Source organism: Taudactylus pleione, unplaced genomic scaffold (genome assembly GCF_031769625.1).
Source record: "Taudactylus pleione unplaced genomic scaffold, aTauple2 ptg000329l, whole genome shotgun sequence".
NCBI lineage: Eukaryota > Metazoa > Chordata > Amphibia > Anura > Myobatrachidae > Taudactylus > Taudactylus pleione.
The window spans coordinates 1,630,884-1,775,062 of record NW_028284730.1 but is presented as its reverse complement, the minus strand read 5'-3'; the positions used below and the strand labels follow the sequence as shown (position 1 = coordinate 1,775,062).

Genomic DNA, 144,179 nt, shown 5'->3' with positions numbered 1-144,179 from the left:
TTCAATAAGGTCCTGAACAGCAACATCTTCAGAAAAAGAATCGAAATAACATCTTCAGGTAAGGACTATATAACAAATTTTGGCCTGTCACCCTCACCCAGAGCCGGCCCTAATCTATTTGATGCACTAGACAAGATTTTTCTTGATGCCCCCTATCAGATAATCCCAACACCAAGTTTAGTGTTTGTACAGGGACACCAAAAATAACACATTGGTTTATGGCTTATTTTTTATTGTTAAAGAAATATGTGCTAAATGCACAATATATACAACTATCCAGGCATCTTCCCTTATTACGGCCCATGGCGCAGAGGTGAACATCATAAAATGAGTCAGTCAGACTTATTATACTGCTGTGGGCCTCTTCATTGCGGGCCCAGATCGGTTCAAGGTACGCTGCACCGCCGCTAGTTCTACCTCTGACCCAGCACCCTTCTACCTGTCTCACAGCACAGCACCCATCACCCAGCAGCACCGATCACAATGACAACCAAAAACACCAATCACCCCTCTCCAACACAGGAATCCTCATCCAGCACCCTTCACTCAGCACAGCACCCCTTGTACAGAACTCCTCTGTCCTCTCCCAGCACAGCACCCCTTGTACAGAACTCCTCTGTCCTCTCCCAGCACAGCACCCCTCACCCAGCAGCACAGATCACAGCTACACCCATCACCAATCACCCCTCACCCAGCTAACACACAGCACCAGCACCCCTCACAGCAGTCAGCTCAGCACCCCTCACTACATGCTGAGCGGACATCAATCAAAACATTTTTAGAACACAGTCACTAGTAAGGTCAGGGCTGCTGTAATTCTGCATAAGGGGCCGATGGTACTCGATGTTACCGAGCTATATGCAGGACTGCAAGGTATTACGGATGTGAGATACTGTAGCGGTAGTAGGAGACAGTGGGTGTCTCTATGCTGGCAGATGCGGCAGCATCGCGATAGCATTCATTAGCATATTTTCACCGCAGATCTGCATGCGGAGCTGCGATCACAATAGCGATCCTTAATGAATCAGGCCCACACTCTTCCAATCTTTGGCAGAAAAACTGTCACTCACAGGCAAGGGCATATTTACAGTAGGTGCAAAGAGTGCAGCTACTACAAGGACCAGGCCGGCCCCTGGGGAGCGGCTCTCTCCCTGCCACAAGTACACTGCCATCTCCTGAGCCCAGGCTTTTCTATCCTCACCAGAGTGCTGCTGTCACTGGCCCAGCCGGCACCGCTTCTGCCCCTCCTCAATGACTTATTTATTAGTGATATCATAGCCTTCTTATATACCATTTTATGGGGCCTATTCATCAACACTAAAATATCACTTTTATGGACCATTTTCCTTAATTTATCTATCTCTTGTATTCTTTAATACACTTAACGCAGGAGATATCACTGATATCTCCTGATTAAGTCCGTCTTTGTTAATTTCCACACTCCCTATACTTTAGTATGGGGATGTAGAAATTAATCTATTCATTAAATTCCGAAAATTTTTGATGGTGATACTGTACGCCAAACTCAAATGGCGTACAGCCCCCTATAGTGTACCCAAACTGCCATCTACCCGGCAGCTTGTGCAGGAAAGGGATATTTTCAGATCCCTTCCAGGTGTCTCCTTACAGCCTGCGCCTCTCTGGAGCACCTCTAACCGGGACCCGCTCGCTTACCTTGGGGGATAAAGTTGATGAAGGGGGTGGACCGAGGACATCAGAGGGTGTGGTTCCACTGAGGGACAGATCCCAGCAAAGCTGAGTGCTGCAAGCTGCCTCTGCAAACTCAGAGCAGAGCAGCCAGCAGAAGCACTGTGCAGGGAACCCGGGTGGAAGGCAGTGAGAGGCATCCGTCAGTTGTGCATAGACTTGGGGGAGTGGGGAAGGATGGTGGCTGAAGCACCTGGGCGGAAGGCTGCGGGAGGCATCTGTCATCCGCACGGGGAGCCAAGAGCTGCAGGAGGTAAGTATCTCTTTTCCGAAAATCTGTCTCCACAGAAATTACAGTTTTTCGGTAGAGATACTTTTGTACCCTAACAATGATGAATTGCTCCATTAATTAGGTAGAACTTGATGCGAGTTCTAAACCTAATTAACACTGGACAATTAAGGAAAATGGTCCATAAAAGTGATATTTTAGTGTTGATGAATAGACCCCTATAGCATAAACATTTAGGATTATGGAGACTACATCATTTTTTAGAAGAACAAAAATGACCCCTGTAACTAAAAGAGCTCTGATCTCGCACCCTGATCTGTTTTTTGGATATTTGCATGTGACACCTGTGCTGCAAAGAGGAGATGTACAGAACAATTAAGCACATGTCAGAATCTGTTACATTTTGACCATATTCAGAATCTAAAAATAATTAGTGAAACAAATCTTTGAAAGTTAAATTATAAGCAGAGCTGACAATAGTTCAGTCGTTGCCATCCTGTGTGGCTGTGCCATCTTGGGGGTGTGATTATGTCTTCCAGACAGGATAAGAAGAAAATGTAGAAAAAGAACAAATAAAGCTCAACAATCAATTTTCATTGTGAACAACTTTTTTTGCTCTCTTTTACCCTCTTCCCACCCATCTGCTGACATATCCTGCTTCAATGTCTGAAAAGGATGATTTGTCTTATTGGAGTTACCCTATTTCTATGTAACATTATTCTTTGCAGGAGGGATCGTTTTTTGGATTAGCAAGATCTATGTCAGCTCTCTCCACAATGTACTGAGTATTACACCATGTACTAAAATGAGCTTAGCTCTAGTGATGGGATGTACAGTCAGGTGCATAAATATTGGGACATTGACAGAATTTTCATATTTTGGCCTCTATTCACCACCACAATGGCTTTGAAATGAAACAAACAAGATGTGCTTTAACTGCAGACTTTCAGATTTAATTTGAGGGTAATTACATCCAAATCAGGTGAACGGTGTAGGAATTACAATGGTTTCTATATGTGCCTCCCACTTTTTAAGGGGCCAAAAGTAATGGGACTATCAACTCCGAAGCTATTTCATGGACAGGTGTGGGCTATTCCCTCATTATTTCATTATCAATTAAGCAGGTAAAAGGTCTGGAGTTGATTCTAGGTGTGACATTTGCATTTGGAATCAGTTGCTATTGACTCTCAATATGAGATCCAAAGAGCTGTCACTATCAGTGAAGCAAGCCATCATTAGGCTGAAAAATCAAAACAAACCCATCAGAGAGATAGCAAAAACATTAGGTGTGGCCAAATAACTGTTTGGAACATTCTTAAAAAGAAAGAACGCACCGGAGAACTCAGCAACACCAAAAGACCCGGAAGACCACGGAAAACAACTGTGGTGGATGACAGAAGAATTATTTCCCTGGTGAAGAAAAACCCCTTCACAACAGTTGGCCAAATCAAGAACACTCTCCAGGAGGTAGGTGAATATGTGTCAAAGTCAACAATCAAGAGAAGACTTCACAAGAGTGAATATAGAGGGTTCACCATAAGATGTAAACCATTGGTGAGCCTCAAAAACAGGAAGACCAGATTAGAGTTTGCCATACAACATCTAAAAAAGCCATTACAGTTCTGGAACAACATCCTATGGACAGATGAGACAAAGATCAACTTGTACCAGAGTGATGGGGAGAGAAGAGTATGGAGAAGGAAATTATCTGCTCATGATGCAAAACATACCACCTCATCAGTGAAGCATGGTGGTGGTAATGTCATGGCGTGGGCATGTATGGCTGCCAATGCAACTGGTTCCCTTGTATTTATTGATGATGTGACTGCTGACTAAAGCAGCAGAATGAATTCTGAAGTGTTTCGGGCAATATTATATGCTCATATTCAGTCAAATGCTTCAGAACTCATTGGACGGTGCTTCACAGTGCAGATGGACAATGACCCGAAGCATACTGCAAAAGCAACCAAAGAGTTTTTTAAGGCTAAAAAGTGGAATGTTATGCAATGGCCAAGTCAATCCCCTGACTTGAATCTGATTGAGCATGCATTTCACTTGATGAAGACAAAACTGAAGGGAAAATGCCCCAAGAACAAACAGGAACGGAAGACATTTGCAGTAGAGGCCTGGCAGAGCATCACCAGGGATGAAACCCAGCGACTGGTGATGGCTATGCGTTCCAGACTTCAGGCTGTAATTGCCTGCAAAGGATTTGCAACAAAGTATTAAGAAGTGAAAGTTAGATTTAGGATTGTTGAGTTTGTCCCATTACTTTTGGCCCCTTAAAAAGTGGGAGGCACATCTAGAAACCGTTGTAATTCCTACACCGTTCACCTGATTTGGATGTAATTACCCTCAAATTAAATCTGAAAGTCTGCAGTTAAAGCACATCTTGTTTGTTTCATTTCAAAACCATTGTGCTGGTGAATAGAGGCCAAAATATTAAACTTCTGTCAATGTCCCAATATTTATGCACCTGGCTGTATTTGGCATCCCGACGGTCAGAATGCTGGCGCCGGAATCCTGACAGCAGACAGAATCCTGGCTGTAGGATCCCGACCACTGACATCCCAACGGTAAGTTTAAAGGGGCTTATCCATTAGCAGACTTTCTGCACGATGCGACCTAAACCAGGAGGTTTTGGTCGTAACGTACAGAAAGTCTGCTAGTGGATAGCCGTCAAGGACCAGCGATGCGCGTACACGCTGGGTCCTTGCCGACCCCGACGATCTCTCCAACATGCCGGTCAACCTGACGACAGTCGTCAGGTTCGGCATGTTAGAAGATAGGAAGCCAGACGTGCAACAGCGGCAGCACTGAAAAGACGTTCAGTGAACGTCTTTCAGTGCCGCTCAGCACCCGGTGTCTATAAATGGATAGGCCCCTTTAGGGTTAGGTTTAGGGTTAGGAGTAAAGGGGCCAATCCATTAGCAGATGTTTTTCTGAAAGATAAAAGACAAAAGATATATATTGAAAATTCCGGTGGCTGTGCTGAAACATATCTGTCATGTACAGGACAGATTTTGGTAAAAGAACGAACGATGAACGATATCGCATGACATCATTCAGGGAGTGGATTTTTTTCTTTCGTCGTTCGTCATCTACCGCATATAAACTGCCAGATATTTCTAATATCTGGCAGCGATATGCGATAATTGACCAACATGTTGGAGAGATGAAAGATTCAATTTATCGGCCTCGGGAGTGCGCATCTGTCATCGTTCAGGGCCTATCCATAGCAGATAATTTGAACGATATGTCGTTCAATTTATCTGCTAATGGACAGGCCCCTTTAGGGTTAAACAGCAGAGGAGGGGGGTTACGATTAGGCTGCTGGAGGGGAAATTTAGGGTTAGTCTGCGGGGGGGGAGGGAGTTAGGTTTAAGCTGCAGGAGGGGAGGCATAGGTTTAGACTGCAAAAGGGGAGGGTTAGGTTTAAGGGTAGGGTTAGAGAATTTACCTACAGGTGTCGGTATTTCAAACCTTTCAGGATTCCAGTGTGGGGATCCTGAGCACAGGTATTGTGTGCACCGAGATCCAGTACCCAACCCCTAGTGACATCTGAACTTACTTTAGACCATAAAAGTACCCAGCACAACTGTCTACAACCCTGCTTACACCAACCCCATGCTAATTGAAAGAGATCAATCAGAAACAGGATTCCCTTCCTTGTACACATGAGCATAGAGCTAGATACACGCCCACAACACTCCCATAAGATAGGGTGTATAGGGTGTATGATCACTTATCACCCAGTTCCCACCCCGAATCTGTATTTCACAGAAAGACAGATCCGGACAATTTTTGTGTCAACTCAGAATAGGACGGACATATGCAAAAAAAAAAGTGTAAAGTCGCTTCTGCGCACGCGCTATATGTAAAACTCGCCATTTGTATCTGTGAAGAGAAATCCGTGTGACTCATAATAATCAGCCCCATTGTGAAGGTTAAGAAAAATAGTAAATAAATAAATTTTATATACTCTGTGGAAAAGTAAAAAATATACATATTAGGCATCCGGATAAATTATGTTTTTAAATTAAAAAAAAAGAAAAGAAATAAGGAGCCAATGTATCTAGCTGAATTTCGCATGAAAAATGTGAGTAAATCAATTAGCGGGCAGAACCATGGCTAAAATCAAGATCGTGATCCTTTTATGCTATGTAAGATGAACCCCACGTTGATGATGATGATTGGCATAGCTAGGGGTTAAGGTCATCATTTACTAAAGGTCTATTTTAAACCGATCTAAATCGATGCTGTGTTTACTAAGCAGTGTTAGGAGAAGTGAAAAGTGAAGAGTGAAAAGTGATAAGTCAATCAGCTCCTTTTTTCGGTAGGGGAGGGTTTCTTGGGGGGTGGAATTACTATTGAGAGGTGCTAGGCAGATATAAATACTTTCCCACATCCACAGTTATAGGGCACGTAATAGGCTGAACAGGGACCCGCTGAGCACTTACTTGGTGTGGGTGTTGTTGATGACTAATTACAGGTACACTCTCCCTTGGTTGGTGTGTGTGGGTATGTTGCCAATAAACCAACACCACTGGTAACTGGCCTATCCATCGTTTGACTTATCCACTGGTGCGTGCCTACACAATATCAACACCTACACACGCATAATCCCAACTTTTTGCCTTCCATTTCTCCAGCTCCCTCAGAAGCAAAATAAAAAAATATGAACTACACACTATGGGCCTGATTCAGACGGATGGATTTACAGAGCTGCACACAAGTGGCTGTGCAAATCCATCCATCTCTGATGTAAATGCAGAAGGAGGTGTCGTCCTTTTTGGGATCAGAGACCAGCCACACCCCTGCTCTGCCGCTTAAATGCCGCAGCATGTCACTCATGCGGCGACTTGGGAGGGGTCTGCGAGCGTAATTGCCGGACTCGTTCTGCACATGCGTAGAATGGGTCCTGCGCAGATGCAGACCCGGAAACATCGCAGATGTACGTTCATCGTCGGATGAACGTACATCTCTGAATCAGGCCCTATGTTAATAATTACTTACTGGACTCACTTTACCTCTTGCCAATTGTTTGTGCTGGCTGGTCTATTATTGAGATGTCACTAAATGCATTTAAGCCTCTAGCATTTGGCGCTGGAGGACCTAGGGCACAGAGGGGTGTGGTTATATAAGAATAATAGTGTCTAAATAGACACTCAATAGGTCAACACCAGATTGTCGACAGGCATGAGGTTGGCAAGGTCGACAAGTACAAAAGGTCGACTGACAAATGGCAGACACACAAATGGTCAACGCAAAACTTTTTGATTTTTTTTTTTCATTTTAGCCTAATCCTCACCCTAAACCTTCCCTAGTGCATAATCCTAAACTTCCGCCAAGTGCCTAACCCTCACCCTAACTGTAACCCTAAAGCTGCAGACACACACAACGATTTTGTTTCCAACGATTTTATGAACGACTTTATGAACGATTTTCTGTCAGATTATCTATCAGATTTTTTTAAAGTGTAATGAACGATTTTTTTGAACTACAAACTATTTTTGCATATTCCCTTAATGAAAATCGTTCAGTTGGTCAGTCTGACTGAACTACAAACTACAAACGTGAACGCACATGAACGATAATCGTTCATCGTTTTAACTTAGAAAGTGAACGATTTTTTCAACTTTTGAACAATAAACGATATCGTTATCGATAATCATTCAAAAAATCGTTGTGTATGTATGCACCTTATCCCCTAACCTAAAAATGGTGAAAAAACATGCAGCGACCAATTTTTTCGTGACCATGTGTGTGTCAACCATTTATCCCTGTTGACCTTTTGTACCTGTCGAGTCTTTGACCCTGTCGACCGGCTTGTGTCGATCTATTGAGTCACTGTCGATCTTTCATCTGGATACCGGCACAGAGAAAAATGCCTTGGCTGCAGGGAAGCCATACATCACGGCCCCTAAACTAGTTTTACTTTAGTATTTCAGCTGCTGAAAGGATAATTGTCAGATAACAGGTCAGGGGCGGCAGCTCAGGCTCAAAATCAGATAACTATTCAAAGGGCAGAGTGTGGACAGCACACATTCACAGACTGATAACTAAGCTAGGCCAGGGGCACAGATTAGTCAAAAATCTCCAGGAATGCTGGGGACACACTGGCCAACATACAATTGAACGGCCGATATATTGTGTGTGCCAGCGATATATCTGTGAAAGACGTCTTTCACAGATATATCGCATCAGTTGTGCTGCACAGCCGATGCCCAATATATCTGCAGATATATTGGTGCATTGTGCTGTGTGTATGGGCAGTCGGCTGACACTTGCTGCACGGGCCGGCGGTGATTGACAGTACAACTGAGTGGGCGCATGTAAATGCCCGCCAGGTCGTGATGTTAGTCACTACGAATCGGGCAGTCTGTAAGCAGAACACATGTTCTGCACAGTCTGCAGATATATCTGTCAGGTGTGTACCCACCTTAACTTTAGGTGTAATACCTGTTTCTGATCTAGGGAAAGAGCAAGGTGGGCTAAAGGAAAGGCTGGACATGGGCCTAAAAAACTTGGGGGTCATCAAGAAAGTGCCAATTCAGACATGAATCATATGACTTCAAATTCTTATTGCCCATCCACAGTCAATTATTTAGGGGAGTTCCTACAGTTTTAGGAGGGATGCATAGAAGACGTTAGGCATCTGTAAATAACGGGTAACTTGAGTTGAAAAGGGACAATATTGACCAGCTAAATCTTTTCATAAGAGCCAGTTAGCCATGGAGCAAATTTTATAAACAGAGCTTTCAGTCTGATGTTTTCAGCACAGCTTTTGTGACTTACATCCCTATGACCCAGCACCCCACTCATTTACTCACATATAAGTGCTTTCAATTGGAGCAGTGCATAGCCAGGTTCCTACCTGCATTGTTTGAAGTACAGTATGTAGACAATTGCCACAGAAAGTAAATACCCTGTTGCAGAATGTTGTTAGAGCAGTTACTGATTGGAATGAGGTCATCTTGTCCCGGAAGATGGACAGTGTGCTCAACTGTGCACTATTACAGATAGTCTAATAAATAAAAATATTGCATCATTTTCTGCATTAAAGATTCATTTAGTGCAGGGATGGGAAACCCCCGGAATTATTTGGTCTGCCCCTCTGAGCTTTTTTCTGCTAGCCTCATCTGGATAGCAGGGTGCCTATAATGGCAACCTGCAGCCAGAATCTATGCAGCAGTGCCATCTGGAGCGTCCTCAGGACGTTTCAGACGGTCACACCGCTGCCCTTACAGCTCCCCGGAGCATCCTCAGGATGCTCCAGGCATTGCTGTAATCACTGGCGAATGTGTCCCCGTGCCCGTTTGACGCCACAACGAGGGGGCGTGGCCTGCACCGGGCCCGCAAATTTATATATTAAAATGACCCTCAGCAGAAAAAAGGTTCCCCACCCCTGATTTAGTGCTTAGCATGTTTTATCGCAGTCCTGCATTTTGGTTTCTGGAACTTTAATTGACACATTTGAGAAATTTTTTTTTAGCCATTTTCAAAAATTCCCCTCGGCTTTATGTGACAACCTGAGTATCTGACTTACACATACTCTTCCCAGAATCACGCTGCTGCCTTGCAGGGCTAAAAAGCTAATATTTAGTTTTGTTTCATCTTGTAAAACGAGTGATGCAACGAATAGCAGAAATTGCTCTTTAATAGGAATACAGTTTTTTCACCACTTGAGTCTTATCAGCTATTTGTATACACAATCAATCAATCAATCAATCAATCAATCAATTCTTAACCAACTATTATTAGCTGCACTTATTATATAAACTTAGATAATAAATTAGGGTTCATACAATAATACATAATCTACACTAGCTATTGATGTGTTAATAATAATTGTCATGAATATAGCTGAAACAGGAAAAATACTTAAAACATGGATAATGGAACACATTGCTTATGTCGGACCTCCATACCAATGTTATACCCCTTTTACACCGAGAGCTAAAACCCGGGTTATTGCAGGGTTAACCCGGGTAGCTCCTTGGTGTAAAAGGGGAGATGGTTGGATCGCCGGGTCGAGTGACTAACCCATGTAACTTGCAGGGTTTAACACGGGAGTAACCCGTGAAACCCTGCAGTGTGTACGGCGCACTCCGGGTCACGATGACCTGGAGCGCGCCAAATGCCAGGCGATTGGTCTGGCTTCAGTGGCGCTTAGAGATGTCATCTCCAAGTGTCCACTTCAACGCTGGAAAAGCCGGGTCTATGCAGACCCGACTCCGGTGTGAACGGCGCCGACTCGGAAATGTCCTGGGTCGGCGCTGGCTAAATGCCAGGTCTGATCCGGATTGGAACCCTGTTCCAACTACGGGTCAGACACGGAATTTAGGTGTAAAGGGGGTATAATTAACAAAATAACATGTTTCATGGTATATACATATGCTGTAATAAGGAAGCTATAGGAATAATATAATGTAATGAAGTTTCATATGCATATGTGTGGAAAAAGCACACCATGTTTAGTGGATTTAGGGCCTGACTCAGAGTTGCACTCAATTTCGAAAGACTTTTGTTATTGGCGCTAACAATAATATGCTGCAAATATGTGTGTATCTAGCAAATAAAAGCATGCGGCTTTTGTTCACATTTTCATCAAACATTTATGCTTGCAGCCCATCGTCAAGGGACTGCAGTCTCTGCAAGTTCCTGCACTAGCATATATGCCTTAAACCATAAAATCGCAGTTACATGCACTCACCTCTCATAACATTTAGACAAGGGCTTGCTTGATGAATGTCGACATGACCATATTGACATTCTCATGCTGACACTATGAATGCCGACATATCATACCAAACCCTTGAGTAACATCTAAAAGTGAGCTATAGTCCTCATAAGTTAATAAGAATGTTTGCATAGACTTATGCAGACATGCCAACATTCTGGCTGCCCCTTCCGGGAGATCTGCAAAATTGGGGGCGTGGCCATTGTGGGCAGAGAGGGGGTGTGGCCACTCACTCACGTCATTTTAGCCCCGCCCCTGCTACACAATGCCGATAATCCCGGCATTGTGAAGCAGGGGGTGGGGCCAAAATGACGCGATTCGGCATGAATCGCGTCACAGGCCCCCCGCTTCCTGGGGATTCTCACTCATCGCAGGTTGGAACAGGATGGGTCGGCAGCTTGCGGGAGACTTGCCTGCCTTCCCGGGAGGCTGGGAGCGGCACCCGATTTTCGGGAGGCTCCCGACCAAATCGGGTGGGTAGGCAAGTATGGACTTATGTAAGATCATTTATTTCTATAGTGCCATCATATTATGCACAAGACCGTATCCAATGGCCAAATGCTACCTGTTTTTGATATTATAATAGGTTTTGGTTCAATAATATATAATGCACACCCATTCTATATTTAAAATGTCACAAGCCCTTTAATTATACAGTACATACACTCATTTGCAGAAGCTAAGTACTTGTGTGTAGTATTAATTAGGGAAGAGACGTTTATCTTCTATACCGATCACAGACATATTCTGTACAAACCAACATCACAATACTGTAAAAATGCCCCATAGCACCTAGACATTATTTCTTGTAGCCATCTGCATTCCCCTTGCAAATCCCATGTCTTGGCCTGGGCTGCGGCCGTCCAGCAGTGATGGGGTTACTGGCTTGTCTCCCCCTCCTCTAATTCCAGTTTTATCCCCTCTCTATTCTCCTGCAGAGCGTGAAGCCGGTTCTTCCTCTGTAACTGAGGCAAGGATGATGAAATCTTGCATGATGCAAGAGCTCGCAGGAGTGTCGAGTACCAGCTTCCTATACATTGCAGCTTCACCTACAGAGGCAGCACATTATGCTGTACTGATGTATTACAGGCAGTATGTATTGCTGGCTGCATATTTCCAGTGGCCAGGGGAATGTACATGTACACTGAGACACTCATTCACTGTAAATGAAATAATAATAATAATTCGCTGGATCTATATTATTATAATTATCTCACACCAGTAACTTTGGTTCTGATTTAGAGATGGAGGAGCATAAAAATGATTTTAAAGTAACTTACACTTGTGGCCTAAACACATTCACATCATCTCATTCCAACTCAATAATGATGGAAATCGCTGTATCATGCAGCGCTGGGCATGTTCTAATGATACCATTCGCAGCAAATTACTTATTCTCGCCCCTATCACGTCGACATTGCTGGGGAAATGGGCCGGATCCAGGATGGTAGACTACCCTTCGAGAATTCATAGGGGACTCATCAAGATGGTTATCGCTAAAACAGGGGTCAAGCTTGGGATACTCATGCAAAAGCGGGAGCAAACCCCAGACTTTGCCAGGCTGAATTGGTCACACAATGACATAGAGAGAGCCACAGCATGGGGCCGCCTATCTTAATGTTAGACAGTTGAGGCTAGATCCCCTTCAGCTACAGGACCCTGACGTCATCAGTTACAATACATGTGGACATAGAGTGGGTAGAGTAACCTGTGGTATGCAAAACGAGCCACCGTGCCAAAATCGTGGCGAGTGAGCTTGCGAAGGTACAAATTTCCTATTAGTGGCCAGATACTACAGTCGAGACAAAATAACAGCTCTGTCAGGGCATGGAACCGCACTTCCGCCCTCACTCAATGTCACGTCCAGGTTCTTTAGCTGAAGGGGAACTAAGACCAACCAATGTTAGACAGCACAGCACCACCCACCTCCCGAAGAGGCTGAAGACTTGGGCTTGCAAAAAAAATTTAAAACTGGCCACACATCTGGACAAGAAGATTATCTGTCCAACCAGCCAACTAGTTGATTGGTTGGAATGAAAATCTGGTAAGGTATGAAACCATTATTTTGGGGTGAGCGTTTGGGCATGGGGCCCCCGGAGTTGTTCTGGCTGGGCCTTTTTCAGGGCATCACCACTTTTGTTTGTCTATTATTTATGTCATTTTAATTCAACCCAATTGCTCACCCCAAATAAAGAAGGGACCTAGCATTTGACTGCACCAGGCAACAGGCATAATGTTAAGTAAGTCCTATTTATATTGTTAGTGTCAGTTTATTTGGGTGAGCGTTTGGCTGTGGGGCCCCCTGAGCTGTGCTGGCTGGACCTCTTCAGGGCATCACCATTTAATACACATAGGGCTCTATTTATTAACATTATTTTTACTAAAATAAAGTGAAAAAGGGTGTTTTCACACCCTTTTCACATTATTTTAGTTTCACCTGTAGTTACTATAGGGCAATTGGAGTAGAATTAGTAAAATTCTACTCCAACCCCTAATTATCACTTATTTTTAGTAAAGCAGATCGCATTTCCCATAATTGTAATGGGAAATGTGATCCGACCATAGTTACTAAAAATAAATTGTAAAAAAATACCGGGGGAAGCCCTGTGATAATAACGCCACCTGGAGGTGGCGTTATCCAGGGTCTCCCCCGGTTACCGGGCTCCCACTCTGCTCTAACGGGGAGAGCAGAGGCGGGAGCCGGTACCAGCAATCAGCTATGTGGTCTAAATAGACCACAAGCTGATTGCTGTAAAAAAAAAGAAAAAAAAAAATGAAACATTTTTTTTTTACTTACCTGAATCCAGGGACCGGTGATCGGGCCTCCGGTGATGTCTCCTCTCCGGTCAGCTGGTCTCCCACAGTGCACTGCTGCCCGGTCATCAGGTGATCGGGCCCCAGTGCAGTATGGGAGATCACCTGATCGGGAAGCCCGGAGAAGATCACCGGAGGCCAGGAGGATGCAGGTAAGTGTAATGAAGGGAGGGGGGGTCACGGGGGTCCGCGGTCACGGGGGCGGGGCTTAGCGTCGGTGGGAGGTAGCAGCGACGGTGGGTCGGCGCATGCGCGGGCTCTTAGTTGCGGTATTTTTTCCGAAAATACCGAGACTAGAGTGCGGATGGGATCCGCAGGGACAGAGCTTTATCGCAAGCTATGTCCCTGCAAGGGATTTATAGTAAATCCCTGTGATATTGCCTGAATTCGCAATGCGAATTCACTCGGTAATATCACACTACAATCCACATTCAATATGCGGATTGTAGTAAATAGAGCCCATAGTCACTTTGTATATCACCTTCATGTTTGTTTATTATTCATGTATTTTTTCACACATTTTACCTTAATTATTATTTTAACATTTATTAGCTACTTTTACACACCTGATACTTTAACACTTCACTGTCACCCTTTTTTTGTGTGATGCCCTGGGGAGGTCTTTGGCTGGGCTGTCTTTTGGGGTGCCCTTCGTCCCAGATGTGAACCCCAGAGTGTTAGGGACCTGCTCAATGAGGTGACCTTGACGCTGGTTGGCAGGCCATTATCATTGGCCATTGATATGCAAACTACCTCTGAAATTATATTTAATAAATTTAAATGTGAACACCAGTAATGATCGCATAGTGCATCTGCAACTCTGTTTTTTGAGTATGTTACTTTAAAATCTCAGCATGATAGCACCTTTAATTACTATTACGGTGTGCAGTCTAGAGCCCCTCCCTACATCTATACTTTACACTTCACTATCACCTTTTTTCCCTTTTTCGTGTGATGCCCTGGGGATGGTCCTTGGATGGATTCTTTTGGGGTGCCCTGCGCCTCGGACGTGAACTCCTTAATGTTAGGGACGCCGGTATAGAGGAGCCTTGACGCTGACCCGGCGCTTAATCATATATTTGCAAATGTATGCAACTAATACCTCTGAATTTCTATTATCATGTAGGGTTCAAGTATTTTTTGCTGATATTGTTGCAGTGTGCTGGAGGGAATACCTTTTTCTTCTGTGGTTTAGAGTAAACCCCGCCCTTTACAAGCACCTGTGCAATATAATTTTTTATTTGAAGGTATGAAAGCAAATGACAATCAGCAATTTGCTCCCAAACGCCGGATAATGGACAAAAACTGTTTGAACAAATTGTTTAGATCAAACATTTAACAAACTTGTCTGAACGACCATTTTCATCTGTTTTCTGGCATTTAGGAGCAAATTGCTGATCATCATTTACTCCTATATGTTACCAGATTTTCCTTCCAACCAGCCAACTAGTTGGCTGGTTGGACAGATAATCTTTAGATGTGTGGCCAGCTTCAGGCCATCTCCATTCTCCACGGGACAAACAAAACCTGTGCTGAATTATTTGGGCTCTTCCCGGCATCTCTGAACTAGGGTGGAAGTATCAGTATTTGCATTGTTTTAATGTTGCATATTGCTGTAGATCGAGGCACCACCACAAGTCTCTTCACGAGTATTTTTCAAGGTGCAGGTGTCGGAATAGCTCCTCCGATATCTTGCTGCTTTGCGGTTCGTAGTGTGCTGCAACTTCACTGTCTTCCCATCTACATGAATGGAGTGAGGAGACTTCTGGGGCTAGTGATAATTGCAGCAACGTCTGCAAGAACAGCCAAATGGGCTTGGAGGACGTGTGATCAATGACAGTGGTGAGTGGGACCAGCGGGAGAGCAGCAGGATAGCCTGGGCGGATGGAAGAAGGGATACTACAAATGTGTAAATGAAGAAAAACTATCCTAAATTTTCATTTTAAAAAATACTCAATTATTTTTTATTAGGGGTGAGCGGGTTCGGTTTTACTCAGTTCTTATCGCCACTTTACCGCAAATTTGGCTCGATTTTATTCGCTATCCAAAACACGTGTTCGGCGATAGCCAATAAAAAGATCCGAGTAAAACCGAACCCGCTCACCCCTATTTTTTATTAGTGCTGTTAGAAAGTGTACTGGTTTTAGAATATTGGCTGCAATATCTGAGTCTCTGGCTGCTCTGGAAGTAGGACTGGAGGAGGTGCAGAGACACAGGGGAGGGATCTAACGTCTCTACTAAAATGTCCGATAAAGCCACCTGAAGACGGTGTTAGGTTTTGACTTCAAGCTCTGGAAAAAAAAATTCTAATCTTGATGTATTTGAATAATATCACAGTTACCATGAGCTTGTATGATTCTGGCGATGTTATGTGCGTTGTTGTATTTACACAGGAGATATTGCAGATATCTCCCGCATAAAATAATGCTGCCGAAACTTCTGTCACGAAAAACGTGGGAGCTGCTGTTTTCCTTGAGGACACGCTTGCTTCATCGGCCCATAGTGAGAAGTGGAAAATAAATAAAACATTATTGTGAAACTACAAGACCCAGCTACATCTATATACTGTATACTGTTACTGTATGACACACAAAAAACTGAAATGCCCATTAGGCTCTCGCCTACGTTTAGGCTGCATGCATGTCACCCCATTGCTAGGTCCCAAATAATTTAATTAATAAAAAAAATAGGCAACATGTAGGGGTTGATTCAAAGTTGTATGCAAACCCGATGGTTTGCGTACAGCCCAGATGCTTGGGCACGCACAATTATTACTGCACTTGTGCAGATAGATCATCTTCTGTGAGCTTGCTCGCAGTGCCAGAACGCTGCTGCCTGACTGACAGGCAGCAGCCATTTGTGGGCGGGGCAAGGGCTGTGTCAGGCATCGTAACCGGGAAACGAGTGCGTAGGAGCCATTTTCTGGGTGTGCTGAAACCAGCAGAGGCATCAGTTCCACTGGCGTCAGCTGCATTAAATCACCGGCCATCCTGAGTAACCTGAAGATGACGGAGAAATATGACGCAGAGTGATCTGACACAGAAACCAGAATGAGGCGTCTAATCTATTTACATAAGACGCCTCCTGCTTCATTAGCATATGCAGCAGCAGCGATGCTAATAGCATACCACGCTGAATCAGGCTGATAGGGTCATATGAGCCAAGTGCGTGCGCAAACTAGTACGAGCGATCAGATTTTGCTCGCTCGCCCTGCAAAGACAGCCCAGTGGAATGAGTGACAGAAGAGGCCGTTTGTGGGTGGTAACAGGGGCAGGGCAGTAGTAACGGGGGAGTGGAGTTGCGGACACAGGCATGCCATAGTGTTTCCACGCCATTTTAGGGGCGTGCATATTTAACATGCAGAGTCATAGTACACGTCACCTGGTTGAATAATACATTGAGGTGCTCGCAGTGCTTGTGGTAGGGTATAGTCAACCGCAAGCGCTGCGGGCAGATCCGATGTACCAATGGTTGTATATACTTCCTGGAGATGACGTATGCTAGTGGGCAGCTAAAGACAGGCTGGTGGGCGTCTATAAACACAAAGTGATCGCTCGCCAAGACATAGTGGGTGTGCTTATGCCTTGCCGAGCGAGCGGTTGCCTTGACGTCACTTAGCTGACTTTCCATATGCTGGGAGCGAGCGGCCGCATCTAGCGAGCGGGTCTGAATCAGGCCCCTAGTGTATTGCACAGCTATATAGTGATGTATTGCAATCATCCCTCACTCTCCATTATATTTTGCAAATTTTTGGGAACTGAAAAATTTTCGGCCCTACAAGCAGATAATCATCTGATCAGGCCGATAACTGAACAGTGTAATGCAGCAAGCGATCAGTCTATCGGACATGCTGAAATCATCCAGCATGTACTATAGATACGTCATTGGTCAGTCAGCATCTGGCAGTGTACAGGGGAGGAACGGAGAAACGTTACCTCCCCAGGGAAGGAATGCAGATATCGTGGCCATGCATTGTGAGATGTATAACAGTGTATGGCCACCATATCTGACGGTTTCAGCGTTTCAGCCAAATTATCTGGCAGACATCTTGTGCCTGATTCAGAGGTGCACACTAGCGGGTGATATTTTCAGCCTGCGTATGCGTCCCGATGGTCACCGCTAAGAGCTGCAGAACGAATTTGGACGCAGAGAGAGATAATTCCAGTGGGCATTCCTGGATGGTAACAGGGCAGTGGCTAGCCAGAAGTAGGCGTTCGTGGGCATGTCACAGTCAGCTTTTGCCGCAGATGCATGGTTTTGTCACCTATGTTTAGACGGACATTCTACTGCTACGTAGGGCTGGTGAGACCGATGTGCAGAAGATGGTGCGTCTTAATACGAAAAGTGGCGAGTTAGCGCCGCAGCCAGTGAGCATCTCTGTATGACTATCATCAGCTGCGGCATTAGCATAAAGACACACTGTGGTAAAAGAGTCAGTCATGGCTGCATTATCGTCCACCTCTGAATCAGGCCTTTGTCTCACAGTATATGCCCAGCTTCTGTCTCTGCATCTCAGGTATACTACAAGGCTCACCTGGAGGCTCAGCCTGATGACATGTCTGCAGGCTCCCTAATACTAATGCACCTTTATTCTCCTAACAAAATTGCTAACTTTACTTATATTTATTGTGTAACATAAGACAATGACTGGGGCTAACATGTTCATTGCAGCTGACTTTACTTCATGTATTTCTTAGTGTCATTTCCATAGTTGTGCCTGTGACTCTATGCTAATGTTATGTCATTGGTCGCACCATCAAAACTTGCACCAGCCCCGGGCTAGGTACAGAATCTCCATCCAGTGTAAGCGATTTAAGGGTATGAGTTCACAACCAGCTAGGTGACACCCCCACGACACATAAGACAGCTATGTGACACCCCCACGACACATAAGACAGTTATGTGACACCCCCACGACACATAAGACAGCTATGTGACACCCCCACGACACATAAGACAGCTATGTGACACCCCCACGACACATAAGACAGCTATGTGACACCCCCACGACACATAAGACAGCTATGTGACACCCCCACGACACATAAGACAGTTATGTGACACCCCCACGACACATAAGACAGTTATGTGACACCCCCACGACACATAAGACAGTTATGTGACACCCCCACGACACATAAGACAGCTATGTGACACCCCCACGACACATAAGACAGCTATGTGACACCCCCACGACACATAAGACAGCTATGTGACACCCCCACGACACATAAGACAGTTATGTGACACCCCCACGACACATAAGACAGTTATGTGACACCCCCACGACACATAAGACAGCTATGTGACACCCCCACGACACATAAGACAGCTATGTGACACCCCCACGACACATAAGACAGCTATGTGACACCCCCACGACACATAAGACAGCTATGTGACACCCCCACGACACATAAGACAGTTATGTGACACCCCCACGACACATAAGACAGCTATGTGACACCCCCACGACACATAATACAGTTATGTGACACCCCCACGACACATAAGACAGCTATGTGACACCCCCACGACACATAAGACAGCTATGTGACACCCCCACGACACATAAGACAGCTATGTGACACCCCCACGACACATAAGACAGCTATGTGACACCCCCACGACACATAAGACAGCACATCTCCGTGTGACTGAGTAGCCGCCTCCCAGTCACCGCCCACGAAAGCCCAGTAAATTTCCAAAACAATTCTGAGACCGCGCGTCCCAATCACTACTGCGCTTCTGTGCACACACCATGGGACACATGCACCGTGCGACTATTTACCTACTTACATTCATACGCAGTTCATATACAATTGTGGTGCGCTTAGAGATCTTCCTAATGAATCTTGTGTATCCTACTGTATTACGGTGAAAAGAAGTGTATACTTAACTTTTTCCAAAAAAGTCAATCTGTAGGAGGGGTGTTCTTAATAGGAATTAAATATAAGTCTAATTTTATCTTATCCCTAAACGGGAAAGTGTCACTGTTTATATCCCAGAGTTCAGAACTGCTCTAGGGGGAGCAGTAAATATATAGAGTTTGTGGATAGTTCCAGAAAGGAATGTGTAACTCGTGATGTCTGTAGGAAGGGTGTTCTGATGTCAGTGCTACGCCTCTTCTTCCTCCTCTCCACCTCAAATATAATACATACGCACAGTATCAGGAACTTTGAAACACGATATTTCAAAGTTCCTGATACTGTGCGTAGTGGAAACGGCTCCAAGGAAAAAATCCCGGGTCTACTAACCCAGGATTTCTTCCCGGGTATCCTATCAAGCAGGGTTTTTAGCGGGTAAAACCCGGTAACACTGCAGTGGAAACAGCTCTTAACCGGGTTTTTTGACCTGTAATTGCAAAAGCCATAGGGTGCTGGCTGCTGATGTAATCACCCAGAGGAGACGCCTGAATAAAGGATGTAAGCAAAAATTTAATTAAATTAAATTAAATAAATAATAATTAAATAATAAATATAATTATGATTATTTTTATTAATAATAATAATAATAATAATAATAATAATAATAATAAAAAACATAAATAATAATGATAAATAATAAAGAATGTCATTAAAAATGTCATTAAATGTGGATGTCATTAAAAATGGCCTGAATAAAGGCTATTTTTAATGACATATACAGGTTTTGCTGGGCTTACCCGGGTTCAGTGGAAATGGAGGCAACTTGAGAAAAACCCAGGACAATGGGGCAGTGGGAAAGGGGTCTAAGCCGGGTATGACCTGGCAAAATGGCGGGTAAAAAATCCCGGGAGACAGACCCAGGATTTTGGTGGAAAAGGGACAGACCCAGGTTTTTGCTGTAGCTTGAACGTGCATCAACCCGTGCTATGTGTGAACAGAAACTACCCGGGTTGAAGTCCTGGGTCCATGACCCTGCTCTGTACCAGGGTTTTTCCCAGGTGAAACCTGGGTAGGCTCTAGTGCAACATTTTTCAACCGGTCCTCAAGTGTGCTGCCGGAGATGCCTGCCAGTGGGAAGCTGCTGCCAGGCAGTGCTGGGCTCTTCCAGGTAGCTCAGATGCTGCCCGGGCCGTGACCTATGAGACGCGGCAGCCGCATCGCTGTCCTCCCCGCGCTCACTACTCTACCTCTGCAGAGTGTGTGTGATTGAATGTGATTGAGACTACACACCACTGACTGCTGTGTGCCGGTACCATTTGTGGCTGAGGGACAGGGATAACTGGGAGCTCCTATCTCTGCTACCATCAGGTCAGGTAAGTCTTTGTGGGGTGCTGGGTCAATAATTGAGTTTTATTTTTTGTTTTCTGTGGGAGATAATGTCTTTGATTTTTTATTTTTTTTGACGGGGACCAATGGCTAATTTATTTTCTGTGGCAGCCAATGCGTTATATATTTTTTTCCTGTGGGGGCCTATGTGTGTATGTGTGTGTGCGTGTTTTTCCTCATGGGGGACAATGTGTATGTGTTATTTTTCCAGTGGGAGACTGTTGGTGTGCCTTGGCAATTTTAAAATCGTGCTCGGTGTGTCGCAAATTGAAAAAGGTTGACAATCACTGCTCTAGTGTGAATGCATCCAGCCCAGGTTTTTAAACTAAATTAATGTAATACCCCTTTTACACCAGAGCAAAAACCTGGGTTTTTGCTGGGTCTTCCCGGGTCGCAGCTCAGTGTAAAAAGGTCCCTGAAAAATAACCCAGGTCAAGTGACCCAGCAATCCAACCCAGGTAGCTACCAGGGTTGGACCCAGGATGGACCTGGGTGATGGTGCAGTGTAAACGGTGCTGCCCGGGGTATCCGACCTGGGTCATGCCTAAAATGAGCTGATTGGTGGTTGTGGGGCATTCACCTCCCACTTTTTATGATCTCACAGGTTTAGCAGGGCAGACCTGCGTTCAGTGTGAACAGGGCTGACCTGGGAGTAACCCAGATCGAAGGTGCAGTGTAATACCCCTTTTCCACCTAAATTCCGGGTCTCACCCAGAGTTGGAACAAAGGGCCTGATTCAGAGCCGCTCGTAAGCGGCCGCTCGTTCGTTCCGAGCGATGTTAGCCCAACTGCGCATGCGTACGGATCGTTATACGCATGCGCTAACCAGTCAGTGTGGCTGAAATTCATGTGCTCGCATAACAGCGAATGCCTGCTATTTTGAGTGACAGAAAGAGGCGTATGTGGGTGGTAACAGGGGAAGGTGCTTGAAAATGGGGAGTGGAAATCAGAACGCAGGCGTGCTTAAAGGTCAAAACGTGCGTTTTATGGGTGTGCATATTTAAAACAGCAGCGTCATTGACCACGTCACTGGGTTATTTTATAGTCAGAACTGCTTGCAAAATTGTGGTAGCAAACACCAAATAGCGAGTGGCTCTGAAGGTAGGGCCAAAGTTCCTATCCGGATCAGACCCGGAATTTTGCCGGCGCCGACTCGGGTTATTCCCGAGTCAGCGCCGCTCACACCGCAGTCGGGTCTGCATAGACCCAGCTTTTGCGGAGTGAAAGTGGTGGCTTGGAGATGACGTCATCTCCAAGCGCCACTGAAGCCGGACCAATCGGCCGGCTAGTAGCGCACTCCAGGTCATCGTGACCCGGAGTGCGCTGTTCTCAAAGCAGGGTTTCACGGGCTTCGCCCGTGTTAAACCCTGCTAGTTACCTGGGTTGGATTGCCGGGTCACTCGACCCGGCGATCCAACTCTCTCCCCTTTTACACCAGGGTTTTAGCTCCGGTGTAAAAGGGGTATTAATGGGTCTGACCTGGGTCTGACCAGAGTTGGAACTATGTCCAAAAACCCAGGTTGGACCTGGGTCTTTGGTGGAAAAGAGGTGTTAGTGTGTATTATTTTATGTTTAACTTTTTTATGTGAACATATTTTCTTTGTATAGACCAGAGGTTCCCGGACGCGTTCCTCAAGGCTTCCCAACAGTTCAGGTTTTAGAGATATCCATGGCTGAGCACAGGCGACTTAATTAGTACCTTAGTCAATTTGATTTAACCACCTGTACTTAACCATGGATATCTCTAAAACCTGAACTGCTGGGGAGCTTTGAGGACTGCGTTTGGGAACCTCTGGTTTAGCCCAAAACTTTTTAAAGGTTATATTCATAATTTTCATATATTGTAATGTAAAAATTTATTGATTTTCTATAAAAAAAAAAAAAACATTGGAAACAAACAAACTTTGTGGCCTTTACTATAAAATTGCTAATTTTATAGTATGTCGTTACTGTGAAAAAAAAAAAAATTTCCCTTTTATATCAGTGTGAACGTATCCGACCCTGGAATTTCCCAGGTTTTGGTGTAGTGTGAATGGGGGTCTCAGACTAAGACCTGGGAATTTCCAGAATTGATAGACCTGGGAAGTACCCGTATATTTCCTGTGTCGTATGTCTGAAAGGGGTATAATTAGCCTATTTATGAAGAGCCTACATGAGGTATCGGGTTATCTTCTGCATTAGGCAAACTAATGCTGCAGAGCGCAGTCCATATTATTAGCAATGGGGACTGTAAGAAGAGCATAGCGATGGCCTCCAGAGCGGACGATAAGTAAATATACATCTCCAGCTTCCCACAATAAATGTTTATTACACCACTGATAACCTACATGTGATTCTGGGAAAACACATACTTGGTTTAGAGTAGTAGGAAGTTCCCAATAGACTGGAAAAACTAGAAGTCTAGTTAAACTCTGACTACTAAAATATCTCCAAAAAGTCAGAATTAAATTAAAATTACGTTAGTTTTATAGAACTTGTATTTACTTCAGCAGTCTTAAAGGTAATAACCCTCTCAGACTAACAGCAAAATACCAGGTTATGGCACATGAACGCGCAGCAACCCGGGATTTTGCTTAGCCTGAAAGGGTCATTAAAAAACACCTGGGTCCATTTAAACATAGGACCCATTTATAGCGTAGGAAGAGCCGGGGTGTGCCCTAGTGGATGGACAAACATCAAAGTTGATATTAACATATTTAATAAAAGAGTCACTTAATGTGGAAAACCCCTTTAGCTCCCTTATGACTGGATTTATTTTGTCCCTTCATGACCAGACCAAATTTCACATTTCCCCAATACATACAGTCAGGTGCATAAATATTGGGACATTGACAGAATTTTCATATTTTGGCCTCCATACACCACCACAATGGCTTTGAAATGAAACAAACAAGATGTGCTTTACCTGCAGACTTTCAGATTTAATTTGAGGGTAATTCCATCCAAATCAGGTGAACGGTGTAGGAATTACAACGGTTTCTATATGTGCCTCCCACTTTTTAAGGAGCCAAAAGTAATGGGACAAACTAAACAATCCTAAATCTAACTTTCACTTTTTAATACTTTGTTGCAAATCCTTTGCAGGCAATTACAGCCTGAAGTCTGGAACGCATAGACATCACCAGACGCTGGGTTTCATCCCTGGTGATGCTCTGCCAGGCCTCTACTGCAAATGTCTTCAGTTCCTGCTTGTTCTTGGGGCATTTTCCCTTCAGTTTTGTCTTCATCAAGTGAACTGCATGCTCAATCGGATTCAGGTCAGGGGATTGACTTGGCCATTGCATAACATTCCACTTTTTAGCCTTAAAAAACTCTTTGATTGCTTTTGCAGTATGCTTCGGGTCATTGTCCATCTGCACTGTCCAAGCGCTGTGCAATGAGTTCTGAAGCATTTGACTGAATATGAGCATATAATATTGCTCGAAACACTTCAGAATTCATTCTGTTGCTTTTGTCAGCAGTCACATCATCAATAAATACAAGGGAACCAGTTCCATTGGCAGCCATACATGCCCACGCCATGACACTACCACCACCATACTTCACTGATGAGGTGGTATGTTTTGCATCATGAGCAGTTCCTTTCCTTCTCCATACTCTTCTCTTCCCATCACTCTGGTACAAGTTGATCTTTGTCTCATCTGTCCATAGGATGTTGTTCCAGAACTGTAATGGCTTTTTTAGATGTTGTTTGGCAAACTCTAATCTGGTCTTCCTGTTTTTGTGGCTCACCAATGGTTTACATCTTGTGGTGAACCCTCTATATTCACTCTTGTGAAGTCTTCTCTTGATTGTTGACTTTGACACATATACACCTACCTCCTGGAGAGTGTTCTTGATTTGGCCAACTGTTATGAAGGGGATTTTCTTCACCAGAGAAATAATTCTTCTGTCATCCACCACAGTTGTTTTCCGTGGTCTTCCGGGTCTTTTGGTGCTGCTGAGCTCTCCGGTGCGTTATTTCTTTTTAAGAATGTTCCAAACAGTTGATTAATGTTTTTGCTATCTCTCTGATGGGTTTGTTTTGATTTTTCAGCCTAGTGATGGCTTGCTTCACTGATAGTGACTGTTCTTTGGATCTCATAACGAGAGTCGACAGCAACTGATTCCAAATGCAAATGTCACACCTAGAATCAACTCCAGACCTTTTACCTGCTTAATTGATAATGAAATAATGAGGGAATAGCCCACACCTGTCCATGAAATAACTTTTGAGTTGACAGTCCCATTACTTTTGGCCCCTTAAAAAGTGGGAGGCACATATAGAAACCGTTGTAATTCCTACACCGTTCACCTGATTTGGATGTAATTACCCTCAAATTAAATCTGAAAGTCTGCAGGTAAAGCACATCTTGTTTGTTTCATTTCAAAGCCATTGTGGTGATGAATAGAGGCCAAAATCTGAAAATTCTGTCAATGTCCCAATATTTATGCACCTGACTGTATTTGCTGGGAATACATTTATTTTAGTCTGTACAAGCAAATCTTAAATATTATTATTATTATTTTACAGATTATAGTAGTTTACATTTATTAGTCACTTGTGCTTGCAATCAGCTACGTGGTCAAACAAGACATTTATCCACCAGGTTCACATTGAGATAATCTCCATTCTGTTGATTAGCAATTACTAAAAGTGCAATAAGGTTCTGTCTTATGCACCCTGCCCCAGTTCTTCTGAAGGAAATCTACTTATATTTGAATTTGGATGCACTTAATAAATTAATTATCCAATTTCTCCTAATTATTTGCACTAATAAATCTAACCCGCAAGCAGGCTGAGTGTGAGATAGTCATGCCATCATGTGGACTAAAGAGGAATTGAAGTCTCTAAAGCAAGCCCTAAAAACTTCAAGGCTTGCAAGAAAATAGACTATAGACCAGAGGTTCTCAAACGCGGTCCTCAAGGTACCCTAATAGTTCAGGTTTTAAGGATATCCATGCTTGACCACAGGTGATTTAATTGAAACCTCAGTCAATTTGATTTAACCACCTGTGCTCAACTATGGATACCTCTAAAACATGAACTGTTGGGGTTCCTTGAGGACTGCATTTGGGAACCTCTGCTATAGACTGTGCAGTGAAAGCGTTATACCTATTATATAATGTACTGTACGTACGTTCAACCACACAAGGCGTGTGTATATCAGCGCGACTGCAGACCCAAAAGTGGTATATCTATCTTATAAAATAACCCATTGGGGGAGATGTATGAAGCCCAGAAGCGGTATCAACGCGCGTTATGTGCACTGATACCGCTTCTCCCCGAAGTATGATCGGGGGTTTGGGCGGTAAATGACAGGGGCGCTATGCACCTCAGTCATTATCGGCGCTGCTATCTACAAGATAGCAGCGCCGATAGCCTTGGCCATGTACGAACGGTCAGATCGCCTGACCGATTGGCCGGCTGTAGCTGTCGTTATCGACAGCTACAGCCTGGCACTAGCCTATCCCTACAGCAGGGACAGCGCTGTCCCTGTTGCAGTGGCTGCCGGCTCTAGGCGGCACGCGGGGATCTCGCGATACTTGTGAGATCCTGAGCATGCTCAGTGGAGCCGGCCAGGACAGAGACACAGGGCATCAGCTCTAGGCTGATGCACTGTGGTCTCTTGCGGGTAGCTCCAGAGGGGGGAGTTAACGCTCCCCTTCTCCGGCCGATGAGATGTTCGTACATCTTATCGGTAGTGCTTCCTGCTTCACCTCGGTAAAGAGGCGAGGCAGGAAGCGTTATAGCGGCACGTTAAGTGCCGCTATCATACATCTACCCCAATGTGACAAAATAGTTCTACGTTGAGATGATGAAGGGTGATACAGAATCGAGATAAAAATTGTTCCGAATATTTTTTTTTTAATGAATAAACATTTAATTGGATAACAGTGTAAGTGAATAAAACAGTTGAACATTCAGAATAGGCTGTTTAAACAGTTGAATGTTAATGACTACTGTTACTTTAAGAGTGGTTAATTTTGGAAAGAAAACGTGAATTGTACTGGCAGGAAGTGCTAAATGCCTCTTCAGGATCAGGGCTGGCATGTCTACTCACTGTTCGCTGTGCAGGGTTCTGAAGAGGGTGCACAGGTAAGTCCTGTTCAAGTTCTTTGGTGAGGACTGATGTCAGGTCCTTTAAATTATTTAATCATTTTGACATTTCTTTTCTGTCAGAAATGTGCATGTCTGTCAGTGAGGCAGTGATGTGTATGTCTGTCAGTGAGGCAGTGATGTGCTGTTTTTTCTGTGAGCAGTGTCTCTGTGATAGATGTTATTGTTTACACTTGTGGAGTGATACAGCTGTGTCTTTGTGAAGAGGTTCAGATAACAGAAGGAAGTAGATTAGGAGTGAGGTGTGCGGTCATCGTAAAAAATAATGCATAGTCATGTTACCTAGTGTGTCCAATCATGTATGTAATATGGGTTGGGTAAGCGATCTCGGCGCTGAAAATGCTGGATGGCGAGAATCGAGGCTGCGGAATCCCAATGGTGGAAATCACGGTGCATGCAGGTAAGTATTCTAACCCTTCCCCTAACCCTACCCATTACCCACCCCTCCTGCAGCCTAACCCTAACCGTCCACCACCTTCCCCCCACAGCCTATTCCTTATCCTCCCCTCCTGCAGCCTAACCCTCCCACTATCCCCAATACTGTCATTCTGACTGCTGTCGGGATTCCGGTGCCAGGATTCTGACCTCCGGCATTGTGTGTGCCGGGATGCTGACTACATCCTAGTAATAGATAAACCACTCTTGAGTGTGCGGTCGCGCTCTGATATACAGACCTGGGTGGTTGAAACCACACCAAGGCGTGCGTATCTCACAGTGCGACTGCTCACCCAAGAGTGGTATATGTATTACATATACCCATATACACACACACACACACACACATATATCTTGATTATTGTCTCTTCAGCCACTATCACTGCTGTTGAAAGAATGAGGCCGTATTATTATATGAGCTATGGTTATGTAGAGTCGTCCTTCTATGATGATGGTAACAGAACACAGAGTGCATACATGTATTACGTCTCACAGAAAGCTGGGTACAGCAGAGCAGTAGATTCTCTTTCCGATGTTTGGCGATTCATCAGGTTCAACTGTTCGCACTTGTAATGCTCAATCAGATGGGCAACACTAGGGAACACCTAGGGAAAATATGATCCGGCATTACAAGTGATTAGAAGGCAACAGATTATGAAACAGGTGACGAGGAAACTCAGTGGAGAAACAATAGAAGTACAAATTTTGATGTTAGGATGTAGAACAGAAAAATTAAGACAAGATGTTCATCTAATTATGGCATATATAGTGTGTGTGTTGTGTACAGATCTAATTATGGCATAAATAGTGTGTGTGTTTTGTACAGGTCTAATTATGGCATATATAGTGTGTGTGTTTTGTACAGATCTAATTATGGCATATATAGTGTGTGTGTTGTGTACAGATCTAATTATGGCATATATAGTGTGTGTGTTGTGTACAGATCTAATTATGGCATATATAGTGTGTGTGTTGTGTACAGATCTAATTATGGCATATATAGTGTGTGTGTTGTGTACAGATCTAATTATGGCATATATAGTGTGTGTGTTGTGGACAGATCTAATTATGGCATATATAGTGTGTGTGTTGTGTACAGATCTAATTATGGCATATATAGTGTGTGTGTTGTGTACAGATCTAATTATGGCATATATAGTGTGTGTTGTGTACAGATCTAATTATGGCATATATAGTGTGTGTGTTGTGTACAGATCTAATTATGGCATATATAGTGTTTGTGTTGTGTACAGATCTAATTATGGCATATATAGTGTGTGTGTTGTGTACAGATCTAATTATGGCATATATAGTGTGCGTTGTGTACAGATCTAATTATGGCATATATAGTGTGTGTGTTGTGTACAGCTACATATTGGGAAGCTGTGTTCAGTAAATGATGAAAATGATAAAACATACAACAAGGTAAAGTAAGTTATTATATATGAGATCTGAACTGTTACATAATCGGTTTATGTAACATACAGTAATAGGTGTTATACAACCATCTGCCACACAGGCAGGTACTAGCAAATTCCTATGAACTGTTGGGAAGTGTCCTCACACAGTGAGACATGCAGGAGAAGTAAATAACATGGGTGAGGGCTGAGACCTAAATTCTGTAACATACTCAAAGCAACCAACATTTTTGGACTCATTTACAAAGCATGGGCAATGTGTAGTGTGACTCTAAATATGCGCTAGTGTGACAAAACTTCTGCTAAAGCTCATGGGTTTGCTGTGCAAGATGGCGGTGTTTGCATTAGCTGATGGCAGCAGTTTGGTGCAGTGAAGGTGTAGTAGGCGCAGTGGTGGCCCCAGTTATACTGAGCAGTGGAAAAACAAAATCTGATTCTGCGAAAAGGTTGCACATAGGGAGAGTTATTAGAGGTTTCTTCAAAAAGACTTGCTTAGCTGGCAGATATTGGGTCTCGTCCTTTACTTTCAAGGTGATGCCATCCAGTTGTACTTTGGTGTAGACTTTCTCGATGCACTTTGGGCCGCATTTGATGTTTATGGTCTTGCCATACGCCGTGTCCGGCGTGCGCATGCGCGAGCCCCGACGAGCAACTGAGCTCCAGTCGCTGTGGGGCTCGCTACAAGACGGGGCAGCTGTCGTTGGTGAGTGACAGCTCGCCCCGTTCTGTAGGCGGGGAGGGGGGGTGGTTTGGCAAACGCAGGCGTTCCCAAAGGAACGCCTGGCGTTTGAGGGCGGACCTACTGACATCACTAGTGATGTCAGTAGTGGACTTCCTGCTCTATTAGAGCAGGAAGTCCACTCGGGCTTGTGGGAGCCGAGACCCTACCACAGGGTATCGTCGCAAACCCGATGGTCGTGATAATCGTGACCATCGCCAGGCCGCTCACACAAGCTCTGGGTGGTCACCCACAGCTTTGCGAGCAGCCTGGAGAAAAAAAAAAAACACGCCCTGATTCAGAGCGAGCACTTGCCAGCAGCGAGCGGCTCTGAATCAGGCCCTTTGCCCAGTAAATAAGGCAAAACTAACCGGGATCTTAGGAGAAAACTAGTAGGTTCTCCAGTTGTAGGAGGCTGGGCTACTAATTTGATATTTACACTTTTGCACAGTTGTCTTTTCAGATTTTGTAACTATCCACAAAACCTAGGCACACGTCTAGTTTTTTGCGGTATCTACTGTGAGCGGAGAGGTTCCATGCACCTAGATATGAACAGGTCAGACCCTCTAGGGGAATCAGTACAAAACCAAGGGCACTTTGTAAATGAGACTTAGGGCCTGATTCAGACCCGCTCACGAGCACATAGAACTTGCAAGCGAGTCGATGGTCGGCCAGTGTGCACGCGCGATGTGCGCAATGCGCGTGCCCCGGAGCAAGTGAGAACTTCACTCGCTCCGGGGCTCGCTACAAAACGGGGCGGCTGTCGATGTTGATCGACAGTTCGCCCCGTTTTGTAGGCGGGGAGGGGGGGGTGGCTGGACAAACGGAGGCGTTCCCGAAGGAACACCTGCCATTTGTGAGCGGCTCTACTGACATCATTCGTGATGTCTGTAGTGAACTTCCTGCTCTATTAGAGCAGGAAGTTCACTCGGGCTTGCGGGAGCCGAGACCCTAACACAAGGGTCTCGTCGCAAGCCCGATGGTCGCGATAATCGCGACCATCGCCAGGCCGCTGGAGGTGTTTTTTTTTAAATAAAAATCCGCCCTGATTCAGAGCGAGCGCTCGCCTCTGAATCAGGCCCATAGTGTCTGCTCAGACTAATTTTCTATGGCACAACTGACCTATTGCAGAACTGGAACATGTATTGCCATACTACCTGGCGGGTAATAACCTAACCTAAGTTTCACTACCATTCCTTCAAAACGTTCACAGCAATTTTATCTGTATAGGTATGATTGTGCCTATCAGGAGGCCGATTGAGACAGCTGGTCTACCCCTGTGATTATGGCGCACACACCCCTCTGGTCACTTACCTCCTCATTCCGCTTGCCCTCCTTCCCCAACGAAAATCCACGATTGCCCACCGCTCGTATGGGGATGTTGTAAATATGTCCATTGTTGAGCACAGCCAGGGTATACGGCTGCAGGTTACTATGCGCCGTATTCACACGCACCAAGAAGCAGCCGTCCTACAGATATCACATACAGAAGTGATCAGGGAAGGCTATAGAAGGTCGGAAACCTGACCTGGAGGATGTGATAGTGAATGAAGGTGGGACAAGGTTATTGCTGGGTTTATCACTGCAATTATTGGGTATTTGTGGCACCAGTGATAAAATCCATCACCTAATGCAGAGCTAGTTTGGCTGCAAATCCTCAGACATTTCCAGCTATGGCAGGAGATAGGACAGTAGCATGAGTTCAGTGATAGGAAATGTTTTACGAACAGATTATGTTTTCAGGAAAGGATCGTATATAATGGTTGGGGAGTTATGGCAAAGGAATAGATACATAGGCAAACAGAACTAATTGCACAAAGGTACACAGAAGTAGGAGAAAAACATAAAGCAAGATAGGGGAGAAGATCTATAAAAGCAAATACAAGAAGAAGCAATATTTTGTATCAGCATCCAATGTATATAATAATCAAAGCAAAGATTGTTTTGTCAAAGTGGTTGAATGCCTAGATGTGTTTAATGCAAGAAGGGTAGTTAGCAATAAGCTTGTGGCACTAGAGCGAGTCGGTATATCATAACTCGTAGTGTCTTCTGTGATAACTCTGGGCACCCAGCTGTTGGCCAGTGACTGATCTGTGTAACAGGAAATAGGTGGAGTTATTAAAGAACATATGTGGGTCTATGGCAAAAAATTGTGTGAGCCCATGGAAGCAATCTCATGGTGGGGTTACAGTCACTTTTTATTAAGTTCCTAATCATTAATCCTTACCTTATTGAGTTTTCTCAGAGCTCTCTCGGCTTCTCGGCGCTCCATCTCTCCTCCATACCAAGATTTGCCCATCACTTCCATATCCTATTTAACAATACAGCAAAACATTGGCAAAGGGAGACGGCTTTCAATCTAGTTTGCTAATATACATAAATGAATACAGTATTCTTATTGCACAATGTCATGATTAAGGCAGAGTCAAGAGTTTTAAAATAGCATACATATACAGTATGACTACTTTCTCCCACAGATGTGAGGTGTTTGAAAGATGTGACAGCCTGGTGCAAGTAATTCATTGTGTTAACTGTGACAATAAAATCTCCTTCAAAGACCCATAGACTGTTTATATTAGGTGAAGTCTGGTGTCATCTAAAAAGGCTGATTCTTGTCACATAGATGGGTTGTGTAAATAATATATTGTATGGGAACTACAGATAAGATAAGCATATATTCATCAAAGAAAATTATTTTATAAGCCATATGTCAAAACAACGCTATGTATATTCATAACCCAGAGAATGAGCTACATCAACTGTCAAATATAAATATTAGCTTGCAAGGTTACATAGTGATATAACATTTATTGCTTTTTAAAAAAAACATTTATTCTATTCATCAGAGCAATAATATAGCACACATACATCAGAAAACAAAGTAAATAGTAAATAGAATGAAGACCCATTAAGGGTAGTAATATACAAATAATACAATATAAATACAGAAAAATATTTCCATCAAAAGACAAAAACAAGAATGGCAGATATTATTCAAAGTGGTCTAAACATGACAGGCACACCCCCCAAAAAAATCTGCAATAAAATAAAACAAGGGAAAGGAGATCCAAAAAGAAACCGATCCCATCTCAGCCTGATAGCATTTATTTCTAAAGGGGCCTATCCACTAGGCGACCTGAAAGACTGAAGTCTAGCGTTCAGACCTTCAGGTCGCCGAGGTGCCCGCACTGAACGGAATTCACTGAATGTCATTCAGTGCAGGAGTCTGACCTCCTATCGCTGAACATGCTGAACCTGATGAGTGTCGTCAGGTTGACGGGCATGTTCAGTAGATAGTCGGGGTTGGCAAGGACCCAGTGTGCACGCGCATCGCTGGTCCTTGCCGACTCTCCATTACATGACTTTGTAAACAATGCGACTAAAACCTCCTGGTTTTGGTTGGATTGTTCACAAAGTCGTGTAATGGATAGGCCCCTTAAGACATTCAAAGTTCTACCTAGAAATGTATTTCTATTGAGAGCTCACAAGAAAGGGGAGGTGGGGTGACAAAATGTTTTTAATTCTCATGAAAAATGTAAAAGGTTGTTAGTTTTCTGAGGATTTGTCCACCTTCTCGCCACTCCACTGGCACAGATTCCATGAAAATATGAAATTTACCTTTTTTAGTTTATGAAACTGTTTGCTATTTATTATATCATGCTTTATGCATTGTGACTTTCTTCATCATATTAAACATAATAATAATGTTCTGTCTTTTTATTCTTAACAAGTCTGCGTGCCAGATAAGTTGGACATTGTTTGGTTACATTGTGATTGTATTGTAGATAAGTCATAGAGTAATTAAAGACTTCCACAAAATATCAGCTTTGAAATCAAATGTTGGTGGTCACAGAATTTGAGAGATAATAGTAACTATGCTACAGCAGCACTCATGGCATAGTGGTTAGGAACAGCTCTCACAGCACTGAAGCCATGGTTTTAATTCTGACCACTGTTCATGTTGGTTTACACCAGATACTCCAGCTCCCCACCAGAGCCCAAAAATATACTAGTAGGTTAATTGGTTGCTGACAAAAAAGGACCCCAGTGGGTGTTAGTGTGGTAGAGAATTTAGATTGCAAGCTCCATTTGGGTAGGGACTGATTTGATTGATAGTTAAACATTTTGGGGCTGATTCTGAGTTGGGAGCAAAGCAAAAAAGAGGAACTTTATGACTGGTCTGGACAAACCTCGTTGCACTGCATGGGTTGCAAATACATTTTGACCATGCAGGGTAAATACTGGTGGATTTTGCATGTAGGCCAGAAATACTGGACAGCTTTATTTTTACACTGCAATTTAAAACTGAGTTTGAACACGGCTCTCTCAAACCTAAATCTCTCTTCACATTTTACATCTGCCCCAGCTGCAATGCAATATGGTTTTGCCAAGGTGCAAAGTAAATCATTTTTTTCTACTTTGCTCCCAAATGACAGTCAGTCAGCTTCTGTACAGCACTCCTTAATACTCATCAGTCATAACATTAAAACAAGTGACAGGTGAAGTGAATAACATTGATTTTCTTGTTACAATGTCACCTGTAAAGGGGTGGGATATATTAGCCAGCTAGAGAACAGTCAGTGGTTATAACCTACCAAAAGTGGTCCAAGGAAGGGCAACTAGTGAACCGGCGACAGGGTCATAGGCGCCCAAGGCTCATTGATGCACATGTAGAGTGAAGGCTAGCCAAGCCCACAAAAGAGCTAATGTAGAACAAATTGCTGAAAGTTAATGCTGTTTATGATAGAAAGGTGTTAGAACACACAGTGCATTACAGCTTGATGTGTAGCCACAGACCGATCAGAGTGCCCAGGCTGACTCCTGTCCACCAGCGAATGAGACTACAATGGGCATGTGAGCATCAGAACTGGACCATGGAGCAATGGAAGAAGGTGATATGGTCTGATGAATCACGTGTTCATTTACATCATGTGGACGTGCCGGATGCGTATGTGTTATTTACCTGTGGAAAAGATGGCACCAGGATGCACTATAGGAAGAAGACAAGCCGATAAAGGCAATGTGATGTTCTGGACAATATTCTACTGGGAAACTTTGGGTCCTGGCATTTATGTGGACACTTTGACACGTTCCATGTACCTAAACATTGTTGCAGACCAAGTATACTCCTTCATGGTTTGAGGAACATGGCAAAGAGTTAATGGTGTTGATTTGGCCTCCAAATTCCCCAGATCACAATCCAATGGAACATCTGTGGGAGGCACTGGAAAAACAAGTCATGGCCATGGAGGCCCCACCTCGCAACTTACAGGACTGCTGACGTCTTGGTGCCAGATAACAGAGGTCTTGTGGAGTCCATGGCTCGACAGGTCAGAGCTGTTTTGGCGGCACAAGGAGGACCTACACAATTATGCTTCGGCTGATGGGCGATGGTACAGGATGCCGGCGCTCGGGACCCCGGCAGTCAAAATGCCCATGCCGGCATCCCGACACTGTTAGAAAACCCACATTTTTCCTACCCTAATCCTCTCCCCGATGCCTGAACTTAACCCTCCCCTCCTAGTGCCTAACCCTAAACCTCCCCGCAACCCCACTACTTACCTCCGGGATTCCGGCAGTCAGGATGCCGGCGCCGGGATTCTGACAGTTGTCAGGATTTTGGCGCCGGTATTCTAAGCGCTGGCTTTCCCTGTGTCGGGGTACTGAATGTATTTCGCTGATGGGTGTATGTAGGTGCTAAATTAACAATAATAATAATAATTATGTAGCTGTAAAGACAGTTAGTATTTTAGCACTGTATATGATGATTCTTTTTGGATCAGGCCAAGTAACAGTGATCACAGAAGTTCAAAGTATGGCAAGATAATAAGAAGACGGAATATACATAATCCAGACAGAGGACAACTTTACTTTGGGCCTCATTTAGACTAAGGAGAAAATCAAGCTACAAGGAGCAGATGTGAACTTGGAAAAGTTGGAGCTGCTGCAGAGTTAAAGAAACAGCTGTTTGCAGAGCCTGTGCAGGGTTTCATGTGTGGTAAAAACCGTCTGTGTTGATATAAGGCAGGTTCAAGTGTGCACTGATAATGATGATGGCTAGTAGCAAACCAAGGACCTCATTTAGAGGCACTCGCAAAATGCAAGCGCTCGCTCTGAATGAGGACGGCCGCATCTATTTTCTGAGCCGGCCTCCTGGCCGCTCGCTAGGCTGTGGGTGACCACCCACATCTTTAGCGAGCAGCCAGGTTGATGGTCGCGATGGTCAAGACCATCGCGACCATCGGAGCTTGCGACGAGACCCTTGTGGTAGGGTCTTGTCTGCCGCAAGCCCCAGTGAGCTTTTGGCTCTATTAGAGCCAGAAACTCACCACTGACATCACTCGTGATGTCAGTGGGACAGCCCCCAAATGGCAGGCGTTCTGCCGGGAACGCCTCCATTTGTGTAGCCACCCCCCCCGCCCCGCCTACAAAACGGTGCGAGTTGTCGATCACCATCGACAGCCGCCCCTTTTGTAGTGAGTCCCGGAGCGAGAGAGCTTCTCTCTTGCTCCGGGGCTTGCGCACGCGCAGTGCGGCCGCTGAGTGTGCGCAGAGCCCAACATCAGCCCGCTCGCGAGCGGGTCTGAATGAGGCCCTAAGTGTGGGAACACACATTTACCACAAAGCTCGGGTCTGAATGAGACCCCCAAGTGGACAAATGAGGAGTATGCATAGCAAAAAACATACAACTCTTCATACGTTTTTTCCTGATCAGGCCACTATGGGGTCTATTCATCATTAATAATTACATAATTATGTTTTAAACTTTGTGCGAGTTTAAAAAACTGTTCATCATGCCTCACTGTCTAAAGTATCTTTTTGCGGGGTCAGCTTTTCGGAAAAGTGATACTTTTCCTCCTACACCTGCTGTGTCCCTATGGATTTCCCACTGCCGTTGTCTGTGGCCCCCGGTAACCCCACTGCTGTGTGTAACCCCCATGTCCTCTGTGTCATCTCTCCCCTTGCTGCTGTGTCCCGCTCTCCGATGTCCGCTCCATTACCACCCTTCTGATGTCCTCTTTCCTCGCCCTGTTGATGTGTGCCATAACCTTTCCCCGGTCTCCTTGACCCCCCCCCCCCACTTCCACTCACCTGTCTCCTCTCCCTCCCCGGAGCGGCGCCATGGAGCCTGGACAGGAGGAGGATAGTGAGCAGGTGAGCTTGTCACAGCGCTGCGGTGCCCCGGAGCTCTCCCGGAGTTAATCACAGCAAGGAAGGATATCCTGGCTACAGTGGCTGCTTTGTAAATCTTCACAGGCTGCTGTGTAAATGGCTGCCTGTGTAGATTATCGGGTACTGAACGCTATATCAGTGTATGGCATACAGTAACACCATCAAGTTACGAAAAAAATGCTTTTCCAGAACTTGATGAATGGCCTTGACACTTAATTTATACAAAAGTATGGGAAGTGTTAATTTTCTTCTGCTTTTGTATAAATTAAGTGATGATGAATAGACCCCTATGTGAGATGCTAGGAGTGCAAATGTAAATTTTGTTTTGCATGCAGGGAAATACTGGCTGCTTTGCATGTAGCCCTCAAAATACAGGGCAGTCATAATTTTACACTGGGATTTAGAGCTTAGCTAGGATGTACCTTCCTCATACTTGCCGACTTTCTGGCTGCTCCTTCTGGGAGGGAGCAGCCAGATCGGCAGGACGAAGGGGCGTGGCTGGGTGGATGATGAGCATTTGTGGGCGTGTCAGGGTGGGACCACACGATTGTATTATTTTGGCCCCGCCCCCGCTGCACAATGCCGATAATACAGGCATTGTGGAGCTGGGGGCGGACCAAAATGACGCGATTCAGTGTGAATTGCGTCACCAGCCCCCTTCGCAGCTGGGGGGATCGGTGGCTGCCGGGAGGCTTGCCTGCCTTTCCGGGGGGCCAGAGCTGCACCCAATTTTCGGGAGGCTCCCAGCCAAATCGGGAGGGTAGGCAAGCCTGACCTTCCTCCACTCCCATAACACGCCCATGGAACATAATTGTTTTAGTTCACTCCCTGACCACTTCTCAGGTACCACCCAAGATTGCCCGCCACCCTGCTGCACCATTTCTGAGCACAATAGAATCGTGCATAAACTTTGTGTAACACATCAGCATGGCATTCAAATAGCATGCACCTCATATCATATACATATCAGCGCAGCAACGTTGCTATCTTACTCCTAGTTGTGTATATACTTTAAGGACCCCAACGAACACACGAAGGCCTGAATTACCATCATTCACGTCATTTAGAGAGTCTTTTATGATGTGGTTTTCACCATTGTGTAGGTAATTTTCCCAGGGAGGTTTTAGGCTAAGGATCATCACAATCGGTCGTCAGGAGGCTGTGGGCGGGGCTTCACGGGGAGGGGTCCCCTTCACTGCTCTCTGCAAGTCTAAATTATTTTCAGCCCTATGTCCTGAAGAAAATCATTTGCTGTGAGCAGTGAGAGGAGTCCATAGCCTGCAGTAAAGAGGGCAGCTGCCACCTGGGGAGACCCATGACAAATCGCCGTACACCTGCAGTTCAGGGTTCCGCTATGTGCGGAGATCGGTGGAGCTCCCTGTCATCTGAGGAGGCTGCAGCACTGTGACGAGAATACCAGAGGGCAGTCACTGAAGAGAACAGGACAGCTGGCTCAGTACAGGTCCCTAGAGGTGGTTCCTGTGCAGGAGGTGTGGCACAGCACAAAGGAGCTGGTGTCCAAGTGGCAGAGATCACCAGAGTGCCGCCCACTAAGGGAGGGAGCCGGCTGCCTACGGAGAGACAGATCATCGACTTCCACCTGTGCTGGCCTGTTACTACAGCTAGTTAGTGATAATGCTACCAGTAATGAGGCTGTATTTAATTTATTGTGAACTTAGGACCTGATTCAGACCCGCTCACTAGGATGCATTCGCACGCAGCCAGTCGATTGTTTGCATTCTGCTCATGCGTACGCATCGCAATGCACGTGCGCGAACCAGTGCGAGCGACCAGGAAGCGTTCGCTCGCTGCGCATAGACAGCTCGGCAGATTGAGTGACAGGAGAAGCCGTTTGTGGGTGTGACAGGGACTGGGCACGTTTCAGAGGCGTGCATAATTAAGAGGCAGCGTCATAGTACACGTCTCGGTTGAAAATTACACTGAATCACTCTCATTGCTTGCAGTAGGGTATGTCAGCCACAAGCGCTGCGATCGCATCCGATGGTACTCAATGTACCGATGGTTTCATACACTTCCTGGAGATGACGTGTGCAAGTGGGTGTCTCATGAATAGGCTGGTGGGCGATCACACACTAAGACATAGTTGGCGTGTTAATGCCTTACCGTGCAATCGCCTGCCTTGCTGAAATTTGCATACGCATCTAGTGTGCGAACGCATCTAGCGAGCAGGTCTAAATCAGGTCCTTAATGCACATGCAAATATCCTTAATTTATTACAACCATCTTGCTGTCCTATTCCAGTTTTCACCTAGGGTCAGTTAAATTAAATATTCTATTTTTGTGCATGCTAGCCTGGTTGTGCATTCACTGTGTCTGTGGTTAGAAACCTTTCCTCTCTGCTGGGGCGTAGTCTGAGTTGGAATTTGTTGCCAAACAAAGAAGTCAGAAGGTTGATCTATAAGAGAGGTAACTACAACTTGCACCCACTCGTATCATCACTTTAAGTGTGGTATCACACATTTACCACAAAGCTCAATGATTACAGAGTATTCTAGATACATCTGTAGGTAAAACACTATTGTTTTACACAGTGTGCATAATTCCTGTACCAAGTTCCACAGAAACTCCATCTTCCACCCATTATGTTCATGTGGATGAATAAGTATCTGAATTCTATTAAATTCATTTCAGATTAAGTTCCAGATTTTGTTAACATTATTTCATGGTCCAGATGACCCCACTCTCATGAACAGTATTTTTGAAAAAAACAAAACAGAACATTATATTGTAATTAAAAGGGGTCAATATAAAATGGTGGTAGGTTGGACTTGATGTGACATCTACACTTGTGCACAGCGCACATCTTCTCTACCGAGAGCATAGAGGAGCGCAAAGTGACTGTGTTTGCCTAATGCTGCAGAAGCCCATTTTACTACCCTATGCTAATGTGAAGATCCATGCAGCTACCAGCGGGAAGCTGCTCTGCCCACTGTTTTTCCCTCTGCGGCCGCAACCATCATCATCATTATCAGCACTTGCACCACCCCATGCTGGGTGCAAGAGATCAGTCTGAAGCAGGCTTCCCCTAACCATACGGAAGTGACACAGTATTGCAGCTATAGTGTCCATAAGAGGCCAGCAAGAGATCGCTCCACATTCGAAAATAGTAACAGCGCCACCATATGGCCATGATATGCACTGCACTTATTCCATAGAAAGCGTTTCACACTATAACAACAACTATTGGATGTAAGTTCATGTTTTTGCTAATTAGCATATCTGCTCTGGCACTGGTATTTATTATACTGTGTAAGTGAAGTGCTACAGATTAAGCTCACACATAAATAACAATATTATATTCATCACATGCACACACTCACCATTGATGGATTCCTGGATTTATCTTCTCTGCCTGTAGGAAAGCACGAGTTCATGTCATTCAGATACATGTAGTCTGACAAAATGTATTTTTTTAAATAAAAAAATGAAATGGAAGGGATTAAATAATTATACAGTTTTATACAGTATGTTGCTCACAGGAGTGAAAAAGAAACATTTATAGAGAGGAGTATTTGACAACACAACCTTCATTATCATTATTACAATCCTCATTATGACAGGAATGGTACATCCCTACTAGGTGCTGCTGAGGAATACAGCTTTATCTGCTACCATCACTCTCAGTCTTTCCCTCTATTCCTCTCCTCATATTATGACATATTATAACCCTGTCACACGCAGCCTGGCCTCAGTAACACAATCATACAAGGGGCTAGTCACGTCCTCCCACAAGATCAGTTCCCACAAGGATGGCTCAAATACTCTGTGCTGCTGTGAGAATTGTGACAATCTGAATGGCTGCAGGTTATTCTATTACCGCTCATGGATGTACAGGAGATGGATAATAAATTCAAACAATGCTCTGACCCTAGTCAAAGTATAAAAAATATTAATTTAAAACTTCAGTCCCAGACAGCATAATAGTGATTGGTTGGCCAAGAATGACTAAATTGGAGTGTGGATACTTTACAAGTGCACCATCTCAGATGCAACTATTTACTTTTTTTTTATCTTTTGGAGTCCAATTTTCTGGCCACCTGGTTTTTACTAACCACTTATTATTAGTAGTATTCTCATATACAATCTGCTTCTATATGTTGACCTATTCCACTGTACACTTTCTCAACTATTTTCAAACTTTCAGTTCAGATGAACAATGATGCTGGTTAGTGTCTAGCTAGAGCAGACTTATGCTGGGTACACATTGGCCGACATATAGGCCGTTCAATTGAACGTCCAATATATTGTGTGCACGTCGGCCAGTGTGTACAGACGATATGTCTGTGAGCAGATGTCATTCACAGACAAATCAAAGCACAGCCGAAGGCTGTGTGTATGGGCAGTCAGCCAATCGGCCGTCATGTTGCTGCAGAGGTCGGCAGGGAGGGAGTCGCAACACGACCCAAAGCAAGCAGGACCTGCGGCCAGAAGCAGTGATGATTGTTTAGTGTGTATGAACAACCATCACCTGCAGATATATCTTTCCAATGTGTACCCAGCTTTACATAACCTGTGGCTGCATTTCCTAACTCTGGTCCAGGGAATTCTCACTATACAACCTTTAAAGTCCAAATGTGGATTGTGTGCGCTTACCTGTAGCAGTGTCATTGTTTGTTCTGGACTGTAGGGGGAAAGAGAAGTGCAAACAGGCTTATTGTGAACAATGCAGATGTACAACTGCCTCTCTTAGATAATCTCCTAACATGAGGTACAGTAACCTCTGCAGCTATCCCAATAGTGGGAGGGAGCAGTAACATGTAGGTACAAAAAGGCAATATTTCCTGATGTAAAATTCTACATTTGTTATTTTTACATTTCTACTTAGGTATTACTGAATGGATAAAGATATCTAGCATAATACAGTGACAATAGTGAGGTGAGGGGCAGGAAAGTGAATGAATGATATTAATACTTGATTAAATAAGCAAAGGTACAAACACAAGCAACATTACCAAGGTGCATATAATTTATCAACAAATTTAGAATCAATAAAGGTCATATATGAAATGCAAAAAAAAGTGAGGACCCACAATCAGGACCGGTGCATGTTGTCGGGGCGCCCTAGGCAACATTTCACCCACCGACCCTGCTCCATATGCCACACATTTATACCCCAATACATAATATGCCACACGTCTGCCCCAATACATAATATGTCACACATTTTTGCCCCCATTACATATGCCACACTGTTGTGCAAGAAAGTAATTATATGCCACATAGCCATGAATTATACCAAACAATGCCCCTAGTACATATGTCACACATGTGCCCCAAATTCTTTATATGCCATATAGCTGTGTCTCCAATGCATTATGCCAACCATCCATGCCCCAATATATTTATGCTACACATCGGTTCTCCAATATATGTCAGTACCCTTTACCCTCCACATACACACACACTCACCCTGCCATCACTCATTAAACCGACACACACATACACTAACCCTGTCAGCACTCAATAAAACCACACCCACACACACTAAACCAACCTGTCTGGGACTGAAAGAGACATCCTGTTTTGTGGACTCAGCAGTGCCCTCCAGTGGCCGGCGCCCCTAGGCAGCCGCCTAATGGTAGCACAGGTCCTGCCCACAATGCTTCTCTATGCGTGTAAGTGTATATATTTGTCCACATAACGGATTTCAGAGTGTACACCCACTACACGGTCCTTGGAACTAACCACATGGGGGAAAGTGTCCATCTACACTTTACTACAGCATTACTACCACTATACTACAGCATCACTACCACTACACTACTGCTTTACTACCACTATACTTCAGCATTTCTACCACTATACTACTGCTTTACTACCACTATACTACAGCATTTCTACCACTATACTACTGCTTTACTACCACTATACTACAGCATCACTACCACTATACTACTGCTTTACTACCACTATACTACAGCATTTCTACCACTATACTACTGCTTTACTACCACTATACTACAGCATCACTACCACTATATTACTGCTTTACTATCACTATACTACTGCTTTACTACCACTATACTACAGCATCACTACCACTATACTACTGCATTACTACCACTATACTACTGCTTTACTATCACTATACTACTGCTTTACTACCACTATACTACTGCTTTACTACCACTATACTACAGCATCACTACCACTATACTACTGCTTTACTATCACTATACTACTGCTTTACTACCACTGTACTACTGCTTTACTACCACTATACTACAGCATTTCTACCACTATACTACTGCTTTACTATCACTATACTACTGCTTTACTATCACTATACTACTGCTTTACTATCACTATACTACTGCTTTACTACCACTATACTACTGCTTTACTATCACTATACTACAGCATCACTACCACTATACTACTGCATTACTACCACTTTAGGGCCACTTCTTTCTTAATTTTATTAATTTAAACAGTTCTAGTTTCCTCTTAAAATACTATGTGGAATGACAGAAGTATTGGTTTTCACAAAGTTTGCTGCTTCAGTGTTTTTAGACCTTTTTGTCAGATGTTACTATGGTATACTGAAGTAAAATTACAAGCATTTTATAAGTGTAAAAGTATTTTATTGACAAATACATTAAGTTTATGCAGAGTCAATATTTGTAGTGTTGACCCTTCTTTTTCAAGACCTCTGCAATTCGCCCTGGCATGCTGTCAATCAACTTCTGGGCCACATACTGACTGATGGCCGCCCATTCTTGCCTAATCAATGCTTGGAGTTTGTCAGAATTTGTGGGTTTTTGTTTGTCCACCCGCCTCTTGAGGATTTACCACAAGTTCTCAATGGTATTAAGGTCTTGGGAGTTTCCTGGCCATGGACCCAAAATTTAAATGTTTTGTTCCCCAAGCCACTTCGTTATCACTTTTGCCTTATGCCAAGGTGCTCCATCATGCTGGAAAAGGCATTGTTCATCACCAAATTGTTCTTGGATGGTTGGGAGAAGTTGCTATTGGAGGATGTTTTGGTACCATTCTTTATTCATGGTTGTGTTCTTAGGCAAAATTGTGAGTGAGCCCACTCCCTTGGCTGAGAAGCAACCCCACACATAAATGGTCTCAGGATGCTTTACTGTTGGCATGACACAGGACGAAGACTTTTGGATGATGGCCTGATGTCAAGAAGTGCAGCAAAGAAGCCACTTATCTCCAGGAAAACATCAGGGACAGACTGATTTTCTTCAAAAGGTACAGGAATTGGACTGCTGAGGACTGGGGTAAAGTTAATTTCTCTGATGAATCCCCTTTCAGATTGTTTGGGGCATCTGGAAAAACACTTGTCCAGAGAAGGAAATGTGAGCGCTACCATCAGTCCTCTGTCATGCCAGGGCGAATTGCAGAGGTCTTGTTAAAGAAGGATCAACACTGCAAATATTGACTCTTTGCATAAACTTAATGTAATTGGCCAGCACAGATGGTGTAATGGTTAGCGTTACTGCCTAACAGCATTGAGGTCGTTGGTTCGATACCCACTACGGCCCTAACTGTGTGGAGTTTGTACATTCTCCCTGTGCTTACGTGGGTTTCCTCTGGGTGCTCCGGTTTCCTCCCACACTCCAAAAAAATATACTGGTAGGTTAATTGGCTCCTAACAAAAAAGTACCCCTAGTGTGTATGTGTGTGAGCATGTGGTAGGGAATATAGATTGTAAGATCCACTGGGGCAGGGCCGGATGTGAATGACCGAATATTCTCTGTAAAGCGCTGCGGAATATGTGTGCGCTATATAAATAACTGGTAATAAATAATAAATAACATAAATAAACTTAATGTAATTGTCAATAAAAGCCTTTGGGCTCTATTTACTACAATCCGCATATTGAATGCAGATTGTAGTGTGATATTATCGACTGAATTTGCATTGTCAATTCAGGCAATATCACAGGGATTTACTACAAATCCCTTTCAGGGACAGAGCTTGCAATAAAGCTCTGTCCCTGCTAATCCCCTCCGCCCACTAGTCACGGTATTTTCGCAAAAAATACTGTGACAAAGTGCTCGCGCATGCGCCTACTGGCCGCTGCTGCTACCCCCTCCCCCGGCACTAAGCCCCTCCCCCCCTCCCTTAATTACACTTACCTGCATGATCCGGGCCTCCGGTGATGTCCTCCATGCCTCCAGTCTCCCATACTGCACTGGGACCCGATCACCTGTTGACCGGGCCGCAGTGCACTATGGGAGACCAGCTGACCGGAGGGGAGACATCACCGGAGGCCCGATCACCGGTCCCTGGAGTCAGGTAAGTACAAAAAATTTTTGACAATTTTTTTTTTCTTTCTTTTACAGTAATCAGCTTGCGGTCTGTTTAGACCACACAGCTGATTACTGGGACCGACTCCCGGCTCTGCTCACCCCGTTAGAGCAGAGTAGGAGGCCGGTAACTGGGGGAGACCCTGGATAACGCCACCTCCAGGTGGCATTATTATCACATGTCTTTCCCCGACATTTTTTTACAATTATTTTTAGTAACTTTGGTCGGATCACATTTCCCATTACAATTATGGGAAATGCGATCTGATTACTAAAAATAAGTGATACTTCGGGGTTGGAGTAGAATTTTACAAATTCTGGGCCTGAGCGCTCGCAAGCGGGTCAATGGTGCCCTAGTGCGCATGCGCGAGACCCGAATAACGACGGGGTAGCCGTCGTTATGGGTCTCGCACCAAAAGGGGCGTGCTGTCGATGTTGATTGACAGCACGCCCCCTTTGGTGGGCGTGCCGGGGGCGTGGCTGCCAGACGGAGGCGTTCCCATGGAAACACCTACAGTCTGGGTCCGGCCCCACTGACATCACTCTGATAGAGCCAAAATCACTCCAGGGCTTGCGGTCACCGAGACCCTACCGCAGGGTCTCGTCGCAAGCCCGATGGTCGCGATGGTCTTGACCATCGCGACTATCTTTTTGGCCGCTCGCATTTGCTGTGGGTGGTCACCCACAGCTATGTGAGCGGCCAGGAGGCCGCTCCAAGTTTAGGTAGGAGGGCCCTGATTCAGAGCGAGCGCTCTGGTCAGAGCGTCCGGCTCTGAATCAGAACCTCTGCTCCAATTGCCCTGTAATAACTATAGGCAATACTAAAATAATGTGAAAAGGGTGTGAAAACACAGTTTTTCACTTTATTTTAGTCAAAATAATGTTAATAAATAGAACCCTTTGACACTTATGAAATGCTTGTAATTTTACTTCAGTAAAAACACTGAAGCAGCAAACTGTTTGAAAACCAATACTTGTGTCATTCTCACAACTTTTGGCCATGGCTGTAGATCTTAAATGATTGATGATTGTGAGGAGACATAAGGACTGACTTATCACATGTGTCATATCTCATATGGGGTTCTTTGAGGCTTTGTACTGGTCATAGTACAATTGGATGGTACAAGTAATGACCCCAAACTTGTGCTTGGGTGGCATATCCATCCATTGTTTTCACATAAAGCTGGGTACGATGTGGGCACTTGTTTGGCTCATAAATTACCCTTCATTTATGAGAAGTAGCAAAGTGTAAAAAGTGTAATAACTGAGGTCCTGATTCCGAGGTGACACTAATGCCGATGTGACTGCTTCTTTATGCTAATGCAGCAGCTGATGGGATTTGTACAGAGACGCTCCCCGGCTGCGGCTCTAATCCGTCACTTTATGTAAAAAGTCGCACTAATGGTCGCACCATCAAATATTAGAGCATGGCGGCCGGTGCCAGGGCAATTGCAAAAAAAAAAATTAAAGTTGCTGGCTGTGCCACGCCTACAACACACCCACGTCTGGGCAGCCACCCCCTGTTACCTCCCAGGAATGCCCACCGAAATTGCCTCTCTCTGCGCCACAACTCGTTTTGCATCCCCTGGCGGAACCATCGGTACGTATGGGCAGCGCCACTCAGACACATGCGCAGCACAAAAACATTAGACAACTGCGCAAATATCAGCGTCCACCCTCTGATTCTGGCCCTGAAATGACTGCCAGCAGAAATTGTGCTTATTGCCTTACACAGAATAATGGCCCTCATTCAGAGCCGTTCGCTATTTGCGGTCGTTCGTTCAAAAACAAGGGGTGGCTATTCAAATGATCCGTTCGCAAATTGCAGTCTGTTCACACCTCTAAGTCTGAACGAGCGAGCAAAACATACGCTCGTTTATTTGTTAAAAACGCCCCCTGGCCGCTCGCACCATACGTCATGTCCGCTATTTATTAGATTAATCGAGTACATCGACCAGCGTATGAACTGCTCGCTATTCTTGTGGTTGGTGTTTGCTACCACAAATTTGCGAGCAGTTCTGGCTATAAAATAACCCAGTGACGTGGTCAATGACGCTGCTGTATTAATTATGCACACCCATAATACGCCCGTTTTGACCTTTAAGCACGCCTGCGTTCGGATCTCCACTCCCCATTTTCAAGCACCTTCCCCTGTTACCACCCACATACGCCTCATTCTGTCACTCAAAATAGCAGGCACTCGCTATATAGCGTACAAACGATTTTTGGCCGCACTGACTGGTTTGCGCATGCGTACTAAAAACCGTACGCATGCGCAGATGTGCAAACATCGCTCGGAACGAGCGTACTGCCGCTAACGAGCGGCTCTGAATGAGGGCCAATGTCCCCGTAAGTGACGTATGAAGTCATATTTTACCTGTGGATCCAGCAAATTTAAGTACAGATCTGCATGGGAGGAGAAAAACATATAAATGCCATGGTCTGAAATACACTATACAACTGGCACAATAGAGATGGTCTACATGAGTCTGTCATACAGCCGGACAGATATGTGATTGTAAATAAATGATAACTGGGTGAATCCTTACTTTAAAGAATATATGTCATATTTTATAAAATAAGCTATAACTAAGATAACAAGCAAGTAGAGTGGCAGATAATTGATAAGTATGTAGAATTAACATTCTGTGCAATAACCTGATTTGGACGTTTTTATTTAGAGCATTGTATTTTTCATACCTCATGAACAGTAGTGTGGAACAGAGAGAGCTCAGTCTCAGAGTAACTGGCAGATGAGCAAATACTAACTTCTATAAACCCGCACTTTAGTAAATAATACTACCAAGTGTACAGTATGTATGGGGCGATTCGGTCACAAAGATACATATAACTCAGCAAATGGGCAAATATACGCATTTAGTTATGTGCATTTGATGCAGGAGCAATTACTTTCATCTCTTCATCAAATAAACTAGATATTAGATATTGTTTCATGTAAAGATGACAGGTATATACTTTATTTCTGTTTAGTACCACATGTTAAATTATTAAATGGAAACAAGACTTGTTGGGTACACACTAGGCGATATATATCATTTAGTGCATCTGCTCGTGTGTACACAAGATACATCTGTGAACGACGTCTTTCACAGATATATTGCAGCACAGCAAATGTAATATATCTCAAAGATATATCGTTCGCATCTGCAGGTGTGTGCCCTGGGCTGGCTCAGCTGGGCTGGTTTGGGAGTGTCCTGTGCTTTGGATTTCAACCCCAGTATGTTAGGGACCTAGCCTAAGAGGTTACCTGGAGGCGGTGGGTAGGCCCATAACCATGGCCATGATTATGCCAAAACCTCTATTTATTTATTGCAAAATTCTATTGCAAAATTTATTATTATATATAATTAGTAATGTTGGAGTTGTGCACTTGTACTTTTTCTTTTTGTGTCTGCAACAATAGTCTCAACAGGTAGCACCTCCCATTATATATATTTTCAGGTTGTGCAGTCTAGGGCCCTTTTCCACGTGCTTTAGTTATAGTCAGGTCCAGTAAGAGGGTTCTTCTTGGTGCCCTAGGCATCCCCCAACTATGGCGCTGTTCTGTGACATCACAGCCCAACACCACACCCCTTCCCATTACAAAGATGGAGGAGCTGCAGGCAGCAGCTTAACTGATAAATAGCTGCCTGCTGCTTGTGGTCAGGGTGGCAGTCAAGACACTGAATGAGTGACGGAATAAGTCAAGTGACATCCTCTACATGCTATCCCTTAAGACACCACCTAGGTTTGCCTAGTGGTAGCACCGGCCCTGCTTTTAGTTTATTGGCAAGGCTAGGCTACACTAAACAAGGTGCTGTTGTGCTACAACTGCTAGCTGGCAATCATTCTCAGGTGAAGCTGCCACAAGCTTCTCTAAAGATATTTGTATCTATGGTACATGGATCTCTCACCATCCATGCCTCCTGGAAACTTGTTGGAACACACTGGGGGTGAACATATGGCGGAGCAAGGAAGAGACACTCTGCGGTCAGGAAGGGGGAGAGGCATTGCAGGCTTTTTGGAGGGGTTTAGTCTGGGCTGCATTGTGGCTGCAACAGAAGAGAGAAACATGTTAGTTAATTCCAGTTCTAAAACAACTTACACACTCAATATTCTGCTTTTCAATACCTCATACATCTTCAAGATCCTTACACTCATCTGAGGATTTCACCAGACATGTCTAAATCAATATCCTAATCTATCTGCACCGCAGGCCAGCACGGGGTGGGTGTGGGAGGTTGCGGAGGGCAGGTGGGAGCAAAAGGCACCAACGACATAAGTTGCAGAGGGAGTGCGATATCACAAAGGAACAAAATATCAGGTTGAATAGGGAATAGTTGAGTATAAGTAAAGTCACACATTACAATGTGTTGTGTACAGTGTGGCTGGCTGGTGATTGTACAATGAAGGTGTAATGCTCATCTTTTGCAGATAACTGTATAGTACCACCACAAAGTGACAAAACTCTATAACCAGGGAGATATAACGCTTAGTTTCACCTTTGGCAATCTGCTAGAGCACCCTGGAAACTTTTTCCACCCCCAATGGTTTCTCATCCCCCATTACCTTAATGAAAATCATGACTTTTAGGTAACTCACGTGGTCTCTGCTGCCTGTGACTCTGAGGAAAACAAGAACATAAACAACGTCATCAAGACAACCTGCCACCTTCAATAGTCATCTTGTAGTTCAACGTCACATGGAAAATCAAAAATTAGAAGTAGTCCCGTAGGTGGAGTGCACATGAATATTGCATGATTTTAGCACAGTATATGTAAGATGTAACTTTTATTAGTATGCATCAATCACCATATTTAATGTCTAATTATCTGCCTGTGACTTTTTCTGTCCCCCACAATTAACTAGGTAAAAATATTTTTTGGGTTATTTGATTTTTTAAATCTCTTTATGTTGCTACAGAGATGTGCTATTAACGTTACATTTGGTTACATAGGGGCCAAGGCAGAGTTGAATACACGTCCTGCGTAACTGCTCCTGTATTGCCTGCACAGAGCTAAATTCAGGCTTTTACCCATATGCCCAGTTGTGTGCATGTCCGCGGCTGGTCCGCCCCCATCCACATGCTGGGTGTCACAACCATCATCAATATTAGTGTGCACTTATATCAGCCCTAACCCTGGTGCAAGAGATGTGTCTGAAATCAGGCAGATCACTGCGTAAGTCTACGAGCGAACGCATCATTGCTACCTAGTTATGCCCCTTCACCCGCAAGTGGAGATGCCACTGACGTGCGTACCGCTCAGTGCTGCCAATAGTTGCTAGCAGTGGCAGCTCCAGAGGTGGGGCTGCAGCGTAGTCCAAAATTCAAATTGGGGAGCCACACCAACTGCCACTTCAAAAGCTGCCAAACATCTCTGTCTGGAACTAGCTGGCAGTTGGTGTGACTTCCCTATTTGAATTTTGAACTGCGCTACAGCCCCACCTCAACAGTGTAAAAACATGTGAGATACGTCCACAAAACCGACTTGCGTTCAGCTTTGCATCGGCTGCACAGTTTGCAATAGTTTTTGACAGAAACAGAAATCCCTGCATTGGTGTGAAGTTGTAAGTATCTCAGGATCCCTAGACCACGTCTTTCCATTCCCCTCATCCCTAAACCTAACCTCCCCCTTCCCTCAGCTTACACCTACCCCCTCTTTAGTGCCTAACCATAACCCTCCCCCTAGTGCCTAACCCTAACCCCTAATCCTAACCCTCCCCCTAACCCCGGTACTTACCTTCGGGTTCCCGGTGGTGGGGATACAGGCACCGGTATTCAGACTAGTGTCAGGATTTCTGGCGTCGGCATTCTGACCGCCGGAATCCTTGTGGGCGGGATATTGGGCCTGATTCATCACGGATCGCAACTGCAACAGTGTACGCAGATTAGCTGATGGTGCATACTGCGCATACATAAGTTAGCTTTGCGATCGCACTGCGATCACTTACGCAGACACAAAGCCAATGCAGAATGAGTGACAGGCTGTGAGTGTTTGGGGGTGATACACAGCTTGTGTACTCGCTGCGTGTGACGAGGTTAGCAATTTGTGAGTCAGGGCTGCTGTAATTGTGCGTGAGGGGCCAATGTTACTCGATGTTCCTGATGTATACGCAGGACTGCAAGGTATTACGGATGTGAGATAGCGGTAGTGGGCGTCTCTATGCTGGCTGTGCGACGGCATTGCGATCGCATTCATTAGCATTCATTAACATATCTTCGCAGTAGACCTGCATGCGTAATCGCAGCCGCAATCGCAATATCAATCCGTAATGAATCAGCAGATCTTTCATTCAAAGCGACTTCTATTTTAGGTTTAGTGCCCATTTGACCTTGTTATTATCCTATTCCTCATCAGCTGTCAGGCCAGTGTCCTGCATATTTGTAAGATAAAGGAGGTTGTCATTGAGCAGTCCACAAAGTTGTATCCAAGAACATGGGCCCTGATTCAGACCCGGACGCAAGTGGCCATTCGTACGTTCGGCGTACGTGCCGAAATATGTTAATTTAAGCGCTCGCACGTAATTTCGAACGGAACTAAACTTCCTCCCCAAAGTCTACCGACCCCTCCTCTAGCTATCGAGCGAGCCAAATAGCGAGCGTACATCCCCAATGTGGCTTGCAGGGAACGCACGCACAAGTACAAACCGGAAGTGGGCCTGTCAGATTCCGATTACCTGCTCGTTCATTCTGCCTACCTCCTTCAATCGTATCATGCCAATCAATATATCAATTAGCTTAATTGCTCTTCACATGTGTAAATTTTTTTTTTTTTTGTATTTCAATAAACTTTACTCTTGTCCGTGTTTGTGTTTACCCGCAGAATACGTACGGTTTAAACAATGGTTTTCTTTAGCCAAAATACATGTTTGAGCCAATTATCCATTTGTTTTCCGTGTATTAACCCACGCATATTTTACTAGGTTCATTTCTTTATTTAAATTACGCATGTCACTGTATCAAGCCTATCATAACTCACAATAGATTTTTGGGCCTGTCGAACACATAACTCATACACTAACCAATAGAATGATTCCTGTTAATTTCCCAACTACATTAGCCAATCAAAATTATTTTCTGGTCTTTATTAAAACTATTTTTATTAAAAATACACCATTGCCATCATGAGAGCCTCTGCATTCACCAAGCGAGAGCTTCTGGTTCTTACAGAGGTGATGGACAGGCGTATCACCAGCCAGCCTCCCCCCCATCAGCAATCGGGAGAAGCGTGCCGCCTATGCGGAGGTTCGCGGCCGCCTGCGTTCCTTCGGCTCACGCCGACAGATCGGCCAGCTGGAGCGCAGGTGGTCCGACCTTCAACGGCGGACGCCCCGCTTGCTGGCATGCTTTCGCATGCGTATAGCGGAAAGTAAGTTATGTTTTTTTTGGTTTTCCTGTTTATCTTTGTGGCCCTATCTGCGTGTGCATGTTTTCTTGTTTGGCCTGTTTCTTGTTTTCACTTATATCTGCGTGTGCATGTTTTCTTGTTTGGCCTGTTTATTATTTGCACTCCTATCTGCGTGTGCATGTTTTCTTGTTTGGCCTGTTTATTATTTGCACTCATATCTGCGTTTGGATGTTTTCTTGTTTGGCCTGTTTCTTGTTTTCACTCATATCTGCGTGTGCATATTTTCCTTTTTTTGGGTTAAACAATTAGCGTTTAGCAAGGTGATGTTCTAAACTAACCTCAATTTGTTTCCCATCATTTAGGGGCCGAGCGAAGACTACGGCGTCATCGCCGGCAAAGACGGCGCTCTCGTCCCCTCTCCCCAACCCCCAGCCAAACCTCCTCTCCCCAAAATTCCCCCTCCACCCCAGCCTGCCCAGACCCTGTCGCCCATCCCTCTTGGCAATTTCCCCTCCATCCCAATTCCCCCTCCCCTCAACCCACCCCTCTCTTGACCACCCCATCTCCCGAATCTGTTATAACCCCTCCCACCTCCTTGGGAAATGTGACCACCTCCGAGGAGGACGATGGAGTGGTTTCGGGGCCAGCCGTCATTCACAACGGTATGTTTCCCTTTTATCCTTTTTTGGTAAGGAAAATGTGTTGATGTAATCCTTTGTCTGTGCCTTTTCCTTTTTTTTTAATTTTTAAAGTTTGGTTATATATCTGTTTGTATTTACATTTCACAGCTGATTTCCCCATACACATATCCCACATGTCAAAACAGTCAAACTTGTATCTCTGGTTTATGGTTGCTATTTTTTTAAGGTTTTTTGTTTTTTAATTTTTTATTGTTCAAGGTTTTTTTTTTAATGTGGTTTTTGCAACACTATTTTCACTTTTTGCTAAGTCTATTTTGCTTGAGTAATTTTTTAGATTCATAAATTATGGATTCATTTTAGTAAGCACCACAATTTTATAACCCACAGAGGACCAGAGGCGTTTGGCGGACCTAGCCGGGTGCGTCCAATTGATGCGGGGGCACGTGATCGGCCTGCTGGTGGTCCTGGATAGGATGGCGGGGATCCTGCGGCCCTAATTTTTTTGGTTTTCCACCAAATTATTTTTCTACAATAAAAAGTTACATTTTGAATACAGTCTCATTCCTTGTCTCAAAATCTTAGATTGTTTAAACTTACATAAGTAGACTCTTGCAGCAAGTATTTGAAACTAATGTCACTAAGATTGTGTTATGATGTTTTTTTTAAAGCAGGCACATGAAACAGCTAACACTAACAATAGGTTTTGAGAGTTACCAGATGTTTTTTTGTTGTTTTTTTTAATTTACATGTAAAAATTTTAAGGTAAACCTGCTTAGGCCGAGATTCCAAAGCATACTGATTCTACATAATACCTTTTGGTGTTGGTTTTTACCCACAAAGCATAGTTAAATAATGAGCAAATTGACACATTACAGGATTAGCCATTAAGCAAATTTTCCTTGGGTGAACCTGCTTACATTTGCTTGTAATGTTGAAAAAAATTGTTTGTGTTTTTATTTTGTGGTGAATAAATTTTTGTTTTTTTGAATCCAAAGTGTTGGGTCACTAACAATACACACACTGATAACAAACTGTAAAAACCAGCAAACACCATAATAAAAAATAAACTAAAAATCAAGAACTGGTTGACGAATGAGCATGCCAACATGATTCCACAAATGTTGCGTTTCAAAATTGGGCCCAGAATATATATCCAATGTGGCCCCATGAAGTCATTTGTTGGGAGCAGGAAGTAGTCATCACTTCATTCCAAAAGATTATGAAATAAAACACAAGATGGGAAATAAAAAACCGATTAATTTGATGGTAAAAAAAAATCCTTTCGACATTGTGTCAAATAACTTATTTTGTGCCAATAATTACCTAAAGAATCTGGCCACCACATCATCGCGTATGGCCCCCCCACATACTGACCTCCGACCAACCTCGGGGGGGCCATCCTCAGGCAAGGCATCCTCTGGCTGCATTGGGACACCACTCCTTATGGCGATGTTGTGAAATATCCCACACAGGACCACAATTTTCGAAACCATATCCGGCAAATACACGAGTTCGCCACCAGAGCGGTGGAGGCATCTGAATCGGCCTTTTAAAAGGCCGATACAGCACTCCACCACTTGCCTGGTGGCTGTAAGTGCGGAATTAAAATTACTTTGTGGGCCTGGTGTGGGAGCCAAATAAGGAGTGAACAGCCAGGGTGTGCAAAGGTAGCCACTGTCTCCTGTGAAAAAGAAGTGACAACATCAGGAACACTGTGTATCAAGCTTTGCATTGGTATGTACTAAAGGTCTCCACTTACCCAGAAGCCACGCATCACCAGCTTGTAGGTTGTCTAATTTTTGCCATATCCCTGATTGCCGGATGACGAATGAGTCAAGTGCACTCCCGGGTAATTTTGCATTCAGGGACAGGATCTGGAGGGAGGTATCACATACGACCATTACATTCAGTGAGTGATAGTGTTTTCGGTTCCTAAAAATGGCCTCCAGCCGTGCTGGAGGCTGAAGTGGTATGTGAGTACCATCCACAACCCCTATGATGTTTGGGAAGCTAGCTATTTGGTAAAAATTGGCCTTGGCCACACTAAGGGAACCCATATCCAAAGGCATTTTAATAAAATGATGGAGGTGCTTGAAAAGGGTCTCCATCACTGCCCTCAGGATCCTTGAAAAGGAGGATTGGGATATTCCCGCAACTATTCCCACCGTGGTTTGAAAGGATCCTGAGGCACAGAAATGTAACACCGCCATAAATTGCGTAAGTGGTGGTATTGCTGTAGGACTGTCAATTTGCAGCTCAAGATCACTCTCTATTAATGAGAGAGTGTCTATGATGATTTGGGGCGGAAGATGGTAGCGCCTTAACACCTCATCATCGGGCATTCCAAAAAGGGTGACACGTGTTCTATATATCTGGGGCCTTGCACGCCTACGATGCCTACGCCTGGGACGAGATTGAGGTTGGTCGGCTTCCGGGAGCATGGCCACAACAATCCGACCAAGATCAACCTGAAATGGCAAGAAATTAAGTTAAGGTTTGTTTCCCCCAAAAAAGAGCGAAAAATACTTATCTTTACGATACAATCCAAAGATGCTTACATGCCGGGGTATTGTCATGATTTCCCAAACCTAAAATTCAAAAGACCAGAACATGGACAAAATTTGTGTTGTCCATTTTGGAAGCTTAATTTTGTAAAAGACAAAACATAAAAGGGGATAAACACACATTTCTCCAAAGCGCAAACCGACATTGCTCCGACTTCCACAATTTGGGCCCCAAACAACAACCAAGATTGTGAACGGTAAATATCTCCCAATTTAACTAGAGAAATCAAGCCGACAAAAATGCGCTAATTAGTTCGCAATTTAACTAGAGAAATTAAGGCGAAAAAAATGCGCTAATTAGTTCGCAATTTAACTAGAGAAATCAAGCCGACAAAAATGCGCTAATTAGTTCGCAATTTAACTAGAGAAAATAAGCCGACAAAAATGCGCTAATTAGTTCTCACATTTATGATCCACAAAAACACAGAAAAAAACAGTAATGTCCACAAAAGATGAGTAAAAAAAGACATGAACATTTAACAAACAAGTGAAAATCCAAACTTACCAATACAGGATATAGAAGTCACAGAACAAAAAGGCCGTTGGGGCAGAGCCAAAAGAAACCTACAAAAGGAGAAAATAAAAAAAATTTTGGTACCCAAAAAACAAAAAAGGTTAGCCAAATTTAACAAAAGGAAGACGGTAAAAAACTTACCAAAAAAAACACCACAACTAAAAGAACCACACTAAAAAAAGCGAATGGAAATTTAAACACAAAAAAAAAACGCACAGAAAAAATCACCAAACCCCGCCAAATACAACTCCCGCCAACAATCCACTCCGACCAACGTAACCTCCAACAAACAACACCCGCCACCTAGACTCGAGTCAGCCAAAGCCATAAATAGTGTTTCTTTTCCCGCTCAAATTAAGGACGGATCATAGGAACGCACAATCAATGATGCGAACGAATAATAAGGACGCATGTATAAATACGTCACGACCAAAAAAAAACGGTCTGGTGTATTTCTTGTTTTGTCATGAAAAATGGCTACAGACCAGCCAAACAATGGCCAAGAGGCGGCCGGTAAGTATTTCTGGCATTTCTAATCAAGGATTATTTTGAGCCAGAATATAGTGAAAGTTGGGCAGCTAAAATTTAACAATTTTATTGAAAATAGGTGTTGAGGATGACATGGAAGAGGCTGCTGGGCCCAGTATTCCGGGCAAAGCTGGGAAAAAGAAAAGGCAGCCACAATTCACAAGAAAGGAGATGGAGGTTTTGGTTCAGAAGTGTGTGGACATCCTGCCACAGGCAGACAGGAATATGGGTGCAAGCCAGAAGTGGAGAATGTGGGAGGAGATAGCCAGTGCTGTCAATAGGGTGGGTGATTATGTCCGTCTAGCCCGGGATGTCAAACGGCGGTAAGTAAAAACTTGACCACCCAAAAAAAACAGGGTCAAATAATGCAGGAATAATGCCTACTTTTTCACCCACAGATGGCAAGACTTCAAATATCGCCTAAAGCAAAAAATGGCTGACAGGGCTAGGCATGCACGGGGGACAGGTGGGGGTCCCACCCCTGTGTCATTGGAGTTTAATGATTTGGAAGAGCTGGCACAGGGGTGTGTGCAGGATGTGGAGGTGTTTGGCGTGTCCAACATGTATACGGACATGCCAGACTTTGCGGCTCCTCATGTTGTCCCAGGTAAATGTTGTGATGTAACCAACTCTGAAATGTTAATGTGACAATATGTAGATTGTAATGTTCCTCTTTTCTCTTTTTTCTCACAGAGACACAGGCGGATGAGTCTGCTCCAGAGGGGAGTCTTGGCCGCAGAATTTCTGCTGGCTCTGCAGGGGAGGAACCAGTACATCCAGCTGAGGACCCTGCAGAAGCCAGCCCTGGGCAATCCCCCTCGCAGGCAGTGGCACTCCTCACAGAACTCAATTTTAAATCGGATTCACATACGGAGATTCTGCAGAGGATGGACGCCAGTCTGCTACGGGTGGCTGAGGCCCTGGAGCAAAATGCTGTGGCCAACGTGACCATTGGTCAGGCCCTGGCTGAAAATACCAGGGCCAACATCCGAATCGCCAATGCCCTGGAGCAGCTCGTTCGCCAGCACATGGTGGAGCCGACCTCCCTTCCTGCCGGAACATCAGGATCCTCCACCTCTGGCACAACAACAGCCATTCCTCCAAATGTGCCTAGCCCTGTGCCTAGTCCAGAGGCCACAACATCTGCCTCTGGACAGGCCAGCCAGAGGACATCCCGGAGCCGGTCTGGCGCCCACCCTACCCCAGCCAAACGGGGAAAGAAACGATGACAGCACTGGCTACTTTGCCCACACTCCTTCTGTGCTTGCCCCATATTCCTTTCTGGCCAAAACTTCCCTCTCCTTTCTTGTGAATTGTTTTTTTTATTTTTGTTTTTTTTGTACCAAAAATATCATTTTAAAAAACAAATGTACCAAAGATTAGTGGGTAACAATGTCCCCAAAATTGTACGTGAAAATGCACATGATTTGTTTTAAAATGTGTTTTGAAAATAAAACCTACAAATGGTTCTCAACTGTATTGTGACATTAATTTCAAATTGGTTTCTAGTTAATCCTGTCCCACAAGGAAAAAACGAAATCTTAGCTTTGGAGTTCCAAAAAATCAAGGGTTAAAACAAAATGTTACTTTAAGGAACACTTTGGTAAAAAAAAAAAAAAAAAACTCCAGCTCAATGCAAAAGGTTACAATACACACAAACATGATGACAATATTGTTACAATATCCAAAAACACTAACAAAATTGTAAAATACATTCCTACAAAAAAACGCAAATTGATTGTGTAATCCTGAAATTAGCAGCCGAGATTTTCAGCTGCGTATGGTTTTGTGCTATTCCAAAGAAAAAAAAAAAAGGACATTACAAGCTGGTTTTCAATACAAAGTTGATTGTTTATCTAACAAGCCGTGATAAATCGATGAAACATCGAGGAGGCCCGGGCCAAAGGACAAGGCCATCGCCATTGTGGTCGAGTAATCCAGACCCCAAGCTGTGCGAGCAGTTTGAACGGAAAGAGGATCAGCCAGTGACGTATGAGTTGGTACGAACACATTGGACGTTCGCATGAGCTAATTTATGTACGCCCCAAAAACGCCTCGCCACGCCTGCGTTTTTCCATCTCCACCCCCGTCAACGCCCAAAAACGGCCTATTCTGTCAATCACATTTGACATGTCACTTCATGTTCGCAATTTGCCGAACGAGTGACAAAAAGCTCGCAATCTGCCGTACGCACATGCGCAGTGTTACACCGACGCATGCGCGGTTTCTCAACATCGGAACGCAACGAGCGTACTGCTGTCAATGAGCGGCTCTGAATGAGGCCCATGGTCTTTGCTGTATTCTGTTAATAAAGGACACTGCACCATTGCAAGGGGGGGGGGGGTGTCAGAGGTCAGACTTGGAGAGAAGCAGGTGCTGATAACCCAGAAATGTACATTCCAAAGGGTTTCTGCTTAGGAGGCCCTCACGCCTCTAACCGTTGGGGAAATGCCAGGCGTCTACATCTAGACGCCCGGCATTTCACCCTTGCCGGATATGATAGTCGGGAAGCCGGCTGCCGGTATTTAGGTAGTCGGCTTCCCGATTGCATACCGTTCATCCAATATCTGACAGTCATACATGCATTTGTGAAAGTTTCCATACCAGGAATGGAACTTAGATATTTGGCAATGTATGTAACATTATCTATCTGAAACAACAGACCTTTTTAAAAAAAACAAAATAAGTAAAAAAAAATAGTGATTCCATGCAGAGACATTCAACACGCTTACTACTGTATGTCCTTTGTCTCCAGGAAATAGTGCTAAATTACAGACATTGCCAGGAGCTGTAATAGAGTCACTTACCTGCTCAACCCTGTCCACTGTGGGAGGTTTCTGTAGAATGGGTCCAGTTGCCGGGCGACCTAGGCAGAAATGATTCTAATAAAGTATTTAAAAAAATAAAAACCCATTATAGATACGCCCCTTGTGTGTATATGTTACGTAGATTGCTAGGGTAAAGATTAGGGTAACGATTAGGGTTATGGTAAGGATTAGGGTAAGGATTAGGGTTAGGTTTAAATATGGGTTAGGGTACGGATTAGGATGAGGGAAAGGTTTAGGGATAGGGTAAGGATTAGGGTAAGAATTAGATTTAAGTATGGGTTAGGGTGAGGGGTGAGGGTTAGGGTAAGGATTAGGGTTAGGTTTAAGTATGGGTTAGGGTTAGGCATGTTAAACATCGACATTATGAACGTGTAGACATGTATAACCATGTTGCCCTAATTATATGTCGGAATATTGGTTGTCCACCAAGTGCTCATGCCGACCTTCTGACTGTCAACCTTCTGAATGTCGACAAGCCATACCACACCCGCTCAGGATTTGCACCTACCATAGGGTTGGTGAAAGCTTCAATGGTGCACTGATGGTGTGCCTCAGTATGAACAGAATCACTTGCGGCATTAGCATAAAGGCATTAGCATAAAGGCATTAGCATAAAGGCGCAGATGTGGCTGCAGCAAAAGACAAATCAGACCCAAATTGAGCATAAGCAAATGCAGCTATGCAGGGGGCATCAGTTTATGGGCATCGGTCCTTAGGACCGAAGAGGCAGAACCAGGGTGGGGGAAGGTGTTCTCATGTAGGCACAGCTCAGAGATGGAGCGTTCGCGCCAACACATAAGCATATATATATATATATATATATATATATATACACGCCTGTTAGAAGGAGATTCTTCTGAACCTAGAATAGAGCAGATGAAAGTACAGAGGCATGAGCAACCCACATAGGTGCAGGCACATTCAAGATGTATACGGATGTGCATATGTGGGGAAATATGCATTTTTTCTGAACTCTTTCTCTTACGTAATGTACACATAATGTACGTGTAATGTACACCCGATTTCCCCCCAATTCTGTATCACTTCCTGATGTTTCACTAAACTCAGATGCTTTATCTACTATTCACATAGGGCTGTGTGAATACCAGCATTGTGCTGTATTTTCTAACCCTCAAGAGGCTCCATATAACACAGTTATAGATACAGGGTCGGAGTGGCCACCTGGCACTTCTGGCAAATGGCAGATGGGCTGATGGGCCGACCTGGTCAGCAGTCAGAGACTGAGATATTCAGAGGCCTGGCCCAGCAGCTACACCTCCCGATGCTCTGCTTGGCAAGATGGATGACATCATTACATAACATTGTGCATACTGGGGGAGGCTGGGAGCCACTCAAGGAGCCAAGCAGAGGATGCAAGGAACCAGACACTGCCACTGAGGTGTATCGCTGTGCTTTATATGCTAGGGACGATTTTTAGTCCCAATCCGGCCATAGATGATAGATAGATAGACAGACAGACAAGACAGATAGAACTCCTACAATCCTACACTTTCAATACTATTCAGCAAGACCTGAACCCACAGCAGCTGAATCTCTATTACTGATAATAAGGGAAGGTTGATCTATGGGAAATTCTAGAGATAAATGATTCAGTTTCTTGATGCTACACTATGTAGACAGACTGGATACCCCTGAACAAGCGAAATGCATACCATTGCACACGAGTTTCAAATGGCCACTAATGTGGTGGTTTCGACAAGAACGCTTAGTAGGGAGGCCCATGCACTTGCAGTTCTACGGAAACAACAAATGTTTTTATCAGGATGACAATACCACCTGTCATGTTTTCAGGGTGACGCTGGACTGCTATACAGAAAATTTGGTAACCCGGATGGACTGGCCAGCTCAGAGTCCAGATCTTAACCCCACTGAGAACCTCCTGGACGATTTGGAGCGACGGGTGAGTTCTAGGCCGACTCTACCTTTTTCAGTGTCACAGTTGGTCACTGTATATAAGGCGGAATGGCAAAACATACCGCCTGCTGTTGTCCAGGAACTTGTGGACAGTTTGCCAAGAAGGGTGTCTGCAGTAATCACTGCACGTGGTGGGCCTACACAGTACTGACGTCAATAAATCACGTTTGTCTACATAGTGTAGTTACATTTGCACAGAGGAGAAACACGTAGTGTTATACAAGTACATTGTACAAATATCCTATGCTGGACACAGGCTACGTGAACTTCCAATTTTGTACCTAAATAGACACTGTGGTTGTCCTGGGGGGTCCAGACACATGGGGTGGTCCTACTCTGCAGATCACAGGGGGGTGGCTCGTACAAGTCCTCATCCTGATCCTGATAAAGGAAGGAGAAAGCTGTGACAGCTCACTGTGACTGGAAAGGATTATGGAGGAGGACATAGCCTGCACTTACCTCCGGATCATGACTCTCTGGAAAAAGACAGAGAAAACAAGTCAGTGCATATAGTGTAATGATCAAATACTGACTGTAACTTATTCAGCATCTGTCTGTCGTATTTCATTATACTGATATGTGCAGAAATGCCTGATCTCGCCCACGGCGTTTGTACATATACTGATTTTTCAATTCCAAACTTACATGTAACCAAATGATACTAAATGCTGACAACGATGGACCTACATCTGTGGTGGAATTTTTGATGTGCAGCCACCAGGACCAGGACCAGTGGGAGATATGACCAATAAAGGTGTGGACGTCCTCCCCTCCTGGTATGTGTATATATATATATATATATATATATAAAAAAGCACTAATCCACGGCACTCACCATTCCTAGTTTTGGGGTGCAACATGGTATGTGACAACATTGTTTAAATAGAAATCACAGGGGCTCTGCACTCACCATAATAACTAATAATAATAATAATAATAATAACATAATAAACAGTAGGGTTTTGGTTCATGAATTGATCAATGCATTTAAGCTTGCAGCCCATCGTCACGGGACCCCACTTCACTGCAAGTCCCCCTTATGTTTATTACCGAACTTCATATAGCTCTGACAATATTGTATTTTGATTGCGGGAGCATTCGCCATCATCCTATGGGAAGGAGTGGAGAGTTGCGTAGAGGGATCCTTTCGGATCCCTCTGCTCCTGCCCGGCTCCTTCCACCAGACGCTGGGGCTTTGTGCGTCTGCATGAAATCTAGTTCACCCAGGCGCACTAGCACTGCCGACCATACTCGGCAGTTCTAATTTCCATTGCCCCATAAGGAGCAGAGAAAGCTGCTCTCTGCGCAGGTGCAATGATGATTATCAACCATTATCAGCCATTATCAGCCTAGGCTCTTGCCTAGGGCCCTGTAGTCACTGAGGGTCCCAAATTACACTCATTTATTTTTAGATATTTTTTTACCTGGGGAATGTTGCCCCTGGACTCCAGATCAGTGGAGGACACTTGGTGAATAATGGAGTTTACTTTTTGTACAAAAATCTGCAGTCCATAACCTAAACTTCCCGCCACATCCTCAATACACTCACTGTAACAGGAGGTGGAGTGCGAATGTACTTGTAACCAGTGGGTTAAATAATTAATTACTACATAGGCATATAAGTTGTAAAACATATACCCTTGCTGGGCCCCATTGAGGTTTTAAAAGAGATTGTAGTTGCAGTCTATGCATAGACTGGACAGATCACCTTTAGTGTCAAACAAGACATATATTGAGGCCCAATTTGTACCTGTCACTATTAGAGATGTATAATGAGCCCTTCATGCCTTATATGGTGTTAGTTGTAGACAGTGAGCCACATTCAAGTGGAATGACCATTGTAAGATGTGTAGAGACGCTAAGCATTATGGGTTACTGACAGTGATGTCTTTGTCTGAGTATATCTTAGTGCTTACAGAGCATTTGCAAGAGCTAAGAATGGTCCATGCTCTGTTGTACCAATCAGTGCTTGAAACCCAGTATGGAACTAATATGGGCTTAATATCCGGAAAGCCAACACCCATACTATGGTATATAAATCAAGACATAGACAAAGGCTCTTTGGCTCGTGTATGGACCTGAGACTGCAGTAGGGTGCCTGCAATGTATATTGAACTGCCTGGGCGTTATTGAAACGAGGGCTCCCCAGATGAACATAAAGATGAACTACATCTTATGTTGAAGATGATGAACTACCGGTGTCATCTGAATATATAGACACAAGTTGAGTATACTTTGTATGTTAATTGTTTGTTTGTTACTTGTAAATAAAGTGTGTTCATTTGTATTTCACTCAAATGGTCACGTGTGTGTAACTATTCATTTCGATCAGAACTATACCCACCATTATGCAGTACTGGGAGCCAATGTACTTCCCCTCTGCCTATAGGCAATGTTACAAAATGCATGTTCATATTATGTTAACCGAAAATAACACTACTCAGTATAATATGCTACAAAGAGCGAGACTGGATTTTGTGTTACCATATCGGCATGGAGGGTCTGGAGGCGGACAGGACCTGTGGGAGGACACAGAGATACAATATGTGAGCCATTGTACAGACATTAGGATGCATGTCATTATAATAACTTACACTTATACTCACTGTCTTCTGTTGCTTCCATGCATATTCTGAATAAAAAGAGAATACTGATTACAAAAATATACTATGCAACTATGGAAACAACATGCATTCAGTAAAAATAATATTTTGTATCATTTATTGTTTATAAAATACCCGATGTGTAGATATGGACAAACAAATACAAACAAACTTACACTGACATACTGGCATGAACGATAGAGAACACTCTGGGGTCAATCCAATTATAGGTGATGCACTCGCGGGTGTGAGTCACCGCAATAACGGACGTGCTTGACGGCAGCCTGGATTCACATAAAAGGTGCTCGCAGCCCCATAGGGCTCCAAGCAAAATGGCGCGAAGAGTGCGAGACGCGGTGCCATTGCCGGCATTTTAACACCGTTGCAACAGCAACTCGCACCCTTTGCAAGGAATTAGATTGACCTCTCTTAGTAAATAATACTAAGCAATAAGAACTTTTTGTTTTCCATGGAGTGACCAAAATTGTGCCCCGCCATATATATATAAGCACACTGATACATAGGCACTGGGGTACTTAGGGTGTGTGTGTGTATGTGTGTGGGGGGTGGGGAGCAAAACAATTCCCTGTTTGAGTACCAGGGCCTTTCATTCAATCCATTTTTTTTTACAATGTGGCTTGTATTATTATCATAGTTTATCTAGGAGGCACCACTAATTCTACAGCACTGTATAATGGGGAGATACAGCATAGTGCAAAGACACAGATGAACAACATGTTGGATGAGTAGCTTATCCAACCAGGTGCGTCTTAAGAGAGGAGGGGGCCTTTGAAACTGTGTCAGTGTGAGCGGTCCACATAAGAGAAGGAAGTCTTTTTACTCCCAGGTAAAAGTCAACTTCCTTCTCTTACCACTCACATTGACACAGTTTCAAGGGAACAAATCTTTGCACTTTCCAATGCACAGGAAGATAATATCTTGTATTGACATAAAGAGCTAGAAAGTTTCATTTTAAAGCACTGATTTTGTTATTTTATTGTACTATTTTTATTGATCTGTCTATTAAATATCTTATAGTATCATTTGTGTTTTCTTCACAAACAAGCGCTCCAACACATTTTTCCTATTTCTGTTCATTTAGCAGGTAGCAGATCCTGCTTGTTTGGAGCTGCCAGTTTGGAAGATATATATTGATTGGTTGATAGGCGCACCTTACAGCATTTTTCCTTCATTGATGTTACTCCCTGTACCTGCATTTAACAATTTAATGGTGTGTTGGACATATATGCTAGTACAGGGACTTGTGGAGATTGGGGTGGAGATCGGGCTGCAAGCTTAAACGTTGTGATCAAAATATGAAAAAAATTTCCATGCTTTTATTTGCTAGATATACACAAATATGCAGTATTTTATTGTTAGTGCCGATAGCAAAAGTCTTTCTATTGAAGATGTACTGTTTGTGCTTGATGTAGGAATTCATGTAATTGGCATTAGTATAAGTATACTGAAGAAAGGAGGATACAGAGTCCAATTTGCAAAGGGTCAGTGTGTTGTGTACAACCAAAGAGGGACTGTAACTGCTGTAGTTACCCGGTGCCAACAACTTAACACTCTAGCACCATGGAATGTCGTGCAATGTTACAGTAGCTACTGAATCCAGCCAGTCAATGCAGCAACGGCACAGAAGACTAGGGTGCCTATTCATCTACACTAAAATAACAGTTTTAAGGACATTTTCCTTAATTACCATTATTTTAGTATTCATTAACACACTTAACGCAGGAGATATCACTGATATCTCCTGGTTAAGTCCACCTGCCTTAATTTCCACACTCCCCATACATTAGTATGGGGATGTAGAAATTAGGCTATTCATCAAATTTAAAAAATTAAGTATTTTCAGAATTTGATGGTGTTACTATACGTCACTCTCAGCTGGCGTACAGCGGGATACACTTAACTACTTTCAGCTGGGCAGGTCCTCCTCCGGCTCGCTACGTCGCTCGCTAGTAACTCCTCCGGCTCCAGCTGCTGCTCTGACACAGACTGTGTTCTCCCAGCGGCACACAGTAAAGTAAAAAAAAAAACACAATAAAGTTGCAGCATGTCGGGGTCCAGGCGGCCAGGTAGGTGGCGGAAAGGAGCTGGGGGGGCAGGGATTGGGGGGGCGGGTGGACACAGAATTATCGCAGCTGTAATCAGTGCTGCGCATGCGCCGCTTTTGTGAACGTAATGGCACATGCACAGCACTGATTACAGCTGCGGTAAGGTAGGAACAGGCAGGGAAAAGTATCTATTTTCTGAACCGGAATAGATAGTTATGGAGAGGAGGAATGATGAATTCCTCCGGTAATTAGGTAGAACTCCATGCGAGTTCTAAACCTAATTACCTCCATCGATTTTTAGTGTTGATGCATAGGCCCCTGGGACACCTAGGGAGCGATAATATACAGATGCTGCTAGATGGCATGGTGACTGGGATGTCATCATGTCAGTGAACAATCCTGAAAGACCAGCATGTGAAAGCTGCGTGAAAGGCAAGCAGACACGTTTCACCGTTCCCAAGTCTGCAGCCAGAGCAACAGTGCCGGTGGAATTAGAAGATATTGATGTGTTTGGACTAATAGAGGTAGAACCTATGGGTGGGAACAAATACACTCATCAGTAATGCTACTAGGACCACATGTTTATTTTCTGAGAAACAAAAGTGAAGTAACAGAAAAGTACAAAGAGTACAAATGCCTTGAATAGAACCAAAGTCTGAAAGTAAAGGTACTAAGAGATGACAATGGCTGGGAGAACAGAGATCTAAAAAACTATCTTTAATGAAATGACACACAGCATCAGCTACTGTAACTATCGCTTATTCACCAGAACAAAATGGTGTGAGTGAATCAGCAAATAGAACCATAGTGGAGAGAACTAGAGCTATGCTGAGTGATGCAGGTCTTGACAAAAGATTTTGGGCAGGTGCAGTGCAAACGGCTGTTTATTTTAAAAATTGAATTCCTACAGCGGCAGTCACAGACAAAACACTATTGGAAGCATGGACAGGCAAAAGACCGGGTATCAGTCATTTACGTGTATTTGGACGTGTATTCTCCCAAAGAGAAGAGACACAAGCTTGATTCTAAATCAGTCACGTGCATCATGCTAGGATACTGTAAACAAGGAAAGGTTAGCAAAAAGCTTATAATGTCAAGGAATGTTGTGTTTCATGAGACTACTTCAGCTAAAGACAAAGGAGCCCATTTATCAAGGATCGCTTTTGCAACGCCATCAGGGCATGCTAGTAACGCCCATGATCGCATTGCATAAAGCGATCCTATTGGCTGGATGTGTCATCCGGGTCATACAGGGACACGGGCTCCAAAAGGAGCCCATTCCTGCGATGTCTCCAGAGAGCTGCCGGCCACTGCAGAGGGTGCTGTGGATGCGCAGTCTCGTGGACTGCGCATGCACATCCGCCATAACCGTAGAGGGTTCTGGCAGATCCCTCCGCCGGTTAATAGTGCTCAGTGTAGCCCATAGGCTACAGTGGCTAACGTCATCTTCAGATGGCGTTAGCTGTGGGGGCCAATATCTGGAATGCATCGCATTCCGGATATTGGTAAATTTGGCAGCATCACATCCCTCATAGAAACCGATGGCGGCTGCCATCGGTAATGGAGGGATCACAGCAGGTATCGGCGATGGCGGCTGCCATAAATAATGGAGGGATCACAGCATGTATCGGAGATACCTGCTGCGGTCCCTCCTTAATACATACAGGGGATACTTAGTATTTATTATTATTATCCTTTATTTATATGGCGCCACAAAGGTTCCGCAGCGCCTTACGCATTACATAAATGAGCACACAAGAAAAACAGTTAATAGTAATACAAAACAATTCAGGACAAGGACATGGTTTATAAACATAGATTAGCTGCATAACACAAGCAGCAGGACCTCAGGATCTCAGCAACCAAATGTTGGGTGCCAATTGGGGAGTTAGGAGTAAATTATACTATAAGTAGGGCAAGGCCGAAACTAGGATATCTGTCACCCGGTGCAAGGCAGCAATTTTGCGCCCCCTCCCTTCCTGTACCTGAAGTTTGTCCTTGCTCCTCCATAAGGCAGTGCACTACTCAGACGCCCTGGTATAGTGACTTACATTATTCCACACACCATAATGCCCATTACACATTATGCCACACACTTTAATGCCTATTACCAAAGTGGCACTTACATATTTGCCCGACTCCATTTTATACCCCACAGTAAGGCTTCTAATTACTTTAAAATGACCTGCTCGTTGTCAGGGGTTACATGCTCGTTGCCGTGGGGTTACATACTCGTTGTCATGGGGTTACATACTCGTTGCCAGGGGGTTTCATGCTTGTTGCCAGGGGGTTTCATGGTTGTTGCCAGGGGGTTTCATGCTTGTGGCCATGGGGTTTATGCTCGTTGCCATGGGGTTTCATGCTCGTTGCCAGGGGGTTTATGCTCGTTGCCAGGGGATTTCATGGGAGAAGATGCAGCTTTCAGCATCTTCTCCCAGTAGCGCCAGCGTTCCCGGGAGAAGATGCCGGAAACGCTGTGTGCATTGCGCTGGCCTAACAGACACTAGAGGTCCAGTAGGACCTCTAGCATCTGTCTCCTCCTAGGCGGCGGCCATTTTTGGATGGCCGTTTTCAGCAGAGTCATTGCGGACGGCTAGTCCGTATGGAATTTGCTGAAAACGGCCATCCAAAAATGGCCGCCGCCAAGGAGGAGACAGAAACTAGAGGGTCAGTAAGGACCTCTAGCATTTGTCTCCTCTTTGGCGGCAGCCATTTTTGGATGGCCGTTTTCTGAGTCTGCAGCCCCCAAGCCACCTCGAGTCAGCTTTTTTCACCCCCTGCAATCCAGCACCCGGTGCAAGTGCACCTCTAGCCCCCCCCTAGTTGCGGCCCTGAGTAGGGATAGGAGAAGCACGTGAGGGACAAGGGCCCTGCTCGTGAGAGCTTACATAATAAAGGGGAGGGGCAGACACACAGGGGCAACACAGATGGGGTAGATAGTGAGGAAGGAGCATGGAGCAGTGGGTTAGGAAATGTGCTAGGGAATGTGTGTGTTTAAGATGACCTGCTGTTATGTCAAAATTAAGTCCTTCATTCATCTATCTCTATGACAGATATTAGATTTTATTTATGTGTTATTTACTTGAGAGATTTACAAAATAAAGTTGTAGCACTTCCATTTTTGTGTTACATTTTAGCATCTAAATACATTCTTCTAAAAATGCAGCTATTATGGGACTGTTCCGCCATACTAATACAGTAGTGAATACTTTAGTCCCAGCTGCTGGGTGCTATGCCATGCTCCTGTGAGTGGGTGCATCTCACATGCTAGACCCACCCAAAAACTGGTGCAGCCATGCCCAACATGTTGTGGTCCCACTGGATGTTGCTGTACCCGGGCCCACAATTTCTCTTGGCAGCCCTGGAGGTGACAGGAAGAACAGGAGGGAATGGGGCTTAGTGGTGGGGTAGCAAGGCCATGGAGGGGGGGAGGTGGCTGAGAGTGGAGGAACAGGACAGGCAGGGGAAAGAAGCAGAGGGTTGGAAAGCAGACTGATGAGAGAAAAAAGGGGGAACAGCAAGCGGAGGAGACAAGAGGGGGAGGATGGGAGTGGATAAAGTAGAGGATTATGTGGAAATTGAATATTTGAAGTAAACCCTGGAAAATGGGTGTTTTCGAGAATAATACCTCAAATACACTTTGATAAATGGGCCCCAAAGTATTGTACAGTCACAAATACTTGTGATGCTAGACGTCCCTACAGCTGAAAGCGTGTCAGAGACTGAGACAATAACTAATCAAGGAACAGGAGTGCCATGAGGAGCAACAAAAGGAAACCTCCCAGAAAGTACAGTGAGGAGTTTGCTGGACTTGATCCAAAACCAAGTAACGACTGGCAAGACTGGAAATATGCTATAAGTCCTAAAGACAACAACAACTATCCAATAGGCGAGATGGCATCAAAAGCTGTGTGTCCAATTGCAACTGCAGAAGAAATACTTGCAGTTACCTTACCTACTATTGGTACTAATGGTGCATACACACATTTTAAAAATCGTTCAAACGTTCATATCTGAAAGAAAATCTGATATGTGAGCCTGCAACGATGAACGATGCGCGTTCCCGCTTGTCAGATAACGATATCTGACATCTGATGTGTTTGCAGTTAGATTTGGACGATTCCATTCATTTTAATACAGTCTAATATCGTTCAATCGTTTAATCGTTCATCTGACAGATCTGACTTTGTGTATGCAACATTAGAGCAAATTAGATATCTTTAGCCAAGAGGAAACCGCCAACATTGCTATCCAACACTACTCTGTCAGGGAGCTGATAGACAATACCTCAATTAGTGTGTTTCATGTATCCAGTAAAAACTATTTTGTTGACATTATTTATTATCAGCTATAAAGTGCAGCAATTGCGCTTAGAATTGGGACCAAATAGAACAAGACTGGGTAATAACAGACAGACATAGAGGTTAGTGGGCCTTGCTCGCACGCTTACATTCTATAGGGGAAAAGGCATAGACACACAAGTATAGGTGCTACTTATTTCATATTGGCCCAGGCAAAGTTATAGAGGTTCTTGGTGGGCTGTATGTTCCAGTCACACATGAATGTTAGCTTAGGGCAGGGAGGATGTAAAAGTGAAGAAAGAGAAAGTATGTCAAGTTATGTGTGGAACGTATATAGAGGATGTCATTGGTTAGGATAGCTTATGTGGCTAGTTCTGGGATTTGATAAGCCTGTCTAAAGAGGTGGGTTTTCAGGTAATGCTTGAAAGTTTCGAGACTAGAGGAAAGTCTTATTCATACTTACCTACTCTACCCCAAGCACTCCCGGCAGAGTATCCGGATCTCCCGCATCCAACCCACTTCCTAGTGAAGTGGGTAGGATGGGGAGATTATTGCCGGGAATCACGGCTCCAAATGGGGGGGGCTAAATGATGCAAAAATGCGCAATTTAGTCCAGCCCCCTCCTCGCGCGCCCACGATTTGCGGCAGTTTTCTGTGATGTGATGGGGCCTAATGACATAGGAACCCGGCCCTGCCCCCCAAAGTGGCCATCTGTGTCTGCTCTCCGGGCATCTTCCAGGGAGCAGATAAGAAAAGTTGGCAAGTATGGTCTTATTGTGCTTGGGAAGACATTCCACAGAGTAGATAAAGCCCGAAAAACGTCCTGTAACCGTGAATTGTAGCCGGTGATGTGTGAGGATGGGAAACATATTGACAAAATGTTTAATGCAGACTGGAACATATGTGAGTGTTAATGTTTTCATTGCGTTATATTCATAACCTCCCATGTCTCTTATTACAGGTGGGACGTCAAAAGGTGTGTGATGCCGGTGGTATTTATGTAAAAGGAGGCAGTCTTGAACGAGGGAGGGTGTGTTAGATGAGGAGCGCTCTGCGCTGCCTCCATCTATTAGTGAGAGCCAGTAGTCTCTAGGATTCGCCACAGCTCTGTCAGGATGTCTGACCTCCAACATACGCTACTACACATGCGTAGCTTGTCCACGTGCCTTTCATCTTGGCTTCCATTTTAAATGGATGCTCCCTGAAAGTCTCCCCAGCATTACAGCCATAAAAGGCCGCACAGGTGTCCCAAACACCTTGTATCACCACCGCTTGTCTAGTGGAGTACAGCACCACACAGCACTAGGGCATTTGCTCCAATTCCTCCGGTTGCACTACAACGCCTAGCATACCCAATCACTCCAGGCTGAATCTAATACCCAGGTATATTGTATCTGCTTTATCTCTGTGTCTAAAGCCACCTATATTTCTGCCTGGTTAATAAACCTAAGAACTGGCTAAACTGTTTTATGTGTGGACTAACCGCCACCAGCACGTTAGCCGTGCACTTCACCAATCCAGCACGCACCATCAGTACTCCCAGGGCTCAGAGTACTGTTAAGAACTCAGGGCCTGATTCAGACCCGGACGCTATTTGCGGATGGTCGTTCCAAAAAAGGGGCCGGCTATTTAAATTGAGCGCTGGCGCTTTGCGGTTTGTTGACGCCTCTATGTATGAGCGAGCGAACGAAAAATGCGCTCGCTATTTTGTAAAGACGCCCCTTTGCCGTTCGCATCACACGTCATCTCCGGTATTTATTAGATTAATCGGGTACATCGAAAGGCATCTGAACTGCTCGCAGTGCTTGTGGTAGCTTTTTCTTACCGCTATCACTGCGAGCAGTTCAGGCTAAAAGACAACCAAGTGACGTGGTTGATGACGCTCCTTTACTAATTATACACTCCCATTAAAAGCCCTTTTTACCGTTAGGCACGCCTGCGTTCAGATCTCCACTCCCCCGTTTTCAAGCACCTTCCCCTGTTACCACCCACAAACGGTACAGTCTGTCAATCAAATTATCAGCCCCTCGATGTTTTGCGAGTGCACGATTTCCGACCGCAATGACTGGTTTGTGCATGCGCATTACGACCCATACGCATGCGCAGTTGTGCGAACATCGCTCAGAACGAACGAGCGGCCGCTTACGAGCGGCTCTGAATCAGGCCCTCTATCTCTGCTACTAGGTTGGAGTTATCCTAGACTCTTCCCTCTCATTTAAACCACACATTCAGCACCTCTTGCAGTCCTGTTTCCACCTAAAAAATATCCCCAGGATTAGACCCTTCCACACCCAGGATGCCACTAAAACCCTCATCCACTCACTGGTCATCTCCAGATTGGACTACTATAACCTTCTCCTAGCTGGCCTCCCAGTCTCTCACCTCTCTCCATTACAATCAGTTCTCAATGCTGCTGCTCGGCTCATCTTCCTCTCCAGACGTTCTACATCTGCTTCCCCTCTCCTTCAAGCCCTACACTGGCTCCCCTTCCCCTTCAGATGCCAATTCAAGGTTCTTACACTCGCCTACAAAGCCCTCACCAAATCCTCTCCCACATACATTTCTGACCTTCTCTCCCTTCGCACTCCCGCCCGTCCACTTCGCTCAACAAATGCATGTCGCCTCTCTTGCCAACTGATTACTTCCTCTCACTCCCGCATCCAAGATTTTGCCCGTGCTGCTCCCTACCTTTGGAACTCTCTCCCTCTCCCTATCAGACTCTCCACCTCTCTACAAATGGGCTATCAAGACCCACTACTTCATCAAGGCCTTCCAGCTCTCATCCTAACCCACTTCATGCTCTTTCCTCCCTATCTTCCCCTTCTGTGTCACGCCTGTCTGTCTGCCCCTCCCCTTTAGAATGTAAGCTCTCACGAGCAGGGACCTCTTCCCTCATGTGCTTCTCTTTACATTTTCTTCTACTCTTTACTCCCCATTAGGGCACCTAACACGGGACTGAAAACTCCCTGCTGCTTAGTGTGAGTGTTTAATCGCTATTGCACAATGTATGTAAATCGTGTCCTTGTCCTGCACTGTAATGTACTGTAAGTTACTTGTTTCTTGTTCACTTAATAGTTCTATGTACTATGTAAGGCGCTGAGCAACACTTGTGGCACCATATAAATAAAGGCTAATAATAATAATAATAATAATAATAATAATAATAATAAATGAACCCAGTGTCCTAACCCTGGTCACAACAGGCAGGGCCGTAACAGGGCTTAACAGCGTCCTGTGCCTGCCATAGTGCATAGGGGGCGGGGCCGCCAGAGCCCGGAAGTGCAGCAATACCCGGAGTGTCTTCAAAATGCTCTCCGCAACTATACACATGGCAGGATGCCCGCCTGTAGCGTTCAAAGGCACCCTGCTAGTCAGAAATAAGCGCCACGTGGCAGCGACAGTGCCAAAGGACTGTTCCTGAAAAGTAAGGATAATTGTTAATGAAGGAATAGTGCTCTAGGATTATAGAACAAGAGATACATGTGTAGCAAAATAAAATAGAGTAATAAAAGGGTTAATAAATAAAAGGTTGGACCAAATCTGCATATCAACTTTGGTAAAAGGTGCCTAAAGCTGTCCATACTCTGGCAGATCTGACCTCCCAGACCGCACATAGGGCCTGATTCAGAGATGGACGGTAATGCGATCGCAGCTGTGAAAATATGCTAATGGTTGCAAAGATCACCCGAGCATAGGTACGCCCACTGCTGCCTTCTTATCTGCGTACGACGTGAACATCGATGCACATCGAGCGGCCAGCTTGCCCTTGCGGAAGGTCTGAACTGCCGCAGACTCGGCTGCTCTACAGACACGCAGAGGGCTTACATGCTGCGTAGGAGATTGCATGGGCTAATCTATGCACACCTGTGTAACAGCGTTTAAAATGTCAGACACGCCTGCGTTTTTCTGACCAACCCCCTTTTATCCCCCCCAAACGCTGACAACCTTTCACTCACTTTGCGATGAATTCCTCTGTGCGTCCGTAATCGCAATGCGAACACTGCGCGCGTGCAGTGCGGCTTATATGCATGTGCAATGGCAAATGATCGCTCGATCTACTTACGTAATTGCCATTGCATCCGTCTCTGAACCAGACCTATAGGACAATGGGATCTCTGTATCATTTATGCATATATACACATTGATGAGTATGGTCACAGAGTGGTAGGTCCAGTAGCATGATGGGCTAATGATGAGTTAAAAGCACATTGTCTGTATTGTGCGCACTGAAGTAAATGTGTATGCACAGATGTACACATATTTGTGATGCACTCACCACCATCTGTGTGCTTAGTTCTATTTATCATCAACTGTGGCTTTACATGTGTGAGGAGAGGACCCCCCATTACAGCCCAGTAGTGGAGAAGCTTTGAAAAATGTATGATTCTGCATCGCCCGTACTAGCGCATTCTGGAGCATGAACAGTGCGAAAACACTAATAAGGCACACTGACTGCATGGTTAGGTCTAGAACGAGGTGCTTTGCCGGACCTCTGAAGTCACAACCACGTGACCTGCGACAAAAGGGGAAGGGGCAAGGTTCAGAACGGGGGGGACAAAAGCGTCCCCTTGCAGGCTCGCTTTGCTCGCCGGTGCTTTGGGCACAGTGGGTGGTTTTGCTTGCCACAGGTTTATATTCCCCCTCTATGCCCACGTGGATAGTAACACCGATAGCTGACCGGCCCTGCCGTAGCGCTCATGTGGTTGTGATGTCAGAGGTCCTTTCTTCAACTTGGATCTAGCTACAACCCTGACTGCATGTGGTTAGTTGCGGTTTTCACGCAATCTACCATCAATCCTGTTAGACCTCTGATGTCATCTGATGTAAATCAGGATCAAGGGTCTCTTTATACCCAGGCGCACTGAGATTTGTGACCATTTGGTTCAAAACAGGCTTAACTCGCTGACCTAAGGAGTGTACGGCCACCTTTACAGATGAACTACTTAACATTTCTAGGGATGAATGTAAATTAACACTTTTCTCCCAAAGGTGGAATCATGTTCAATAGCCACAAATGCATGAACTCACATACTATAATTCAAACAGTGCTATTATCCAACCAATAACTGCTGGATAATGTCAGCATTATCCTCTTCCGCCCATGAACAGATAGTCACTTACCAACCTGGTAACATGCATGCTGTTCATTACTTTGCCAACACGAATCACTGATGTACCCAAAAGACAATCACACTAAAGAGGGAATAAAGAGATAATTTCTCACCTTTATACAAGTAGTTAAATGTAGCCTTCTGTTCCCTGTAGCAGGATGTCCTTATTGTCTCTAGTCAGGAGTATATGTCTTGTGTTTGTTGAAGTATGATGTTGTAATGTATATATCTGTATGGGTCTTTCTGCGAATCGCTCAGCATCTATAACTGTGTACTGGTATATGTGAATGTGTGCACAGATGCTATAAAGCTGATCCTGTGTATGGCTGTACCTCTCTGTGAGGCTGTGGGTACATACATGGATATATGCCCTATTCTGTCTGCTGAATGGGCATTGTTCAATTCATTTGTATTTTATTTGCATGTTACTATTTAACCAAAGAGGAAGCAACAAGTAACAGATGAAGGAGAAAGCAGCCAGGCTGCTGACTATTTGAATAATGACTGATTATGACTACATACAAACACAATGCACATCATACACAGTATTGTATGTAACGGTTACATTGCAAACACCTGCAGAATATCACATGACAGGGTTACTGCACTGTGCACTGTATACAAGTGCACAAGACAGGCCTTTGTTGTGGGCGGGGCTATTGCATGATAGACAGTTTGCCGTAGCTATAGTCAGGCACAGATTTAAATAAGGGGCGGGAACACGCCGCGGACTGAATTATCTGCGTGTCCGAGTCATTTGCATAAGGGGCGTGACAACGAAACCGGAAGTCCCTTTGGCTGCACAGTAGGTTGGTGGAGGAGACTGGGCCAAGTTTGGCTTTGGAGGGAAGGTGTGTGGGAATGGAGGAGGGTGCATGGAGAGCAGGGCAGCAAAATGTGGGAAGGGGGTGCATTAGGAACAGGGGAACACTAAAATAATATTGGTAGAGGTGTATAAAAGTGGGGTGTATTAGGCATGGACTGTGGGGCAGAGGTGTGATGAGACAGTGATAAAGGAGGACCCAGGGATTTGGATAACGATTTATAACCAGTGGTGTTATGCAGGTATCACATGATGTAACTGGGGTGGGTTGGAGCTATGTTGCTATATGTAGAGGGTATAGTATGTAGTTAGGGTGGGGGAGGGGTGTAGTAATGCTTGGTGACGTGATAAGATGGAGGTTGGAAGTGATCAGCATGTGTCTTACCCCAGTACTGTGTAAGGAGGCAGGATAGAGTGTATACAGGACATGGTAGTGAAGTAGCTCTGCTAATTTACTATTTGCCTGTGACTAAGCTTCTTGGCTTCTATCTAGGGCATATTACTAATGATGCAGGTCTATTTCACCCTTCAACTACAGATAATCTCCTGAACAAAATAAATGGAATCAAAGTCACAGCAAGTATACTAGCAGTGTACATTGCAATGGGTTTCTGAATTACATTGTCCTGTATGTTGCTTAGAATCATAACAATGCAGACTTGTAATCCTATGTATTAATAAGCTCCCTCTGGCAGGTGTCTAGTTCATGTATTTCATTTTATGGGTTTAAAACTGTACTGCGACAATAGGCAGCCTGAGGCTCTCCAGCTATTGTAGCCATACAGTCCTCAGAAAGGCATTGTAGTTCTAAGACCGCTGGAGAGTCAGAGATTGGCAAAGCCTGTTTAATACATGGTAGGGGCATTGATTAGTGTATGCACTGTCCAATGTAATGTGGCTTCACCTTGATCCGCAAAGGTGACAATGCTTTGTAGCATCATGTCACACTTTTGTCATTTGTTTTATTGCCTGCCCAGGTGCCGTAATGTTTCCAATCCCTCTGAAAAGGCGGAAGAGGGAGTCTGCAGTGCCCAGTAACCCACCAGCTCAAGCAAGTTTATTTCCTGATGTCTGTATCTTCTTGGTGGAGCGCAGAATGGGGTCTGCGCGAAGAGGCTTCCTAACGGCGCTGGCACAGCGGAAAGGGTTCTGTGTGGCACATGATTACAGGTAAAAAGCACAGGCCCTAGTACAATGTATCACTATCCTGCCAAGTCAGGAGTTTACTTCAGATATAAATATTTAAGTTTGTTGATAGCCATACTTGAATAGAGGTGTCTTAATGTTAGTACCTCAGCTATTTTGATTTAACCACCTGTGCCCAAGCATGGATATCATTAAAACTTGTACTGTTAGAGCTATTTCACACATGCCGGTTTTGACCGGGCGGCAAAAAGCCACCCGGTATTTAACCGGCTGTGAAATATAGTACTGCAGGGAAAGGACAGGCTCCTTTCACACGGCACGGTCACGGCACGGTCGCCGTGATATAGCCGGAAAAAACTACTATGCAGGACTGTGCCGTGCCGTCCCTGCACGCCAGTAGTGTGAAGGAAACAATGTTTCCTTTCACACACACTGGCTTCTGCCGGCCGGGCATGTGCTGCTGCGCATGCCCAATAGGGGAAAAAAAAAAACCTGACACAAAAAGCAGCTCAAAGCCGCTGCTTATGAAAGGCACGGAGTGCCAGAAAAAAGCCGTCCGGCTACCGGCCGGTTCTTGCCTGACCGGCCAAAACCGGATTATGTGAAATAGCTCTATGTGTGCCTTGAGGACAGAGGTTGGGAAACGCTGGATTATACTGCAAGCATTTTGCTGACATAGCACTGTGTGGGGTGTTATATCTGGTTAATATCAAAGATGTAGACTTTCCCCATGCAGTATGGTGATAATTGTGCACACTATCACTGGTCATAACGTACCTATGTACACCGTTATGGCCAGTGTGTGATCACTGCACTTTTAAATACTTTGACACTGCAGAGCATGTCTAGGACACATGAAATATGCTCTCAGTAAGTATGGCTTGCGGTGTCATTTGGCTCATCATTATTGAAATGCTTCTGTTTTTTCCATTGTTACTATCATGATTAATCTGGGACACGAAGTGTGCATCTAAGCCACCTTTATTTTATATACAAATATTTTTGTTGCCTTTTGAATATATTGTTTTACCACTGTTTATGTACATTGGGCCTGATTCAAAGTCGTACGCAATCGAATGATCTGCAACATATTCCGTCTCTTTGTACACAGAGGCTTGGATTTGCAAAGCCGCCGGGTGGGCATCTCCATACATCTCCCGACACCTGGGACATTTGCATATTTTCGTACAGTAGCTGTGTACGAATACACAGTGGCGGCATTAGCCTACCACTCTGAACAAGCTCATTTAACAGTCGGGATGCCGGTGCCAGCATCCTGACGGTAAGTACTGGGGTTAGGTTTTGGCACTAAGTGGGGAAGTTAGGTTTAGGCACCGGGTAGGAAGAGGGGGAAGGTCAGGATACTGAGCGACAAGTGTCTGTATCCTAACCCTGTCGTGATTCTGACCGCCGGGATAACAAGCGCCGGCATCCATACCCAAACTTATGTAAATATCTCATTCTGCAAAATGAAGTCGTGTTTGGTTAATGCTCCTAGTAGGGATGGCCATCTGTATGGTTGCCATCGATGGCACAATAGAAAGTGGCCATCGTTGGTAAGTAACTATGCAATGGATGACCATCGATAATTTCACCAACCGATGGTCATCCCTATTCCATGACTGACTGGCCCGTGGGCCAATCAGAACCGGGGGGTGTGGCTTCGTGGATATCGGGCGGCAGAGCTATGCTCAGTGTCCTGACACCTTGGAAAAAAAAAATATTTTATGTTCTTCCATTGGTGGATGAAGACCATCTGGTTCTCCCCCATCGATGGGAAAAATATTTGACATCGGCCATAAACCATCGGTTATGAATCGTCGATGGCCATCCCTAGCTCCTAGTTCAATGAATCATCGTGGCTATGAGCAATGCCTATGATCTGTCCAGGATCCTGCATCCTACTGTGCGGCCATGCATTTCTGTGTGCAGTTCTGTAGCAATAGGCTCACTGTCAGGTGATGGCATTTTGTGATCTTTTTACACTATTTAGAAAACTGGAGCTTCACCTTATGCCTGAGAATGTGGTGTACTGTGTAGGTCAGTGATTCCCAACCTCTGTCATCAAGACACACAAACAGTCCTGGTTTTAGTGATATCCATGCTTGAGCACAGATGGTTAAATCAAAATAATTGAGGTACTAATTAAGTCACATGTGCTCAAGTTTGGCTATCCTTAAAACATGGACCGTTAGTGTGCCTCGAGAACTGTGGTTGGGAACTCCTGGTGTAGGTGCTGCTGCATGTGTTGAGCACTTGTGGAAACTGACTGTAGGAATGGCTAATTTCCTTGAAGTTTTCACCCGCAACCAATATTCAAAACCAGCCAAAAAGTCCTATTTGCATTTAAAGGCAAGGTTTCAACCAACGATCCGCCAAGTCTTTTTTTTTTTTTTTTTTTTAACCTTCTTGCTTGCAGAGTCTTATAGTGGCATATATAAACACACTGGACAAGATAATATGGCGTTACATCACCACCTGCTTTAATGACAGCTTGGATTTTCCGAGCCATGCTATCAATATGACTCTGGATCACATTCATATCGCATTGCGCCCATTCCATGACCAAGTGATCCTTCAATGCAGTAAAAATTCGGAGGGTGTTTGTGTTTCTTCTTCACAGCCCGTTCCAACATGTCCCAAATGTTCTCAATAACATTGAGATCTGGTTAATTGGAAGGCCACGTGAGATGTGGCACGTCAGTCTGGTGCCCTGCAAACCAATCCTGCACAAGCCTAGTGTGTTGGACAGTACAGTTCTCATCCTGAAACAGTGGATCCACAAGATGGTCTTCGTCTTTGAGAAACTGGACAAATGGCAAAACCGCATGATAAAGCAATGTCACATAGTCAACCACTTTCATGAGATTGGACACCTCGACCAAGGGTCCAGCTCCAGCACTCAAAATACACCCCCAAAACCTGACACTTCCAGTTCCTTTCTCGCTTGTTGGACTCAGTCTGGTTGGAACGTTTCCACAGCCCTCTGGAGCGGCCGTCATTGGAAGATAAGCAAAATTTGGATTCATCAGACCATAATATGCGTTTCCACTGTTCAATGGTCCAGTGACGATGCTGTTCGGGCCATGTCAGACGCTGTTTCTTTTGGATGGTTATTAACATGGGACGCAACACTTTGTAACCCATGTACTTTGCGACGAAGTGTTCGTTCTGATAGCTTGGCTGGGTACGGCATTGTACTGTTGGAGCAGTTTCTGACTCGTTTGGAACCGAATGGTGGTTGCCTAGCTCCCTAAATGCATGTGGTCCCAATTTGTCTTGATTGACTTTCGGCCACTGTTCCGCTGCTGAGATTCTTGGTGTCCATGCTTCTTCCACTGTAGATGGATACTGCTTACTGTCTTCGAGGACACCGACAAACGCAGCCACCTCCTCTAGGCTATGGCCATGCTCTCGGGCAAAAACAATGGCTCCCTTTTGCCACTCTGTCACGTACGACCCATGGTTCCACCTGAAAAAAACAATATCTCAACAAATTTACATTGTACCAATACCTCAGACATTCACAATGATCATCCAATAGTTTTGTCATCATCTACACGCATGTTCACGTCCTGCTACGTTGAACTTGTACCACCATATTTTGTTTGGTGTGTTTATTTGCCTGCATGTCACAAGGCCGGTTGTGTAAAGATTGCAGACATTTTGTCGCAGAGTTAAACAATCTTTAGCTTTCTAATTGTTGTGGAACTACAAGTCCTAGCTTGTCCTGAGGCAGTGAATTAGCACTTATGTAACTTCATGAAAGCAACTGTCACTGCCTTTTTTATTTTATGCATAATAACAAGGAAGACGGGACCTTGATTTCTACGCAGCTTCAAACCCTCACTGTACAAGAGACTTATAGTACCATCTACAGGCTGTAACGGGGTGTTGCTCTCCAATGTATTGCACTTTTGTTTTACTGCAGATTATTTGCATGGCGCTGTGCCTGTGTCACCCCACCATAAGGCACCCAGTACCGCATTGCATACTAGATTTAAGTGAGGCAAATTGATTATGGCAAAAAGGCTAATTGAGGCTTTACTAAACAGTGTATATGTGACACAATCGGCTCACTGTCCTGCCATTGATGGCAAAACCATCGATGGTCATCCCTACTTCAAACTTAATCATCAAATTGTACTGTTAAGGGGCACATACATCAGCAATCACAAAATAAGGATTCATAGATCCTGTGATTTGTTTATTCCTTTTTCATCCATCTGGGGGATGCCATTACCTCTGTTATGTATAGTGAGCTGTGGAGTCGGTCACTAACTAAGACTGGCTCCCACCCCCTATATAACCCCTCCTATTCCACCAGAACCTCAGTCCTTTTTTTTTTTTTTGTTGTTTTTTTTTGTGCCTTGGAGTAAGGCACTAGCTAGGTCCTAACTTCTAGTTTGTTTTAATTCCTTTATTTTTCTGTTTGGTTTGAGTGCTTAGTTCCTGGCGACAAGCACTAGCAGAGTGGGAAAGAGATTTGTGTGAACCCTGTATCCCACTCTAAAGGTGGCCTCTGGGAGAGTCCCCAAACTACATAGTCCCTGGGCACATCTGAGGGGGCCGCTGGGAAAAAGTTAAGCTTGATACATGTTCATGTAAAAACCTTGTTTGTTGTATTTACTGCTTCCCGGCACGCCACATTGGTAGAGCGGCCAGACATGTTACTACTCACGTGGCAGCAGCTGTAGGTGTTACAGAACAGAGCATGCTGCTGGCTTTTTGGACTCGTTGGCGCTCCCATGACGCGGCACTGCTGCACGTGCAGGCGTGCCATCTTCCCTATGAGCCGCTGTACATCATGCAAGCGAATGTGGTCTTCAGGAGTCTGGTTTGTTTGCATTTAAACAGATGATTTAGAGTTTTGGGGTTTTTTAAGCCTCTTTTTGCTGTCATTTCAGAAGCAATGCTTGTTGTGAAAAAAAAAAAAACCTTCTGTTCTTGTGTTTTTTGTTTTTTTTTCTATTCAAACAGTGCTACGCTTTTTCCAGAGGAATTTAGGTAGCTATCTGTATTGGTTAGAGTTGTCTTTCTCTCTCAAATATGGAGAAGCCAGACAGGGGTTCCAAAAAGCAGGGATCAGTCATTTATACTTGTACAAAATGTGATAAAAAAATTGCCAAAAGGTTGTACGGAACCAGGGTCGCTTTGTGCTGCTTGTTAACAGGGAGGTTCGGCCATAGATGAATTGCGTCACTCTCAGGCAAATTATATGTTATCCTGTACTCTAGGTCCTAGTTTGTCTGATCCCACGGTAGAGCCCAGATGAGCCCAGGATATGGGACGTTGTCTCGCTGAGATGGCAACAGCCATAAAGAAAATGGTAACATCAGCAGGGGCCACAGTCGCTTAGGGACGTTCAGGCCAGTCCTCGTGGTCTTTCCTGGAGATGAGGTTTCAGCTGCCTTTTCCACGGAAGAAGCGGAATTAGATTTTGACTGGGAAGACATCTCAAACTGGGAGGAGGACTCCCATTCTGATTCAGGGGTTTCTATGTTGATAGATGCGGTCAGGGAGACTTTGCGTCTACAGGAAACGGCTATTCTAGTGACTAGTTCAGTTTCTTTCTTTAAACGTAAGAAGAAACGTGTCTGTTTACTCATTTTGAAGAAATATTAAAAGAAGCCTGGTTAAAACCTGATTCCATATTCCGAAAAATGTAAGTATCTTTATCCTTTTTCGGAAGAGTATACCAAGCTTTGGGACGTTCCACCTGTGGTGGATGCTCCTATTGCTAGGTTGGTCAGGAATACTGTTATTCCCACAAGTCTGTAACTCCTAAAGATCCTATGGATAGGAAGAATGAGGCTGTACTTAAGTCTATATTCACTTTGTCAGGAGTCTCGGTGAGGCCTGTTCTGGCCAGCGCATGGGTGATGAAGACCATCAATTGTTATGCTTCATACACACTTAAAGATTTTCTGTCCAACCATCCCACTAGTTGATTGGTTGGAATGAAAATCTGCTAAGGTATGAAAGCAAATGACAATCAGTAATTTGCTCCCAAACGCCAGACAATGGACAAAAACTGTTTTGAACAAATTGTTTAGATCAAACATTTAACAAACTTGTCTGAATGACCATTTTCATCTGTTTTCTGGCATTTAGGAGCAGTAATTGCTGATCATCATTTACTCCCATACGTTACCAGATTTTTATTCCAACCAATCAACTAGTTGGATGGTTGGACAGAAAATCTTTACGTGTGTACCCATCTTAAGATGGCCCAGATGATTGCTGGGTTTCAATCAGAGGATTTGTCTGAAGCTATTTCTTTAGTTGATCAAATTTCGGAGGCTCTGACCAATATAGGCGATGCACTAATAGACATTATTCACACATAGTCTCATATTTCTGCTTTGGCCATTTCCTCCAGACGTTATCTATGGCTTAAAACCTAAAAGACAGACCTAGTTCAAGCATGCTTTAGAGGCATTGCCTTTTGAAGGAGGTTTTCTGTTTTGGTCTAGAAATAATTAAAATTTCTCAGGTCACGGGAGGTAAAAGTCCTTACCTTCTCGTATCAACACCAAAATCCCCTAGGTTTCATTCCTTTCGGACCCAAGGCAGGGGAAGCTTTCAGGCCTTCCGGGGTATGCCTAACGGTCACTGTAGAGGTGCCATCAGGGGGCATGGTGTCCCCTGCACCAGTCAGCCTTCTGCTAAGTCAGCAGGTCAATCCACATGACTGTCACGGGACTGGGACCTGACCTCTGGTGGGAGCCTGCTTACTCAGATTCTGGGAAACTTGGACACAATCCAACCCGTATTTTTGGATTAGTGGACTGGTAACCAGGGGTTACATTTTAGATTTGAAGGGTCGTGTTCCAGAAAGATTCTTTTCCACTCCCCTCTCTCTCTGGATGGTTGCAGAAAGGTGGCTCATACAGGCAATTTCTGCGCTTTCCGATTCCGGAGTAATTATTCCTCTTCCGGTACTGCAGCAAGGCCTGGGGTTTTACTCCAGTCTTGTCTTGGTAGACAAACCAGACAGGAAAAATGAGGCTTCATTCGAAGCCATTCCTTTCGCCAGATTCCATGCCCGACCACTGCAAAAACAACTGCGTCATCGATGGGTAAAGTCAGACCTTCGATTAAACAGGCAGATGTTCAGATTCTCTTTGCAGACCCGTCAGTCACTCCTATGGTGACTGCAGGATGCAAATCTGAACAAGGGTTGCCAGTTGTCAGTAATGAATTGGACTATTCGGTATGAATTGGTTCAGGCTCAATCCCATCTAAGGAGTATACCAGTGCGAAACCAACCAGACAATGCCACGGCAGTTGCTTATATAAACAAGCAGGGTGGCACACGCAGATGGTGAGCAATGAGGGAGGTTTTTCACATCCTCCATCGGGCAGAAAGATGGATTCCAGCTATTTCAGCAGTTTACTTTCCAGGGGTGGGCAACTGAGAGGCGGACTTCTTAAGTCGCCACAGTGTGCATCCAGGGGAATGGAAATTACGCCAGGAAGTGTTTGTGGAAATAGTTTCCAGATAGGGGAAACTTTTGCCACAAATTTCAGGCCCTGTCGATCCTATTTCAAAGGAAATTGGCCTCCATTCCTGAAGCTCAAACCTTCTTGCAGGGGGTTCTTCGCATACAGCCTCCTTATGTCCCGCTGGTTCCTCCTTGAGATTTTAATTTAATTTTGGAGGCACTTCAAAAGGCACCTTTTGAGCATTTGGAATCTGTAGAATTGCCTCGGAGTATTGAGTTAGCACCTCTTTCTTGTAAATCTCCGCTTCTCATTATTCATGAGGATAGGTTGATGTTACGCACTATAACTTCCTTTCTCCTGAAGCGGTATCTGCTTTCCACATTAACCAGTGTTGGGTGGAAAATTCTTTGAGCAGCCAGTTCTGATGCCCCCTTAAATTGGCTTGCTTTGGTAGATCCCAGAGGTAATGGCATCCCCCAGATGGATGAAGAAGGAAATAAGATTTTTACTCACCGTAAAATCTCTTCCTTAGTCCATCTGGGGGATGCTGGAATCCCTTCCTTGTTTGGTTTCATACTAGTTACCTGTTGGTTTTCTGGTGTCTCAGTTCTTCCGTGGGTCTTTCTCTGGCTTTTCTAAACACAGACTCAGGTCCTAGTGGAAGGGGAGGGGTTATATTGGGGTGGGAGCCAGTCTTAGTGCCCGACTCCACAGTTTACTATACATAACCCAGGGGTAATGGCATACCCCAGATGGACTCCAAGGAAGAGATTTTTTGGTGGGTAAAGATCGTATATCCCCCCCCCCACACGCACACAATTTAAAGATTCAACAATCCACCAATCTGAGCCCATACGTTGGCAGATCTGTCTTTTTGTAAGGCTCATCATTTTTACTAGTAACAGTCGGCAAATCGGCTGATTGTTACCATACCATAAATGTTGTTGGAAGGTAGCTGCTGATCACTTTGATATCTGCCTGCGTGTATCCATGGTGTGTGAACAGTTTGTGATCTTGCATGTGCACTGTGTAATGTTGCTCTGCAAAATCCTTTACTATAGGAAAACATTTCAAATGATATTTATTATGTATTTACACATCCTAATATGGATGATAATAGACCATCTATTGCAGCAAGGTTGAAAACCATTCCACGATAGAAATAAACATAATTTCTGTGCTGGGATGGGAACTTCTACATGTGCATTTGCGAATGTTGGATGTGTGGTTGTTTTGTTTTTTTTTTTGTCTATCCAAGTTAAGTTGTTCATTTGTATTGATCCTTTTTTTAGGCATTTTCAATTTGTTTGTTATATTGTAACTGGACATGATTATGTACCTTTACCACTCAAGTCATATCCGCGCTCTTATTGCAGTGATGCCGTGACTCACGTGGTGTCCGAACAGAACACTTTCACGGAGGTCCTGAGCTGGATTGAAAGGAAGACTGGGACGCCGGCGCAGGGTGCAGAAGGACAGAGGGCACCACATATTTTGGGCATCTGTTGGTTCACTGAGAGTATGAGTTCAGGGAAACCTGTAGCAGTGGAGAATAAACACTGTTTAGGAGTAAGTGCAGGATGTATCCCTTATTCAGAGTAACACTTTTGTCAATGGAATTTTTACTCATAAACATCCATCAGAAAATTCTCGTAGTTAAGTTAAAACTGATTAGTGTTTCCTTTTTTTTTATTTTTTATTCTTCAGTTTCCTTTTGTATACAGGATTAAAAGCTTGTAAAAGATGTTGTCCACCTAATAATCGTAGCGTATCACAATCCTGAGGATCAACCACAATCCGCATCAGAGTTCAGGGCTGCGAGAACCAGGGGAGCAGCGGGAAAACCGGCTGCTTTGAGCAACCCTATTGAGCCCTGGCTAAGTGAAGGAGGGCACTCTAGGAAATCATTTCCTAGATAGGGCCATATTCAATTTGGAGCGAAAAGTCTGTTATCGGTGATACTATTTTCACTTATCCCATATTCAATTTAAAAGACTTTTCGCAGATGCGAGTAGTCTTTGTAAAAAAAAAAACGGGGATAAGTTTTCACCACTGAATTGGGATTTTGGGGTGCAGAATTAAAAAATAAATAAAAAAAAATAGCCTGCAGCCTTTGGAATGTCCCCTTAAAGTAATCTGTGTCAAATTTTTTTTTAATTTTTTTTTTTTTTTAAAAAGTATAGGACACCCCAAAAAAAGTGGTTTCATTTTGGGGGCGAAATAATAATTGGGGGACAAACTTAAAAACTAGCTAAATTGGATTAAAGAATTTTTAAAAATCACTTTAGGGACTTAAAAATATGCTTGCACCCATTTTCATGTACCCCAAATTTAATGGGACTAGTTTATTTTTTCCCAAAAAAATAAGTCAAGAGCTTTTCTTCACCACCTTCAAATCCGCTGTTTAAAAACCCCAATTACCTTCAGCAGGCCAAATCGGGGGTACCCTTAGTGATCCCCCATGTCAGACCATGTTCTAGGGGGTGACAGGCTGATTTCCCCAAAAGTGACAGGACTTTTCCATACTTGCCTTTCCGCCGGGTCCCGTTTTTGCTGATTCCTAATTGAATACTGGGATAAGCGGGCACGCGCCCGATACTTTATCCCAGGAAAAAACGACGAAGAGGTCGGACTTTTCGCCTCAATTTAAATATGGCCCTAAGTAGTAGAGCATCTTTGACAGAGAGATATGCATCATTAAAACAAACAAACAAAAAACCAACATAAGATTGTTTTTAATTAGGGATGTGCAGGCTCGGATAGGTTCGAGTTTGCACGTTGAGTTCGGATTTTTCCCTCCAAAAAAACGGAACTCAGAAAGAGGCAAAACGTCATCTTGCATGGACGAACATAATCATTCCTAGACAAAAGTTCCTGGACAAAAGTCCAAGAATGGTGATGTTCGTCCATGCAAGATGACGTTTTGCCTCTTTCTGAGTTCTGTTTTTTTGGAGGGAAAAATCCGAACTCAACGTGCAAACTCGAACCTATCCGAGCCTGCACATCCCTAATTTTAATACTATTATATGTGTGCTATCAATTTAGGACAAATTGTATCAAATTACTTCAAAAATACCCCTGGGCTCCCTTCCTTATTCACTACAAATATAAGCTGGCAGCTACAGCTTATGTATTATATGGTGTTGAAACAATGTTGCAGTACTCCGCTAAAGTCAACCCAAATTGTGTGCATGTACAGTATAAAGTATATGCACAGTGTATAGAATTATAAAATTGAATATGTTGTAGACTTTTTAGTCGAAGGACATTTGTTGCTATGAGTATAATTGTTTGTTTGAGTTCTTCTCCTGTATGAACCCTCTGACTGTTTAACCCTCTTAATCTCAGGTTGTGAGACCTTCAGTCTCCATTGACAAAGCTGCTGTTACCACAGTACCCCCGTATGCCTGCCAACGGCGAACACCTCTAATCCACCATAACTCGGACATTACGGTAAGTGATTGTATGGGTTGCCCACAAGACCAGAGAAGCTTGGTGTTCTATGGGGATAGGCCGTGAACTGAATGAAAATCATTTTGATTCCCATTTTAATAAAAAATGTGTGTGTGTGTTACCCACTGGAAGACACATCTTCTGAGCCTTGCTATCTCAGGAGAATACTTGGCATCCGGGAGCAATTTAGACGCTTGCCAAAGCAAAGTGTATAATGGATGTGGTACTTAACTGGTTGGATAGATAGCGATGACCTCAATGCACTCCATGGTCAGTGAAATTTCAGATTAGAAAACTAAGGCCTCTATGTACTAAACCTTGGAGGGAGATAAAGTACCAATCAATCAGCTCCTAAGTGTCACTTTAAATCAGGGGTCTTCAAACTTGGCCCTCCAGCTGCTGTGGAACTACACATCCCAGCATGCACTGCCACCTTTTTGATATAACAGCATGCTAAAACTATGTGCAGTGCATGCTGGGATGTGTAGTTCCACAGCATCTGGAGGGCCAAGTTTGAAGACCCCTGCTTTAAAGGCTGTGTTTGAAAAATTACAGGAGCTGATTGGTTGGTACATTATTTCCATCCACTTTCTCGCTAAGGCTTAGTACATAGACCTGCAAAAACTTGTTTGTCCCTTTCATCTGAATAGAATGCCTCTTATGTGGAGATTTAATGTTTTACTTTAGGAATTTTAAGGTAAACTAGACCCTCCTGTTATGTCTGTATGAATTTGTTTTTGCTGTGATACCTTTTCAGGATGCTCTGGAAACATTGGCGCGAGCAGCTGCTTTTCAGGGCTCTGAAGTTCGATGTCTGGGTTTCACAAGAGCAGCGTCTGTGCTTAAGTATCTACCATACAAGCTGCAGTCTGCAGAAGAAGCAAAAGGCCTGCTGTGGTGTGGGGGTCACTGCAAGACTGTCATCCAGGTAAGGAGTACATACCAGATGTAAGATGGTTAGATGCCATCCTGTCCTTTCAACCCTTAGAGCTACGCATTTCGACTCCAGTCCTCAAGTGCCACCGGCTGCTCATGTTTTCATGTTTGAGTTAATCTATTTTGCTGGGACAGTAATTATCCCACCTGTCGGATATCCTGAAACCATGAACAGTTTGGAGTAGTTAAAGCCTGGAGTTGAAGACCCAGGTTCTACTGATACCAGATTGATTGGCAGTGGCTGTAATAAGCTAGACCAGTGTTTCTCAAACTCTGTCCTCAGGACCCCAAACAGTACACGTTTTGCAGGTCACCTAGCAGGTGCACAGGTGTATTCATTACTCACTGACATGTTTTAAAAGATCCACAGGTGGAGCTAATTATTTCACTTGTGTTTCTGTGAGGAGACCTGGAAAACATGCACTGTTTGGGGTCCTGAGGACCGAGTTTGTGAATCTGTGAGCTAGACACACACAGCAGAACACTATGTTTAAGATGAAAAATAGTGGTTTTGCAATAGGCAGGTAGTTTAGATTTCATTCAAGTAGTTAATGTTAACTTTTTATTAAGTTGTGTGTTTTTTTTTTTTATTTTATTTTTTTTATGTATTTATTTTTTTAGAAAAACTTGTTCTGTTTCCCAGCTAACCTGGCTCATTTATTCCATAGACCAGTGGTTTCCAAACTGTGCCGTGGCACCCTGGGGTGCCTCAGGACACTTGCAGGGGTGCCTCAGGTTGTTGGTCCAGCACAAAATCAAATTATTTATGGTCAATTTAATGTAAATATGTGGACAAACAGAAGCACAAACCTGTCCACCACATAACTGAACCTAAGGATGACAGGTATGCACAATTTAATTCACTTTACTACCTTAGTAAGAAAAAAAAATTTGGAATTTCTCAATAACAAACTCTTGGCTTAGGGGTGCCGTGAAAACAAAGCTGATACTCTAGGGCGCCGTGATTCAAAAAAGTTTGTGAACCACTGCCATAGACCATGATCTGGAACTTATTTCTGGGGCTCCAATTCCCTTTCTGAAAAGTAGTTTGAATTAATGCGTGAACGGGTTACACATATAATCCATCTAGACCTTTTTCTGGGTTTCAAAAATCACTTGTTCAGCAGATGGTGGTAGCTTGTATGTGCTATGACCGATACCATATGTATTTTGAGAAGTGACCACTGGTTTCATGTGCAGGAGATATTGGAAGACGGTGTTTGCACTGAAGTGGAGGTGCTGAAAAACGGTGACCATTTCCAGTGTATGGAGGTGCGTGTTTACACTTTATGCATGTTATACTCTATAGAGGTCGGTGTAAAAGGTGTAGGACCGATTTTCCGTAGGAATCGGAGTGCCACTGGCTACAGTACCAACTTTCCCCAATTTAACACACAACTGCTGATGCTTCTGTAAATGATGTGGTACAATCCACCAGTCATTCTGCAAATATGGTTTCATGTAAAGCAGAATCTAGAAATGGTGCCTGATTACTAACCACATTGCAGCATTAATTATATATAATGTTATACGACTTTGCCTGTTGTGACCTACATATTTCTTATAACCATACATCCAGGATGACCCCATCTCCTTTCTCCATCTCTAGCTCCTCACAGGTATATTTGGTGTCGGGATACGTACAGCAGAGCGCTGGTACAAAGATGGTGTGCGGAAACTGAGTGACTTGAAGGAACCCAAGATTAAACTGACTGCGGACCAGAGAGCAGGTAAAAGTGAGCGTATGGCGTTCATGGAGGAGGTTCTGTCACTGTCGGCATCGTATGTAGTGTGGTGTCCTTCATGCAGGGCTGGAGCACTACACAGACCTACAGCAGCTTGTAACTCGTGCGGAGGCTGACCGCATGGAACATCTAGTAAGAGACGCTCTGCAGAGATTCGTCCCAGACATCCAGGTCACAATGACTGGGGGGTTTTGCAGGTAGGAGTAAGTAAAGATTTAATTGACCACCAAATTTTATTTTCTTTTTCACTTCATGTCCCATTGTCCTAGAGGACTGGTCTTGTTATAGTGTGGGAATTAGGACAAGAGTTGAAGGCGGAGGCTATTGTTTGTTCAAATATGTAATAATGCTCCATAATTACGGTTTGCATATACAGTTATAGGGTCAGTTTAGAATAAAGGGTAACACTGGCAATATAATCTGATCAGTGTTACAAGGAGAATAGGCATGTATCTTTATAGCTGTGTATTACAAAGGTATCTTCTAACTTTCCTAAAATATTTATTATTTAAGTCACCGTTCATAGGTGCCTGTAAATGGCTACATAAATGTGTTGGTTATTAAAACACACCAGCAAAGGTTGTACAGGAGTCCCCCGCTACTAGTTTCTAAAATATTCAAAGGCCTAGTGAAATGTAATTAAAACTGATTAGTTCCCTGGTGAGACGTACTTCCCATTCTGCCCTGTGTTCTTCCTGGTGGTCGCTATGCCCTGTGCTGTGCCGCACTATCCTACTTTGGGGCTCTGTGCTCCATACAGTACTGTCCACACCAGCGTTCTTCAACCACTGTGCCATGACCCACTAGTGTACCACGCACACTTGAGTCGGCACAGTCAGAGCTGCCTTCATTTGTACTGTGGTCCCGGGTAGCACTGGGCTCTCCTTGGAGGCTCAGACACACCTGAGCCGTGACCTATAGAGACAGGATGGCGTAACATCATAGGTCACGCACGCCACGTTTGCCCGCCTGTGCACCCACTGGCCCGCCCACATGCTGCTCACAAAGTGTCTGAGCACACAGTGCCAAGCCGAGTGTAATGGCCGCAATACCAGCTGATGAGGGACAGGACAGGGACGACAGTCTCTGCTGCTAACCGGCAGGGCCCATTGAGTGCTATTTTATTTTTTTCTGTGGGAGCAATGTGTTGATTTTTTTATGTAGGGAGCAGTGTGATTGTTTGCTTTTTCTGCGGGGGCAAACAATCCTTGTTTTTTCAGTTCGGAGCAATGTGATTTTTTTTTTTTTTCTGTGTGGAGGCCAATGTATGTTTTTATTTTATTTATTTTTTTTTTTTTTCTCTTCTCTTCCCCTGGGGGACTGATGGTTTGCCTTGGCAATTTTAAAATCTTGTTCGGTGTGCCGGGAGTTGAAAATCACTGGTCTACTCTGTTCACAAACGGTTACTTTCCCAAACAGCGGGCACATACGTTCTTTCTTATGGTTGACGTAATTCTTTAGTCCTACACCCACAAATAGAGGTTTCCTATGTCACCATTCCATTACATATGTCAGGGCAAAGAGATTAACTTTGACTTTTAAAAGGAGCACAGAACTGGAGTAAAGTGAAAATGGCATTAAACAAAATAGTGCTAAACGTACAATGCCAGATCGTCAGATTACTGTACGAGGAAGCCTTAGGGGCACCGCTTCTTCCCACCACATGTTCAGGAGCTGAAACTGACCACTTGAATTTCTGTTTCTATGACTATTGCAGCATGGGAAGATGGAGGTTAGTACTGGTGTATATTACTTCTGGCTGGCATGGTGACCAGAAAGATCACCTACACTGTTAAAAGTAACGTGGTACCACTGACTTTACAAGGATCGTTAGTAGCTGGTGGTGTCAGCTATATCATGTGACTCCTCTTACCTTCACTCCCACCCTACACAATTTGACTCTTGCCAAACACGCAGGGGTTGTGTGATGCAGTGTGTGTACATATAGTCGCTCCTAGATCATGCATTTTAATATGCAGCCCTACGAGTCTCCAAACTAAAGCTCACAATTTAGGTTAGATGAAGTGTGATATTGCTGGTGGTTCAACACCATTACATTGGCGCAACGCAGACATCGCCTGCACTTCTCACCTAATTGAATTGACCCAGCAGAGTACACAAACCATTCATTGTAATAAGTTGTGTTGTGCTCTGACAGGGGGAAGCAGCACGGACATGATGTAGATTTCCTCATCACCCACCCTGATGAAGGAGCATTAACCAGACTACTGAAGAAAGCTGTAGCTTGGCTAGATGAACAGGTAAGCATGATGTGCATGCACACTAGTGTAATAGTACAGCTCACAGCCTGCACGCTGTGCAGGTTACATGGAATAACTACATCATCATCCATTAGTAACCATGTATAAGAGTGTGTAGGTAATCGTACACCGCAGGAGTCCTATTACCCGAATCAGTGCACAGATAAATGTGCCAGAACATGTATTCAATGAGCCTCTTGTCATGTTTGGTCAGGATCTGCTCCTTCCAGAAGTGTAAATAGTTTAAATCTCTATTTCCACTCTTTTTAGCACCTTCATGCAAAATCTATTTGTAAATGTTTTGGGAAAGAGGAGGAATTGCACTCCTTTGTGTCCATCAATGGTAGCTGCCAGTGTCTCCACAAATTCAAGTGAGTTCTGTTTGTACAGTGCACTGGTGCTAATGCCTCCGAAAACTCTCAAACTACCATGGACTTCGGGTTGGCAGGAAAGGTCCCTTTCTGGGTATAACCGAATCGTCTATCCCATGCAACGCATTACTATTACATCTATGCAGGCTTGGATTTAGTAGTAACTGCTATTGTAGTTTTGTTTTTTTTTAAATTAAAAACCGGTGAAAGCTTTATTCTTAAAGCGTAATGGGCCTCATTTAGAGTTGGCGGTACATTAGTTTGCCTGGTATACAGTACGCATTTCTGCAGAAATTAATCCATATGTAGATTTGTGTATCGAAGAGTTGTCCTCTTAGGCATAGGGAGGCAAAATGGTGATGAGCCAGTGTTCCCCGAATACCACAATGGCGCCATAATTATACATAAAGATATCCTCAGATACGCTTCTCAGGAGTTGTAGTTCGTACAGGAACTGGTGGATTCGTACACAAATACAGCAGAATGGTAACAATCATAGACACAATCTAGACACAGATTGGTTAATTGTGCATTTACTGCTCCATCTGTACATAATTAGTCTATTTCAATTACTTATCTGTCATTTCTGCTAGGACTCCTGCAGGAAAGAAGAATGGCATTGTATTATGCGGGGTGATCTACAGATGTTGGTGTGCTTGTATCTTATTATATTTTTTATGGCAAATGTGACTTTAATGTTTCTAAGTAACCATAAAGACACTTTTCTCTCTTTGTGTATAAGAAAATCATTATTTATTATATTGTGTACAAATGGGATAACATTGGCATTTAGTACGATCACTGTTAACCCGCATCTGTATTTGCTATCATTTATACAAACCTGTGTGTCTGGCGCAAAGACTACTTTAATGCATCTTGAGGTACCAGTGTTCTCCCCAGAATTTTTTTTCCAGCCGGGTGGCATCAAGTAGTAGCCGGGTGGGGGCCTCCGCAATAATAAAATGTTTTAAACTCTGATCTTATAATGATTTAAACTTAAAATAACATTTTATATATTAATTCTACACTTATCTTATTAGAGGCCCAGGTGTCTGATGTATGAAAAATCTGCAAAGTCTGTAGGATCTGGTCCTTTTTGTACAGCTCCCAGATACTGTCCCCACTTGCAGGCGACCGAAGTGCCGGGTGGTAGGCTGTTTCTTGCCGGGTGGTGCACCCGCAAAAAACAGCCTAGGGAGAACACTGGGTACATTTGACTCATCGTACACAAGTATTTATTTATTTTTGCATAGTCAGTGTGCAAATGAGTCCAACAGTAAAGAAGGCCTTATGTTTGGATCTGTATTTTATATCCATGTGTATTATATCTATTATTGTGTAAAATTAAAAAAGAAGAGGGGAGACCCATTGGCGTTTGACTCTTAAACTCCTATAAAAACAAAAATGTGCTATGCTTATACTTTTTTTTTTTTTATATATACATTTTTTAAAAATGTACAACTTCATTATTCTAAAGTCCACTACTCTGTCTAAACAGCCAGAGCGCAAGTCTAGGGCAGGTATGGGCAACAAGCATCCCTGTAGCTGTTGAACTACAGATCCCATCATGCCCTGCTACAGTTTTAGCATGCTCTGATAGCAAAACTGTGGTAGGGCATGCTGGGATGTGTAGTCCCACAGCAGCTGGAGGACCACTTATTACCCATTCCTGGTCTTATGGGCAGCTCGCCGGTTGGTTCTACTGTGTCTAATAAACTAAACTTGTCTCATTGCAGGGTTTGCTCTTGTACCATCATATGAAGGAGCGATCTCGTACATTTTCCAAACTAGATAGGACCTTTGACGGCCATGAAACCTGTTATGCTATCTTGGCCCTTCCAAGCAGTGACTTGGAGAAGTCTGAGGCGGAAGCAGTGGTTCCTGGAGTGTTGGGTAATGATCTTGCCTCCCCTTGTCCTGTGGGTGTAGATGCTCGCAGACGGAGAGCTGTCAGAGTTGATTTGGTCGTCACACCTTATGCAGAGTATCCATATGCCCTTCTGGGCTGGACAGGTTCAAAGGTTAGTGGTGGTGTGTAATCTATTGGATAGACTGTTTATTTTTTCTTTAGTGGAGGGTTTTCAATCCTTAGAATAAATCAATTGTTATGATTTGGAGATTCATCTGTTTTTGAGGTTTCAATTTATTTTAGTTGATTCAAGAAAGCTTTATTTTGTGGTTTTTGAGTATTAATTTAAATCAAGAATTTTATTTTGGTAATGTACAGAATAAGGGGTTTATTTAAAAGGTGGAGGCATGTAAACTCCGCCACTTCTGTGTGCCCCTAATTTAAAACGGCAATGATTTTAATACCATAAATACACCGCTTATATTGCTATTTATATAGAGGCAGTAAAATAAAAGAACTCTACTCTGAACCCAACATGCCAGCCACCTCCCCTGATTATATTGTTTCCTCTACCCGGTCTGATGGGAGGGCCCAAAGAACAACTGTGTACTCCACCAAGTAACACAACATTCTGTGTGGCGGAACTGAAGCCCCATTTTGTAAGACTGAGCTGTCCAAGTGGAAGATTGCATGACTGATGTAGCCTTCCAATGGTTGTGTTTGTGTGGTCCCATCCTTTGCTTACAAACTTGATGGACAGTTACTTAATTAAAACAAACCCAACACTGTTCATTTACTAACTTTTACAGTACTGATGCAAATCAAATGTGGCAGTGAGCCATATTTATTTTAGCGTATTTGGTGACTGTTGGATACACTCCAATTAGTTTATCCAACAGGTGCAGGTATGTAGAGTGTTTGTTTATTTCTGAAAAAAACCTTCCTTTACCAATATGGGGTGTGAGAAAAAAAATCTGCAATGTTGGTAGTTGCCAGAAGGTATATATTGTGACTCCTACGTCCCTACACTGTATTTTTCCTGTCTCTTGGTTGAGTTAGGGGTGTGTGTCATGTTTGTTTCCAGCAAGATTGGATGGTGGCTCGCCTGGGGACGCGAGCTGCTATTTCCAAGCAGCAAATGCAGGACTCGAGAGTCGGCAGCCCTCTTCTGTTTGGGGAAAATCTGGACTCTGTGATTCAAATTCACTAGAGAGAAATCCCATATTCTGCAAAATAGGAGAAATACAAATTCTCCCTCAGCAACCTCTTGCCATTAATTAATAGGAGCACCGTCATCAGCCAGGATAGCAGTACATTTGGCAGCTTGGTGGGACTACACTTTACACAGGCATTTCATCCCTTCAGGAAGAAGAAAGGTAAGCCAGAGGCAAAGCCTTCGCTGTGACTATTGTAGTGAACGGCCTCCATTGAATCCAGTGGGTGGCAGGTGTCGAAGCATGCAGAAACATGCTATCCCCTCAAGATCAATGGGTTTGCTTCATCAATAACCTAAGGATACAAGATCAGATTTAATTTTACACCCAATTGGAATATTTTAATGAAGTCCCGAGTACCTTACTCTCCCGTGGAACTGGGGAAATGACAGAGAAGTTTAGATTCTGTTGGAAAAAAACTTCTCATGTTCCCGTGCACACTGTAATTCCAAGATTTTCCTGATAGAAATTAGGATCAATGGACTTCCAAACAGTTCTTGTTCTGAGGTGGCACAATCACTTCATTTTATGCCAAACATTTCTGCATTCATTCATAGAGACGATTCTCCAGGCAAAAAAGGAAGATTTCTTCAAATGATCTATAAGATCTCTATATCCATATTCCTGTTGTAGATGAACATCAGGTTCTCAGATTTTGTACAGGTTCATTTCTTCCAGTTCACGTCTCCCATTTGGCAAAAACATTTACCAAACTACTGGTAGTTCTTATGGCCACTTTCCGGAAGCGAGGGATTGCAGTATATCCTTTTGTGGATGTCATTCTTGTAACGGGAAAGTTGCAGCACGTCTACAAACACTAAACCGTCAAGGTGTTGAATTTTCTACAGGAACTTGGTTGGATCATCAATACAGCAAAAACATCTAGTGCCTTCTTAGCGGTTACATTTCCTGGGGTACCTATAGACACATGAAAAGACTACTGTATTTTGGCAGAAGAAAGACTTTTAAAAATTCGGCATCTAGTTTACCAACTGCCGTCTTGGCAAATAGTGGCAATAAGAATTTATCTCAATCTCCTAGGCCAAGATGCTATATGAAAAATCATTACAAGGAACTACAATCCACCGTCTCTATAAAGTCCTCAGATTTACAAATTTCTCCTAGAACTTGGGATGTTAAGGGAGTGTTTCTCCAAAGACCTGAATGCGGTTGTGCATACCAGACACCAACTTCAAAACTTGGGGCTCTATGCAGAATGGAAAGCATTCGGGAAGTGAAGGCAGCACGGCGATGCAGCATTTTTAACCTCTTGAGGCAAACCTCTTTTTTGACAACGAAGCGTTGCTTTCATAAACCTCCAAGGTGGCTCAAGAAAGCAGAACCATGATGGCAGAAAAGTATTGCCATAGGCAAAAAATATGTGGATATCCTTCTCTACATTACATGTAGCGGACAAAGACCACAAGTCCATCCAGAGAAAATGGGGTTGTACAGGTTTTTTAACTTGGTACGAAAGTTTAGCCTTCCTCAAATAGATTTTATGGCAACATTCTCAAACATCCATTTTATTCCCATTCCTGTTTATTCCATAGAGCAGTGGTTCCCAAACTGTGTGCCTAGGCACGCTGGGGTGCCCCGGGACACTTGTAGGGGTGCCTCAGGTTGGTGGCCTAGCACAAAATCAAATTATATATGGTCAATGTAATGTATATATGTGCATTATATATGGTCCACCACCACATAACTGAAGCTAAAGAGGACAGGTCAGCACAATTTACTTTTACTACAATTTTTTTCTGAATTTCTCAATAACAAACATTTTGCATAGGGGTGCCGTGAAAACAATGCCGATACTCTAGGGCGCAAGATTCAAAATAGTTTGGGAACCACTGCCATAGAGCTTTTAACTGGAGTATGTGTTCCCTCCTTATCCTTTTGTTGCAAGAGTAGTAGAGGTTTAGCAGTGCTTACATTTTGGCAGTGCTGCTCGTAGTTTTGCATTGGCCTGGGGAATGCTTCAAGAACAGCCTGGGCCTCTGCCACAATAGCAGATCACTTATCAGGGGCAGATTCTGCATCCCAATCAAAATGCAGTCTCACTGTTAAAATGCAAAGGAGTTTCTGACAGAAAATAATTGAGGTTCTAACTACAGATGGAAAAGAAAATGACTTTGCTATGTACTATAGGATTTTGAAGACATTTATTCTGTGGTGCAAAACTATATAAGATAACCTTATGGTTTAATGTTGGCCTGCCTGCAAGAGTTCCTGTCTTCATAGTTGTGTTTCCAGCCTTTATTCCACATAGGACAGAACTATTAATGACGAGGCCTGCCATACATAAGCTTTTGCTAAAATGTGTAAGATTACACGTGTGTAACTTTTTTTTTTTTTTTTTTTTTCCCAATATCAAAAATCTTTCTTTCAGCACTTTGAGAGGGAGATGCGGCGCTTCTCATGGCACGAGAAAAAGCTGTCTCTTAATAGCCATGGACTCTATGATGCGGAGGTTAGTGTCCCAGGAGAGGTAATGACTGCCTGTCAATGAATGATAATACTGATGTTTGTGCTACATGCATGAATGCATAAGGATGTGGCTCTATTTTGCAGTTCTATATTTTGGCTTTAAATTGCATTTATTACTGTAAACTGTACCGCTGTAAACAAATGCAAGTTTTTCATATCGGATTTGGGCTCTAATTTAGAGTAGTAGTAACCTGGTTTATATTTTAAAATATAGCTTCTGTTCTGTGGATACTTCTCATCACCCCCTTACTCTTGCCCTTGTAGAGTTTTGCTTTGGGTCCTCATTTCCTCTTGGTCCAGTGATAACTAGTCAGACTTTGGGGGGGGGTTTCAATTAAATGCGATGTTGAATAGTTCCGGCAATGAGTTCCCAGAGCTATTCAATTGGCCTTGCTGTAAACCCGTGACTCGAGGATTTCTGCTCGTACCCTCCTGAGGTGCGATCAAAAATCCAATTAAACTAGTACTTGCAGGCTTACCACATGCGCTAACAGCATCCGCGACTAAACCCGGTAAACCGCATCTCCCGGTTTAAGTTCCAGGCGAGGTGCAGACAATTGAATAGCTTCGGGCATTCAACATTGCATTTAATTGAATCCCCCCCCCCCCCCCTTTATTTGCAGAAGTGGCTTCACACAGGGCCAGTAAATATTTAACATCTTCATTACTTGGGGTATAGTGACTTTTTTTTTTTTTATTATTATTATTATTATTATATTGTTTGACAGGAGCAACTTTATAAAACTGATTATTTATGCAGTTTTCTATGATACTCCAAAACTGGCTTTGAATGACCAATAAATTTAAATTAATGTAAGTGTTGTACAGCAGTGTACACCTGAATACTTTCAATAAATTGTAGTTGGGAAACTGGTGTTCCTCCTTGTGTAGGAGTCTGACCACATTACATGTTGCGGTTGTGATCGCCATTCCATGACAACTGCTCAAGTTATAGAACACACAACATTGAATAAGTGTTTATGAATATTGCCTCAACCTAGAAAATGTGAAATTCCACCATGTGTAAGCAACAGGGAATCCTTGAATGCTGTTTCATTAATGAGAAAAATACACAAAATGTGCTTTCAGTATTTTGTTGATCTGCCATACCATGCATGCTTCGCTAATGCTGTTCAGAAGATATTTGGTGTGTGATGGAATCTCTCCATATAGTCGCATCAGGAAAAAAAAAAACATAGGAAGTGTGTAGTTTTTCTTGACAAAATTAACATTTCAATACCCTTCACTAAATAGCTAACAACTTATAGCTGTGTTATCTAAAGTGGTGGCTGATTTTATCCAATACTCAGAAATGGCTATAGGGGATTGGGTGGACCAATCAGAAGCAGTGTCCTTGATTGCAGCTTCTGATTGGTCCTCCTTAACCTACAGCCTGGGTGTTTTTCCACGATTGTAAGAAGAACCACAAACTCTCAGGAAAAAGAGCTGTATGGAGCAGACTTTAGATAGGAAATAATTAATTCCATATGGTTATAATTGAATGGAATTTTCTCATTCAAAGGATAACAGCTTAAATCACATGCTAAACTGATTCTGTGGTCTTAAGTTTTCCCATTTGTTTGTGGTTTCAGGAATGCTCTATCCCAGCGACATCTGAGGAAGAGATATTTGCACATCTCGGATTACACTATGTGCCACCTTCAGATAGAAATGCCTAACTTTTATTGTGAAGCTGCCCAAGACTTCCATGATCATTTCTGCAGAATTTGCTTGTGCAAAGGTACTAATTTGGATACATGCAGATATATTTGTATTAAAATGGTTTTAGGATGTTTTGAGAGCTATCTGAGAAATTTAGTGTTTGCAGCATGATCTTGGACTCTTATTTTGCTGTCTAGATAAAAGCTGATCCCCATACTTGCTACAATAGATTGTACCTAATTAAGTCAATTGACAAGAGGCACTTTTACTCATCCATTCCTCAACACCAAACATCTGTTAGAAATTCTCTTGGGCCAAATGTACTGAATGTTCTAAGACACTGTAATTTATAGTCACATGGTTCCAGTGGAGGTGCTACCCGCCTAACTAGTGTAGAGGTAAGCAATAATTATGGTAATGCATTTATTTGATAGAGATGCAAACTCTAAAATGTCCCTGGATAAAAAAAAACCCCTTGGAATTGGTAGATTATAATGAAGAAACTGTGGATCAAAAACTTTATTGCAGGAAAAAGCCCCAGGCCCTAGATAAAAACTGATCACAGACGCAAGCTTCTGTAAAAAATGGTTTATCTGTTCCATTTTTGTATAAAACACACACGGGAGAAACCTAGCCAATCAACATACAGATTTCATTTACAAGACTCCAGGAACTTTTTTTTTTGTGAAACTGAACCTAAACAACATACAAAGGTTTAACCTTAAGTCTACACTTTTGTCTATTACCTTCCTTTTAACTATCTTTTAGAAAAAGTAAAATCTTGACGAAAATAAACAAAACAAATTCCACATATCCCCATTTTTCATCTGTCCCAGTTACAGTACAATGGTAGAGGGAAGCAGGGCCTTTTCCTTATGCAGTTTTCTGCTGTCCCTTCTTTCCAATCAGAGACTTGTGGATATGAGGAATGACACCTGCAGGAAGGTAAAGAGAAAAATTACTATACTGCCCAGTCACATGTAAAATTTCCACTACAGTTCTAGTAATTAATATGGGTATTCCTGTGTTGTGTGCTTAGCATCTTTATTAGACAGTGCCTTGTACAGACTCTGGTGGTACACGTGATCCCAAGCCGCTTGCACGGATAAGTGTATACATTCGCCCTTATGCAAAGTTGTGCGTTTCCTGCGTTGCCCTTGCCCCCTAAGAGTACGCTTGGCTTATACATCATCGAACACTTGTGCTTATTCTATACTAGATGAAAGATGACCGTTGTAACGACATGCTATTGGTGAACTTTGCCCGATGCAACCCATTTACGCCTCTTCAGACATAAGTGTGTATGGGATTGAAATGCGTACTTGTGAGCTCTGCTCTGAGGATGCACTGTATGACTTTGTGCAATATGCAACCCGCAAATAAGAGCGTGGTCAACTCTCTACCAGTCCCTAAGTATATAAACTATGGAAGCTGGTTATTAAAAGAACACCACAGTTAGAAGTGCAGTAAAGTAATTGGAGTACAGTGCTTGCAAAGTACCTCCTCCTGCAATGGTGGCCTTGATGAGGGAGTCCAATTCTTCATCACCACGAATGGCTAGCTGCAAGTGACGAGGGGTGATGCGCTTCACTTTTAGATCCTTGGAGGCATTTCCTGCCAACTCCAACACCTATTTGAAAATGGGACTATTAAAACATATTGCTGATTACCATAAAACTGTATAGTGATGTCTAACTAAGGAATAGGCATGACTTGTTGTAACTTAGTTTGTCATTACTTGCAGGGCCATATAATAGTAAACCATGGAAGATTTCTCCCTGCATACTGAATTTCTTCCCACCCCATCTTGCAAATAATTAAAGGGCCTATAAACCTACTTCAGCAGTAAGGTATTCCAGAATGGCAGCACTGTACACTGCTGCAGTAGCACCAACTCTTCCGTGGCTTGTAGTGCGGGTCTTCAAGTGTCTGTGTATACGGCCCACTGGGAACTAAAACAAATAGACGTTCTTAAAAACCATCTTAAATCATCCCCAACAAGTAAACAAGCAGATGTATTGATCATTACAGGGCTGGGAGATGTCTTGACTGTAAATAGTAGAGCAGTAGTTTTTATACTCCTCAGGACCCCACACAGGTCAAGTTTTCGAGGTCAGCAATCAGGTGCACAGGTACATTCATTACTCACTGATTCATTTTAAAAGATTCACGTGTAGTTTAATTATTTCACTTGTGATTCTGTGAGGACACCTGGAAAACCAGCACTGTTTGTGGTCCTGAGGACAGCGTTTGAGAACCTGTGTAGTAGATAATTGTGCTTGACTGAGTCAGGGATATTTTTGTTTAAAGTTCTCATTTAATATCTAGGTTGAGAGGGACAAAAGAAAATATCTGTGCCATTACAATAAAAAATGTATAAACTTTTTTTTTTTTTTTTTTATAGAAGTCTTAACTACGTAAAACTGAAATCTTTTAAGAGTCCACACTTACCTGCAGTCCTGCCCTCTGTGAACGAGATACTGCCTTGGCCTTAGCCTTCCCGCTATCCTTCCCAGCCTTACCACCAGCCTATATATAAAACAGAGGAAAATAATTGGTCTTTAGCTACGCAAGTTATCTTGTCTAATTTTCTTATGGATCATTGTTTTTCTCAATGGAAAATTATGTTCCAGTCTGCAACAGTTTGTCTTAAGATATAGCTACAAATTTTCTTTACTCGCCAGCCCCACTAAATAGAAAAACTGGGGGGGGAGGAAGTACCCAACCATACTGTAACTGATCCTCTCCTTGTTGACAACATAATGTATGAGCGTAATGCATTCTTTTCAAATAACAAGAACTTATAGGACATAGTCAAGGCTATGTGAAATCGGGGCCTATGTTAGGATTTAAGAAAGTGTTTTGCTTATTAAATCGACCTTATTGATGCAGGAAGAGGATACAGTGCAGCCTTGTCACAGAAAGCTAAACTGCAGCTGGGATGTAGTTCATATCCCAGCGGTCGGGATGCAAGGCCTATTAAAAAAAAAAAAAAAAACAGGTCTTATGCAGTTGCTAGCATAGCAAGCTGACTAGGTGCCCTGAAATGTATCTATGTTCAGTCTTTGTGATGCCAATTTTACTCTTCTACTGCAGGCACTGATTGTGTGCACTGTAACACTTAAGGCCCCCATACACTGCGATATAGCAGCTGATCCAACTGATTGGAACGATATTGCTGCTATATCGTTCCGTGTGTGGCTATGATATCGTGTGTGCTCCCGTGGTATCGTACATCGCTCCTCCAGATCTTACGTGCTGCACATAAGATCTGGTGATGCGATGTGCGATCCCATGCAGTGCTATGCAGGGAGGAGTGCCAGCATATAGGGCGGCCGGGCAGCGGATCGCTCAGTGTGTGGGGACCGCCCGACATGTTGGCCATCGAGTCGCAAGGTGCATATCGCACCGTGTACGGGGGCCTTTAAGCTGGGTACACACTCGTCCAATTTAACTTCACACACTGGTTTGTCAAACATTGGTAGAGTGTGTACGCTCACAAGACCTCTGGTTTCATTCAATCTTTGTCTTCTGAAAAGATTTTTAAACCTGCTGAAAAATCTGGAGACCAAATCGCCAATCACCAGACTAATTTAGAAAAGTGTACGCTCCCGAGACTCGTTTGTCCAATTATTCTCCCAATTCATCCCAGTGAGTGGCAGCCAGTCTGCAAAAGATTGGAAGAGTGTAGCGTTCCCGCTAGACTGTTTTAGCGGGGCGCGGTGCCCTGCCCTCTTTCTGGAAGGCAAAAAGCGCCCTGCCCTCCAGAAGGAGGGCAAAAAGCGCCCTGCCCTGACAGCCTGCGGGAACCGTCTTCACCCGCGGGTCGCAGTGTCCCGCGGGTGAAGAAATGTGCGGTGGCCCGGTCACCGCCGGAGAATAGACGCCGGGGGCATGCGCCCGACATCTATTCTCCCTGTCTGCAGGGCTTGGGGGCTGCCCGGCGTGTCCGTAAGTTCCGGGCACGCCCCCAAGAGTGACGATAAGGGGACGTGTCTTAGAGACACACCCCCTTTTTGATGACCACGCCCCCTTCTCGGTCACGCGCGCGGATATGCCCTCTCTAGCTCCGCCGCCCTGCCTCCTGCCGGAGCTAGAGGGAACACTAGGAGTGTGTATGGTGATTCAATCCTTTCAGCAGATGCAGATTGGAAGTCTGCTGAAAAATTGGACGTGTGTGTATGCATAGATTGGATGTAGAATCTGCGACAAGGTCTGCAGAAGGATTGTATAAACAGTCTGATCTTCTGAGGATTGGACAGCTTTAGAGGACTTCAATACAGATGAGTAGTCCAAAGCTGATATAAGAAACCATTGTGCAAAGCAACTCCAGCACATCACTGCTGTGCCAACCAAGATTGAGACAAGCGGCTGAAAGCTACTGAATTAGGATCGTTAAATGGCCCACTCTCATCTACACACTATATTATTGGAATAGCTGTGTTGGGTTGAGGACTCATTTGTATAACAAATATTATTCTACAGTGAAAACACAAGAAGGAAATCTGCTTTGTGATATCACCATTTATTATGGTTTTCCAGTGATTACATCTGTGGCAGGTGATCTCCATTCTTAATACCTACAAAGCCTTTGCCATCATAGACTTTGTGATGGTGAGACTTCCTAAACCTATTGCGGAGAGAGATTTGACTAATACAAGGGGAAAGAAGAGCTAATATCTAGATTGTACATTTATTGTTAAAAAAAAAATTTTTTTAGGCGCAGAGTACATGAAACAATTGTTTGCAGAGAGAAACAATCTAAACAATGGATTTAAATATGACTTAGTGCAATGGTCTCCAACCTGTCGCTCGCGGTCTTAATTTTGGTAGCTCACCTAGCTGCAGTACTGCTGAATCAATTAGGAGGAAGTGACCTCTGACGTGTGCTCCCTTGTGGCATCAACGCCATAGGTGGAGCCACAGGGAAGCACGTCAGGTGATTGCCGCAGCCTCTACAGCAATCACCTGATGTGATTCCCCCCAACGGCGTCTACGGCTGAGTGAGTGACTCCCACCCAGCCCTGCCGGAAAAACACACATCAGCCTGCTTATATCGTTTGCTCATCTACTGCACGTACCTCATTGGAGCCGGTAATTAACAGTGAAATGTGCCTGTGCTTACATTTTATCTACAAACTACAACAGTAGTGCTATAATAATTAAATGCATTTTTGTCTATGAATTTTTTATTTTTTTTCTTTATTAAATGAATTTCAATTGTTCAGTTATTAGCCCGATTTTTATTTTCTACAGTTTTAGTAGCTCTTCAGGGGGGTTTCATTTTTCTAAAGTAGTACACACCTCCGTTAACGTTGGTGACCACTGACTTAAGGTGCCCATACACGGTGCGATAAAGCAGCTGATCCGACTGATTTGGCTGCTATATCGCACAGTGTTTGGTCATGATATCGGCCAGTGCGCGCACCCGTGGGGTCGTACATCGCACCCCAGATCTTACTGCAGGTTCAGTCGATCTGAGGATGCGATGTGCGGTCCCATGCAGCACTATGCAGGTGGGGGAGTTGGCATATCAGGCGGTCGGACACCCGATCGCAGTGTGTGGGGACTGCCTGATATCTCGGACGTCGCTTCGCGCGGTGCGGTTTTTTTTTTTTTTTTTTTAATAACTCTGGAATGGTAGCATGGGACTCCTATTAAAAAAAACAAAAATCAACACAGCCTGGACTTCCAGTCAGATGCTCCCAACGCCCTTAGGGCCAACATGATTCAGGCCAGATAGGCCTTTTTGAGGTCTGATGGGCACATAATGTGCATGTAAAAGGCATGCAAGCTGTCTGATTGCATGTGGGTGATGTCTGAGGGGGCAGTTAAGGGATATGTGGGGATGTCTAATGTGTTAAGTATTTTTAATTAATTTGTAATAAATACATTAGTCTATGAATATTCAAAAACATAGCACTCAGAAACTGTGATGGTTAATTGGGACTGACATAATTATGAATACTGTGCACTTACTGAAACAGTATTTTTATTATTTTTGCAGCTAGTAAATTGGCATACTATAGGTAGCCAAAATAGGTGTTGTCTTATACAATGTTCCTGCCCTAATAAATGAACTGCCCCCCCCCCCCCCCCCCCCAAGTTGCTGTACTATATTATAAGGTGGATTTGTGTTTCATATTACAAATGTACTACACAGACCTGTAATAAGCTCAATTTAGATACTTGTTGTGCTGGTAGCATCATAACCGATAACTGGACACATGTTCTATGGAAAAAAAAGTTGATCTGGAAAAAGTTTGGAAACTAGCAACCAGTCTTTCTAGGGATACCATACCCCTTGGTGTTGTACTGGTTTTAGGAACACTGCTTGTCACTGTAAGTCATAGGAAATACAGTGATGTTTGTTTTTCATTTTGCTTGTTTGGCTGATTACTTAATGGTTTTAATGCAAGTTTCCAGCATATGTCTGCAAGATGCATCATCACCAAGTCAAGGAAGTTTCTAATGTGTGATCTCAAATGCTTGGTTATGGCTTAGATTGAATGATGGTGTAGTAGGTGGTGTGTTATGTTTACAATGATGTTAAAGATAAACCCTTTTTCAAGTGAAAATCAAAGTATATAAATCTAGTGACATCCTGGAGAATGTTGTCCTAGTATAAACTGGTAATTTCTGCAAAATGATAGGGAGACTGCGGAGATGGTGACAACCTGTGTTCAGTAGCAGTATGACATTCAGGATAGCGTAAGTCTTGGACCATAATCTAAACATCTTTGGTCAACATGACAAGGCTAGGGGAATTCAGTTGTTTTCTGCCTGCCCATTCTTAATGGGTGCCTGATGGAGCAATTAAATTTTTGCTATGATTGGTTGCAATTACTATGGGTAAACACCTTTCTGCTCGCACCCTCCCGGTGGTGGCGAACAGATATTTGCAAAGTCGGCACTTTTCCCATAGCGTTCATTAGTTTTTAGACTGGTTTAGCTGCTTTGTGGGGCTAATCCCGGTGCTTTTGGGTGTGACAAACACGATAATTAATGGGCATCCAACACAACTGAATTGCTTTGGGGTGCCCATTAATTATCACCCCCCAAAAAAACAATTTATTCACCCCTGAAGAATCCTAAATAAATCTTGAGGGGGGGAGGCAATTCAGTTAGTGGCTTCCTTGTGATGTATCAAATACAGAATAGCACATCATGGCCAACAATAGTGATAGTTTTTTGGATTTTTTTTGTCGCACCCCATAGTTAGTGATCTCCAGTGGCACATTGCCACTAACTGCACTGACCCCGTATGGGGCACTTACATTGCGGCGCAGCGACTTCACAACCAATGTATCTTTGATGTTTCCTTTACATCCCATAGAGATGTGCAGGAGAGTGACCAATGATCCCTCCCTGTAATGAGCACAGTTGCCCCCTTACCCCTCTATGTAACATAAATTTAGGACTTGTGTATTATGACACTTTGCACATGATCGATGCATCATGTTTCTGTGATGTTCAGTTAGGCTGGAGCTGATAATGATAGACTTGTAGTGGTGGCTTGGGTCACAGTAGGGGATTGCTGGACGGAGCACAGCTATAATCCCCCCTTTATAACCGTGATCTACCCCCGGGCATTGTCCCCCACACTGCTGCTGTACCCGGTCCCCCAGCCAGCAGCACCACTGCCGCCTGCTCCCGTACGCTGCACCAACGTAGCCAGCTCCTTTCTGCAGCGTTATCAGTGACGGCACCGGCTCTCCCGTACCCTGTCACCGGGGGGCCGCCTGCGCTGCAGGGGTAGTCCATGCACGGTGGGCGGGCGGTCAGGGCTGGTACTTGGGAGCCTTACCGGTCACCCCGGTGCATGGGCGGTCAGCGGGCGTTACTACAGGATGTTACTTCCCGCCTTCCCCCGGCACCGGGGCATGTTACGGGAGACCTGCCGCCTTCCTCCGCCTCCACACGCACTGGCAACTAATCCCGCCTGAGGTATTTACCATGATCCAGAGCTCCGAGCGTCGCCGTTAGAGAATCCTGACCGAGTTGCCCCGTGTTTATGCTCTCCTCTTTGCTGCCGGTACCGCGTACTCTCAGCCTCACACACACACAATAACCCCCCCCTGCCCGTCAGGCCCGAGCGAGAGGACAAGCTGCAGCCAATCACGGCGGGCCTTCCTGGTTTGAAACCGCGTCCTCGCCAATCGCGCGCGGCCTTCTTCCCCAGGTGCCTGTTGTGACCCCGCCCCTGTCACTTAACGGCCGCTTCCCTCCCATGGCCCCTCAGCTTGTTTTTGCACACGGCCCGCAAGTGAGTGGGCGTGGATACTGCACGTCAGCGGGAGAAATACAGCCAATGATCGTGGCGGCTCGGGGCTGACTGATAAATCCGCCCGCCAATACTGACGCATGACCCTAAGGGGGCGGGGACGTTGCTGTGAATGACCGGACTACTAGCTAATAGGATGAATGGCTTCTGGACTGGGGCGGGTTCGTCACTTTCCCGCACTCAGAGCCTTGTTTGCTTTAGGAAAAAAAAAAAAAAACTTAACTAAAATGGCGCCTGTTCTTCTGTGGTGACAGCGAGGGCGCAGCGCCCTGTGGGCTTTCTGGCACCGAGGCTGACAGCATCTGAATACACACTAGTACACAACGCCACGAACATCGCACAGTGGCTCGGTGTAATGGATATACTTGTATTAGGGAGTAGAGAAAACCATTGTAAACCTTTTTCTGCAGCAACGACGACTTAACATTGGCAGTTGTTGGGTATATAGTAATTACTTGTGCGCTAGTTGCCTATGTCACAGACCTACCGCTCACCTAGTATGTCCAGTTCTATATTGCAGTGCCCCCTGCACCAGCACCTCCACCCAGGTCACTACAGCTGGGGGGGGTGTGTGTGGTGTTTGCTGGGTGACATCACAAATCACCTTTCTATCCGAACATCCATACGTTTCTAACCTAGATCATTTTAATTGGAAAATAAGTAGTAATTGCTGCACTCGTCAGTGTTCTGATTGTGGCCACCTATTGCCTGCAGGCTTGGTATGACATACCTGCAGTCGGGATGCTTGCTGTCAATGCAGACAGCGGCATCCCTATGCTCAGTACCCTGACGGGTTGGGTAAGTATACTAACCCTCCCTTCTTGCACCCAAACCCTCTCTGTTAGTCCCTAAACGTAACAGCTAAGACGCCCCGATGTACCTTCGATCAGGATGGCGGCTGTAGAGATACCGGAGTCCGGATCTAGACTGCCGTCTGGATTTCAACGCCTATCCTTAGTCCCGGGTCGGGCTTCCGATGCCGGGATTTCAATAGCCAGCATACAGTCCGCCGGTATACTAACTAAATCCCATTGCCTGCATGCAATCCTATGTAAGGGGTTCATTCAGCAAGTAAAATTTTACTGAAAGCCTGCGGCAACAATTATGATTACCATTACCTGTGAAACACCGTTCTCAATTAACTAGTTCAATACAGGTGACAGCAATCCTAAATAAATTAAAAGGGAAGTCCAGGAGCAAAGGATTTTGTACCTGATGGAACGGGTCATGTTGGAGGGTGTGCATACATAAGCTGGGTACACATTAGACGAGCAAACAACGCGATGATCATCCTGGTTTCCCTTGAAGACCTGGACAAACTATTGCATACACACTGTGTAATCTTCCAAACGAAATATTGTGCCGCCGGGATGAGTCCTCTCAAGCGATGATCCAGCCACAAAATAGAGGAGGGGAGTGCTTGAGGTGACATCCACATTGGCCAGGTTGGAACGATCTATATCATTCGTCGTCTGGTAGAGTGTGCACACTGCACTATTTGCCGGAAACCGTTGGCGAGATCCTCAGATTGAGCATCATGTACGGCAGATGCAAGGATGCAACGGACGAGTGTGCATAGTGCGCGCAGCACAATGGACGATTTGAAAAATCTGTTCTGATCCGTTGGAAAAATGAGAAATTGTGTAAAAACAGTCTAGTGTGCACCCGGCTTTACATATAGCTCTTGCCTACCTTCTTAAATTCATGTTGTTCACTCCCCTACATGCTCCTCAATGGAAACTCCAACTATGAGACGAAGGGGGGTGGGGGGGAAAGCAATGTGAATTTAATGCTGACCAGGGCCAGGAAGGGGTTTGAAATATATATATATATATATATATATATATATATATATATATATATATATTAAAATAAATCCATTGTAGCCGGCACTCTCCAATAATGAACAAACAGCCATGTTGCTCACTCCCAGAAAAAGTACAGAGTCAATTAGAGCGGCACTCGCTGGTCTTAATAATGGTAAATGAGGACACACAGTCCATGATGCTGCTTTGCCACAACGTTTCGAGGTTTCATCCTCTTCCTCAGGCAGTAAGTACAAATATAAGCAGAAGAGCTTGCCTATATAGACACCTCGTGCAGGTAAAAACGCTGGTCATCTGCCTGCATCCCGGGTTTGTGTCAGACGGATTTCCGGCTACCATCCAGCCCCGTCCAGTCAAAGACACTCCCACCGTTGCTATGGCATCGTGGTGTATACAATCAGTGACAAAGACCACCACCAATATTGGATCTAAAAAACTAAGATGTAAATGGAACGTTGTACACTCAATAGATATCAAGAAGATATTAATAAATATATATAATCAATGATAGAAAATATCCAATAAATGCTTAATCAAAATACTATTCACTACTATGAAGAATAATCAAAATAATTCTTAAACTAAATAAATATAATCACATAACGCTGAAAAAACATTTAAATATCCATATTATTCAAAGAAAAATATTCCAATTCAGATGGTCATTCAGTCCTCGTGGCTTTAATGTATCCAAAGTGTAAATCCACTTAGGTCCAATCTAAGAAGTTTTTTGTGCCCATCACCCCCTCTTATGTCCTCCGGGACATGGTCAATAATTATATGTTTAAAACTAGATAAACTATGACGAAATTCAGAAAAATGTCACGCTACTGGTTGCTCTGATGTTTCGCCACCCAGTGCAGCCCTGATAGAGGACATGTGTAACGCCATACGCTCTTTAAAAGAACATATGGTTTTCCCCACGTAACATAATTCGCAGGGGCATTTGATTTAATACACCACATATGTGCTAGTGCACGTCAATGCATGTCGAATATAGTATTTACGCCCATTATTGGTATGATAGAAAATGTTATTGTCAATCATGTGACAACATGTAGTGCACCCCGTGCATTTATAGCAGCCACACGCTTTTTTCTGTTTCCCACTATCAAAATTCAGATGTTCCGTTACATCCGGGTGCACAGTCCAATCTCGTATATTTTTTCTCTTTTGTAGCAAGGCCTTATTCTGGTATTTTATTTTGATTATTGTTCATAGTAGTGAATAGTTTTATGATTAAGCATTTATTGGATATTTTCTATCATTGATTATATATATTAATATCTTCTTGATATCTATTGAGTGTATAACATGTTCCATTTACGTCTTAGTTTTTTAGATCTAATGTTGGTGGTGGTCTTTGTCACTGATTGTATACACCGCGATGCCATAGCAACGGTGGGAGTGTCTTTGACTGGACGGGGCTAGATGCCAACCGGAAATCCGTCTGACACAAACCCGGACTGTGTCCTTATTTCCCATTATTGAGTAAGACCAGCGAGTGCCGCTCTAATTGAAAAAAAAAAAAATATATTTCTACTTCAGGGTCCATAGGGTATCCACAGGATACCTTGGGGTATAGGTGTGACGTCAGTCGCAGGGCACCAAAGAGTTAAGCTTTCAGCCTCCCAGGATGCACTAGGTCCCCCTCCTATACCCCGCCCCCAGGCCAAGGCACCTCAGTTTAGTTTGGTGCCCGGCCGGAGTCGGGTGCACCTGTTGGAGTGGGGGCTAGAAGAGCCCCTGAAGCTTATTCTTCATGCAGCTGTGGCTGCACATCTGGATGAACAGCATGGACAGTCAGTCCTGACGTCCATGCTGTCTTCCCTACACCCCGCCGGTACCAGAACGCCGGTACTGATCCGGGGATGCTGGTGGGCATCTGGGGTCACAGCTAGCGGTGACCCCAGATGTTCCGGACCATGGCCGGATTCAAGGGGGACAGAGGTAAGCAGCGGGGTCCCGCGGTGGGTCCCCGCTGATCACATGGTCCTAAGTCCCCAGGCAGGGGGCTCCCTGGGGACTGGCTGCAGCGTGGAGCCAGGCGACCAACCTGCGCTTCCACTACCCCCTGGGACAGCGGACCGCAGCAGAGCGGTAGCGCTGCGGCGTCCCAGGGGTTAAATGCATGCCAGGGGAGCGCGCCTTCCCTGTCTCACAGCCGGCGCCTCCCCCGCTGCACACAGCCCTCTCTGCACTGTGCTGACTGGTCCTGTGTCAGCGCTCCTCCCCCAGGCCAGCTTCTCTCTGCTCCTCGGCGGCCATCTTCTCTGCAACGCATGGTGAACGCTGCTGGAAGTCTGGAAGGAAGCATCGTGGTCTGGGTCCCCCCGCATACCTCTCCTACGCTGTGGCTCAGGTCTGTGTATGCAGCGCTGTGTCCTACCAGGCCCTGTGTCTGTGTAGTTGAGTGATCAGCGCTGTTAGTGCAGGAATTGTTATTTCTCTGCATTGTATGTGACTGTGCTAGCGCTGCCTGTAACTATTCTTCACTAAACTGTCAGCTTTATTACTGTCCCTGTTCTTTCTGCTAAAGCCCTTGCGGTGCGGTGCTGCAGGGTGGTCTCTCGCCTATTTAATACTTAATTGGTGAGAGAGGTCACATACGTGGTGCCATCATGTCTGAAAGTGATTTTCCCCTCCGGCTACAGTGTACCACGTGCAAAGTACCGTTAGCGGAGGGGGAGGGTAGCGCGGAGGGCCTTTGCCGGCAGTGTTGTCCATGGCGCGGCCTATTACGGTTACAGCACCGGTACAGGAGCCGCCCTGGGCTTGTTTCGCTCAGGCGTTAACAGCTTTAGTGGGCCAGTTAGCTCCGCAGCCCGCGTTTACTCCGATGGGTTTGTCCCAGCAGTCTGTGGTGTCGTCACCCATGCAGGGGTTCCCACGACAATTGGTGGTACCCCACAGTCTCCCTATTTCCCCGCTCCCGGGTTCTCAGGAGCCAGCGTGGGTTAACTCCCTGACGAGTTCTTTACAGCACTTGTCGGATGTATTGCAAGGGGAGTCTGTGATGCGGCCTCATAAAAGGCCGGTGGCGTCTCTGTCCGCTCCTTATGAGGATGATGAAGGGACGTCTGATGATGGGGAGATTCTGGATCCTTACGATCAGGAACCTTTCCATACTAAGGACGCTGATGCTAAGTCCAAAGTATATATTCCTGGACTTATTCGGGCGGTCCGCACAGCCTTGGTGATTGAGGACGAAGTTCCCCCAGCGGCTAAATCTAAGTATGCCTTTTTCAAAGATGTGAAGGGCGATGCCACAGTCTTTCCTCTTTCAGGTCAGTTGGTGGACCATTTAGAGGAGGCGTGGAAACAACCTGGCAAAAGATACCAGCCGCAGAGACGCCTGGCGGTGGCTTATCCGTTCGCGGATAATTATTTTGCTAAGTGTGAATCCCCTCCACAGGTGGATTCTCACGTGACCCATCTTGTCCGTAGTGCCACATTGCCGATGCCATCCATGTCCTCCCTTAAGGATGCTACGGACCGCAAGGTAGAAATCTGCCTGAAGTCCGCTTATTCCCTTGCAGGGGGGGCAGCACGGCCGGCTATGGCCATTTGCTGGGTTGCCAGAGCGATGGAGCGCTGGGCGGATTCATTAGAGGCTTCTTTTGAATCCGACTGTCCGGCCGAACAAGCGGAGTTGATTGGCAATCTCCGTGATTCGGCCACCTACATCAACGAGGCGGCTCTAGACATTAGTACTCTGGTGTCTAGAATTTCTTCAGCAGCGGTAGCTGCTCGTCGCACCTTGTGGCTGCGATCCTGGAAGGCGGACGCAGATCCAAGAAAGGTCTGGAAGCGTTGCCGTTTACCGGAGAAGTTCTCTTCGGTCCGGATCTGGATAAGATTGTGGCCACGCTGGCGGCAGCCAAATCTGCTTGTCTCCCGTCGGCCGCTGCTCCTTCTGGTTCTGGACCATCGTCCTTTCGGTCATCTAGGGCCCAGGGCAGGCCCAAACCACAGTCGTTTCCTCGACAGGCTGGCCCTAAGAAATCGGGCAAGCCCCGGAAACAGGCATGGAGTACCAGACGTCCGGCCCCCAAGCTAGATGACAAGCCTGCGGCCTGACGGTCCGGGTCTCCCCTTGGGGGATCCCAGGGTGGGAGGCCGCCTGCTGCAGTTCTCCCGGTGTTGGTCGTTCACTACGACAGACACTTGGGTTCTGGAGGTGGTCTCTCACGGGTACGCCCTCTCCTTCCGGCACAGACCCCCGGCTCGATTCTTCACCACGGGTCTACCATCAGACCGGAACAAGGCTACGGAGCTGCGGAAGGTATTGCACACTATGCTCCAGGCTGGAGTTATAGTGCCTGTTCCATTCTCCCAGAGGGGCCAGGGTTTCTATTCAAATCTATTTTTGGTACAGAAACCCAATGGGTCATATCGTCCGATTCTCAACCTCAAAGCACTCAACAAGTCTTTGCGGGTCCCGAAGTTTCGGATGGAGACCCTACGGTCCATCATTCTGGCGCTGGAACCTGGGGACTACATGGTGTCATTGGACATACAGGACGCTATGGCGGTCATGGCGGCTTCTCTGCGGCTGCAAGGAGTCCGCATGTTGCCGTACTTGGACGACCTGTTATTGGTGGCAGGATCTCCAGAGCTCCTGTTACACCACTTGGACCTGACCATTGCACTGCTGCAACGGCACGGCTGGCTAATTAACTGGCAGAAGTCCACTCTAATCCCGTCTCGGAGGATTCTGCATCTTGGAGCCTTATTGGACTCGGGACAGCAAAGGATCTTCGTGACGGAGGACAAGATCTCTGCTTTACAGTCAAGGGTGCGCAGTTGTCTGCACAGCCGCCGGGTGTCCTTACACTCGGCGATGAGGTTACTGGGCTCCATGGTGTCGGTGTTCGACATGGTGGAATACGCCCAGTTTCACTCTAGACCTCTGCAGCACCTGATCCTGTCCAAGTGGAACGGGCTGCCTCAGTCTCTGAAGTTCCAGACGATTGTGCTCACCCCGGAGGTTCGCCTGTGCCTTGCGTGGTGGTTAAAGATGACCCACCTCAACAAGGGACGTCCGTTCTGGGTTCCAAATTGGGTCCTGTTGACAACGGACGCCAGTCTTCGAGGCTGGGGAGCAGTTTCGGGTCCACACTTGTTCCAGGGCAGGTGGACACCGACAGAAGCGGAGCTTCCAATAAATATCTTGGAACTCCGTGCGGTCTTCAATGCTCTCCAGCAGGCACAGCGGTTTCTCCAGGGTCACCCGGTGCAGGTCCAGTCGGACAATGCTACCACCGTGGCCTACATAAACAGGCAAGGAGGAACTCGCAGTCGGGCGGCTCTCGTAGAGGTCTCTCGGATCCTGGTTTGGGCGGAGCGCAATCTTCCGGCCATATCAGCGGTCTTCATCCCGGGAGTGCTAAATTGGGAGGCGGACTTTCTAAGTCGCCAGGACGTTCATCCAGGGGAATGGTCCCTGCACCCGGACGTTTTTCAACTACTGGTGGACAGGTGGGGTCTTCCAGAAATCGACCTCATGGCGTCCCGGCACAACAACAAGTTGCCGGTGTACGGGTCTCGCACAAGAGACGAAGGGGCGTCTCTGGTGGATGCTCTGTCCGTCCGGTGGACGTTCAGGTTCGCATACCTGTTCCCTCCGGTCTCCCTTCTTCCACGGGTAATCCGGAAATTCAAACAGGAAGGAGGGACGCTCCTGTTGATAGCTCCCGCGTGGCCCAGACGGCACTGGTTCTCAGACCTTCAGGGTCTGTCCGTGGACAGTCCTCTGCGGTTGCCGCTACGACCGGACCTTCTGTCTCAGGGTCCTTGTCTTCACCCGGACCTGACTCGGCTGTCTTTGGCGGCGTGGCTGTTGAGACGGCCATGCTGAGGTCCTGGGGGTTTGCCAGCTCTATGCTGTGTACCATGTTACGAGCTCGGAAACCGTCTTCCGCGAGGATATACCATCGCGTGTGGTATACGTTCTTCCAGTGGTGTCGACCGAGAGGTTATGCACCGCGGGAGTTTCGTCTGTCTCGGATTCTCGCCTTCCTGCAAGCGGGACTAGATCATGGGCTTCGCCTTGCTTCTTTGAAGGTACAGGTTTCGGCCCTATCTGTCTGGTTTCACCGTAGGATTGCTACAATCCCGGATGTGCGCACCTTTATGCAAGGTGTTCTCCGTATTCAGCCGCCCTTTGTTCCACCTGTGGCGCCTTGGGATTTGGCTGTGGTCCTGAGGACTCTCCAAGGACCGCCGTTTGAACCACTGGGCTCAGTGGATATTAAATGGCTAACAGCTAAGACTGTTTTCCTTCTGGCCGTTGCTTCAGCCAGACGTGTTTCTGAGTTAGGGGCTCTTTCTTGTAGACCCCCTTTCTTGGTTTTTTTCATGGGAACAGGGCAGTGCTCCGCACTCGGCCCGAGTTTCTCCCCAAAGTTGTTTCCCAGTTTCAGGTTAACGAGGAAATAGTTGTTCCGGCCTTTAACTCACCGGGTCTTTCCGTGGGTGAGGCCTCTTTGGATGTTGTGCGGGCCTTAAGGACTTATGTGGACCGCACTTCTTTGTTTAGGAAGTCGGACGCTTTGTTGTCCTCTATGGCTTCTGTAAAAAGGGTTGGCCTGCTTCAAAGCAAACTTTGGCAGCCTGGATCCGTATGGCTATTTCTGAAGCTTATCTTCATGAAGGCCTACCGGTCCCTCCTTCTCTGAAGGCTCATTCCACTAGGTCTGTGGGTCCTTCGTGGGCAGCTTGACGTGGTGCCTCGGCAGTTCAGATCTGCAAGGCTGCTACGTGGTCTTCTGTCCATACCTTCGTGAGGTATTACAGGTTTGACACCTTCGCCTCTCAGGATGCTTCCTTCGGGCGGCGGATTCTCCTTTCTGCACAGGAGCGTCCCCACCCTTAAAGGATACTGCTTTGGGACATCCCCAAGGTATCCTGTGGATACCCTATGGACCCTGAAGTAGAAAATATGAGATATGGTAAGAACTTACCCTTGTTATCTCTATTTCTACGAAGTCCATAGGGTTCCACAGGACTCCCGCCCTGTCGCACCTGTGCTGCAGATGGGCTTTGCTCTGGTCACCGGTTTTCCGTCTCCCTCTGGTGAGAATGTGATTCTTGTATGTGTCCAGATCTTTGTTCTCTCTCTTCCTTCTCCTCCTCCGGCCTATGGCTTGGTAACTAACTGAGGTGCCTTGGCCTGGGGGCGGGGTATAGGAGGGGGACCTAGTGCATCCTGGGAGGCTGAAAGCTTAACTCTTTGGTGCCCTGCGACTGACGTCACACCTATACCCCAAGGTATCCTGTGGAACCCCATGGACTTCGTAGAAATAGAGATAACAAGGGTAAGTTCTTACCATATCTCATATTATATATTTATTTATTTTCATTATTATGTAATAATGCCGAGATGGGGCATGTGCAGTGCAGGACAGTCTTTTCGGACAATCAAAAGTCTGCAGGAACCTCGCAGGGATAGCGTGTTAATGCAGCCGCTGTCCCAGAGAATATTCTTATTAAAAAGCGGTAAAAAGTATGGCCGAACAAGTTAATATTCCGTTGGTATAGGTGCCCAGTTACTCTTTCCAAGAAGGGGATTGGTGTGCCCATCATTTACTGGTGGTGTTCCAATGCCCCTGGCAACCCGTTTCACATATGGTGGCACTGCACCTGTCTCCACCCATTTTGGTTGGAGGTTCTTAAACTTTCCGCTATCATTATAGGAGAACCGGTTCCTTCTGACCCGCTGTTTTGGTTATTGCACCTGTCCCCAGCCCCTACCTTGATATATAATAAAAATTCCTGTTGTGTCACCTAAACACTGCTAAGTCAGTCATCCCCGGTAAGGTGGCTTTCCTCCAACGGTTAGGGGCTGGTTTACTGGAATCAACTTCTACATGGACGTGGAAGATATTTTATCTTTTGCGGAAGGGAACTATGCAGTTTTCAGGGATCCTTTATTCCGCTGGATGGATTTCAAGGACTCAAAGACCTATAGGGATATTATCGCATCTCAGCCCTCCTAATACCGCCTTAGTCTGTAGGGCTTTCTTGATCCTTGGCCCCCTGGTTTCGGCACTGATTTGGTTCTCTTGTAGTTGGTGGAGTTCATTTTTCTTTCTCTTTTTTTTTTTTGCTTTTTGTTGGATTTGGAGCTGCTCTTTTTCTTTCCTTTCCTCCCACCCCTCTTACCCCCCTGCCCCCTTTTTGTTCCTGTATTTGTCCCTTTTTTATTTTTCTAGATTTCTTAGTATTAGGATTTTTTGCTATAGGTTTGTTTTGATTTAATTTGAGACTATACTGTATGATTTTATTTTTTTTATATAAATATGTATTTTTGTGTCTGTAGACTGTAATATATACAGTCATAATTGTTGTTTTTGTTACATTTTTATTAGTTTATAATAAACAAATTATTTGCAATAAAAAGTGTGGCCGAAAATATTCAGGCCAATATCGACACTTTTTCTGAATGGAGCCCTAAGTGAGTGTGGCTATATTTTACACTATTTTCAGAATATGTACACAATCATTCCATCTGACTTCGATTTTGCGGTGTGTGTATATATCGCAAAAAGGGCAATCGCCACTTTTGATACAGATAAGCTCATTTGGATTTTATTACCACAAAAATAGCGTATTTAGTTTTACATGCTGCAGAGTAGGCTGTCAATCACAAATTCATGAAAAGGATCAACGTTTCTGTCCCATCTCAGACCATTTTGAAGATCTCCAGCAATATAGAACCAGCTGCTCTCAAGACAAATAGTGACTATTTTGCTGTGATTCGCCTCTGTGACCGCCATATTTACAAATACTTGCAGGAACAGTGCTCACGAAAACCACCTGTACTGCCGAAGAGAAACCTCACAAACTTTCTTTTAGTTGCCATCTTTTGCTAAAGAGAAAGTTGTCAACAAACTTTGGTAGGCTAGTGCACACGGCCACACCACTACTGCCAGACTCTGCTCCACAACGACTGATCAGGGGATGAACCATGTAATGCATTGTGTGAGAACGGAAAAGTATCTTCAGTGCTTTACTCCAGCTCAGAAAGCCTGTTGGTAGACATAATGCCGAATGGTGAAGCTTCTCCTCTCTATTAATTGAGGACCTGCATAGTCTCCATTGTGAGCTATGGAGGCTGCAGGAACATGAGAAGCACAATGAAGAGGCAGGGAGAACTTTTCTCTGCACATTTCTAATTAGTATGTATAGAGAGCTTAAAAACTGGAGAAAAGGATTTTGTTGCGTTTATAAATAGACTCCCTGAAGTTTTGTGCTTTACAGGGTTTTTCTCAGAGTACATCCATGTTTTTACTTTTAGCGCCTTCATAAGTCACTGCTTATAACCTCATGCAAGCCTGTACTAGGGCATCAATGTATTGGAAGTAAACTGCTTAATACCGAAGGCCAGTACTATATTGCATAATCATTTTTACCACCAATGATACCCATCTGGCAAATACAGCTATGAAGGATCTCCTTGTTTTTCCAGGACACTTATCAGCTGTATAGTTGCTACTTATGTTTTTAAATGGTAAAATAGAAGCATCCATGTGTCCAGTGACCAACTGTCCCCAGGACGCATTAATTTAATAACATAGTGTATTGCTGAGATATGTGATGCTGGCGGAACTGTATTTTGAGTGGCTGATCCGCTCTCAGCGTTAGATTGGCTGGCTATCAATTTTCAATCCCATAGCAGACCTGGCTTGTACAACAACACAAATAAGCTTACTCAAAGTCCACGATCGTGAGTTGAGCCACTCTTATTACTTCTGCCACTCGGACTCACTGCTCACTGAGATCCCTGAGATGGCTCATAGGACTTGTATTCACCCCTTGAATCGGGAATACCCCTTCACATACCCCACTTCATTCTTAACCAGGCCTTATCACTGGGATCTGTATAGTAACCCAGGAGCAGTGATGTGTACAGTCTGGCTGAGCTCTAAAGTCAGCACATTAGAGCTCTTAGTGTAGTTTTCAGTGCTTCAGGCCTTTGCACCAGTTTTAAGTACCAGGCTGTCATTGGTGAACAGCATTATACTACACATCCAAAATCTAGACGTTATCGGCACTTAGTCTTCCGAGATCTGGACAAAATATAAATGTGTCCTTCACAAGCTTTGGGACCTTCTACCCTCATCCAAATAGCCCATAAGCACCATACAGCACTCTCCCTGGTAATGTAACCCATCTCGGACGTTTCAATGTTCGTCACATAGATTGACCTCGCGGACAAGCTGTCCTAAATAATATCTGTACCAGCAAACTGTCTGGACTCATCACCTGTTCGTGTCTCATGTGAGTAATCGTTAGCTCTGAAATCAAGGCATGACAGTATAGGAATACATGCCTTTATTACATTGCTGTCCCTCATCCGTCACCCCTTTTTCTGCCTCTGACCGTCACAAAGCTCCATGTTAAACAAATATAGGAAGACTCTTCAATCTGCTACTTCCCGTTTTAATTCAAGGCAGTCATCCTCCATATAAAAACTTCAACCCACTCTACCCCTTTCTGCTACTGGATGTAGAATTTGGAACAGGAGCTCAAACCGTTAACACACGTCTGGTTGGCAAAATAAAATGACCAGCCAAAAATATTTACTAAAAGCAATATAGCATTTCAAACAATAAGCCTTGTACGAATGGATTTGTTTGAATCCAAAAGAGACGACCTATGTTGTTCTCAAGCCAGAGACGACCTATGTTGTTCTCAAGCCACCTTTTGATGGAGAACTTATAACACTTCACTCCAAAATTGAATTGCTTAGAAAAACAAACTGCACAGTAACAGACTGCACAATGGTGCAGTATCAGTGACGTCTACCACTTTGAGCTCTCTTCACTTACTGCCAGATACCACAGACTAGGGGGTAAATTTACTAAAGTGCGAGTTTTTAGAAGTGAGATTTAGAAGAGATGTTGCCCATAGCAACCAGTCAGATTCTAGCTATTATCTTCTAGGAGGTGCTAGTTAAATAAGTAGAATCTGATTGGTTGCAATGGGCAACATTTCTTCTAAAACTCACTTCTAAAAACTCTCACATTAGTAAATTTACCCCTAGGTCTTAAATTAGGCAGGACACAGAGGGCCCTTAGAGCCAAATTAGCAACAGGGATAAAAAGTAGGGATGTTTTATTCTGGCTGTACTATTTTAAGACAAAAGAAAGGTCCTGAATATACTCAGATGCCCCACACATGGAGTTACAGGCATTGCAGAAACAGACCTTTACAGATGTGGCTCCACCAACCATTCAAAAAAAAGGCACTAAATGCAAGTGATCACCAACATTTGGCAACATTTTTTTTTTTCTTTAAGCCATTGTATTTGGTCACCTTGTTCTTATTAAGTAAGGTTTGTATTTTAGCTTAAATGCCTGGGTTTGCCTATCAAAAGATGTCATGGGATAGGCTCTCAATGTGACAATAAGGGGCACACTTGTAAGTATTGTGTTGACAAAGTGGAAACAAGCAGCTTGAGGATCAATGACTACATTCGCTAACGTCTAAATTCAAACAGATCCCCTCACCCAGATTGGTATTATCAAAAAGAAATAAATGTGCTACCTCTCTTGTAAGGCAGCCAACACCTTAAGCTGGATATATACACTGGGCCTGATTCAGACCCGCTCACTAAGATGCATACTCTCGCTGCTATCGAAGGTTTGCATTGCAATGCGTATGCATCGCAGTGCACATGTGCATTCCTTAGTGAAAGTTCACAATGCACTCGTTCGCTGCGCATAGACACCCCAGCAGAGTGAGTGACAGGGGAAGCCGTTTGTAGGTGCTAACGGGCTGACCATTAAAAACGGGGGAGTGGACGTGCAAACGCAGGCGTGCCTGAGCATTTCAACTGTGTTTTACAGGTGTGCATAATTAAAAAACAACATCATATTACACGTCACCTGGCTTGTTTTTACACTGAAGTGCTCGCAGTGCTTACGGTAGGGTATAGTCAACAATATATCGAACATGGAGCATGTAATGATATATCATGCTGTCGTACACTAGATCTTGCAGTGCATACGCCGCTCAATGTATAGTTACATCTCGGAATTCCAACACTGGGAACACTCATCGCATATTGTGTACCCAGCTTTAAAGTTGAGACATGGTTTCAATGACAAGACTGATCAAGTCAACGAGCTGATGGCTAATAAACCTATACAGAGAAAGCTGTATCTATCTGGGGGATCAACTCAAAATTGGCTGTGACTTTTAAATATCGTTATACAATTTACCCAGACTGCCGTCCTTGGCTTTTGAGCTGAATAATGAAACTGAGGCATGCCTCTCTTCAACCCCATTAACATAACTATAACAGGAAAAGTCAACCAAGCTAAATGTAATTACAGAAGAAGAGATGTTAGAGACCTCTGCAGGAAATCTGTCAAATGGGAAGGAAGCTTGACCTCGACCTCGTAGTGTGTACGCACCTTAACTGTCAATCTGGGATTTTGGCAATAGTTTAGATTTTCTCCAAACGCCCCATAACTCCAGTATTCAATAATTTACAGTTTCTGCAGTCCTTTGGCCCTTGGTTAGCAGCTGGCATCAGATACTTTTCAATGATTTTATACGCTGCCAATAATTTCCTAGTTTTGTTGAACTATAACCATAATTTTGTATTCTAAACAAATACTTTTTTTTAATATCTTCAACAGCAACACTTTTGCAACTTTGTTTTAACACATCTAAACAACTGCCCCTTTACAAAGATTGAGGCTATCGTACTAAAGCTTCCATGAAAGACTGAGTTTCGCCATTGTGTAAAGAATTTATAAACTTTGATTATTTGCCAAAAGACACACATGAGTGTGGGCGACTGACTTTGGGGAGGACCAAAGATGATGAAGACTGGTCTAAAGCTAGAGAGCACACAGCCCACCAGTTCACTCTTTGTGTCAAAGTTAATGAAAATGCTTACATTTTATTCTACTTCTACTGTGTATGAGATTAAATACACCTAATCATGATGATTAAAATGCTTGAGTGTTTTTGTTTTGGTTCTTTCACATATATGGGGGGGAAGGTCAGTTGAAGGTGTGCCTGGAGCTATTCAATTGGCCGCGCTGTAAACCCGCGACTAGAGGATTTCTGTTCGCAGAGGGTGTGCAAGCAGAAATTCTACTAAATTAGTGCTGCGATGCTAGTTGCAGGATTACTGCGTGCACTAACGGCACATAAGTCGGAAGATTCCATTTAAAGAAAACCCTGCCGTTAGCTCGGTGAAAGGCAGTTTACCGCGACTAAGTGCAGGGTACGATGCAGACATTTGAATAGCTCCGGGAACTCATTTCTAGAGCGATTCTACAACACATTCAACTGATTTCCCCCATAATGCTGTTTTTTTTGGAGAGATATTAAGGTACTTTCTACTTCAGGGTCCATAGGGTATCCACAGGATACCTTGGGGTATAGGTGTGACGTCAGTCGCAGGGCACCAAAGAGTTAAGCTTTCAGCCTCCCAGGATGCACTAGGTCCCCCTCCTATACCCCGCCCCCGGGCCAAGGCACCTCAGTTTAGTTTGGTGCCCGGCCGGAGTCGGGTGCACCTGTTGGAGTGGGGGCTAGAAGAGCCCCTGAAGCTTATTCTTCATGCAGCTGTGGCTGCACAACTGGATGTACAGCATGGACAGTCAGTCCTGACGTCCATGCTGTCTTCCCTACACCCCGCCGGTACCAGAACGCCGGTACTGATCCGGGGATGCTGGTGGGCGTCTGGGGTCACAGCTAGCGGTGACCCCAGATGCTCCGGACCATGGCCGGATTCAAGGGGGACAGAGGTAAGCAGCGGGGTCCCGCGGTGGGTCCCCGCTGATCACATGGTCCTAAGTCCCCAGGCAGGGGGCTCCCTGGGGACTGGCTGCAGCGTGGAGCCAGGCGACCAACCTGCGCTTCCACTACCCCCTGGGACAGCGGACCGCAGCAGAGCGGTAGCGCTGCGGCGTCCCAGGGGTTAAATGCATGCCAGGGGAGCGCGCCTTCCCTGTCTCACAGCCGGCGCCTCCCCCGCTGCACACAGCCCTCTCTGCATGCTGCCGACTGGTCCTGTGGCAGCGCTCCTCCCCCAGGCCAGCCTCCTCTCTGCTCCTCGGCGGCCATCTTCTCCAGAACGCATGGTGAACGCTGCTGGAAGCGCTGGACGGAAGCATCGTGGTCTGGGTCCCCCCGCATACCTCTCCTCCGCTGTGGTCAGGTCTGTGTATGCAGCGCTGTGTCCTACCAGGCCCTGTGTCTGTGTAGTTGAGTGATCAGTGCTGTTAGTGCAGGAATTGTTATTTTTCTGCATTGTATGTGACTGTGCTAGCGCTGCTGCCTGTAATCTTTTCTTCATCTAAACTGTCAGCTTTATTACTGTCCCTGTTCTTTCTGCTAAAGCCCTTGCGGTGCGGTGCTGCAGGGTGGTCTCTCGCCTATTTAATACTTAATTGGTGAGAGAGGTCACATACGTGGTGCCATCATGTCTGAAAGTGATTTTCCCCTCCGGCTACAGTGTACCACGTGCAAAGTACCGTTAGCGGAGGGGGAGGGTAGCGCGGAGGGCCTTTGCCGGCAGTGTTTGTCCATGGCGCGGCCTATTACGGTTACAGCACCGGTACAGGAGCCGCCCTGGGCTTGTTTCGCTCAGGCGTTAACAGCTTTAGTGGGCCAGTTAGCTCCGCAGCCCGCGTTTACTCCGATGGGTTTGTCCCAGCAGTCTGTGGTGTCGTCACCCATGCAGGGGTTCCCACGACAATTGGTGGTACCCCACAGTCTCCCTATTTCCCCGCTCCCGGGTTCTCAGGAGCCAGCGTGGGTTAACTCCCTGACGAGTTCTGTACAGCACTTGTCGGATGTGTTGCAAGGGGAGTCTGTGATGCGGTCTCATAAAAGGCCGGTGGCGTCTCTGTCCGCTCCTTATGAGGATGACGAAGGGACGTCTGATGATGGGGAGATTCTAGATCCTTACGATCAGGAACCTCTCCATACTAAGGACGCTGATGCTAAGTCCAAAGTATATATTCCTGGACTTATTCGGGCGGTCCGCACAGCCTTGGTGATTGAGGACGAAGTTCCCCCAGCGGCTAAATCTAAGTATGCCTTTTTCAAAGATGTGAAGGGCGATGCCACAGTCTTTCCTCTTTCGGGTCAGTTGGTGGACCATTTAGAGGAGGCGTGGAAACAACCTGGCAAAAGATACCAGCCGCAGAGACGCCTGGCGGTGGCTTATCCGTTCGCGGATAATTATTTTGCGAAGTGGGAATCCCCTCCACAGGTGGATTCTCACGTGACCCGTCTTGTCCGTAGTGCCACATTGCCGATGCCATCCATGTCCTCCCTTAAGGATGCTACGGACCGCAAGGTAGAAATCTGCCTGAAGTCCGCTTATTCCCTTGCAGGGGGGGCAGCACGGCCGGCTATGGCCATTTGCTGGGTTGCCAGAGCGATGGAGCGCTGGGCGGATTCATTAGAGGCTTCTTTTGAATCCGACTGTCCGGCCGATCAGGCGGAGTTGATTGGCAATCTCCGTGATTCGGCCACCTACATCAACGAGGCGGCTCTAGACATTAGTACTCTGGTGTCTAGAATTTCTTCAGCAGCGGTAGCTGCTCGTCGCACCTTGTGGCTGCGATCCTGGAAGGCGGACGCAGATTCCAAGAAAGGTCTGGAAGCGTTGCCGTTTACCGGAGAAGTTCTCTTCGGTCCGGATCTGGATAAGATTGTGGCCACGCTGGCGGCAGCCAAATCTGCCTGTCTCCCGTCGGCCGCTGCTCCTTCTGGTTCGGGACCATCGTCCTTTCGGTCATCTAGGGCCCAGGGCAGGCCCAAACCACAGTCGTTTCCTCGACAGGCTGGCCCTAAGAAATCGGTCAAGCCCCGGAAGCAGGCATGGAGTACCAGACGTCCGGCCCCCAAGCCAGATGACAAGCCTGCGGCCTGACGGTCCGGGCCTCCCTTTGGGGGATCCCAGGGTGGGAGGCCGCCTGCTACAGTTCGCCCAGTGTTGGTCGACCACTACGACAGACACTTGGGTTCTGGAGGTGGTTTCCCACGGATACGCCCTCTCCTTCCGGCACAGACCCCCGGCTCGCTTCTTCACCACGGGTCTCCCATCAGACCGGAACAAGGCTACGGAGCTGCGGAAGGTATTGCACACTATGCTCCAGGCTGGAGTTATAGTGGCGGTTCCATTCTCCCAGAGGGGCCAGGGTTTCTATTCAAATCTATTTTTGGTACAGAAACCCAATGGGTCATATCGTCCGATACTCAACCTCAAAGCACTCAACAAGTCTTTGCGGGTCCCGAAGTTTCGGATGGAGACCCTACGGTCCATCATTCTGGCGCTGGAACCTGGGGACTACTTGGTGTCATTGGACATACAGGACGCTTACCTGCATGTCCCTATTCTTTGGCGCCATCAACAGTTCCTCAGGTTTGCAATCAGCAGCGACCACTTCCAGTTTCGGGCGTTACCTTTTGGCCTGGCAACAGCACCACGTGTTTTCACCAAGGTGATGGCGGTCATGGCGGCTTCTCTGCGGCTGCAGGGAGTCCGCATGTTGCCGTATTTGGACGACCTGTTATTGGTGGCAGGATCTCCAGAGCTCCTGTTACGCCACTTGGACCTGACCATTGCACTGCTGCAACGGCACGGCTGGCTAATCAACTGGCAGAAGTCCACTCTAATCCCGTCTCGGAGGATTCTGCATCTTGGAGCCTTATTGGACTCGGGACAGCAAAGGATCTTCGTGACGGAGGACAAGATCTCTGCTTTACAGTCAAGGGTGCGCAGTTGTCTGCACAGCCGCCGGGTGTCCTTACACTCGGCGATGAGGTTACTGGGCTCCATGGTGTCGGTGTTCGACATGGTGGAATACGCCCAGTTTCACTCCAGACCTCTGCAGCACCTGATCCTGTCCAAGTGGAACGGGCTGACTCAGTCTCTGAAGTCCCAGACGATTGTGCTCACCCAGGAGGTTCGCCTGTCCCTTACGTGGTGGTTACAGACGACCCACCTCAACAAGGGACGTCCGTTCTGGGTTCCAAATTGGGTCCTGTTGACAACGGACGCCAGTCTTCGGGGCTGGGGAGCAGTTTCGGGTCCACACTTGTTCCAGGGCAGGTGGACGCCGACAGAAGCGGAGCTTCCAATAAATATCTTGGAACTCCGTGCGGTCTTCAATGCTCTCCAGCAGGCACAGCGGTTTCTCCAGGGTCGCCCGGTGCAGGTCCAGTCGGACAACGCTACCACCGTGGCCTACATAAACAGGCAAGGAGGAACTCGCAGTCGGGCGGCTCTCGTAGAGGTCTCTCGGATCCTGGTTTGGGCGGAGCGCAATCTTCCGGCCATATCAGCGGTCTTCATCCCGGGAGTGCTCAATTGGGAGGCGGACTTTCTAAGTCGCCAGGACGTTCATCCGGGGGAATGGTCCCTGCACCCGGACGTTTTTCAACTACTGGTGGACAGGTGGGGTCTTCCAGAAATCGACCTCATGGCGTCCCGGCACAACAACAAGTTGCCGGTGTACGGGTCTCGCACAAGAGACAAAGGGGCGTCTCTGGTGGATGCTCTGTCCGTCCGGTGGACGTTCCGGTTCGCATACCTGTTCCCTCCGGTCTCCCTTCTTCCACGGGTAATCCGGAAATTCAAACAGGAAGGAGGGACGCTCCTGTTGATAGCTCCCGCGTGGCCCAGACGGCACTGGTTCTCAGACCTTCAGGGTCTGTCCGTGGACATTCCTCTGCGGTTGCCGCTACGACCGGACCTTCTGTCTCAGGGTCCTTGCCTTCACCCGGACCTGACTCGGCTGTCTTTGACGGCGTGGCTGTTGAGACGGCCATGCTGAGGTCCCGGGGGTTTTCCAGCTCTGTGGTGCGTACCATGTTACGAGCTCGGAAACCGTCTTCCGCGAGGATATACCATCGCGTGTGGCATACGTTCTTCCAGTGGTGTCGACCGAGAGGTTATGCACCGCGGGAGTTTCGTCTGTCTCGGATTCTCGCCTTCCTGCAAGCGGGACTAGATCATGGGCTTCGCCTTGCTTCTTTGAAGGTACAGGTTTCGGCCCTATCTGTCTGGTTTCACCGTAGGATTGCTACAATCCCGGATGTGCGCACCTTTATGCAGGGTGTTCTCCGCATTCAGCCGCCCTTTGTTCCACCTGTGGCGCCTTGGGATTTGGCTGTGGTCCTGAGGGCTCTCCAAGGACCGCCGTTTGAACCACTGGGCTCAGTGGATCTTAAATGGCTAACAGCTAAGACTGTTTTCCTTCTGGCCATTGCTTCGGCCAGACGTGTTTCTGAGTTAGGGGCTCTTTCTTGTAGACCCCCTTTCTTGGTTTTTTATGGGAACAGGGCAGTGCTCCGCACTCGGCCCGAGTTTCTTCCCAAAGTTGTTTCCCAGTTTCATATTAACGAGGAAATAGTTGTTCCGGCCTTTAACTCACCGGGTCTTTCCGTGGGTGAGGCCTCTTTGGATGTTGTGCGGGCCTTAAGGACTTATGTTGACCGCACTTCTTCGTTTAGGAAGTCGGACGCTTTGTTTGTCCTCTTTGGCTTCCGTAAAAAGGGTTGGCCTGCTTCAAAGCAAACTTTGGCAGCCTGGATCCGTATGGCTATTTCTGAAGCTTATCTTCATGAAGGCCTACCGGTCCCTCCTTCTCTGAAGGCTCATTCCACTAGGTCTGTGGGTCCTTCGTGGGCAGCTCGACGTGGTGCCTCGGCAGTTCAGATCTGCAAGGCTGCTACGTGGTCTTCTGTCCATACCTTCGTGAGGTATTACAGGTTTGACACCTTCGCCTCTCAGGATGCTTCCTTCGGGCGGCGGATTCTCCTTTCTGCACAGGAGCGTCCCCACCCTTAAAGGATACTGCTTTGGGACATCCCCAAGGTATCCTGTGGATACCCTATGGACCCTGAAGTAGAAAATATGAGATATGGTAAGAACTTACCCTTGTTATCTCTATTTCTACGAAGTCCATAGGGTTCCACAGGACTCCCGCCCTGTCGCACCTGTGCTGCAGATGGGCTTTGCTCTGGTCACCGGTTTTCCGTCTCCCTCTGGTGAGAATGTGATTCTTGTATGTGTCCAGATCTTTGTTCTCTCTCTTCCTTCTCCTCCTCCGGCCTATGGCTTGGTAACTAACTGAGGTGCCTTGGCCCGGGGGCGGGGTATAGGAGGGGGACCTAGTGCATCCTGGGAGGCTGAAAGCTTAACTCTTTGGTGCCCTGCGACTGACGTCACACCTATACCCCAAGGTATCCTGTGGAACCCTATGGACTTCGTAGAAATAGAGATAACAAGGGTAAGTTCTTACCATATCTCATATTATTTTTAACTCCTTTCTGGTCATAGGAATCTGTCAGCCAAATATTTTTTTGTCTGGGAGCCCCATTATCAACCTGCCACCAAAATACAGTGATCAGAAACCTTATGTCAGTGACCTCTTGTCAAGTATCTGCAAAGTGATGATCCCCAACAGAATCTTATATGTGTGCCTGATACAGTTCATGACCGGTATTATTCATAACTCTACTCAAGCGTTTTGTAAAATGTTGGCACGAGGGGCAATTCATGTCAATGTTCATTTTACCTTTCTTCCTCTAGTCTGCAAAAAAAAAAAAAAGGCCTTAAATCTATACAATCATTTTACATCGTCTTGGATACTTTGTCTCAGACCAGCTCATCTTTCCTCTCCCAATCACACTCTACCTGGAATCGGTATGGTTTACCGCCGGACCCATGCCCGGCGGTTGGAATCCCGACAGCGGCATTCCGGCAGAGAAGGAAATCAAAGGTAATTATATACTAACCCATTTCTACCCCCTAATCCTCCCGTAGGGGTGCCTAAACCTAACCCCCCTTCCCCGCCGCCTAAACCGGGGAGGGTGCCTAACCCCAAGTCCCCCCCCGGGGGTGCCTAACGCTAACCCCCCCTTCCCCTAGCCTAAATGTAACCTCCCTGAGGGGTGTCTAACCCTAAATCCCCCCCCGGGAACCCTAAACCTAACCCACCCCCCGCGGCTATCCGCGCCCGGCGCCCCTTCGATCGGGATGCCGGGCGTCGTGCTCTCGGCGTATGTCTAATGACAGGCGTCGGCATATTGATGCCTGTCTTTAGACCCTTGCCGGGATATGACAGTTGAGAAGCCGGCTGTCGGGATTAGGTCCGCCGGCTTCCCGACTGCATACCCTCTAACTACCTTGTCTTCCTCTTAATAAAATAAAATAGTCAACCGTTTAGACTACTAATTATCAAATACTCCTAGACCTGTTTGCACTCATTAAAGGTCATGTTATCGAAATGTGATTTATTACCACACTTTGATTTTGTGGCATGTAGTCATGCTGTTGACTTTGCAATAAGTAAAGTTTTATAAAATGCCTTCCTTTGAGTGCCATAGCAATAACTGCATACTGAGGGCACACCTGTGACACTTAGGAAATTGATGCCATAATGAGATTAGACTCCAATGATCATTGAACAAGTAGCATTGCTACTCTTTGGTTGCAAACTCTAGAAAAGAGTAATGGTGCAGGACGCTTGTGGTAAATATGACTGGTGGGCAAACTTACTGTAAAAGTAATAGACAAGAAGTAAGAGATGAAGGGAGGCAATGGCATATGAGGTGACGGTGCACCCCCACAAATTCATATGCCGAACCATAAAAATGGGTGAATTTGCCCAATGGTAGGCACACCACACCCCATCACCAAGCTGCGTTTATGCTGGACTCTGGCTTGGATATTCGCCTTAACATCTGCATGTAACGGATTTGCTCATAATGGACATATTTAGCAAAGTAGCACTTCAGCCATTTCAGGAATATTCTTCATCTTTTAACAATACTGACTTTACTAAAAGAACCTATTCTATTATGTATTTAGTCTTCGTTAATATTTGATGAATTGAACAGTCCATTTTAAGTAAGACTTTCACAATAATCTCCCTTCACAAACATGCTAAAAATGAAAATTGTGCAATGCTCATAGCAATTCCCTGTCCTGACGTGCATGTGACCGGGAATACAACTGTATAGCGCATGCATTGTCATGTGACTGGATCTCCACCTTCCTTTGCCTGAAACACATGGACACAAACAGCCTTTGTAAGACTAGTCTAATGAGAAACTTAATCTAAGCAATTATATAAATGTGGTATTTTATCTTTCTGCACCAGTGGAACACTGCATAGTCTGTGATTACCATTTTAAAATGAATACCGTTAGGTGAAGTAATTGAATGTGTCATTTGTACTTGGCTCCATGAACATGTCTTACCCACCAAGGCTGCACTGTAATGGTGCGTACACACTGGGCGATTAAAGTGGACGACTGAACGATAACGATATCGTTATCGTTCAGTCGTCCACTTTATCGTCCATGTTTAACACAAAAAAGATGAACGATGACGACGACGCGCGTTCCCGCGGGTCGTTCGTCATCCTCGTTCATCGGGCTGACATGCAGGCCAACCTGACAACCTCGTCAGGTTGCTGCATGTCAGGGAATGGGTGAGAGAGCCCGGCGCTGAACGATATCGCTAATGATATCGTTCAGCGGCTGTGCTCAATGTCATGAACAACATTGAGCACAGCCTGCCGGGGACACACTAGACGATATCGCTCAGGGAACATATCGTCTAGTGTGTATGCACCTTGAGAGCTTTAATAGTATCTGAAAACACAGACTTTGAACCTACTAAGAGAAGTTGAATAAAGGTTTATCCATATACACGGAATACTCACCTTGCAAGTTGTGGATCGCGCAGTCAGTAAGTTGTAGTTCTCCTTTGATGACGTTGTACTCCTGTCCGGTTCACTTTTTAAAATCAATGCAAGAATTCCACCCATGAAGAAGCCTTCAGTGTTCTAGTTAGCTTAGTTGTTCTTTGTATTCCATGTTGCAATCAATAAATTGAGTTGGACTATAAAAATAGTATTTAAAGGCTAGTTTTGAAAACTTAGGACATCCCTGTCATCACTGAGCTGCAAGTACAAGTGCCTAATAGTTTAGAGACACAATACCTCCTTCCTCCCTAAATGCTGTTACCCCTGTCGTTTTTAGGGACATTTGATATAACTTACAATAGGTCACTAAAAATGCTGCATATTAGCATCTTAAAAAAGCTGTCAACAAAAAACAATATAAAATCTATTTTTAAGCCGGGTCGGACTGGCCTGGTGGGTGGCTGGGTAAATCCACAGTAGCCCTACTGCAGCGGTGGTCGACCTGTGGCTCTTGAGCCAAATGCAGCTCTTCCATTGTTCTGATGCGGCTCTCCTAAATGACACTGACTGCCTCCTCTGATAGGCACACAGCTGTTCAGTGGAGGCTTGTCCTATGTTGCAACAGTCTGCTCCGCTTCAGAGGCATGTATGGGCGACGTGGTGACGTCACACTGCAAACAGGAGGTGGAGCTAAACTTGTGACTGAACCTGCAGCCACTAGGAGTATGCGGTCGGAGATGCCAGAGCCTACCTACGTGACACAGACAGTCCACAACAAGGTAAGAGCTGTGTTTTTTTTTATTTTTTTTTTAATTTGTTGTTTTTGTTTTTGTTTTATTTGTGACATGTGGAGGAGCTGGGAGTGTGGGGGAAGATGGCTGGACTGGAGTGGCCTGGGGAGAGAGGGGAGGCTGGAGTGGCACATGAAGGTCTGCTGTTGTGACACGAGGGGTTGCTGGGGTTGACTCATGGAGGGGCTGCTGAAATGACATGAGGGGGACTGGAGTGACACATGGAGTGGCTGGATTGTATTATTGTATATGAATCTGTTTTTTTGGGGGGGGGTTCAATGTATTTTTGTGGATGTGAATTTGTCAGTGTATTTTATGTGGATTTAGTTTTTTAAATTTTTTTATATTGTTCTGGCTTTTTCTTTCCCTTTAATAGTTATCTCCTTGGTGATTGTGTGCATGAGCTTTTACATGCTCCTACAAACATCATACCAGGGGTGTGTTCTAGCTGACACAAGACCATGCTCCTTTTTGCATGTACGTCTTCTGCACTTGCGTGATCTTGGCTCTTTGACGTACCTACAGATAGTTTTAGGCTCCTTGCCTCTGACTGGTTGGCCACCCCTGCCCTACTGCTGTGCAACTCCACCCACTATCATCAGAGTGCTGGGCCCATGCAGGTTTGGGCTGGCCCCTATCGGACTGACTTGGTCTGACTAGCTGGCCACCAGTTATAATGTAAAGATATAGGGCCTGATTCAGACCCACTCGCGAGCGGCTGTCCGCTCGCAAGTGGGTCGATGTTATGGACTGAGCATGCGCACGACGGAGGGAGCTCCGTCGTGCGCATGCGCCAGACGCGACGAGCGAAGGAAAGTCCTTCGCTCGTTGTGTCCGATCAAAGGGGGCGTGCTGTCAATGTTGATTGACAGCACGCCCCCTTTGGTGGGCGTGCCGGGGGCGTGCCTCCCTGACGGGGGCGTTCCTAAGGGAACGCCTCCCGTCAGAAGCCGGCCCACTGACATCACTAGTGATGTCAGTGGGAGTGATTTTGGCTCTGATAGAGCCAAAATCACTCCGGAGCTTGCGGTTGAAAACCTCAACCGCAGGCTCCGGCTCGCAAATTCGATGGTCTCGACCATCGCGACCATCACAATGCACGCTCGTATAGCCTGTGGGTGGTGACCCACAGCTATACGAGCGTCCAGGAGGACGCTCCATTAAAATGGAGCCCGGCCCTCATTCAGAGCGTGCGCTCTGCTCAGAGTGTACGGCTCTGAATGAGGGCCATACTCTCCTCTCTGTGTGCATATTCCTGCAGCTGCTGTGTGTGTAACGCTGAGGAGTTTCCTAATCAGTGCAGGAACTCCTCCGCAGTGGCTGCTGTGCTCCAATTCACTGAGTTACACACATCCAGTCATTCAGCCAATTAGAGCACAGACACACCCTTACAAACAATGGTGAGAATGGAAGAAGGTGGACAAAAAACAGGAGGCTACTGGTCACAGGAGAGAAGACTGCAGGCAACACACAGTGAACAGGTCAGTGTTAGTGTGACACTGCTGAGTGTGTGAGAGGCACAGTCAGTGGCATAGTCATGGGGGCTGCAGGGGACCGACAGCTCCACCTGCTGAGAAAATCTTTAAAACAACACTTAGCTGTAATAATGGAAGCTGGGTACAATCAGGTGCTACTGGAAAGCTGGGTAATAATGCTGCTGCGGAGCAGGGATTGAGGCGTGACTCACGTGACTTTGATCCTTTTTGGAGTGTTTGCTCCTGCTCTGACGGGTTGCCAAAGTAATCAGCCTGCTGGATTTCACTAAAAGACCATCGGTATTTGAGCTTCTGGATATTATAAATCAGCACTTGTGATTTTATTTAAATGTGAGCAGTTTTTAATCTCTGCCTTAAATTTATTGGTAAACCATATCACACGTCAGGAGTCCTGCTCTTTTGGTCACAGTATCAGTAGATCTGGTGAAGTCTGAGTGTGGGTCAGTGTGCGTGTGAGAGGCAGAGAGTGTACGTCAGTGTGTGTGTGAGAGTCATAGTGTACGTCAATGTGCGCGTGGGAGAGGCAACGAGGGTACATCAGTGCGTGTGATAGGCATAGTGTATGTATGTGTGTGTGTGTGTGTGTGGCACAGTGTAAGTCTGTGTGTGAGAGAAGCACAGAGTGTATGTCAATGTGTGTGTGTGTGAGAGGCACAGAGCACATGTGTAGGTGAGAGGCACAGAGTGCACGTCTGTGACTGAGTGGCACAGACAGAGGGTACATATTAATAGACTAAAGTGGGCTCAGGTTATTTTTATTTGACTGAATGGGGGAAAGGATTATATTTAATAAACTAAAGGTGGCACTGATTATTAGACTGAAGGAGGCACAAATAAAATTAATTAGACTAACTTGGGCACACTGGTGTGTCTGGAATGAATGCAAAATATGCCGTGTCCTTTTGTGGGGATGGTCACACTCTACTGTTAATGACCACATCTACCCAATGGTTGGGCCCGTGCCACTTAATGCCCCAGTCTGACACTGTTTAAAAGTATTGGTATCCCTGCTGGTAGTATCCTCTCATTGTGTTTTTTTTTTTTTTTTTTTTTTTTTTTTTTTACATTATTGGAAATCCCTTGTATATCTGATATATAGTGGTAGCTTGTAGTCACTGCAGAGGTTAGAACAAGTGATGTAGCAGATACATACCAGGATTTAATATGTAAGACGTAGACATAATTACCAGTTTGATAGTAGACTGAAGAGAATCTATGAATCGGTCTTGTATCAATGTTGAAGGGATGTCCACATCTTGATAGTTCTGCCCCAAGATTCCTCTGGTTTGGGATGATATACAGTAGCTGGCCTTATTACCCACTGGAGGGGCTACATTCCGATTAAACTTTTCATGCGAATACTTAACAGCCACTGCAATCGCCTGGCACCACTTTTCTGGCAGCTGATTCTCAATAAAATTGGTACTTAGTTTTTTTTGTTTTTTTTTACAATAGTTGCTATTTGAATAACACGTCCCATAGATATTCCCAGGTCTGGAGTGATTGGTTATTAACATTTATTTATTTATTAACATTCCGTTGCACTTTACAATTAGGAGCAAAACTGTAATATAACAGACACAGCTTACAATCTATAGGTAAATAGTAATTTGATACATGAGGATAAGTGATACATTTTGCCAATGCTCTGGCCTGATTGTAAAGGTTCTTGGTGGGTTGTATGCAGTGTCGGTCTGGAGCCTAAAGGGCCCACCAGGGAATACAGTGGTAGGGGCCCAAGCTTAAGGGGTGTGGCCAGTCACCACAGAGGGACTTTACCAGCCATCATAGAGGACATGCAAAAAACAGGGCCCCATTATAAAGGCAACAGGGGTGTGTCAGTACCACCCACTTTGATTGTTGAGAGGGCTAATCTTGGCCTGGTTTCCATAGAAACAAACCAAACACCCAAATTCATCCACGAACCTGCTCCACCAAGTTACTGTACTCTAGAGGAGGGAGTGGGACCCTAAAGCTGCACCTCCACTAGCAGACTTCAAAACAACTGTCGTTTGTCAGTCTAATGTGCCTTCATTGAACAAGCAGTTCAATCATCTGCAAACATGCTGAACCTGACGTTATAGTCAGGTTGTTCAGCATGTTTGGCCAATGATAGATGTCTAAACAACCAGCGGGAGCACGCATCGCTGGTCGTTTTAGACATTTTTTTTAAACAATCTGCAAACTATTATCGAACGATAACGATATCGTTATCGTTCAATCACTCATTTTAATCACCTAGTGGATGGGCACCTTTAGGCAGTGAGGCACACCAGGGATTTTCCCTGTACACCTGTGGGCCATTCCATCACTGGTTGTATGATCTAGTCACACAACAATGTTGGCCTGGTGTCAGTGGGTTGTGTGAGTGTAGAAAGAGAACATATGTAAACTGTGCAGAGCAGAGGTAATTGTTTAGAATAGCTTATGGGAGTTTTGTGGGTACTTCTGCAATTAGATCGGCTTGCCTGAAGAGGTGAGTTTTTAGGGAACACTTGAAGATGTGGAGGTTAGAAGAAAGTCTTGTGCAGGGGGAGGAAGATACCATTTCATGTCTGATATTATCACCTTTTGGCCTTAAAGTAGGAAGCCGGATCTTGGGTACTGATGGGGGTTGGTGGGTTTGTTGCTGGAGGGGTGAGTAAAGATTTAAATGTATTAAAAAGATGTTCGGGGTTAGAAGCCTGAGCTGAGATAAGAGAGATGATTGTTTAGCAGTGTGCTGAGAGAATTTCTATAGAAATAGTTGAGGCTGACGTGGAGAGTAAAGATAACTGGAGCCACTTGATCAAGGTCTATTACTAGGGGATGGTTAAGATGTGGTACTGCCATATCAGAATAGAGGGATGTAGTAATTGGAGAGATAAGTTGTTGTAGAGAGGCGGCGAGGTGTTGATGATGATTAATAGAAGTAAGGCTTGTGTGAGTATGAGGAAGTTTGGTAGAGTTTTTCAGTTATAATAATAGCCCATCCCTACAAAGAGATCTCTCCAGGGGATTTTTTATTAGACCTTTAACTGTAGTCCTGTTGGCATGAGCTGACCTTTGTAGTTCAGTACCAGAAGGAATTAGCAGTCGGTTTGCCTGTTCCCCCACCCCTTTATACTTACAGCAGAGAATAGCAAGAGATATGGCTTTCAATGTTTAACAAATTAAGCTATTTTTTCTTAAATATATTTATTTAAGTGGGCTGGGCAGAACATGTAACAATACATCTGTTTATTAAAGGGTTACAAAATGCAAATGTATGTTTACATTTACTCAGTGTATAGACTTAAAGTATACAGTGTGTAGAGAGTATAGATCCTTCCTTGTGAGCTATATAAAGAACCTATATTAATGTTTGTCATTCACAATAATATTACTGCAGCTTTTATAATAGAGCTATTCAGTTTTACTACAGTACCTTTATTACAAGATGTTTACAAATTTGGATAGGAAATAATATGAGCTGTTATAATATGAATGTGACTGTAAGGGGCACAGACAGAATACCTATAACCCACCTCCAGTGTACTCGGGGTAAGACTTGGATACTATTAACCCACCTCCAGTGTACTCGGGGTAAGACTTGGATACTATGGAAAAACATGATCGTAGGCAATAATAAAATGCATGTGCTGAATATTCCTTAACATTCATAGCTGCTGGCATTCTTAAATAGTTCTATGGACAGTTTTTTAAGACTCTTATCCTGGGAGGTACACTCTCTAAATTAAAAGTTTTATTTAATTGATTTAAATAATCATAGAAAGGAACGGAGCTTTGGAAACCAACACCATCTGAAGATGGCTTAGAGTCCTGCAGACAAACTCTGAAAATTTTCAGTTTGATGAATGAAGGTCCCCAACCCCATATTGGTGTATGGGGACTGTGGACTTGCTCGGTTATGAAAGGTAAACAGGAGAGAACAGTAATATTTACATTTATGGGTGTACTTGAAGGAATGAGCAAGAAGTCACATCAGTGGATAAAGGACCATTCTGTACCAAGCAGTTACTTTTATACAAAAGCCGAGTGACATCACAAAGGCTGTTTATTATGTTAGCAAGGAATGAGTTCGGCATCCCGAATCTACATGATTTTGTTATTTTTGATGCTGTATGATTTATTTATACATTTATGTACTAAGCTGCTTACTCAGATTGTCCGCCTCTCGTGAGGCCAGGAAATCTGCGCCCTCTGACGTAGACCCCGGCCTTGGCACTCCCAGAAAATGGGGGTGACACATCACCCATTTCCAGGAACGCAGGCCAGCTCCGCCGCCTTCTCACCCCAAAACTGCCACAGCATGTCAGTCATGCTGCAGCTTGGGTGCACTGCGTGCGCTTACATGGGGCTCATTCTGCACATGCGCAGACACTCCACCTTTGGAATTGTACATAAACCATCGGGTTTACCTACAGTTCTGAATCAAGCCCTGTGCTAGATCAATGACAGAAGCTGATTGGTTGCTATGGACAACTTCTCCACGGCTTAATACATCTCCATTTTAATGAGGTTTTCCTACACCCAGGAGATCGCTGTTCTGCATATAGGTTATGAATTAGGGGTCTTCTCAGCAAAGGGACCTCCATGCTGTATTTTTTACACTTTTTTGTTGATTTTTCTCCTGCAACTAAGTGATTCCTATTTCACATCTGCCATTTCCAACTTTTTCCATCAGATACTGGAGACAAACATTAACGTTGTTTACATGTCCTATTGGCGAAAAACCTATGAGGTCAACAATAGGCACCAGCGGAATATGAACTGGAGTTTAGGCTAGACAGTTTGTCCTTATCCAGAATTGCAGGTATATTAAGACTAACAGCAGTAACAGATGTAACAGCGGCGGCAGTGGTAATGCACAGAGTAAGCAGTATATGTAAGAAGAAACAATGGTGTTAAGAGCGGTACTCATATGTCCCAGTGGCCATCTTGGTAAAGGTGTCTGGCCAGCTTCAACGCAGGATAGGAGATGGTGCTGAAGTACACTCATCTCTTACATCTCACCTCCCTAAGCTACAGGGTGTCTCTGTTTAGATAAAATACAATTTACCTCCTTATTGAGAAGACTTCAATGACTTTTGGGTCTGCATTTCCCTATTATCAACAAGGTTTGTAACAGTGATTAATAGAAAATTGGCTCACAGCATGTGTGATGTCTGGATGAGTTGCTACACTGGCATACATTAAACTTCCAATAGTCCACTGATGAGGTACATCCCGCATATCCTCTAACTCTGCTTCACTAGTGGGTGACATGACTTTTGTTAGTTCTATACTTCTCAGGTATTGCTTCAATGTATGTCTGTTGATCAATCATGATTGTTCCTAACAGGTGATGTGCAGGTCCGGGGTTTTTCAGCTTAAATTTCTGTTCTAACAGCTGCTTGACACTTGTTATGTGATGCTCCTGGCCAGCTAGTAACAGATTATCCACATATACTACAATGATGAACAATTTCTGCTCTTTGTAGTTGTGGTAGAGACAGTGATCAATCTTTCAATGTACAAAGTCTATTTCATGTAGTACAGCAACTAACAATGTACCAACAACAACCACTTTGCTTAAGCCAAATAAAGCTTTCTTTAGTAAACAGACTTTTCTCTCTTGGAACATATTTTCACATTAGTGTTCGGGAGGTTCCATATAAATCTCTTTTAGCAATTCTCATTTAAGAAAGCTGAGTCAGTCTAATTGGTATAGCAATAAATCATACATAGCAGATATGGCAATGACTAAACATATTGTACTTTACCTCGCCACAGGAGAAAAGATCTTGCCGTAATCCGTTTCTGTGCATATCCCTTCACGACGAGACAGGCTTTATAACGGGCAATGGTTCCATCTGCATTCAGTTTTTTACAGAAGATCCATTTATTGTTGACTTTCTATGGCGTGGCCTGTTGACTATAGTCCATGTACCGTTGTCATTCAGAGATGTAATCTCTTTCTCTATTGCTAATTTCCATTCTTCCCAGTTGTTGTTTGACTTTGCTTCCTGGATATTTTGAGGTTCACAGAATGTGAATCCATCTTATGTCTTTTATCTTTGTGTATATGAGCATATGCTTTGCATCCAAATACTCTGATAAGATTGATTTGCTTACTTCCTGACCACGCTTCTAATGGTGTTTTGCTTTGTGACACAACTGTGGGTGCACAATTCTTTAGGAAGACTGCTGTAGACACTGCTTCTGCCCAAAAGCATTTTTCTAGGTTGGCATCATGCAGCAGTGACTTGCTCTTTCCACAATTGAGCAGTTGGCATGCTCACTTACACCATTCTGTTTTGGCGTGTATGCAATTGTTAGTTGATGCTCAATTCCATATTTTTTTAAAAAGGTTGTTATTCTCCTATTTTTGTCTTTTAAACATTCAGATCTCAAGACTTTTATTTCCTGACGGGTTTGTGCTACTATTAATCTCTTGTAGTCTGTAATTTTATTTATTACTTCGCTCTTTCCTTTGATGAAGGAAATGTGTGTCATTCTTGTGAAGTCATCGATGAATGTTAGAAAGTATCTATAGCCACTTATTGAATTCACCTCCATCAGGCCACACACATCTGTCTGCACTAATGCTAGGGGTGCTTCAGCTCTGGTTGCTAATTTTGGAAAGTGAGAATGAGCTTGCTAACCTATTATACAAGTCTTTGCATGTCAGTCTGCCTAAAGGTTCTACTAGGAAATTGAGTTCAGAATTTAGGTTCTGTACCATTGCCATTACGACTTCCTCATCATCATTTTGGACTCCTACAGATGTTCGCTACTGAGATGTAGACATCTTATCAATCTAGTCATTTATGTTTCTGTATTCACTTAATTTGGAACCGTACAGTGTATGCCTCAAATGTATCCTCCTCATTAGACCTTTGTCTTCATATGCTGTCTGCAGGGCACACATGTCATATGCTGAAATTTTTCTTTGAATTATAAAGTAAATGTGTTGCTCCATTAAGCCTTAAGCCTATGGTGCCCATAGCTGTATCTACTTCATCAGGATTGGGATTGTGATCTGCGTTACTTATAGCCTTCCACAGCTTCTTATGTTTGAGCTGCATCTCCATAGCCTACTTCCATGTAGTGTAGTTCTCTGAGCCTCTCAGTTTCATAAAGTTATTGCTGGCGGTTGCTGCTGCACAGTGCATGCTGATCCAAACACAGGACTCACTGTATGTTTCACAAGCAGGATACTTTGGCGCCTGGGCCCATAAGCTGTTGATATGTCCTATTTGGTGTAGAACACAGGCTCTTAAACTTGGCCCTCAGGACCCCACACAGTGCACTTTTTCCAGATCTGCTCACAGTCACAAGTGAAATAATTAGCTCCACCTGTGGATCTTTTAAAATGTGTCAGTGAGTAATGACTACACCTATGCACCTGCTGGGTGACCTGGAAAACGTGAACTGTTTGGGGGTCCTGAGGACCGAGTTTGAGAACCACTGGCATAGAAACTGTGAGGTTAACAATAGGCACCAAGGGAATTGTAAAATGGAGTTTAGGCCAGGCACTTTGTCCTTAACCAGGCTTGCAGGTTTATTAAGGATAATAACATTAACAGATGTAACAGCAGTGTGCGGTAAAAGCAGTCAAACACAGAGTAAGCAGTATATGGAAGAAGAGACAATGGTACTCACATCCTAGAGGAACATGTGCTGCATGTCCGTGTAGTACTCCTCACACACTCTAAGATGGCACGGGGTCGCGCATGCTCAGTAACAGGGGCAGAACTATGGGAGACAATGGAGGCGCCTGCCACCAGGCTCCAGCTCTGAAGGGGCACCTCCTCCACGGTCCACAACATATTTACCCCACTTAGAGCTGTAGCTATGTACCAGGAGTGTACCATCACGGCTGCCCAATACATGGCACCACTTCCTGGCACCTGAGAAGCCACCATACACTAGTAGACGGCTACATGTCAGACCATCAGCTGCTGCCTTCGTCTATCTATAGCCTGTCTGTATGTGAATTGCTACATTACAGTGTCAACGGCTGTGACTGGGTGGGGGGCACCAAATTATAACTCGCCTCCGGGCGTCTGGGATGAACTTACGCCACTGCGCAGTAACATGTCCCAGCCGCCATCTTGGTAAAGGTGGCTGGCCTGGCAGGGTTCTCTCTAACAAATGTGCCAACCTATTCTGCTGGTTAACATGTAATGAATGTCTGTGAACACCCTGCTCCCTGATAGACATAGCTAGTGGGGTTCAGGTTCAGCTCTGACAGCTCAGCTATTTTTTTTTTATCATTTTAGGCAACCCCGTTCCTATAGTTACATTCTTCCTGTGAAATAAATGAATAGGAAAATTCTGGGACTGTCACAGCTCTGACCCTGGGCTGTAGCTCCAACCATATGTGTTATAATCCTGCGCTGCTTGCTGGAGATAAACATGCTAATTTTCCACATAGAGCATTACAAACTTTCAAAGCCATTTAAATTAAACACTGACCTAGAACTGTTTCCTAAAGATATTTGGTTTTGCATAACAATAATGTCTGAAGGATGCATTTTTGAGCAAAGAGAGAATACTTCATTTATCATACTAAAATGGAGGCATTTACAAAGACAAAAATAGCTTTTCATTATGCAGACATGAATAAACTAATTATCATTTGTTGTCAGGTTTGAGTAGCCGGCAGGTGTTTAGTATGAATTTGTGTGTATAAAAATGTTTTGTTCCGCAGGAAGCACAGTGCGAAAAAACAACAACGCAAAATACGCTCTGCAAACGGGGATAAGACCAAGTCTACATCAGTCAGCTGTTCAGTTCTGTAAGTATAAAAACAAAGTGTGGTCATTGATAGACTATTGTCCATAATTGTTACAATTGTAAACATTTGTATATGATTGTAATTTGTGAAGTTGGGCCTTTAAAGACTTCAAACTCAGATCTGCTTAATAGTGTGTGTGTGTGTGTATATGTGTGTGTGTGTGTATATGTGTGTGTGTGTGTATATGTATGTGTGTGTGTGTGTATATATATGTGTGTGTATATGTGTGTGTATATGTATATGTGTGTGTGTGTGTATATATATATATATATATATATATATATATATATATATATATATATATATATATATATATTTTTTTTTTTTAGTATTGGCCCGTAAATTCATATTTTATTGTAATATGTCATGTCTACGTCTGGGTAAATTTATTCACTGTTTATTGAAGGTAAAATGATGAATCTGTGATGTACAAAAGGAGACTTATGGCCTATATAAGAGCTTCTAGCTATTCCTGATTTGTACCCAGGTTCGCTATTGGCATATACTCTGCATTTTTGAGTGACATCATAGGGAGAGGGAAAGTTGATCATTGAAAAACCCCATCATGGCCAGGGCCGTCAAGAGCTGAGCAGCAGTCTCCTC

The 144,179-nt window shown here is 44.7% G+C and overlaps 3 protein-coding genes across 9 annotated transcripts; 1 reads left to right on the top strand and 2 right to left on the bottom strand.

Moving 5' to 3' along the window:
- Positions 1-27,409: 27,409 nt before the first annotated feature.
- On the bottom strand, positions 27,410-75,685 carry SH2D6 (SH2 domain containing 6). Its single transcript, XM_088443181.1, has 14 exons — positions 75,432-75,685; positions 63,844-63,869; positions 63,722-63,756; positions 61,697-61,713; positions 61,519-61,618; positions 59,282-59,340; positions 49,481-49,502; positions 48,793-48,930; positions 47,256-47,284; positions 41,205-41,232; positions 39,932-39,963; positions 31,645-31,728; positions 30,732-30,887; positions 27,410-27,886 (listed from the first exon to the last, which is right to left on the bottom strand). Exons 2-14 carry the CDS (start codon positions 63,864-63,866, stop codon positions 27,764-27,766), a joined length of 846 nt encoding a protein of 281 aa, XP_088299307.1. The 5' UTR covers positions 63,867-63,869; positions 75,432-75,685; the 3' UTR covers positions 27,410-27,763.
- Positions 75,686-76,043: 358 nt separating this feature from the next.
- On the top strand, positions 76,044-143,506 carry POLM (DNA polymerase mu). 7 transcript variants are annotated; one of them, XM_088443293.1, is made up of 12 exons: positions 76,044-76,123; positions 77,119-77,311; positions 86,113-86,305; positions 88,085-88,189; positions 88,947-89,117; positions 90,326-90,397; positions 90,735-90,855; positions 90,935-91,067; positions 93,029-93,131; positions 95,239-95,523; positions 98,955-99,035; positions 100,645-100,848. In XM_088443293.1, the coding sequence occupies exons 2-12, from the start codon at positions 77,127-77,129 to the stop codon at positions 100,729-100,731; spliced, it is 1,536 nt and encodes a 511-aa protein (XP_088299419.1). In that variant the 5' UTR covers positions 76,044-76,123; positions 77,119-77,126; the 3' UTR covers positions 100,732-100,848. The 7 variants fall into 7 exon arrangements, 5 of the variants coding, with proteins under 5 accessions (XP_088299419.1, XP_088299418.1, XP_088299416.1 ...); XM_088443292.1 differs by having other exon boundaries at positions 76,045-76,127; XM_088443290.1 differs by having other exon boundaries at positions 76,099-76,169.
- H2AZ2 (H2A.Z variant histone 2) lies at positions 101,288-108,828 on the bottom strand. Its single transcript, XM_088443295.1, has 5 exons — positions 108,670-108,828; positions 103,166-103,243; positions 102,553-102,666; positions 102,215-102,344; positions 101,288-101,649 (listed from the first exon to the last, which is right to left on the bottom strand). The coding sequence occupies exons 1-5, from the start codon at positions 108,670-108,672 to the stop codon at positions 101,588-101,590; spliced, it is 387 nt and encodes a 128-aa protein (XP_088299421.1). The 5' UTR covers positions 108,673-108,828; the 3' UTR covers positions 101,288-101,587.
- Positions 143,507-144,179: the final 673 nt, after the last annotated feature.

Bases quoted from the DNA above. Each gene is read 5' to 3' on its own strand.
- POLM (XM_088443289.1), top strand. From the start codon at position 76,474: ATGCTTGGTGACGTGATAAGATGGAGGTTGGAAGTGATCAGCATGTGT. The intron at 76,538-77,118 runs GTAAGGAGGCAG...TTGCCTGCCCAG, and splicing joins GTGTCTTACCCCAGTACTGT to GTGCCGTAATGTTTCCAATC. The intron at 86,306-88,084 runs GTAAGTGCAGGA...TCTTAATCTCAG, and splicing joins AGAATAAACACTGTTTAGGA to GTTGTGAGACCTTCAGTCTC.
- SH2D6 (XM_088443181.1), bottom strand. From the start codon at position 63,866: ATGCATGGAAGCAACAGAAGACA. The intron at 47,285-48,792 runs GTGAGAGATCCA...CCTCCCATGCAG, and splicing joins GTTTCCAGGAGGCATGGATG to ATCTGTACTTAAATTTGCTG. The intron at 30,888-31,644 runs GTAAGGATTAAT...TGATATCTGTAG, and splicing joins CTCTGAGAAAACTCAATAAG to GACGGCTGCTTCTTGGTGCG.
- H2AZ2 (XM_088443295.1), bottom strand. The intron at 102,667-103,165 runs GTAAGTGTGGAC...TATTTGTTTTAG, and splicing joins CACAGAGGGCAGGACTGCAG to TTCCCAGTGGGCCGTATACA. The intron at 102,345-102,552 runs GTAGGTTTATAG...ATTTTCAAATAG, and splicing joins TGGAATACCTTACTGCTGAA to GTGTTGGAGTTGGCAGGAAA.